At 45.6% G+C, this 144,179-nt stretch overlaps 1 protein-coding gene across 1 annotated transcript; it reads right to left on the bottom strand.

The window, feature by feature from the left end:
* Nucleotides 1–44,732: 44,732 nt before the first annotated feature.
* SIRT1 (sirtuin 1) lies at nt 44,733–88,587 on the bottom strand. The gene is made up of 9 exons (XM_077454249.1): nt 88,224–88,587; nt 85,778–85,891; nt 83,899–84,140; nt 82,650–82,802; nt 80,941–81,088; nt 62,086–62,165; nt 55,798–55,984; nt 49,742–50,290; nt 44,733–46,489 (listed from the first exon to the last, which is right to left on the bottom strand). Exons 1-9 carry the CDS (start codon nt 88,549–88,551, stop codon nt 46,209–46,211), a joined length of 2,082 nt encoding a protein of 693 aa, XP_077310375.1. The 5' UTR covers nt 88,552–88,587; the 3' UTR covers nt 44,733–46,208.
* Nucleotides 88,588–144,179: the final 55,592 nt, after the last annotated feature.

Below are 144,179 nucleotides of genomic sequence, written 5' to 3'. Positions count from 1 at the left end.
TAAATCCAGCTTGATCTTTGTGGACATACTGGACTATGCATGAAGATAAACGGTTTGCCATTATTTTTGTTAACAATTTAAGATCATTGTTGATCAGGGAGATCAGACCATAGTTGCCTGTCACTGAGGGGTCTTTTCCTGGTTTTGGAATAACCAAAATGTATTCCAGGTTCAAGGATTTATCCAGGGGAGATCCTAATTGGAGGGAGTTAAAGAATCTGGCCAGGTAAGGTGTCAGGGTGTCTGAGAATTTTTTGTAGTAGTCCACCGAGAAACCATCAAGGCCGGGGACGGAGCCTTGTTTGAGATTCTGCATGGTCTCCTTGATCTCTATGAATGTAATGGGTTGTTCAAGAAGATTCAAGTGGTCCGTTGCGAATTTGGGCATTGATATGAAGTCGAGAAACTCTGTGATGCTGGAGGAAGGGCTGGAATTGTCGTCTTTGCAAAGGGAAGCATAGAAGTCATGGAAGCATTCCATGATATGTTGTGGGTTCTGTGTAAATGAGCCAGAAGGCAAACATATTGTAGGAAATGCTAACAGACGTGGTTTGGGGGAGAGTTTGGTGGCTAGTTTGGACCCGATTTTATCCTTTTGAGAATAAAACCTTGCCCCTGACCACCGGAGGTGTTTTTCAGCCTCGGTAGTGAGGGCCAAGTTGGGCTTCAATCTGGCTGCTTCTAGTTTTTGTAGAGATAACTGAGTGTGTTTTCGTTTGTTACTCTTACAGGGTTCCTGGTACTCTTTAGTGAGGTTGCCTATCAGCTTGGTGTCCTTTTTTTTAACTCGGGATAAGAGCTGAATGATTTTGCCCCTTATCACTGCTTTGTGGGCCGCACATAGCGTAGCCTCTGTGTCGTTCGTGTGAAAATAATCTTTGAGGTCCTTCTCTAACAAAGTACAGTGGACCGGATTACTTAGGAGCAATTTCTTGAGTCGCCATTTAAATTATTTTCTTGTGTTATTTGCGTGGCGGAGTAACCATAGAATGATCTGAGATAGAGGAGTATCTGATAGTTGACTTTAACGCAAGGTGAATGTTTATCGCTTGTAGGAAAATATGATCTATCCTGGCATAAGTCTGGTGGGGGGCCAAGTAATGTGTATGGTCTTTGGTGTGGGGATTGAGTTCCCTCCAAATGTACACCAGTCCTGAGTCATAGAGGAGCTTGCCCATTTTTATACTTTGTTTGGGGGGTCGTCTGGAGCGTGGCTGGCCCGATCCAGATTTGTTTATATCAAGATCAAATGTTACGTTCGAGTCTCCTCCTAGAATAATGATTCCTTCCAACTGAGGAGAAAGGGAATGCATCATTGAGGTAAAAAATTTGTCTTGACCTTATTAGGAGTGTAGTATGAGACAAATGAATATAGCGTTCCATCTATAGTGCCCTTTACCAGAATGTATCTACCCGAGGGGTCTTTGGTAATATATGACATGCTGAAATTTAAGTGTTTAGAAAAACAGACGGCCACTCCTTTTGTTTTATTCTCTGCGTTGAAAAGATAGAATTGGGTTATAAGGCTTGGGGAAGTGGGTCTCCTGAAGCAGAAGGACATCAGACTTTTTGGATTGATATAGTTTGAACAATTTTCTTCTTTTGATAGGGGAGTTAAGGCCCTGCACATTATGTATACTATGTGTAGATGTGTCACGATCTGGAGTCAGGCTCAGAGACCAGTAGCTATAGCAGCAGAGCAGATATTCACACAGGTCACCCTGGCTGATGGCACGGGTTCACCTGAGGTGCGGGGTCTAAGCACCAACTGGTATTCACCAGAGTTCCCAAAGGTGGAGATGGGCTTGGCTGCGTGTTAGTGCCAGGTCGCGGTCCTCAGGATAGCCCCACCAGGAGGTGAGCAAGCCGGGGGTCTGGTAGCAGATATAGCAGGTAGAGATCAAGCAGAAGCGTAGTTGAGAAACAAGCCAAAAGTTGGTAACCAATAGTTGCAGGTTGGGATTCAGCAGAAGCGTAGTCCAGGAGCAAGCCAAATGTCGGTAACGAAAGGTAGCGAGGATACGGTCGGCAGCAGGAGAGATAGAAGCAAGATATTGGCTGGTAAAGGCACAATATTCTGGCAAGGAGGAAGTGCAGAGACATGGCTTATATCAGGAAGTTCATGGGAGGAGCAAAGGGTTCAAGGTTCAAGGCAAACAAGATTCAAGACAAGATCACTAAAGGAATTGTCCAAGGAGCTGTCCAGCATTCCAGGTGGCTCAGCAAGCAGAGTCACTGCCAGACACACCAGAGGTCCCAGGTTCAAGCCCAGGACCTAAAAGTACTCCCCTCCTCCCAGGATGTCCCCTGGACGTCCTAGGGCCAGGTTTCTGAGGAAACCTCTGGTGGAATTCCCCTGTTAATCTAGGGGCATGAACATTCTCCTCAGGCTCCCAAGAATTTTCTTCTGGCCCATATCCTTCCCATTGAACCAGATATTGCAATTTGTTCCTAGAGATCCTGGAGTCAAGAATTTTCCCCACCACAAATTCTTCTTCACCGTGTACCTCGACAGGTGGGGGAGGAGGATGAATTCTTCCAGAAAAAGTATTTTCATGAAATGGTTTGAGTAGTGATATATGAAACACAGGGTGAATCTTCATATTGTCAGGAAGTTTTAGGCGAAAAGTGACCGGGTTGATTTGAGCAGAAATCTCAAAAGGTCCCATAAACTTTTGACCCAACTTAGCACATGGAACTTGAACTTTTAAATTTTTGGTAGATAACCAAACTTTCTCACCTACTTGAAAAGTGGGAATAGACCTACGATGTCTGTCAGCAGCCTTCTTGTAATATTCCTGCGCCTCCTTCAATGTATCAGTCAATTTCTCCTGGATCTCATGTAATGAAGTTAGTCTGTTGGTAACAGCAGGAATTGAAGTTGAGATGGGGAGATCAGGAATAAAAACTGGATGATACCCGGTGTTTAAGAAAAATGGGCTTTGGGATGTGGAACTATGTTTAGAGTTATTATAAGCAAACTCTGCCGTAGGAAGGTAGTCCACCCAGTCATCCTGAAGATAACTCACGAAGCATCGAAGGTATTGCTCCAGAGTTTGATTGGTCCTCTCGGTCTGACCATTAGACTGCGGATGAAAAGCCGAGGACAGATTAACTGTTAGGCCGCGTACACACGCGGGGACGTTTCGCTCAACTTTGTCCGTCAAACAGTTTCAGCAAACAGTCCGCTCAAAATTAGCATGGACGGACTTGCCCACACACGACGAACGAACAGTTTGCTGAAACCGTGCGCGATGACGTGAACGGCACATACGACAGGACGGAAAATACGACGTCCTATACACTGCATTACAACTTTCAGCGTGTAAATCCTTTCTGAGCATGCGCGGAACTTAGTTTGACGAACAAGCCTACACACGAGGGGACTGTTCGCTGAAACCAAGTTTCAGCGGACAGTTTTTCGGAATTTCCGAAAAACTTTGTTCAGCAGACTGTTCGCTGAAACTGTCTGCTGAAAGCCCACACACGGGCGGACTGTCCGCCGAAACACTGTTCAGCGGACAAAGTTGGGTGAACAGTCCCCGCGTGTGTACGCGGCCTTACACCCAAAGCTGAGCAAAAACTTCTCCAAAATTTTGAGGTAAACTGTACCCCTCTGTCAGACACCACATCATCAGGAATTCCATTAAGTTTAAAAACTTCTCTAACCATTACCTCAGCAGTATGTTCGGCGGAGGGTACCCCTTTAACTGGAATAAAATGAGCCATCTTAGTGAGACGGTCAACGACTACCAGAATGGTGGTCATCCCTTTTGAAAGAGGAAGGTCAACCACAAAGTCCATAGAAATTGACCCCCATGGTCTTGATGGAACAGGTAGTGGTAGAAGTAACCCCAGAGGAGAAGATCGAGGTGTCTTATTGCGAGCACAGGTTAGACATGAAGCCACATAACTCTTAACATCTTTCTTGTACCCAGGCCACCGAAAGGAACATGATAAGAGTTCTTCTGTTTTAGAAACCCCAACATGACCAGCAAGCTTAGAGTCATGTACCAACCTGAGGGCTTCTACCCGAACTGATTCAGGTACATAGAGGCAATGCGCTTGAGTCCAAAAACCATTGTTGTACTTGAGGTTAATGTCCTTAGGAGGATTATTAAGAAGTGGGTCATTCTCATACCCCTCCTTGAGAAGATTAAGAAATGTCTTTGAACTCATGGCCCCTAGAAAGTTCTTTTGAGGCAGGATTGTACATTCAGAGGTGCTTTCCTGGAGAGGCCCAGACAACATCCGTGATAGGGCATCAGCCTTACCATTCCTTGACCCAGGGCGGTATGAAATAACAAAATTAAACCTGGAAAAGAAAAGGGTCCAACGTGCTTGTCTAGATGAAAACCCTTTAGCAGACCTAATAAATTCTAAATTTTTATGATCGGTGAGAATGGTTACAGGGTGCTTAGCTCCTTCCAGCAGATGCCTCCACTCAGAAAATGCTTCCTTAATTGCCAGCAGCTCCTTGTTTCCAATGTCATAATTCATCTCGGCTGAAGACATCAGTCGAGAGAAATAAGCACAAGGATGAAGCTGCATTTTTTCTCCCATTCGCTGAGAAAGGATAGCTCCCACAGCAGAATTAGAAGCATCAACTTCTACGATGAAAGGTAGTTCTGGATCTGGATGTACCAGTATTGGTGCAGAAGTGAAGAGAGTTTTCAGTTTACTAAAGGCAGCCTGTGCCTCAGGTGACCACAAAAAGGGCACCCCTTTCTTTGTCAACTGTGTGATTGGAGCAATTACCCTAGAGAAATTCCTTATAAATCTTCTGTAAAAGTTGGCAAATCCAACAAATCGCTGTATCTCTTTAACATTCTTAGGGGCGGGCCAATCCACCACAGCTTTGATCTTATCGGGATCCATGCTTACCCCTTCAGAAGAGATTATGTATCCCAAGAACTGGATCTGAGTTTGTTCAAACTCACATTTCTCTAATTTTATGTAAAGTTGATTGAGCCTTAATCTCTCGAAAACAATACGGACATGCTTGCAGGGTTCTTCCAAAGTATCAGAGAAAATGAGAATGTCATCCAAATATGCTATTACAAACTGATCAAACAAATCTCGAAAAGCATCATTATTAATATGTTGAAAAGTTGCAGGAGCATTGCAAAGTCCAAAGGGCATGACCAAAGACTCAAAATGTCCATATCTGGTTCTGAAAGCAGTTTTCCATTCATCACCGGAACGAATGCGGACAAGGTTGTATGCCCCCCGTAAATCTAATTTGGTAAAGAGCTTGGCAGAGCGGAGTCTCTCAAGCATTCCTGGAATCAGTGGGAGTGGATAGCGATTCTTAATTGGGATCTTATTTAAATCTCTGTAGTCAATACACGGACGCAGGGTGGAGTCCTTTTTCGTCACGAAGAATAAGGCTGCGCCAGCAGGAGAGGTTGAGTGTCTGATAAAACCCTTCTCAAGATTCTCATTAATCCACTCCCTGAGCACTTTCAGTTCAGGTTCTGATAAAGAATAAAGGCGACCAAATGGTATTTCTGCCCCTGGAAGCAATTCAATGGGACAATCATAAGAGCGATGAGGAGGCAGCTGATCTGCGTTCTTTTTATCACAAACGTCCCGAAACTCAAGATATTGTGGAGGTAGCTTGTCGTATGACTGGATAGTTGCCAAAACTGCTTGTAAATCTTGGGTTGGTGGAGGGCTTATTTGATAAGATTCTTTGCAATGTTTCTTGCAATGCTCAGATGTAAAGTTTAAAGAACGTGTCTCCCAGTTGATGGAGGGATTATGGATAGAGAACCAAGGAATGCCCAGGATAATAGGGAACTTGGGTGATGTAATCAGCTCAAAGCTGATAGTCTCCTGATGGTCTGTTTCAATTAGGAGTTTAAGTGGGATTGTCTCGTGGGTAACAGGGCCTGAAGTCAAAGGTGAGCCATCCACAGTTTCCATATCAATTGGGGCAAGTTTATTTCTTATTTGAATGTTATTACTTTGGGCAAATTCGATGTCAATGAAGTTTCCCCCAGCCCCTGAGTCCAGCATAGCAGAGCAAGGTATTTCATTGCTTTCAACAATAAGCTTTATAGGGATGACAAAATGAGTTGATAAAGAATTAACTTTATTTGCTTCCTGAATCAAAGGAGAGATGGACTGAGAAATTGAGTTTATTTGTTCAGATACTGTAACATCCATTGCTGCAATTGTTCTTTTAAATTTATTGGGACAATTAACTGCGTAATGTCCAGAGTCTCCACAATTAAGACATAAGTTTTCTGAACGTCGTCTTTCTTTCTCCTGAATAGTAATAGATCTTTTAATAGCATCCACCTGCATAGGTTCAGGAGTGTCAGAATCAGGAAAAACTCTTGGACCCTTAGGAGGATACTGAGTAGTAGAAAAACGCATGCCACCATTACTGCCTAGGATTCCCAGTCTCTCCTTTCTCCTTTCAGTAAGTCTCTGATCAATTCGAATACATAATTTAATAAAAGCTTCAAGGTCATCAGGACTTTCTACTCTGGCAAGCTCATCTTTTACTTGTTCCGAGAGTCCTTGACGGAACTGACTCTTCTGTGCTGCTGGATTCCAATTGGTATCTGAGATCCAACGTCGGAATTCAGTTGTGTACTCTGCAGCAGAGCGTCTTCCCTGACGTAAATTGTGCAATTTTGCCTCAGCAGTAGCACAGCGGTTAGGATCATCGAAAACTTGGTTCATCGCAGTCACAAAAGAATCAAAATTATCCAGGATGACATCATCTTTCTCCACATAAGGGGAGGCCCAGGCTAAGGCTTCCTCAGTCAGGAGGTTGATAATAAACAGCACCTTTTTCCTGTCAGAAGTGAATGCAGCAGGTTGCATCTGAAAGTATATACGACATTGATTAAGGAATCCTCTATAATGGCGGCGGTCTCCGCTAAACTTGAGTGGTAGGGGCATTCGTGCATTAGTTTCTATGGCAGCAGTATCTCGGGCATGAAAATCCCGCAATTGTTTGTGTAGATCAAGGATTTCCTCTTGTAGACCTTTCACTTCAATTTGTAACTCAGAAAATTTTTCCTGGTAGTCAACACCAAATGCCTGTAACTCAGCGATTTTTTTTTTTTTTTCTTTCTTTTTTTGCCATCTCAGTAAAACCAGTGATCTCCGAGGATAACCAAGTCCTCATATCCGCTGATTACTCAGGTTACTTCACATTGCTTTACATCATGGTGGCTAGAGGTTGTGTTTTTTTTTTTTTTTAAAGTATGCATATATCTATATTATGTGAGATCAAAAACTCCCATGACTTGACATGATCCCACCTTTTTCTAAACATCACCCTTACCCACCAATCCCCTCCACCTCCCGCCCCCTATAACCCCCCCCGCCTCCCCTATCCTATCTAGTAGATCATTTTTAACATGACAATTACTCATATCTATACCCGTTTGGGTCTAGGCCCTTAATCCTTCTGAGGTGCTCCAACTCTTTTTAAATTCTTGCCAGCTATTCCATTTCTCCAGCGTGTGTCTATTACTCCTACCCATCGAGCTATCCTCCATACATTCCATCTTATATATCCCTTCTACGGCGTCTACCCACTCCCATATCATAGGTGCCTCCGACTCTTGCCATTTTTTTGGGATTAGTTTTTTCCCCGCATTTAATAGATGTGGGATCAAGGACATCTTGTACTGTCTCATGCTACCCCCTGTAGCATGAAACAGAACTGTCCATGGGTCTGCAATTACCACGGAACTGGTTATAGTTTTAATGTGATAGAATCTGGTTCCAATAGCTCTTGATCTTTGGACACCCCCACCATATATGAGCCATAGTACCCAATTCCCCGCATCCACGCCAGCAATCCCCTGACGTGTCTGATTGGAATTTACTCTTTCTATCTGGGGTGTAATACCACCTCGATAAGCATTTATAACTCATCTCTGCGGTTTTGGCGTCGATGGCTGAGCTATGGGCCAATTTAAATACTTTACCTAACATTACCTTATCCTTTTGTGAACCTAATTCCCTTTCCCATTTTTTGACAAATGGCGGTGTTCCCGACTCCCCCGCTAACAGCAGTAACTTATACCACCTAGAAACTAACCCCTTCGGGTTCTTTGTTATAGATAATTGTTCCAACATACTCAGTTCGTCAGCGGCCCTTATCGGTTGCGGTAGTTTTTTGATAAAGCGGGAGAGCTGGCCATACCTCCATTCGTCAATCACCATTATGTCAAATTTTTGTTTTATTTCGTGGTAAGGTGCTATATTGCCTTCCTTCATTACATCTTTGAGCTGTGCTTCCTTTTTTACCCAGTTACCTCCTATCTCCGAGCAACCAGGTAAAAAGTATTTATTATCCTTAAGTGCCATAAGAGGTGAATTATATTTCCCATTCACGTGTTTATATACCATGTCCCATATTCGAAAAGTGTTACGTGTTAAATTATTTCCTATCCCTAGCTTCTGCCTCTCATGTGGGGGATTCCATATTTGTTTACCTAATTGTGCTCCACAACTTTCGTGTTCTAGTTTTACCCATTTTTTTTCTATATTGTCCCTTTTGGTCCATTTGCTCACCCTCGACAGAGCCACCGCTTTATAATATATCTGAATGTCCGGAATCGCCAGCCCACCTCTATCTTTTGGTTGTCTCAAACTAGTAAAGGCTATTCTGGGTTTTTTATGCTTCCATATAAATTTATTTAATACTAACTTTAATTTAATAAAATATGCATTGGGCAACGCTATCGGTAACATCTGAAAACGGTATAAGATTTTAGGGAAGATTATCATCTTCACTATGTTTATTCGCCCCAACCATGATATCGACCCCTTACTACATCTCTTACACTCCGCCTGAATCTCATTCAGTAGTGGCATATAGTTGATTCGAAAGAGTCTCTTCTCTGATTTAGCTAGTTTTATACCCAGATATTTAAGCTCCTTTTTCCACGGAAAGTTCCAGTTCTGTTGAATTATTTGTGCATCGATCTTGTTGGTATTTACATTTAATATTTCGGATTTTGATCGATTTATTTTGAAGTTCGACAGTTCTCCGTATTTTTCTAGTATCCTTATTAGATTTGGGATCGATCGTTTGGGGTTACATATGTAAAAAAGTATGTCATCTGCGAAGGCAGATAACTTATGTTCCTCTTTCCCAATTTTTACTCCCATAATATCCTGGCTGTCTCGAATTGATGCGAGGAGGGGTTCCATTGAGATCACAAACAATAGGGGCGACAGGGGGCATCCCTGTCTTGTCCCCCGTTTCAGTTCGAATTTAGTGGACTCCTGACCATTAACTTTTACCCGCGCCATGGGTTGGTTATATAGAACTCTCACCCTCTGTATTATGTTCGGGCCTATTCCCATCACAGCCATTGTTTGGAACATGAACCCCCAGTCCACTCTGTCGAAAGGCCTTCTGTGCGTCCGTAGACAGAAGCAGACCGGGGGTCCCTCCCCGTCGCATCTGCTGAAGCAGCAATAGGGTTCTCAAGCCGTTGTCTCTCCCCTCTCGTCCTGGTATAAACCCCACCTGATCTGGATGGACCAGGCTCGTCATCAGATGCCTTAATCGCTCTGCTAGAATCTTTGCATATAACTTCGTATCTGTATTAAGTAACGAAATTGGCCTATAGCTGGCGCATTGTGCTGGATCTTTCCCTTCTTTATAAATTAGTGTGATTGTGGCCGACAAGCCCTCACTACTCATATTGTATTTCTCGCCCAGCCCATTAAAGTAATGGCATATTTTTGGTGTTAAAATTTCTCTAAATATTTTATAGTAAAGTATTGTGAAACCGTCCGGTCCAGGGGATTTTCCCAAAGCTGATTTTGTCAAGGCCTTATTTATTTCTTCGACCGAAATTGGCCGATCAAGAATCTCCTTTTCCAGCGTACTAATTTTGGGTAATCTAATTTTTTTTAGGAAAGCTGCAATATTCTTTTCGCGCGTCGCACCCTGTACCTTCTGCTCGCTGTCTGAGTAGGTCTCTTCAAAATATGTCCTAAAAGCTTCTGCAATTGCTTTCGTTGAGAATGCCATATTACCATTTTTATTCCTTATTTTGCCAATAAAATTTTTTGTTTTTTCTTTTTGTACCATCTTGGCTAGATATTTACCCGTTTTATCCCCCCAGAGGTAGTGTTTACGGTCCCGACCATACAAGACCCTCCTGGTTTCTTGTTCCAGATGATCCTTTAATGCCTCTCGGGTTTTAACTACTTTTTTGTATATTCTATCCCCTTGGGACTGGCTTTTTTTATGTTCTTGTTCTAGGTTATAAATTTCCTCCATTAATCTTTTAGTTTCCCTTTCCCTCATTTTTTTTTTTTGGGACCCTACTGCGATCAATATTCCTCTTATATAGGCTTTATGTGCCTACCATACTATTTGACCTGGGGTTTCCGGGATATCATTTAATGCAAAATACTGTTCTATTTCTTTACCAATCCTAATTCTATCATCTTCATTATATAGTAGATCTTCATTGATACGCCATATCGTGGATCTCATCTTATTGCTTAAATTCTTTATTTTGATCTTAACCGGAGCGTGGTCTGAGAGGGTAGTTGCTCCTATACTAGCTTCGACCACCTGATCTAATAGCCCATGGTCTATAAAGACATAGTCAATACGGGAATATGTCGCATGTACCGGGGAGTAAAATGAGTAATCTCGGCTCTTTGGATTCATAGCTCGCCAGGCATCTACCAGCTGGTTAGTATATAATTTTTGCAGGATGTTTCTTAGCTGATCGTTTCTCATCTTCTGTAACCCGGACGTGCTATCTAATCCCGGATTGAGGCAAAAATTAATATCTCCTAGCATTATCACGTATCCCTTCTTAAACTCAGTTAACTTGGTTAATATCGTTTTTAAGAACCCAATGGGATTAGCATTGGGAGCATAGATATTTACTATAGTACAATCGATCTCATCTAGTGTACCTCTCAGGAACAGGTATCTCCCTTCCACATCGCTCATCCTATCCGCTAACTGGAATTTCGTTTTTTTTGAGAAGCCTATCGCAACCCCTCTACTCCTTGTGGATATTGTGTCGCTATAATACCAATTAGGGAAGTGCTTAGAATATAATCTAATGTTTGATGTCAGGGAGATGTGTGTCTCCTGAAGTGCCACCACATCTGCCTCATATCGCTTTAGCTCTGCCAAGATCTTATGCCTCTTGGTTGGGGTGTTTAAACCCTTTACATTATATGTTAAAAAATTTATACCATTCATTTGGCTGATGACTTCCTAAATCCCCATCACCTTTCTTCTCCTACTCGGGTAAACATTGTATTTTTCTAATGATCTACTTTTCCTCCCTATCCCTCTTACTTCCTTCCACCATCCCCCGCCCCCTTCCCCCTCCCCTCACCCCTCCACCTCCTCCCTTACCCCCCCCCCCCCACCTCCCCCCCCCTACGGCCAAGACTCGGCCCTTGTTTGGTAAATGGTCGTGTAAGCCCATACCATCTCCAAACGGCTTGTTATGAGGGCCTGGGGCTCCTTGACCTGCGCCTCCTCTCTCCTATCCTAATTAGGCAAGATAAGAGGGTACATCGCCTACGTCCCTTGTCTTCCTCTCACCATCCCCGCCACACACCTTCTACCTCCTATACCTTCTAATCCTCTCTATCTGGGTTCCATCACGTGGTCCCTCTAAATTGAGATAGTCCCGGCCTCTATCCTGACCAGCCTGGGAGATCCGGAATGCACAGATCTAATCTCTTACAAAAATCTGCCAGATCTTCTGGGAATCTTAACTTCGCAGTTTGGCCATTTTTGAAACCCATTAGACATGCTGGGAAGCCCCAACTGTATTTTACATTCCGCGCATTCATCTCTGCCAGCAGCGGTTTCATGAGCCGCCTTCTCGCTAAAGTCGCATATGATAGATCAGAGAAAATTTGTATCTCGCGCCCATTATATTGCGGTGTGGTCTTCCCTCTGAGCTTCCTCCAGAGTATTGCCTTTTCCTCGAAGTAGGTAAATCTTACAATAATGTCTCTGGGTCTCTCTGTGGCCGGTTGGCGTATTTTGCCTATCCTATGAATCCTATCGATTTTTGGGAGACTTTCTCTCCCGTTTCCACAGCACTCAGAGACTATGCTTTCAAATATCTTCCTTAGGTCTTCTCCCTTTTCCTCCAAGACGGATCGAATCCGTAGGTTTTTTCTTCTGCTTTGATTCTCATGATCTTCCAATTTATACCATATCTCCCTCTGCTCACGTCTCGTTGTTTCTACTTGCTCCTTTATTTTACTTATTTCCTGGGATTGTTGTTCAATGCAGTTCTCCGTAGCCTCTATTCTCTCTAGCAGGCTACCGAGATCCTCTCGGGGCCCGCGGATATCCACCTTGATTGCATTTTCAAGACTCAGGAGCATCTCCCGCATTTCTCCTTTAGTAGGGGGAAGATCTATTACCCTTGACTCATCCGCTTTGCTGTTATCCATATCGCTCTCTGTCCCAATAACTTCTCTCAGAAGTGAGGTAGTGTCTTCCTTATGTTTACCTAGACCTTTTTTCTGCTCTTGGTCAAGGTGCTGTTTCTTGCCAGTACCTGTAGGTTTGGGACTTCCTCCTTGCGTTAGATATTGTTGGATGGTAGTATCTAGACCCTTCTCTTTAGAGGTCCGCGAAGTTCCGCTTTTAGCGGCTTTATTAGCTGATTTACTCATGATATCTTATGCGGTCGTTTACCTCCTTCTTATTTATTACTTCCTTCTTCTCCTTCCCCCCCCTCTCCTCTTCACTCCTTTTGCTTCTCACCTTTATTATTGTTCTGCCCGTAGTTTTAGCGCAATGGTGCTCAGTTTGTGATTAAGTATAGAAACATGTAAGTGAGGATTTGCGGCTATAATTAGTCTAATAAGACTGCTCCATTACTTTTCTTCAATTAGAGTTAGGTTTGCAAAGCACAAGGCTCCTGTGTATTGAGACCCCTTACGCTCCCGCTCTCTCTATTGATAGTGGTCTGAGAAAGCTTTTATTATCGTAACTATAGAGGCACCCTTCACCTTTGTGTAAGGGAACTACTTAGCTGACCCAACATATGATGCACCCGATATTAGCATTATCACAAAATTGGGCATGTATTTCAGGGCCTACAGCATATGTGTGGAACTCTTGGGGCGAAAAGAAGAGAAAAAAAAAAAAAACAGCAGAGGAAAGGATATCTCTATTCATTTGTTATAGCTGACCAAGATATATCCAAATGACTTGCCAATAATAGTCCTGACTTCTCATTCACTCTGAGAAAGATCTATGCATATGCGTATAGGTTTATCAGGACTGAGGCCGGGTAGCTATTTTTGCTTTACTTGCTTAGGCCGGATCAATACTAAATTATTACTAGATTCACCTGAAAATTTATGACAACCGCGCCACAGTAATTTTTCTTATATTGCCACGTAATCCGAGGATTTCTGCAAAGTACTATGCGTTTAAGTTATACCACACTTTTATAGCTGAAATACAAGCCTGTGAGAAAAGGTCATTGACAGCAGGACTCCCCGGGTTCTGTCACATTTAATTTGTCCGTATTAATCCTGATCTCCCCTTCGCTGTGAACCTTCATATGATTGTACCCGTAGGTTTTGTAAGGAAATAAAAAAATAAAAAAATAAAAAAAAAGCTCACGGGTAGAGAGGGAAAAGAGAAAACGCTGCAGACCGTTAGCTATTCAAGCTTTGCCTGGTGAGCAGGATTATATAGAGTTGTTTCAAGGTATATCACGTTTAGCTTGACTCTTAGCTTATAGATAGGAAGCTCATCTGCAAGTAAATGTCCTTTCACACAAGCCTATCTGTACATGCGAGTCCTTTATCAAAAAAAGGGGGGGGTTCCCCGGCTCTCCCCTTTGGGACACAACCCTGACAACTTATAGCATTTATCTTGCTAAACTAAGATAACAGTAACAGTACACCAGGCTCAGCATACACTATGCAAACGACTAGCAGTTACAATTTTTTCACTCTAGTGGGTACAATACCGTCCTTTGCTATATGTGCCCATGTTGTCTTGATGTTCCTGTGTGTCTTCCAGGGTTCCGTCCAAGCTTCTGTTGGTATGGAGAGGGGGTATAGGAGGATCCGAGTGTCCGCCAGTCAGCGGCACTCTGTTCGGCTGGTCAGTGTCTGGCAGTGAAGCGAGTGGGGTAAGGGATGCGGCGCGAGCGGCGTGTTATGGCGGGGGGAGCTCGCGTTCGTTCCGTACGGAGCCACACACTTCCTCGGATGCGGCGCCCATCTCCAGCTCCCCTCGCGCACGCCGCCTTGCAGCGCAGGTCAGCCCCTCCCCTCAGGCACGCCCAGCGACCTCACATCCTGTGCCTTGTGCCCCTGTAACTCAGCGATTTGAACCCTGAGAGGAGCCACGGCAGCTGCTACAACGGCCTCCATGTTTTTGGCCAGAATATTCTGTCACGATCTGGAGTCAGGCTCGGAGACCAGTAGCTATAGCAGCAGAGCAGATATTCACACAGGTCACCCTGGCTGATGGCACGGGTTCACCTGAGGTGCGGGGTCTAAGCACCAACCAGTATTCACCAGAGCTCCCAAAGGTGGAGATGGGCTTGGCTGCGTGTTAGTGCCAGGTCGCGGTCCTCAGGATAGCCCCACCAGGACGTGAGCAAGCCGGGGGTCTGGTAGCAGATATAGCAAGTAAAGATCAAGCAGAAGTGTAGTTGAGAAACAAGCCAAAAGTCGGTAACCAATAGTTGCAGGTTGGGATTCAGCAGAAGCGTAGTCCAGGAGCAAGCCAAATGTCGGTAACGAAAGGTAGCGAGGATACGGTCGGCAGCAGGAGAGATAGAAGCAAGATATTGGCTGGTAAAGGCACAATATTCTGGCAAGGAGGAAGTGCAGAGACATGGCTTATATCAGGAAGTTCATGGGAGGAGCAAAGGGTTCAAGGTTCAAGGCAAACAAAATTCAAGACAAGATCACTAAAGGAATTGTCCAAGGAGCTGTCCAGCATTCCAGGTGGCTCAGCAAGCAGAGTCACTGCCAGACACACCAGAGGTCCCAGGTTCAAGCCCAGGTCGTAACAAGATGCTTTGGTGGAGTGTCATTTACGTGCATGGATCAGAAGGGGGGTATCTGCTGAAGGTGAGTAGGACTTACCTTGTGCGGAGCTAAGGAGGACCTCCGATTTGGAAGGGTGTGGAAGTCTAGGTGACCTTCAAAGGAGAAGAGAAGAAGTGGAGACTGAAGACAGTATAGGAGGAAGTTTGAGAGATGTATAATGTTAATAACCAGAATCAGATAGAAAATATTTATCCAATCCCCGATGGTGTGTAAGAACCCGTTTCCCCACACCATCAAACCCTTCCCCAAAAACAACATTGAATGAGCCACCCCCATGGTCTGGGGGAGCACATAGTCTCTAATCGGAAAGAGGGAACTAAACAAAATCCCCTTTTCCAGTTAGAGAAAGGTGGAGGAGCACGACAGCCACTCCGGCTGTCCCCAGTGCCCACAACAGTACATTGTATGAGGGCTGAGGCTTTGAAAATATAGAGTGAACCCGAGGGGAGGGATCCCCCCAACCACCAAACCAGCCATGACTCCCCTCATGAGGGGTGGAACTGGAACGGCTTAGAAGCCTGGGAGGAGCCCTCCTCCCCTGGGAAGTACAGTGTAGCTGATTAAGTACAGTGTATGGGAGAGTAACGACTCCCTTAAGCTATGTTCCTTGGCCCTAGGATTGTCCAGTTGTTTTATGAAGCACCTTAATATTAAGCAGGACATATACCTAAGCAGGTGTCTATATGTAGGCCAACATAATGACAAAAAACAGATTACAGTGTACATTGAGAAAATAACCAGAACAGAAACAGCTCCTTGGACCTAAAACTTTGTAAAAAGGAAAAAAACAAAAACCAATCAAAGAAAGTGTACTGCATTTTCCAACCACGGAGTCGGGATAAGGAGTGCTATGGCTAGCATAGCTACCGGGTATCAGAGAAAAGGTGTTCATCGGAGGATCCAGTTGGAAAAAGATCAGAGTGGGACCATATGGTACCCGGGCCTTAAGCTGTAGTTAGGGAGGCCTGGGTTCTTTTGGATTTTTCGGACAGGCACTTCTGCCACGCTGGGGCAATGGGGCTGGATGCTGGTGGCCTCTTGGAGGATGAGTTGGGGGCCTTGCCGGGCGTTGTCGACTCTGGAGCTCGAGAAATGAGGCCGAGCTGGAGCAGAAGCTTTTCAACTTCCAAAAATGAAGAGAAGCCGTATGATTTGTTGTTGAAGGAAAATGTTAGGCGAAAGGGGAAGGGCCTTCTGTGGGTGATCGATTTCTGGTAAAGTGCAAGTAGGAGCGGTTTCAAAGCTCTCTCTTTTTCTGTATTGTAAAAGGCGATAAGTCCGCAAAGATTATGGGATAACTTTGGAACATTAGTGGCCCTTCTGCATTGGAAAGCTGCATCACCTCCTCCTTTACTTTGTAAAAGTGCAGCTTGACTATAATCTTCCTCGGGAGGCCATCTTGGCGGGGGGGGGGGGGGTCGTAGTGCTCTGTGAGCGTGGTCCATCTCTAGGTGATGATCTGGGATGTTGAGGATAAGATCCTTAATAAAATGAACTATGTTATCCGCGTCTTTGAAGGATTCAGGGACTCCCGTGTTGCAGAAATTGTATCTCCTCGAACGATTTGCGAGATCATCAGTTTTGGAAAATACAGTCTCAAGCTGGATGTTCTGGTTCACTCTAGTTACTGTTTGGTCTGTTTTAATTTCGATCGTTTCAATTCTAGCACCCAAATGCTGTAAGTTAGCCTGAATTGCAGTGGTAATTTGGTTGGCAGTTTGTGAGAGACCCCTGGATAACATAGCGGCAAACATAGATATCATGGAGGAAAAATAGGATTTTTTGTACTCACCATAAAATCCTTGTCTCTGTAATTCACCGACCAACACAGCTCCTCTCTGTAACAAATGGGTTGTTAGCCTTATCAGTAGGAGAATACTAGGCATTAGTTGTAATACAACACTCAGAACTCTTAGCCCTTGTACACACGGTCGGAGATTCCGTCGGAGGAGCTGTGTCCGATCGGAGCGTTTTGACTGTTTCCGTCGGAATATCCGTCGGACCAACTTTTCCAACTTGCCGGAAATATTTTCCGACAAAATGCTCCGATCGGACATACTCCGATCATGTGTAGAGAATTCCGATCGGACAAAGTGCCACACATGCTCAGATCAAATTCCTACACCACAGCTATTGGCTACTAGCGTGAACATAGTCCCGTTGTAACGAAATAACGTCATCACGTCGGATTTTCCGACAACTTTGTCCGACCATGTGTATACAACAGTTTCGGACAAAATCCGACGGACAAAATCCGATGGATTTGGTTGTCGGAATCTCCGACCATGTGTGCAAGGGCTAAGTTCCGCCCCGGTGGCGGTCCCTTGGGTAACAACCCTCCCGTCTGCAGACAGACCTCAGTACGTCAATGAGCAGTATAACGTAAAGATAAAAGGAGGGGTGGGTGCTGTGTCGGTCGGTAAATTATAGAGAAAAGGATTTTAAAATGAGTACAAAAAATCCTATTTTGTCTTATATTCACCGACCGACACAGCTCCTCTCTGTAACAAATGGAACGTCCCCAAGCAGTGCCAAATGAGGGGTGGGAAAACAGCAGAAAATCTCATCCACCATGGCAAGTGGGAACTAGTGAAACTTTACCCACAAAAAACAGTGCATGGAAACCCACCACAAAAATCAGGGTATCCTCAACAGGAGTGATCACCCAAAACCGCACCAAACTGTGGAAGTAATGCAACAGTGCATTAACATAACAGTACTGTGTTTTTATCGAAAAACAGAATATATATCTCTCTTATATTCACTGACCGACACAGCTCCTGTCACGTACCTTACAGCGGAGTCAGACTGTTGAGGGTGGCCTCTTGCACAGTTCCGGTCTCCACACCCCTGGAGGTGGTAACAGGGAGCGTGAAGACAGCGAAAGGGTGCAGGTGCCTGCAGGTGGAAGTTGAAGACCTGGAGACGCTGGGTCCTCACGGAGGAAGAGGTGTAGGTGGAACACGGAGGTAGACAACGGAAGCTCAGCAGGTATACAGGAAACACTGCACGTCTGGAACAAGCGAGGTCGGCAACTGGCAGGCAATGCGGTACAGGAACGAGAGGCGGGTGCGTAGTCAAGGACGAGCAAGGGTCTGGTAACGTGCTAGCAATGAGGTACAAAATCAGGAAGCAAGCCAAAGTCGTAAGTCCAAGCCGGGGTCAGTGGTAGTCCAGGAGATCATAACAAGGAGTATCCAAAGGAATGGGTCTCAGGAACAAGATCACAGGAACAACGATCAGGTGTCTCAGGAGTAGCTGAAGACAATCCAGCACTGGTATCAGGCCAGGATCCCGTTTATATAGGGAGAAGTGTGCCAGGATTGGTGGAAGTGACCGTCCGTGCGTGAGTACGTACATACATTCAGTTTGCACGGGTGCCTCCGCGTGTTCGGATTGGCATAGGTCCACGTGTTCGTATTAGCGTGCGTCCGTTCCTTCCGGAACTCGTACGCCTCTGACGGGGACACCGCGCATGGCGCCTAGAACGAAGATGAACCGCTGCTATACGGGAACGGCATTCACACGGTGAGTTCCCTGACAGTGCCCCCCCCTTAAGGGCAGCCTCCGGGTGCCCCTTTGAACCAAACTTTGAGAGCGATGAAAAGCCCGTATGAGCCTCTGGGCATGAAGATTCGCTTCGGGTTCCCAGGAATTCTCTTCAGGACCAAAGCCTTTCCATTTGATCAAGTATTGGTTTTGTCCTTGATGTTTCCTGTAATCCAAAATGGCTTCGATCTCGAACTCCTCCTCCCCATCTATCAATACAGCTTCTGGAGGGCCTAACTCCCGGTCTGGAAAGGAATTGGGTACATCAGGCTTAAGTAGAGAAGTATGGAATACAGGAAGGATTTTGAATGAGCCGGGAAGTTCAAGTTCATAGGCCACTGAATTAATTTTCTTTTTGATTGGAAAAGGTCCCAAATATCTGGGTCCCAATTTTTTAGAGGGGCATGCCAGTTTCAGGTTTGCAGTTGAAAGCCATGCACGATCACTGACCTTTAAGTCCAACTCCCCCCTTCTTTTCTTGTCAAAAAATCTTTTATTGTCTTCCTGTGCCTTGGAAATGGTTTCTTTAAGTACCTGATTGTTGGTAGCAAAGAAATTTAGCCTATCCTGGACGGCTGGTACAGGAGAATCCAGTATAGATGTTGGCAGAAAAGAAGGATGAAAACCATAATTAGAATAGAATGGTGACTGGTTTGTGGCAGAGTGAGTAGAATTATTGAATGCAAATTCTGCCAAGGGCAATAATGAGGCCCAATCCTCCTGGGAAAAGGAAGTAAAACAACGTAAATACTGCTCCAACGTCTGATTAGTACGTTCAGTCTGCCCGTTTGTTTGGGGATGATAGGCCGAAGAAAAATTTAATTTGATACCCAGAGCTTCACACAATGACTTCCAGAATTTTGACGTGAACTGGACTCCACGGTCAGAGACAATATCATGATAATGAATATTCTGGCTGTCTCAGTTGCAGATGGAGTTCCCTTCATGGGAATGAAGTGTGCCATTTTGGAAAAACGATCCACCACCACAAAGATAGAGGAGAATCCTTCAGATGGAGCTCAACAATAAAGTCCATTGCGATTTTATCCCATGGTCTTTCAGGGATGGGTAATGGTCTCAACAATCCTCAGGCTTTATTCTTGCTACTTTTATTCCGGAGACATGTTGGACAAGAGCTGACATAGTTCCTACAGTCCTTTGCAAGATTTGGCCACCAGAAGTGTCTTTGAACTAAATTCATAGTCTTGTGACCCCCAAAGTGACCTGCCAGGGGATAGTCATGACAAGCCTGTAGAACAGAGGTGCGGAGATTTTGAGGGATGAATAGTTTATCTCCTTGCCAGAGGAGACCATCTTTCTCTTGGAGGTTAGTATCTGGAGAGACTGATGCTCCTCGGGACGACTGACGAACCTGTGATAGAAAACTACTTTGTGTTAGTAAAAAGTTTCCAGCTTGCAGAATAGTGTCCGGAGGGGATGAGGCTTCAGTTTCTGTGAACATACGGGATAATGCATCAGGTTTACTGTTCTTGGATCCTGGTCTGTAGGTTATATGGAAACTAAATCGGGAGAAGAACAGAGCCCATTTTGCTTGCTGGGGCCTGAGGCGTTTGGCCGTTCTGAGGTATTCCAGATTTTTATGATCTGTGTAGATCAATATTGGATGTGTTGCCCCCTCCAGGAGATACCGCCATTCTTCTAAGGCCAATTTGATTCCAAGAAGTTCCCCATCTCCCACATCATAGTTCCTTTCCGACGCACCTAGTTTTTTGGAAAAGAAAGTTACAGGGTGCATTAATGACTTAGGCCCTTGGCGTTGGGACAGAATGGCCCCTACAGCATTCTCTGAAGCATCCACTTCCAGAGTGTAAGGTAGAGCAGGGTATGTATTATTTTTTTTTTTTTTTCAAATTTTTTATTTAATACAAGAAGACCAGGATACAGGGATCAGAACAACCAACAGTATAGATAACAGTACAACTGTAGGAAAACAAACGGCAACATATCTATACCAACTCAGACATGACGCTCGTCGTTAAGGTTTCACCACTAGGTAAGTCTAGAGTGTAGGGTCATTTAGACACATATAATTCCCACGGCCGACACCGTCTCCTCCAGGGAGATGTATGACCTGTCTAGGTGCGGGGAGCAGCAACGTGTCTGTCCCTGTAAATGTGGTCCTTCCTTTTTTCTTTTTTTGTAATCTTAAATCTTAAATTCTCCCTACAGTGTTTCTCCTAGAGTTACTAAAGGACCGGAAGAGGTCCGCAGGGGAGGGGTGTAACATGGCAAGAGGGACAGGCCAGTAAAAGAGGGGGGGGGGGGAAAGGGGGGGGGAGAGGGTGGGTAAGAAGGGTACAGTATCAATATCCTGAAAAGGTCGTCAGTCGGCTCTCCTGAGAGCCCGGCCTTCAGTGGAAAACCTGAAGGCATTCCATGCCTGCCACGTTTTAGAGTACGTTTCCTGTCGGTGCTGGCTGGTGAGGATCAAGTCCTCCAGTTGGCTGATGTCATCCACTTTGTGTAGCCATTGAGCGATAGTTGGCGGGTTCGGGGATTTCCAGTTAAGAGGTATGCACGTCTTAGCTGCATCCAGAAGGTGCCGTATCACGGATCTGCCATATTTCCGGGAAGGAATATCCGTCACATGAAAAAGAAAATAGGCTGGTGAAAACGGCACCTCTCTGTCAGTGAATGTCTGGGTAATACGCCACACCTCTCTCCAGAAATTGTGCAACCGGGGACAGGACCAGAATATATGCAGGAGGGTGCCCTCGTCTGAGTGGCACCTCCAGCATCTGTCTGAGGTCGTCGGGAAAATCTTATGTAAGAGAGCGGGAGTTCTATACCAGCGAGAGAGAATTTTAAAGTTTGTTTCCTGTTGCCTGGTGCATAGTGAGGACTTGTGGGTGAAATTAAGTATTTGTTGCTTCTGATTGTCCGTGAAGGTAACCGCTAGGTCACCTTCCCACTTAGCAAGATACGGGGGCTGGAAATCTTTTGGGGGTTCAATCACTATCGCATATGCTATAGACAATGCGTGGGCGAGGGTCCCGGTCTCTGTGCAGAGCTTCTCCAGGTTAGTAAGGGGTCTCTGTGAGTCATTGGGTGGTGGCGGCATGCTCTTGAGGAAATGGGATAGCTGGGAAGCCCGCAGGAAGTCTAGGTGGTATGGGCCCCCCGGGTCCGTCAGTTCCACGTATGTCTTCCACCTACCCATTCGACTAAAATGGGACGCTTGGAAGAGACCTTGCCTACCAAGGTCCCGGAAACATTTGTCTCTAAGTCCTGGGGTGAAATTCGGATGGCCAATTACAGGTCGCACCGGCGCGTCAGGTGTCGACAGTTCCGGGTCAGTCAAAAGGAGTGAGCAAATCTTTGCAGTATTGCCTATCAGGGGGTGACGTCTAAGCTCAATAGGTAAGTCTCCATAGCACCACGGACTGCCTGCCCATGATATTTCAAATTGGTCCTGTTCTAACTGCGTCCATAATTTGGTGTCTTTATGGCGACACCAGTCTAGGAGTCTACTGAGGTGGGCAGCATAATAGTACTTCCGAATCTCCGGGAGTGCTAAACCCCCCCCGATGTTTGGGGTTGGAAAGCATGTTCCTGGGTAGGCGTGGATGTTTGCCCGCCCACAAAAAGCGGGTGAAAAGTGAGTAAACCTGCCCAAAAAAGGCTCTGGGGATGTGGATCGGGAGGGCCTGGAATAGATAGAGAAATTTTGGCAGGATCGACATTTTAAGAATATTACACCGGCCTAGCCAGGAGTGCATACCGCCCACCTAACTATCCAGAAGCTTCTGTATCGATTTCAGTAAGGGGGGAAAATTACGTTTATAGAGATGCGATGTGGAAGGGGGAATAAAGGTGCCCAGATATTTCAGGGCAGTATCTGACCATTTCAGCGTAAAAGAGTTCTTTAGACGTTGTAATCGTGCGTGTGGTATCCCCACGCCCATTGCTTCGGACTTCGAAAAATTAATCCGCAGGTTAGAAAGCTGGCCATAAACATGAAATTCCTGCATAAGGGTCTTAAGAGAAGTCTCAGGTTCTGCCAATGAGAACATAAGGTCATCGGCATATGCAGACACCTTATGCCTAGCCTCCTTGGTCCCTATTCCCTTAATTGCAACGTTATCACGGACATGGCACAAAAAGGGCTCCAAGGTCAGAGCGAACAGCAAGGGGGACAGGGGGCAACCCTGACGAGTACCATTCGCAATGCCTTCTCGGCATCTGTGCCAAGGAACACACTTGGGGTCTGGGTCTTGGAAGCTATGTGGAGCAGGTTAAGGACTTTCGTAGTGTTGTCCCTTGCCTCTCTAGATGGAACAAAACCCACCTGATCCATGTGGATCAACTGAGGGAGATGTTGTTGCAGCCTCGTGCCCAGAACCTTAGTAAAAAGTTTCAGGTCCGAGTTCAGGAGGGAGATCGGGCGATAGCTCCCGCATTGGGACAGATCCTTGCCCTCTTTGGGGATAACCGAGATATGCGCCTGCAGAGTGGTGTCATGAAGTCTGGTCTCCGTCCCCAGCCCATTAAAGAGATCCACTAGGGGGCCCCTCAGGGTTGGAAGCAGGGTTTTATAGTAGGCGAGGGTCAACCCGTCTGGGCCTGGCGCTTTACCCGGTTTCGCACACTTCAAGGCCGCTTGTACTTCCGTCAACGTAATGGGCCCCTCCAGGGTGTCACGCACCTCCGGAGGCAGGGATGGCATTTTGGAGTCGGCAAGATACTGTGAGACAACGGAGGGGGATGGTGGCGACCCGGACAGGTTGTACAGAGAGCTGTAATAGTTCTTGAACTCCTGGGAGATCTGTAGGGGTAGCGACCGTTTTTGTCCTGACGGGGTCACGACCTCTGAGACATAGGAGGCCAAACGTTGCGCTTTCAAGGTCTGAGCGAGATGTCGCCCGCATTTGTTGCCCGACTCGTACACCGTCCGCCTACATCTCTGTAGCGCAGCTTTAGCTCTATATTGAAGGAGGTCGTTGATTTGTGAGCGGAGAACGTCCAATTCCACGCTAAGGGCTCGCGACAGAGCTGTTTTATGCGTCTGTTCCGTGGCATGGAGCTTCGCAAGTAGGGAGTCCAATTTTTCAGTCCTCTGTCTCTTCAGTCTGGCCCCGTGTTTTATAAGGACCCCCTGATTACTGCCTTATGGGCTTCCCATACCACGCCCATGTCACTGCCTGAGGTGCTGTTTGCGACAAAGTAATGACCTATTTCCTTGATCACGTCCGCCAGAACTACAGGGTCCTGTAGCAAACTCTCATTAAGGCGCCACTGTGTTTGAGGGTGCGTATGATTGTCTGACAAATTATACTGCATGCTGATCGGGGCGTGGTCAGACCACGTAATCGACCCGATGGAAGTGTGTGCCACTGCATGCAGCTGTCTGTGTGGTATCAGAAAGTAGTCCAGGCATGAGTAAGTCTGGTGTGGTTTTGAAAAGAACGTGTAGTCACGTTCCCCCGGATGGAGAAGTCGCCATACGTCTATAAGTTGTGCCGAATGTAAAGATAGGCCTATACGTTTGCGCATGTCTCTCGTGGTAGTAGATGTACCGGAAGAGGTGTCTTCCAAAGGGTTGAGGGGGATGTTCAAGTCGCCCCCAACTATTAACTGGCCTTCCGCAAAACGCTGAAGGTGATCCAGACGTTTGCAAAGGAATACATCCTGACGGTCGTTCGGGGCATAAAGATTTGCTAGCGTGACCTTCCTACCCCCAATCATACCCTTTAAATACAGGAAGCGTCCCTCCTCATCTGCCTGGGAGTCTATCAATGTCCACGGCACCCTCATGAGATCAAGATCGTCACCCCTCTAGATTTGGCTGCAGTATATTTGGAGTGGTATGCCAAGGGAAAATGTCGACTTTTAAGTAATGGCAGACTACTGTCCCTGAAATGAGTTTCCTGAATAAACACCACGTCCGCTTTGGCACGTCGCATGTCGTGTATGAGAATCCTACGTTTTTCAGGTATATTGAGACCTTTCGCGTTGACTGAGAGTATGTGGATAGTATCCATCGCTATAAGCGAAAGAATACCAAGTCAGGGGATGTAAATGGGGGAGGGAGGGAGAAAGGAGAAATAAAAACAAAACAGGGGGGGGAGGGGATGGAAGTAGGTTATAATAATTGGGGAGTATCAGGGAAGGAGGGGGGGGGCGTAATTAAAATAAGCGAGGGGAATGGGGCCGTCACAAACCTAAGCGGCCAAGTGAACAAAACTAAAGTAGCCTAGTCGGCTGCAACGCTCTCCAGAACTACCTCTGGTAACTGAGCGAAAACCTAAGTGGGAGCTGGGGTGAACCGAGTTGTAGAGGTGAACTCCCGGTCCTGTATGGTATCTCACCCCCGGCAACCAACAATCTCATGCTAAAAGAAATAAAAACAGACATAATAAACCGGCATAACAAGAAAAAGCAAAAAGTAAAGACATCAGGTTAGCATTGGCATATATTGGCCTATGCGTCAGCAAGTACAAAGGCAGGGGGCCATACGGACCATGAGGGTCCGCCATGTGGAAGCGGAGGCCGCAGAGGGCCACCAGCACCCATCACCGAACACTAAGTCCAGCAGGATGCGCTTCTCCGCCGCGGCCACCCGCCCCCCCAAACAACCCCCCACCCCCCAGGGTGCATGCTCCAGTGCTGAGGCATAGGTCAACATAAAGGAGAACCCCCCTCCCCAATACCTCCCGGTAATGTGCCCGAGCAGGCGCAAAAGGCCCTCAAAGGCTCTCTGGCAGACCCGTGGGTCCCCCCCCCCCCCCCGATGCATAAGAGGGAACAGGTCAACTCACAACCCGGTGCTCCCCCCCACAAACAACCAGCGTGCCATATACAGGCAGCAAGTCCCCCATAATAGAAATTCCATCTGCTTCTCCTGTACTGGGGTGCAAAAAGTTCCTGCAGATGGAGGACCAGCTGAAGGGTCAGGATGTTTAAGTATTGGGGCAGATGTGAATAGTCCTTTCAGTTTATCGAATGCAGCTTGAGCTGCAACAGTCCATTGAAACTGGTTTTGTTTGCTGGTGAGTTGTGTGATAGGCGCTATAACACTGGAAAAGTTTCTGATAAATTTCCTGTAGAAATTGGAGAATCCAATGAAGCGTTGTACCCCTTTCTTGTCAGTTGGAGGTGGCCAGGACAAAATGGCTGAAACCTTCTGAGGATCCATTTCTACTCCCTCAGTTGATATCACCAGGCCGAGGAAGTGAATGGTCTGACTTTCGAACTCACACTTCTCGGCTTTAGCATAGAGCCCATTTTGTCTTAGTCTGAGAAGAACCTGTTTTACATGGTCACGATGGGTTACTAGAGAGTTTGAAAACACCAAGATGTCATCCAAATAAACAATTACGAACAAATCCAAAAAGTCCCTGAAAATATCATTAACAAAATGCTGAAAAGTAGCTGGTGCGTTGCAGAGTCCTAATGGCATGACCAGGTACTCAAAGTGTGTCCGAAAAGCCGTATTCCATTCGTCCCCTTCACAGATTCTGATCAAATTATAGGCCCCTCGTAAATCCAGCTTTGTAAATATTTTCGCTGATCGAAGTCTCTGGAATCAATGGAAGGGGATAGCGATTTTTAATCGTCACCTTATTTAAATCCCTGTAATCGACACACGGGCGATTGGTCCTTCTTTTCAACAAAGAATATTCCAGCACCAGCTGGAGAAGAGGAATGTCGGATAAACCCTTTCTTGAGATTCTCATCAATATATTCTTTGAGGACTAAAAGTTCAGATTCCGATAAGGGAAATATCCTTCCGAAAGGAATTTCAGCTCCTGGCAATAATTCGATTGGGCAATCGTAGACCCGATGAGGAGGGAGAGTATCCACCTTTCGTTTGTCAAAAACGTCTAGGAAACTATGATATGTGGTTGGGACCAGTCTCTGGGCCTCAGATGTAGGGCCTGAACAGGCAATGACTGGGACCAGGTGGTGTGAGATCTTGAAGCAATTCTGGAGGCAGTAAGTGGACTGAAAAACCACCTCACCAGTCACCCAGTTTATTTGGGGATTATGGGCTTGTAACCAGGGCATTCCCAAAATGATTGGGAATAGTGGTGAAGAAATGACATCCAGGCGGAGTAATTCTTGATGATCGGATAGGATGTTGGCGGACAGTGGTTGAGTCTCATGGGTAATGGGGCCCGATCTGATGTTTGATCCATCCGCTAACCGTATGGAAAGTTGACGTTGCTTGGGTATCAAGGGAATATTGTGTTGCAGAACGAGAGCATGATCAATGAAGCAGCTACAGGCGCCAGAATCAACTATAGCTTGAACCTGGAGTGTTCCTTCTGGAAGCTGTAAGGAAAGGGGAACAGCAATATGAATTGATTTAGTCAAAGGTAATGTATTGGGTTCAAGAGATGAGTTTTTGAACTTACGGATCTTATTTGGACACGTATTTGCATAATGACCAGCTTCCCCACAATAGACAGAGATTGTTCTGGCATCGGCGTTACTTTTCTTCTGGAGATAACGGTGAACGAAGCAATCCTATTTGCATTGGCTCTGGAGCTTCGGAAGTGGTAGCCGGTGTGGGAATGGGAGGATGATTCGGGACCCTAGGTAACATCCATGTTGGACGGATCTGGCCAATTCTCTCAGATCTCCGTTCCCTGAGACGGCAATCGATTTGCAGAGCATGGAGACTGGCCTCAGCAGTTGTGGCACGCTGAGGGTCATCATATAATTTAGCCATTTCGTTCAAGAAAGAGTCCATTTTATCAAGCAGAGGGCTGGCCTGTTCTAATAGGTGGTGGGCCCAGGTTTGAGGTTCCCCCTGAAGCAAGGAGACGATGAATCCCACCGTGCTCTCCAAGGAGAAGGTACGAGGCTGTAGCAGAAAATATAATTGCCATGCATTTCGGAAAGCACGGAATTTGCTGCGATCTCCGGAAAACCTCTCTGGAGTGGGATCTCGAGGCTCGGGGGGTGGCACCACTACTGCAGGTACAGATGCTGAAGTTGCCGGACTGGCGGACCGTGATGCTGTGACCCCTTGGGAAGCAGCGGTGCTTGGTGTTAATGACTCCACTCTCTGCTCAAGTTGGTGATAACCATCTTGCAGGTCCTGAACTGCCTGGGTAAGGGCAGAGATCTGTTGGCACAAGGCTTCCAAAGGTGAGGCCCCCCTGTCGGACTCCATTTCTCTGGCTGGATCGTACTGTCACGTACCTTACAGCGGAGTCAGACTGTTGAGGGTGGCCTCTTGCACGGTTCCGGTCTCCACACCCCTGGAGGTGGTAACAGGGAGTGTGGAGACATCGAAAGGGTGCAGGTGCCTGCAGGTGGAAGTTGAAGACCTGGAGATGCTGGGTCCTCACGGAGGAAGAGGTGTAGGTTGATCACGGAGGTAGACAACGGAAGCTCAGCAGGTATACAGGAAACAATGCACGTCTCGAACAAGCAAGGTCGGCAACTGGCAGGCAATGCGGTACAGGAACGAGAGGCAGGTGCGTAGTCAAGGACGAGCAAGGGTCTGGTAACGGGCTAGCAATGAGGTACAAAATCAGGATGCAAACCAAAGTCGTAAGTCCAAGCCGGGGTCAGTGGTAGTCCAGGAAATCGTAACAAGGAGTATCCAAAGGAATGGGTATCAGGAACAAGGTCTCAGGAACAAGATCACAGGAACAACGATCAGGTGTCTCAGGAGTAGCTGAAGATGATCCAGCACTGGTATCAGGCCAGGATCCCGTTTATATAGGGAAAAGTGTGCCAGGATTGGTGGAAGTGACCGTCCGTGCGTGAGTACGTACATACGTTCAGTTTGCGCGGGTGCCTCCGCGTGTTCGGATTGGCGTACGTCCACGTGTTCGGATTAGCATGCGTCCGTTCGTTCCGGAACTCGTACGCCTCTGACGGGGACACCACGCATGGAGCCTAGAACGAAGATGAACCGCTGCTATACGTGGACGGGCATTCACACGGTGAGTTCCCTGACAGCTCCTCTCTGTAACAAAATGGGTTGTCAGCCCTATCGCTGGAGATGCTAGGCAAAGTTGTAACACAACACTTCAGAACTTTCAGTTCCACCCAGGGGGTGGTCCCTAGGCTACAACTCCCACAGCCTGCCCTAGCAGACTCAGTTTTTTCTTGCCTAGCGAAGGAGATAGACCTAGGAACCCTGCGGGCCCTATGTTTTTTTTATGTAGAAGCTTGGTTTTTTACATAAGAGAAGTGATCCTGTGATCTTCTATCAACAGCCAGCTGGGTGACAGGCTGGTTCACTTATCCTTGTAGTCTCCCCAGTCCGGCCATCGAGTGTGTGCAGGTTGCAGCTACGGCTCGGCAGGCCACAACATAACTCAGCTCCAGAGGTGGTCGGTGAGCTTTATGCTCCGGGGCAAACATACGACCGGGCTACTGATGTCTGCCTCACAGTATGCCGGGCCAGTAGTCTTCCCTGTACTGATCAGGAGTTGACTACCATGGAATGTCCCCCAGCTCTACAGGACTGGTAAGTACAGCTCTCCCTGCCTCCAGGGTGGAGCAGCTGGGCATTCCCTCGGAAGTCGATTCGGGGGCCCCCTCTCTTCTCTCCCCTCTCCCTAACTCCCCTCCTTTCCCCCCTCACGGGGGGGGGGGGGGCTGTACATGTGCTGAGCGGTGTGTGTGTGTCTGGGCTCTCACCTGGGGGTTTAGCTGTGCTGGGTGCCTGGGTCCTGCAGCTTAGTCCCGCTGGATGCCTGTGTAATCTAGCCCCTGTGTTGGTGCAGCACTGTCTGCCACATGTTCTCTCTAGCCTCTCATAGCACTGTTCGGCGGCCATTTTAAGTATGGGTAAGGGTCAGACAGGCTTCTGGCTTAAAGCGGGCATTTTCCTAGTGATTCTCTATTAGAACACTGGCGGCCATTTTCTTGTAGCCGGACCGCGTTTTTTGTGCTCTAGCAGCAGTCCCTGTGCCCTCAGCTTCCTGTTTGGTCATCACAGAGCGCTGGGAGGTTTATCCTGTGATTCTGGACACGTGTGTCAGATCACACACCGATCATGGGACCGGCCGGCCACTGACACAGTTTTGCTATCTCTGCATCTGGGAGCGCTGGGGATCATCAGGCACTGCGGTAATACAGCGCGGAACTTCCCAGGGTGGTGAGTCCAGTGGGTTAGAGACCCTCAGTCAGCGGCAGCAGAAGGGTGGGACTATAACTGTCCTAAGTCCCCTTCGGGTGGCAGACAGGGTAGGGTCAGCATGGCTTCAGAAACTGGTGTTTCTTCCCCCGAAATCCAGGCAATTGCAACCGGGTCACCTGCGGACTGCGCGGTCCCTATGGACACCCTTACGGCGGTCCTCAATTCGTTCGTTGCCAAGATAGAGGCGGTATGTGGGAAGAAAGGTGCTAAAAAGCGGCCCCTGCCCCCCATCCTCTGGGGAGAGCACTGACGCAGACACGGGTCCTGCTGAGGCGGTGACCCCTGCTCTGTCTTGTCAGATGACGCTGTCCAGGACCGCTCGGACAGTGAGGATGAGTCCCCGTCCAGGTCCGGACAAAGCGTTAGTTGGAGCACTTATCACAGCTGTGCCAGCGGATCCCTCTGGTGATGTACTGGCCCCTTTTGGGTCCCGCAAGCCAGCACGTTCACCTAAGGCAGTGATGGCGAACCTTGGCACTCCAGATGTTTTGGAACTACATTTCCCATGATGCTCTGGTACCTTGCATTGTAGTGGAGCATCATGGGAAATGTAGTTCCAAAACATCTGGGGTGCCGAGGTTCGCCATCACTGACCTAAGGTGTTCCCGTATCTGACTTATTTTGATAAGTTAATTTACAAGGAATGGGGTTGCCCGCAACGGACCTTTGCGGTCCCCAAATACATAGCAGTGCATTAACCCTTTGAGGAAAGCCTTCTCAAAAAGTGGTTGGCTCCTCCGGTCGTGGACCCCCCCAGTATCCAGGTTAAATAAAGTAACCACGATCCCGGTTGAGGGGACTCCTGCATTCAAGGATCCCACGAACAGGAAGGCCAAAGTGGTGCCTCGTTCCTTGTTTACGGTTGTGGGGTCAGCCGTGCGACCTGTACTGGCATCAACACTGGTGTCACAAACACTGACTGAGTGGGCAAAACTTTTGGGAGAGCAACAGGCCTCCCTTGTCTGCGTGGTACTAGCAGACCAACTAGTGCAAGGCCTTAAGTACGTTAGTGACGTGGCCCTGGATACTCTCCCTCTGTTATCCAGGGCTTCAGTGTCAGCTGTGGTGCTAAGGCGCCTGATTTGGCTAAAATGCTGGTCTGCTGACCAGGCATCCAAAAAAGCCCTGACGGATCTTCCCTTCCTTGGCGACCGGCTCTTTGGAGCCTTGTTAGATGACATTATTAAAAATTCCACTGGTAGTAAGAGTACTCTACTCCCACAGGCCAGGAAGGCTAAGGAGCCATGCCGCAGGCAAGGGCCCTCTTTTTCCGCTCACAATCGGCTTTTTCGTCCGCCCGGTGCTTCGACAAAACGTCCCCAGCCTGGCAGGACGCCCACGGACGGTCAAAAACATCCCTGGAACCGCAAGCCTAACAAGCCTGCGAACAAAAGTGCTACCGCATGAAGGTTTGCCCCCACCAAGGTCTCGGGTGGGGGGTCGCCTTCGGGAGTTTACAGCCCGGTGGTTCTCTCGGTTATCCGACCAATGTGGAGGAACCAAAAAAACTCTGGCTAGCCGCACTCCGGATCAGGTAAAATAAGTTGTGCCTCTATTATTTCCACCAAAAAAAACCTTCACATCATACGAGTTACAGCAGCAGAGGGAAGGTAGAACAGGGAATTCTGACGCGTTTCACGCTGAAATTAGCGCTTACTCATATCCGACCAATGTGTCTGCGATCTGATTTCCAGAGGCTACAAAATAGAGTTCCTCTCTTGGCCGCCAAACAGATTCTTCCCCTCCAGCATACCCGTAGCCCCGGGAGGCCCTGTTGGGGGCTGTAAGGGACTTGCTGAATCGAGGGGTGATTGTACCTGTTACGGAGCCGGAACGCTTCCAGGGATTCTACTCAAATCTGTTTGTGGTTCCCAAGAAGGAAGGGGTACGTCCAATCTTGGACTTGAAAGCCCTCAATCACTTTGTAAAAGTGCAGAGGTTCAGGGTGGAATCAGTTCGCTCAGTAGTCGCTGCACTCCATCAAGGGGACTCCCTGGCATCCTTGGACATCCAGGATGCGTACCTGCACATACCTTTATGCCTTTGGCATCAAAAGTTTCTGCGTTTTGCAGTCGGGGAAGCCCATTACCAATTTGTGGGTCTTCCTTTTGGTCTGGCATCAGCCCCCCGTGTCTTTACCAAGGTATTGGCTCCAGTATTGGCGTTGCTGAGACAACGTGGGATCGCGATCGTGGGCTACCTGGACGATATCCTCCTGAGAGCATCTTCCGCCTCAGAATTAGAGGAGGATGTGGTGATCACCATGCAGACCCTGCAAGAATTTGGGTGGCTGTTGAACCTAAAGAAGTCGTGATTGTGCTGACCCAGCGTCTGGAGTAACTAGGTTTGCTGTTGGACTCCAGGGAAGCGAGAGTTTTTCTCCCTTCAGACAAATTGCAGACTCTCATGTCCGCTGTGAAACTGCTGATGAACTGCAAGTGGTTGCCGCTCCGGTTTTGCATGCGAGTACTGGGGCTCATGGTAGTCTCCTTTGAGGCAGTACCTTACGCCCAGTTCCACACCAGAGTACTGCAGAAGGAGATCTTGTTAAAATGGGGCAAGTCTCAGTTGTCCCTGGATCGACAGATCCAGGTGAGCCAACCAGTCAGGGACTCTCTGATCTGGTGGTCGAGGTCCCCGGTGATTCAGTTCGGAAAATCGTTCCTCCCTCTGAAGTGGACGGTAGTCACTATGGAAGCCAGTCTATCCGGCTGGGGTGGAGTGATGGGGGTTCAGTCGACTCAAGGCCTCTGGTCGACGGTAGAATCTGAGTTGCCGATCAATCTGCTCGAATTGAGAGCGATCATGCTGTGTCTCCACACGTGGTCAGTGAGTTTTCAAGGGCGTCCAACCAGGATTCAGTCGGACAAACGCCACGGCGGTGGCATACATAAATCACCAAGGGGGAACAAGAAGTGCAGCCGCTGCTCGGGAGGTCCCTCACATACTTCGGTGGGCAGAGCGACACGTACCGGCACTGTCGGCCATTTACATCCTGGGGGTGTAAAATTGGCAGGCGGACTATCTGAGTCGACAGATGCTAGACCCAGGAGAATGGGCACTGCATCCAGAGATATTTAGGCTTCTGTGCCTGAAGTGGGATACACCAGATGTGGATCTATTGGCCTCCCGTCTCAATCGGAAGGTGCCAAGTGTCAGGGCTGGCTTAGCCCTTCCTCCTCTGGGCTGGCCGCTCAGCTGTCGGCTAATTGCCAGCTCTCTTCTCTTCCCACAGTTACCAGCTGTTCCCGATGATGCTCATCTGATCTGCCTATTTAAAGCCTTCAAGCTCACTCTTTCCTTTGCCTTGGTCACATCACAAGGAACCATCTCCTGCTGTTTGTTTCAAGACGGGCTTGCTGACATCCCTCCTGGCTTCTTATCCTGCTTGCAGTTGTTCTCTTTGGATCCCTGACTTCTGGCCTGGCTGATTACTCGATCTGGTTAATGAACTTTGGACTGGCTGACTACCCGATCTGGCTACTGGACTCTGGCTATGCTTGACTACGCTTTTTTTCTATTTACCTTTTATTTTTATTAATAAACAAGTGTGATTTGATTGTACTTCTGTCTCAGTCTGTTTCATGGTTCCTGACCCCAAGATTCGTGTCCAGGACAAGAGATCCGTGGGCAGACGCGTCAGATGTGTCGGAGGCTCCGTGGGATCAGTATCAGCTGATCTACGCCTTTCCTCCACTGAAATTGTTACCACGTCTGCTTCGCAGAGTGGAAGCCGAGGGGATCCCAGTGATACTGGTTGCCCCAGATTGGCCTCAGCATCCCTGGTACGCAGATCTGGTGCGTCTGGTGGCAGACGCTCCTTGGCGACTGCCGTTGCGAGAGGACCTGCTGTCTCAAGGTCCGATTTTTTCATCCTGCTTTACCATCGTTGGCTTTAACGGCATGGCTGTTGAGAGCCAGGTGTTGAGGAACCGGGGTCTGTCGGACTCGGTGATTCCAACTATGTTGAGGGCACAGAAGTCTTCTTCTAGGAAGATATACCATCGTACATGGAAGGCTTACATCTCCATGTGTAAGGAGAATGGTTGGCATCCGCGTTCCTTTTCCATAGCAAGGATCCTTCTGTTTCTCCAGCGAGGAGTAGACCAGAGATTGTTATTGAGCACCATCAAGGGGCAGATCTCAGCCCTGGCTGTCTTTTTTCAATGACCCCTGGCATCGCACTCCTTAGTGGGTACCTCCGTTCAGGGGGTATGACATGTAGTCCCTCCGGTGCGCCGACCGTTACCCCCCATGGGATTTGAACCTAGTGTTGTCAGTGCTTCAAAACCCGCTGTTTGAAAATATCAGGGAGATTCCCCTATTGACTCTTTCCCAGAAAGTGGTCTTTCTAGTGGCCTTTACCTTGGTCAGGAGGGTTTCGGAATTGGCGGCCTTGTCTTGCAAGTCGGCTTATCTGGTCATCCACAGGGATAAGGTGGTGCTGCGTCCGCAACCATCTTTTCTACCGAAGGTGGCCTCGACTTTTCATATCAATGAGGACATTGTATTACCATTGTTGTGTCCTAAGCCGAAGCACCCCAAAGAGGTGGGCCTTCATGCTCTCGACGTGGTTAGGGCTCTGAAAGTGTATTTGTCTGCCACGGCTCCTTTTCAGAAGTCAGACTCACTGTTTTAGTGGCTGGTCCAAAGAAGGGTATGGCGGTCTCGTCGGCCACCATTTCCAGGTGGATCAGACAGATTGTAATACAAGCCTACGCCTTGAAGGGGCAGGTGCCCCCCTTTCCGGTCACTGCCCACTCTACAAGGGCAATCGGAACACCTTGGGCCTTCCGACACCAAGCGTCTGTCGCTCAGGTGTGTAAGGCGGCAACCTGGTCGTCTGTCCATACGTTTACCAAGTTCTACAAGGTAGACGTCAGTGCATCGGCTGATGCCTGTTTTGGCCGCAAAGTTTTACAGGCGGGCGTGTAGTTGCAATTGGATATGCAAGCTAATTTTTATTAATTTTTTTGGTTTTTCGATAAAAACGCAGTACTGTTATGTTTATGCACTGTTGCATTACTTCCGCAATGTTGCGGTCTTGGGGATCACTCCTGTTGAGGATGCCCGGTTATATGGTGGTGTTTTCCACACACTGCTGTTTTTTTGTGGGTTTAGTTTCACTAGTTCCCACTTACCATGGTGGATGAAGTTTTTATGCTGTTTTTCCCACCCCTCGTTTGGCACTGCTTGGGGACGTCCCATTTTGTTACAGAGAGGAGCTGTGTCAGTCTGTGATTATAAGAGAAAATAGAATTTTTTGTACTCACCGTAAAATCCTTTTCTCTGCAATTCACCGACCGACACAGCACCCGCCCCTCCTTTTTCTCTTTACGTTATACTGCTTGTTGACGTACTGAGTCTGCTAGGGCAGACTGTGGGGGTTGTAGCCTAGGGACCGCCCCCTGGGCGGAACTGAAAGTTCTGAAGTGTTGTGTTACAACTTTGCCTAGTATCTCCAGTGATAGAGCTGACAACCCATTTTGTTACAGAGAGGAGCTGTGTCGGTCGGTGAATTAGAGAAAAGGATTTTATGGTGAGTACAAAAAATCCTATTATTGCATATTCAATTGCAACTACACGGCCGTCTGCAAAACTTTGCGGCCAAAACAGGCATCAGCTGATGTAGACGTCTACCTTGTAGAACTTGGTAAACGTGTGGACAGACGACCAGGTTGCCGCTTTTACACACCTGAGCTGCAGACGCTTGGTGTCGGAAGGCCCAAGAAGTTCTGATTGCCCTTGTGGAGTGGGCCGTGACCGGAAAGGGGGGCACCTGCCCCTTCAAGGGGTAGGCTTGTACTATAATCTGTCTGATCCACCGGGAAATGGCTGCCGAAGAGACCACCATGCCTTTCTTTGGACCAGCCACTCAAACAGTGAGTCTGACTTCCGAAAGGGAGCCGTGGCAAATACACCTTAAGAGCCCAAACCACATCCAGAGCGTGAAGGGCCACCTCCTTAGGGTGCTTCGGCTTAGGACACAGAGATGGCAATACAATGTCCTCATTGATATGAAAAGCCGAGACCACTTTCGGTAGAAAAGACGGTTGCGGACGCAACACCGCCTTATCCTTGTAGATAACCAGATAGGGCGACTTGCAAGACAAGGCCGCCAGTTCCGAAACCCTTCTGGCCGATGTGATGGCCACTAGGAAGTCCACTTTCTGGGAAAGAGTCAACAGGGGAATCTCCCTAATATTTTCAAATGGTGGTTTTTGAAGCGCTGACAACACTAGGTTCAGATCCCTTAAACCCCCTAAACGAAGGTACTCACTAAAGGAGTGAGATACCAGGGGTCGCTGAAATTTGCCCTTTAATGGTGCTTAATGCCAATTTATGGTCTACTCCTTGCTGAAGAAACAGGATCCTGGATATGGAAAAGGAGCGTGGATGCCATTCTTTCTCCTCACACATGGAGATGTAGGCCTTCCAGGTACAATGGTATATCTTTCAAGAAGATGAATTCCGTGCTCTCAACATAGTTGGGATCACCGAGTCCGACAGACCCCGGTTTCTCAACACCTGGCTCTCAATAGCCATGCCGTTAAAGCCAGCGATGGTAAAGCAGGATGGAGAATCGGACCTTGAGACAGAAGGTCCTCTAATAGCGGCAGTTGCCAGGGAGCGTCTGCCACCAGACGCATCAGGTCTGCGTACCAGAGACGCTGAGACCAATCTGGGGCAACCAGTATCACTGGGATCCCCTCGACTTCCACTCTGCGAAGCGGAGCAAGTGGAACAGTTTCAGTGGAGGAAAGGCGTAGATCAGCTGGTACTGATCCCACGGAGCCACCAGCGCGTCTGCCCATGGATCTCTTGTCCTGGAGACGAATCTTGGCACCTTCTGATTGAGACAGGAGGCCAGCAGATCCACGTCTGGTGTGTCCCACCTCAGGCACAGTAACCGGAATGTCTCCGGATGCAATGCCCATTCTCCTGGGTCCAGCATCTGTCGACTCAAATAGTCCGCCTGCCAGTTCTCCACTCCCGGGATGTAAATGGCCGGCAGGGCCGGTACGTGCCGCTCTGCCCACCGAAGTATGTGAGCGACCTCCCATGCAGCAGCTCAGCTTCGTGTTCCCCCTTGGTGATTGACGTATGCCACAGCCGTGGCATTGTCTAACTGGATCCTGATCGGATGCCCTTGCAGTCTCAACGCCAATGTGGAGAGGCACAGCCTGATCACTCTCAATTCGAGCAGATTGATCGGCAACTTGGATTCTTCTGTCGACCGGAGGCCCTGAGCCGACTGAACCCCCATCACTCCAACCCAGCCAGATAGACTGGCGTCCATTGTGATCACCGTCCATTTCAGAGGAAGGAACGATTTCCCGGACTGAATCACCGGGAACCTCAACCACCAGATCAGTGAGTCCCTGACTGACTGGCTCACCTGGATCTGTCGATCCAGGAACAACTGAGATTTGTCCCATTTTGTCAAAATCTCCTTCTGCAGGACTCGAGGTGCATAAGGTACTGCCTCGAAGGAGGCTACCATGAGTCCCAGTACTCGCATGCAGAAGCGCAGCGATGACCACTTTCGGTTCATCAACAGTTTTACCGCGACTCAGAGTCTGCAATTTGACTAAAGGGAGAAATGCTCTCGCTTCCCTGGAGTCCAGCAGCAAGCCTAGGTACTCCAGATGCTGGGTCGGTACAATCACTGACTTCTTTAGGTTCAACAGCCACCCAAATTCTTGCAGGGTCTGCATGTGATCACCACATCCTCCTCTAATTCTGAGGCGGAAGATGCCCTCAGGAGGAGATTGTCTAGGTATCCCACGAGCACGATCCCACGTTGCTGCAGCAACGGCAAAACTGGAGCCAATACCTTGGTAAAGACTCGGAGGGCTGATGCCAGACCAAAAGGAAGAGCCACAAATTGGTAGTGGGCTACCCCGACTGCAAACCGCAGAAACTTTTGATGCCGGAGGCATATGGGTATTTGCAGGTACGCATCCTGGATGTCTAAGGATGCCAGGGAATCCCCTTGTTGGAGTGCAGCAACTACTGAGCGAACTGATTCCATTCTGAACCTCTGCACTTTTACAAAGTGATTGAGGGCTTTTAGGTCCAAGATCGGACGTACCCCTTCCTTATTGGGAACCACAAACGGATTCGAGTAGAATCCCTGGAAGCGTTCCCATTCCGGAAGTGGTACAATCACTCCGCGATTCGGCAAATCCCTTAACGCCCCCAAGAGGGGCTTCCGGCGAGCCAGGGATACAGTTAAGCTGGAGAGGGAAGAATCTGTTTGGCGGCCAAGAGAGAAACCATCTTGTAGCCTGTCGAAATCAGATCGCAGACCCATTGGTCGGATAACTGGGAGGACCACCGAGACATGGGTGGGGGCAAACCTTCATGCGGTAGCACTTTTATTCGCAGGCTTGCGGTTCCAGGGACATTTTTGACCGCCCGTGGGCGTCCTGTCGGGCTGGGGACGTTTTGTCGAAGCTCCGGGCGGACGAAAAAGGCTGTTTGTGAGCGGAAAAAGGGGCTCCTTAGCCTTCCTGGCCTGTGGGAGTAGAGTACTCTTAGCACCGGTGGCATTTTTAGTAATGTCATCTAATGAGGCTCCAAAGAGTCAGTCGCCAAGGAAGGGAAGATCCGTCAGGGCTTTTTTGGATGCCTGGTTAGCAGACCACCATTTGAGCCAAATCAGGTGCCTCAGCACCACAGCTGACACTGAAGCCCTGGATAAAAGAGGGAGAGTATCCAGGGCCGTGTCACAGACGTACTTAAGGCCTTGCACTAGTTGGTCTTCTAGTTCCACACAGAAGCCTGTTGCCCTCCCAATTTGCAGTGCAAAAGCTTTGCCCACTCAGTCAGTGTCTGCGACACAAGTGTGGATGCCAGTACAGGTAGCACGGCTGATCCCACAACCGTAAACAAGGAATGAGCCACTAGTATGTATATCTAAAAACTTCTGCGCTCTATGGAAAGAATGGAAAATAACTAATAGAAAAAAGCAGCAATCACTAAATGAGTTGTCTCTCACTACTGGAAAATAAAATTAAAAGTTGCGATGCGCTAATTTCAAACCATAAAATAATCGTAGTAGACCACAAATATGCAATTAAAAATACAAAGTGCAACTGTGCATAAGTTAATCAAATAATGCTTCTGTGCATACATAAAAGTGATAGCTAGTGCCTAAACCGTAAAGTGACTTTATGTGCAACCAAACGCAGATTTGTCATAAAAATACATACGTATGTACAGTGTGTGAACTTATTTGCAAAATGTATATAATAAAACAAAAACAAGTTAAGAGTGTACGTTTAAGTGATAACTGGTGCAAGGACCATAAAGTGACTAAATGTGCAAAAAACGCAAATTTATCATATGAAATTTAAAAAACATATAAAGAGTGGATATACTTAAAAAAATATGTAAAATACAGGTAACAGACAAATATAAACTGTTCAATAAAAGTGACCAGCGTGATTGGAGATAAAATGTCCCATACACAGGCAGATCATGCAATTCGGTAAATGCACTAAGTGAAATGTGCAACGTGCTGGGCAATCAATCCATCCGTGATGATCCGTGCAATAAAGTGCAAATAATATGCAATTACCTCACTGCTGTGAGTAAACAGCAATATAAATGATGATCACCAGGATGATTGCTGGAAACGGCAGAGTAACACAATCTTTGGGAGACTTCTTGAAGTCTCCAAGACGTAACGCGTAGGAACCCGGAAGTGACGTCCATATCCGGTTTTGCTCTAATGCTGTTTGTCTGATGTGTTTATACCAGCTTCGTTTGTGAGTAGTTTTTAAACTTGTTTAATAAAACTTAGATGTTTGAAATACTACACTATGGCGGTCTCCTTTAATCTATTCCTTTGAGTTTACTTGCCATTTACGAGGAAGTTAGAGAAGTCTCCCAAAGATTGTGTTACTCTGCCGTTTCCAGCAATCATCCTGGTGATCATCATTTATATTGCTGTTTACTCACAGCAGTGAGGTAATTGCATATTATTTGCACTTTATTGCACGGATCATCACGGATGGATTGATTGCCCAGCACGTTGCACATTTCACTTAGTGCATTTACCGAATTGCATGATCTGCCTGTGTATGGGACATTTTATCTCCAATCACGCTGGTCACTTTTATTGAACAGTTTATATTTGTCTGTTACCTGTATTTTACATATTTTTTTAAGTATATCCACTCTTTATATGTTTTTTAAATTTCATATGATAAATTTGCGTTTTTTGCACATTTAGTCACTTTATGGTCCTTGCACCAGTTATCACTTAAACGTACACTCTTAACTTGTTTTTGTTTTATTATATACATTTTGCAAATAAGTTCACACACTGTACATACGTATGTATTTTTATGACAAATCTGCGTTTGGTTGCACATAAAGTCACTTTACGGTTTAGGCACTAGCTATCACTTTTATGTATGCACAGAAGCATTATTTGATTAACTTATGCACAGTTGCACTTTGTATTTTTAATTGCATATTTGTGGTCTACTACGATTATTTTATGGTTTGAAATTAGCGCATCGCAACTTTTAATTTTATTAAGGAATGAGCCACTGCCTCGGCCTTTCTGTCCATGGGATCCTTGAATGCAGGAGTCCCCTCAACCTGGATACTGGGGGGGTCCATAACCGGAGGAGCCAACCATTTTTTGAGAAGGCTCTCCTCAAAAGGGTAATGCACCGCTATGTATTTGGGGACCGAAAAGTTCCGTTGCAGACGACCCCATTCCTTGTAAATTAACTTATCAAAATAAGTCGGATATGGGAACACCTTAGGTGAACGTGCTGGCTTGCGGGACCCAAAAGGGACCGGAAGATCAGCAGAGGGATCCACTGGCTCCTGCATCTTTAGGGTCTCATTTACAGCTGTGATAAGTGCTCCAACAAGCACTTTGTCGCACACGGACCCGGACTCATCCTCACTGTCCGAACGGTCTTGGTCAGCGTCATCTGACAAGACAGAGCCGGGGGTCACCAGGACCCGAGTCTGCGTCGGGGGGGGCAAGGAGCCTCTTTAATGCACCTTTCTTCCCATGCACTGCCTCCATCTTGGCAACAAACGAATTGAGGACCGCAGTAAGGGTGTTGACGGGCACTGGGCAGTCCACAGGTGACCCGGTTGCAATTGCCTGGATTTCGGGGAGAAGAAACACCAGTTTCTGAAGCCATGCTGACCCTACCCTGTCTGCCACCTGAAGGGGACTTAGGACAGTGACAGTCCCACCCTTCTTGCTGCCGCTGACTGAGGGGCTCTTTCCTGCCAGACTCACCACCCTTAGGAGTTCTGCGCTGTACACAAGTAGTGCCTCTAGTCCCTGCGTGCTCTCAAGTGCAGAGGAAACAAAAGCTGTCGGTGGCAGCTGCCAAAATGAGCGCTAAAACGCTCTAGAAATGTGCTCAGTCTTTAATAAAATGGCCGCCCAGCGTCCATTACAGACAAAATGGCTGTGAAGAGCACATGAGCCATGCTGCTGCTAGAAAACACTGAGAACGTTTTCAGGCTTCCAGAAAACGGCCACCAGTGTCCTGAATAGGAGATCACTTGGAAAATGGCTGCTGAAGCCCAGGAATGCATGCTGCCCTCGCCCACACCTAAAATGGCCGCCAGCAGCTCCATGAGGTACAGAAAGAAAAGATGATAGCAGAGACACAGCGCCGCACCAGACCACAGCAGACCCTCACAGGCACCTTCCGGGAGCATAAGACACAGGACACCGCTAAACAGCCCACCCCCCCCCCCATCCCAGGTGAGAGCCCACAGAGATCCCTTGTATATGCACACATACACCGCTCAGCAGCAACATGCAGCATCCCCCCAGGTAGGGACAGGGGAGAGAAGAGAGGGAGGTGAGGGACCCCTGAATCACCCTCCCAGGGAATGCCCAGCCGCTCAGCCCCACCAAGGCAGGGAGAGCTGTACTTACCAGTCCTGAAGAGCTGGGAGACATTCCATTGCAGAACTACTCACTGATCAGTACAGGGTAACTGCTGGCCCAGCATACTGCGACGCAGAAATCAGTAGTCCAGTCATATGTATGGCACCGGAGCATAAAAGCTCACCGACCATCTCTGGAGCTGAGGTTTCTTCGTGACCTGCTGAGTTGGTAGCTGCGGCCTGCATACGCTCGATGGCCGGACTGGGGGATAAGGGTATCCAGCCTGTCACCCAGCCTATCCAGCCTGTCACCCAGCCGGCTGTTGATAGCAGATTACAGGATCATTCATCTTGCGCAAAAATCCAAGCTTCTGCATAAAAAAAAAAAGCATGGACCGATGGGCCCGCAGGGTTCCTAGGTCCTTCTCCTTCACTAGGCAAAATAAAACTGAGGTCTGTCTGCAGACGGGAGGGTTGTTACCCAAGGGACCGACCCTGGGCGGAACTAAGAGTTCTGAGTGTTGTATTACAACTAATGCCTAGTATTCTCCTAGTGATAAGGCTAAGAACACATTTGTTACAGAGAGGAGCTGTGTCGGTCGGTGAATTACAGAGAAAAGGATTTTACGGCGAGTACAAAAAAATCCTATTTTTCCTCCATGATATCCGTTTGCCGCTATGTTATCCAGGGGTCTCTCACAAACTGCCAACCAAATTACCACTGCCATTCAGGCTGACTTACAGCATTTGGGTGCTAGAATTGAAACGATCGAAATTAAAAACAGACCAAACAGTAACTAGAGTGAACCAGAACATAGCTAGAATCCAGCTTGAGACTGCATTTTAAAAAAAAAATGATCTCGCAAATCATTCGAGGAGATACAATTTCCGCATCACGGGAGTCCCCGAATCCTTCAAAAGATGCAGATAACATAGTTTATTTTATTAAGGATCTTATCAACATCCCAGATCATTGCCTAGAGATGGACCGTGCTCACAGAGCACTACAACCCCCCCGTGCCAAGATGGCCTCCCGAGGGAGATTATAGTCAAGCTGCACTTTTACAAAGTAGAGGAGGTGATGCAGTGTTCCCATGCAGAAGGGCCACTAATGTTCCAAAGTCACCCCACACAAATCTTTGCGGACTTATCGCCTTTTACAATACAGAAAAAGGAGAGCTTTGAATCCTACTTGCACTGTCCCAGAAACCGATCACCTAGAGATGGCCCTCCCCCTTTCACCTAACATTTTCCTTCAACAACAAATCATACGGCTTCTCTTCATTTTTGGAAGTTGAAAAGCTTCTCCTCCAGCTCAGCCTCATTTCTCGAGCTCCAGTCGACAACGCCCAGCAAGGCCCCCAACTTTTCCTCCAAGAGGCCACCAGCATCCAGCCCCATTGCCCCAGCATGGCAGAAGTGCCTGTCCGAAAAATCCAAAGAACCCAGGCCTCCCTAACTACAGCTTAAGGCCCGGGTACCATATGGTCCCACTCTGATCCTTTTCCAACTGGATCCTCCGATGAACACCTTTTCTCTGATACCCGGTAGCTATGCTAGCCATAGCACTCCTTATCCCTACTCCATGGTTGGGAAATGCAGAACATTCTTTGATTGTAAAAAGGAAAGGAAAGAAAAAAAAAAGTTTTTGGTCCAAGGAACTGTTTCTGTTCTGGTTATTTTCTCAATGTATACTGTTAATCTGTGTCCTGAGGTGTGGAGGGTAAGCCTTGTGTGTAGGCCTTGCCGCCTCCTGGGCTGGCTGTGAGGTCTTCCATAGGGAGAGTGGCATACCCTCCAGGGTCCTGCTGATTAGGGATTCTGTGGAAGTGGGAGACATGCAGCCCTGAGTGTAGTTACTGTGGGGCCCGCTGGCCCATCCTGGTCTACTATGGAGTCCTCCGGCTCCTTATTTCCTCCTCATGTGGCGGCATCCAGCGCCATCTTGACTGGGGCCACGGGTCCTGGTCTGGTGTCCAGAACACAGGAGTGGTCTCTCCTCGCTGATCCCCCTGCCATCCCAGGGCTCCTTGATGTCTCCCCCAGCAGCGGGGGTCTGTTTGCGGCTGAGGCTCGGTGTTGTGAGCGGCGCTGGAAGGGATATTATGCTGGAGCAGTGCGGCGCTCACAGATAAGACCATCGGTAGAGCTGCCGCGCATGAGCTACAAGTACTCGTGCAAATGCTCAGTATCCACAGAACCCTACTTCATACACATATTGCTTAACAGAGTGTAAAAAACGTAATGCTCTCACTTTACATAGCAGTTTGTGAAAGGTAGATCTACCAGGATATGGAAAAGATCACAGGGGTGCAATACCTAAGTAAAATAATTATCAAGGCCCCAATAATAAAAAGGATGACATGGATAAATTCCAAAAATCAAATAAAACCAAACGTCACTGTAAAAATATAACTTGGCTTTTGTGACAAACTTGCCATTCACAATATGCAGGGCAGTGTCTAGGGACCAGTAGTATTTAGGGCAGTGTGCAGAAGTCGGTAAGATCAAGAACAGTGTACAGGGGGTGCAGCAGGACAGTGTATAGAGGTTAGTACAACAGAACAGGGGGTGACAGTGAAGCAGAGGATAAAAAGGGTCAGCAGGGTGGAGAACAGGGGGTCCATAGGTGAGTGTGCAGGGGTTTAGCATAGCAGAGGACAGGGGGGGCAGTGTACAGGCTCAGCAGAGTTGAGGACAAGGGCATTGTACAGTGGTCAGAATGGCAGTGCACAGGGGCGAGCAGGGTGAAGGGCAGTAGGACATTGTACAAGGGCCAGCAGAGGTCAGAAAGGCAGCCAGATAAAAAGGCAAGGAAAGCCACCACTTGAGATTAGTTGAAAGCTTTGACAGCTTCATGGCAGGATCGGTCAGTCAGGTTTGGACTAGTGTCTAAACATGCCCGAGTTTATCCCTGCGATCTGTCATATGCCCACGATCAACCAGTCGATGGGTTGCTATTAGGAACATCAAGTGTACAGCCCCCAAAAAAATGTGCACCAAGGTCCTTACCAATAGTACACATGCTTGGAGTCTCAATTATATATAAAAAAATAAAAAACACCCACAACACACACACAAACCACCACTGGCCTAAATTAAATCAAAATTTATGTATGACTTTTTTTCAATTACAGTAAACGTGGTACATACACAGAATGCAACAATCATTTTAAAGTAGACATATAAATGTTACATTTACATAGATGGCTTAGATGGATGTGGTCTAAAAAGCATTTATCCCATTGAATACCAAATACACAGATGTAATATACATTTTCAAATGGTACAGAACATTTTGATTCCATAGCCTCAGCAAACCAGCCCTAAAAAAATAAAAAATAAAAATATAAATAGGAGTTAAACTTAAACTCTGTATTGGCTGGGCTGGCTGAAAAGGTTGTAAGCTTCTCTTCAGGGTTTAGCAAGTCAGGTGGAGTATGGGCCTCACTGCTGTCCGTCCAGAACTGAAATTCTATTTGATTCTAGATGGATTGAACCTTGAAATTTATTTTAGATAGTGAAAAAAATTTGATATTAAAAGAGAGGTGAAGTACAAATATAATACTATACAAGAATGTTCAATATTATAAAATACTGACCGAAAGACAAAACACAGATCAACATTATAGTACAAGTAACTTGCATATTAAGATGATAGAATTTTTATTGAAAGTTCTCTTCGATACAAATTCTACCAGAAGGACAAAGCTCTTCCCACCCATACAGACAAAGCAGACCAAAAAAAATAAATTAGGCACATATTCTCAACGCAAAACAAGAGCCTCAACATTTCCATTTATATTTCTTTTAACAACAAAAAAAAAAAAAATATGTTGAAAATCACATAAAATATTGAGAAAACAGATTTATGCAAAGATGCAAGTTCCCATTTTGATCTTGTGGAGATATGCATGTAAGTATCAAAAAGGCAGAAAAGGTAAGAAAATTCTGGTTTATATTGGCTCCTTTCCTCCAAAATTCTCCTAAGCCTACATTACAAAAAACAGTAACAGAAAGAATCCAATCAAGGAATAAGAGTTATCTAGAAAAATGTAGTTATCTTAAAAAAAAAAAAAAAAAAAAAAAAAAAGGAAAAATGTAAAAATGTGTTAACCAATAATGTGCGGTTACAAAAAAACAAAACACAACTTGTCTTTGGCCTATTTTAGCTGTTTAACTTAAACCTTACTTTTAAAAATAGCTTTCACGAAAATGTGTTTTTTTAATAAAGAAAAAAAATAAAATAGAAAAAATAATAAAGTGTTACAGAAAATGATCACAATACTGCATCCGAGTTTCAATCACTAGGCAAAGAAACAAAAAAAGGAGAGAGAGAAAAGAGGTTAAACATTACAAAACTAAATTACAGAATGGTTTAGTGTAAATTTAAATTTCTTGGAAACAAAAAAAATAAAAAAAAAGACCATTAACTTCCTGTGTTTTATTATATTTAAAGGAACATCTTCTGTTGTGCATGCTCTGAAGTCCACATATTGACATGCTTTTTTTCTGTCCATGTTGCAATCATTAATGCTGGTGATTGGTGGATATTAAGGCAATGTCCTTACTATAACTTTGTGTCTGAATTCTCTTTGTTCTCATATATTACAGCTTCAGATTCTTCCTCAAAGCCTGCCCTATTTTCAGTGTCAGAGTCATATTTAATAGGGTAGAAATCTTCATTTTCACTGTCATCTTCAGCAGGTTCCTGTAATCCTGGGCTCGGTAAAGATTCACTGTCACTGTTTGTACCACAAGAGCTGGATGACAGGTCATCATCCGAGTCAGAGAACACTTCTGCACCATGAAAAATATAGCGATTGGGGGATAGAAATAAATATTGTGTGCCTAAAAGAATAAAAAAAAAAAAAATTTAATTTTTTTTTTTAAAAATCAGACATTTTGAGGTACACATTAGCCACTCTATATAAAAATAAAAAAAGTATTATCAATGTTGGAAAATAAAAATAAAAAAATGTAATACCAATTTAAATGGAACCTAGAAGGATAGAAATAAGGGGCTGCCATTACCAGTTTGTTCATTGGTTTCCTTAGGAATGTAATCTTGGTTGTTTTACCAGTACACTAGCCCTGAATTATAAAAACAAACTTTTGGACAAGAGCTGATCCAATCTTTATCTCCTTACAGTGTCAATCACAACCTCCAGAAGAAGATTTTACCCCCTTCATGACCAGGCCATTTTTTGCAAATTGGCACTGTGAATTTGGGTAAAGTGTTGCATGACCGCAAATACCGGTTAAAGTAGCAATTTTTTTCACACAAAATAGAGCTTTTTGGTGGTATTTGATCACTACTGAATTATATTTATTTTTCCCCATTTTAAATAAACAGTGAATTTAGGCCAAACACTATTTTTCTACAGGTCTTTGATAGAAAAAAAACAACTCAATTTTGATGAAATTTATAGCGTCTGGAATATTTTTTTATTTTTTTTGTATACTAGTAATGGACTAGTAATGACTTATAGCTGGACTGTGATAGTGTGGCAGGCAATCTGACACTAGCTGATGCTGGCTGGGGGTACATGGACTAATTGCCACCTACATCAATAGTGACACTAATACAGTGATCAAAGCCAATACTATACACAGTACTAATGACACTGGCACAAAAGAGGTTAAACGTGTGCCCAACAATGACGTGTGTGTGTGTGTGGTGCTGTTTTTACCAAGTGATCTTGTCGTTATTCCCCTAGCAAGATAACCTGTAAAAACACAGAGCTCCCTTTCCTGAATGACAGAGCCAATCAGCGGGTCCCAGCGATCAATCATTGGCTGGGACCTGCTGATCGGCCTGTGCTGTAACAAATCACAGCACAGGCAGGGCGGTGCACACCCCCTAGCTGGAAGCGCCGATCATGCATCAGATACGCAATGCAGATCGACCGCCCTGCAGCTGTATATCCGCATGGAGCAGTCAGCAAGTGATTAAAAGATGAAATTCCAGAAATTCAGCTCTTTTGTAAAAAAACAAAGTTAAGGCACATCATAAATTAAGTCCAAGGAGGTGCACGACACCTCGTGGACTTCTCTATGCCATTTACAGCTGACAGGTTTATAGAACCTCTAGAAGACAGCAGTCACTGCAGTTTCAGGAATCTGATGCTGGACCTTCTGGTCTCCGCATCTTCAACAGTGGAATCAATGCAGCTGCTATATCCATTCCTCCCCTCCTGCCCAGTCACAGAAGACTTTGTACTGTTATGTGAACACATTCACAAAATGCAAAGGCTTCTGTGAATGGGAAGTTGAAGGGAGGGGAGAGGAGGGTATAGCTGTTCTGTGCACTTCTCTCCTCACAGTCCACATCATATCCTCCTATCCTAGGCAGAGCCATAAACCTGTCATATGTAAATAACAGGGATACGCTCAGGAGGTGTCATGTACCATGTTGGAATTAACTCAGTGTGCTTTCACTTGTATTAAAGCTGAATTCCAGAAATTCAGCTCCTTTGTAAAATTGTACTTTCCATCTTCAATTTTGAAAGCTGAAAAATCACATTAAAAAATAAAGGCTTCTTGGCCAAAAGCAAGAAATGCGTAAACCAGTCACTAAATATATTTACTGTTTTTCTTTATTACTTGAAAGCAGGCATAGCTCTGTTTACATATAAAATTCCTCACTTTGTTAAGGACTTCATGCAATTTGCTTGGTTTTTGCCATACTAAGAAATTATGCATGTCCTACTATGAAGATTCCCATACTGCCCAATTCACTTACAGCAATTTGGAGAGTGAGAAGCTACAGTTGTAGATTTAAAGGGGTTCCTCTAGTACAGGGGTCTCAAACTGGCGGCCCTCCAGCTGTTGCAAAACTACAAGTTCCATGAAGCATTGCAAGGCTGACAGTTACAAGCATGAATTCTACAGGCAGAGGCATGATGGGACTTGTAGTTTTGTAACAGCTGGAGGGCCGCCAGTTTGAGACCCCTGCTCTAGTATGAAGGTCGGCAAGCCGCTGATCACGATCGACTGTGGGGGGCCCGGACAGATGGATCGTGACCACGGCTCTGCCTCGTTCAACCTCTGCCGCTTTCCTGTTAACTGCAGTGGACAGTGGGAATTTGATAGAGGGTGGGCATGAGCTGCTCAGTGATTGCTTGCTAGATGGTCCTAGCAACCAATCACCAGCTTGCCATTATGAATACCGGCAGCTCCTGCTCTCACCAAGCACTATATGCTGTCTCCTGATCTTTGCTCAGAGGAACACATGCTGGCAGGTAAGTGCTATCTACACAGCGTTGTGTGCGTGGTAGTGGGGGGCACAGGTCAGACAACACTGTTTTGGGCAGGTACAGGACTCTACTGGGGGGAGGAAAGGAGCAGAGGACACAGCATTGGGGGGTATGGGACATTATAAAAGGACTATATGTATATGACACTACAGTGGGGGGGGGGGGGGGGGGGGTGATGTGAAGGGGACAGAGGACACTACTGTGATGCTGTCATTTTATTTTGAACTGGAATTATTTTTATTTTTTTAAGGGCTTCACATAGTGGACCCTGTACCAACCCCCCAGGATCTTTGCTTTCCTACAGCTCGTCCAGGTAGATCTCAACATCTGAAAAACAGGTTCCCATGCAATCCATAAAATATCTACCTGTAAAAGGAGGTATGCAGCATACTTTTAGTACCAAACATTAAACTGTAAAGAGGTATTTTCCACCAAGAGGTTTACCTAAAACCTTAGGGTGAAGGACTTAAGACTTAGGTCACACACCTCTCAAACCAAGAAAAGGATTCTCATTTTCAAAAAAGTCCAAAGAGATTTAAAAAATGAGCCATATGGCTTAAAAACAAAACATCCATATCCATGTGTGAGGTTTCAGTGTGAAGCCTTTGGTCTTCTTAACCTTCCACCAATAATGCAGAAATACTAAATACACCAATAGCTAAATCTTTTTCAATATTGTTTTAAAAAAATTCCAAAAATATAAAATCACTTGTAACACATAGCTTCTACCTAGAATTTGGTTTCATTTTAAAAATGTAATTCCAACCAGAAGGTAACCTGCCATACCCTGGGTCCAATGCCAATCACTTCCTATAACAACTGTCAACTGAAAATGTATACTTACCATCTAGGCGCTTGCTTATCTGCTCCTTTGCCATTTTGGACACACTTGTCCTGGATGGATCCATACCGTTATCATTGTCACACTTTTCTGGCTCTTCAGTGTTGCTGGTTGGGGTCTCACTTACAGGTTCCGAAGGCTCTGGTGGTGTAAATACTTCTCTACCATCTATATTAGCTACAGTTTGTTTTCCTTTACAACTTTGAGAAAGTTCAGAGTCACTTTCTGATGACAAGCAGTCTTCAAGCGGTGGTGTCAAAGGTAATTCTGGGTGAGCTAGGCCATCTTGAGAGATTAAACCATGCCCAGTGGCCAAAGCCTTAGACTGTGCATCTAGCATAATTGAAAGCACTCTGTTTGGTCGGGGAGGTTTCTCTGTGATTTGCGTAAGTTTCAAAGAACTGTTACAGAGTTCTGCATACTTTCCACCCAGTCTCTGGCTTAACTCATTGATAATGACATCACAGTCTCCAAGTAGTTCAATATCAAAATGAAGATGAGGCAAAGGCTCTCTATTAATCAAAATTTGAGGCACTTCGTGTGGGATGGAACCTACAAAAACAAAATATATACATTTAAAAAAAAAAAAAAAAAATCAATCAATTTAAGAACTGTATTATTCAGTATTAATAGAAGTTATTCATGTTGCTTTGGGAAGAGAATTATAAGCGAGTGATGAGAAAAATCTGTAGGTAAAAATTAAAAAGATTCAGGGGAAGAGAAATTTGCTCATGAATTAACCTCATTACATTTTTGCTTAAGTTGACTGCAAGGAAGGGAAAAGTATGTAGCAGGAAGAAATATTAGTACTACAAAATGATGTCATACACACATTTCCTTGAAAGCTCTTTTAGGCTGGGTTCACACTGCTGCGGGGGGAGATCCGGATGTGATTCGCACCGCAAATCACATCCGATCTCCGTAGCGATGCGAGTTCAGCCATACAGATAGTATGGCTGAATTCGCATCGCTCCCGCAGCAAACTCGCACGGGACCTTTTTTGGTCCGCAACAGAATCGGATCGCATGGGGGTTCACACCATGCGATCCGATTCCTGTGCGAGTCGGCAGATCGCACTGCGATATGCGGACGGATCTGGGGGTGTCATTAACATATCATTGACACTCCCAGCCGTCCGCATAGGGCAGTGTGAACTGCCGGCGGGAGGTGTGCGATGCGGGAAAACGCCGCGGATTCGCGGCGTTCCCGCATCGCAGCGGTGTGAACCCGGTGTAGTGTCACAGTTTGCTGCCTATCACAGGATGCTGAGGAAGTGACGTTGTTGCGTACTGCGCATGCGCGATGCGTTCCAAACACTCGCGCCGTGCGTTCCAACATAGTTTCGGCAATACAGTTCAGCTAAACCATCACATAATGTTACGGAAGTGATGTTACACACAACACAAACACTGGGCCGTTCGTTACAACACTAATACTTCCCTTGTTACCTAGTAGGTTTTGCATTGCTGGGACTTGTAGTGCCTATCCTGAGCTACATGCTTCAATGTTCAGTGTCCTCATCCTTATCCCCGAGCTTCAATGTTCAGTGTCCATCCTTATCCCCGAGCTTCAATGTTCAGTGTCCATCCTTATCCCCGTGCTTCAATGTTCAGTGTCCTCATCCCTATCCCCCTGCTTCAATGTTCAGTGTCCTCATCCCTATCCCCATGCTTCAATGTTCAGTGTCCTCATCCCTATCCGCAAGCTTCAATGTTCAGTGTCCTCATCCTTATCCCCGAGCTTCAATGTTCAGTGTCCTCATCCTTATCCCCGAGCTTCAATGTTCAGTGTCCATGCTTATCCCCGAGCTTCAATGTTCAGTGTCCTCATCCCTATCCGCAAGCTTCAATGTTCAGTGTCCTCATCCTTATCCCCGAGCTTCAATGTTCAGTGTCCTCATCCCTATCCCCCTGCTTCAATGTTCAGTGTCCTCATCCCTATCCGCGAGCTTCAATGTTCAGTGTCCTCATCCTTATCCCCCTGCTTCGATGAGGACACTGAACATTGAAGCACAGGGATAAGGATGAGGACACTGAACATTGAAGATCGGGGATAAGGATGAGGACACTGAACATTGAAGTTCGGGGATAAGGATGAGGACACTGAACATTGAAGCTTGCGGATAGGGATGAGGACACTGAACATTGAAGCATGGGGATAGGGATGAGGACACTGAACATTGAAGCACAGGGATAAGGATGAGGACACTGAACATTGAAGCTTGCGGATAGGGATGAGGACACTGAACATTGAAGTTCGGGGATAAGGATGAGGACACTGAACATTGAAGCTGGGGGATAAGGATGGACACTGAACATTGAAGCTCGGGGATAAGGATGAGGACACTGAACATTGAAGCATGTAGCTCAGGATAGGCACTACAAGTCCCAGCAATGCAAAACCTACTAGGTAACAAGGGAAGTATTAGTGTTGTAACGAACGGCCCAGTGTTTGTGTTGTGTGTAACATCACTTCCGTAACATTATGCGATGGTTTAGCTGAACTGTATTGCCGAAACTATGTTGGAACGCACGGCGCGAGTGTTTGGAACGCATCGCGCATGCGCAGTACGCAACAACGTCACTTCCGCAGCATCCTGTGATAGGCAGCAAACTGTGACACTACACCGGCCTTATGCCAGTATTCAAGCCATTACATGACAGACCTGACCAGCAAGAGGGCAGCAGTAGAGGATAGCAGCTAGTGTGACTGTTGCGATTGATTCACTACTTTCACATTAAATCAGGATAGAGAAGCCAAGAAAGGATAAGAATGGATGCTTTGGAGTTTGAACTTTTAAAGTATCAGATGAAATTTGACTGGTTGCATGCTTGTTTCATGTTGGTCACACTAAGCAAGGGGGGGTAGAACATCACCAAATTTTAATTAATAAGCATGTACATTGCAGAATTTAAAGTGGTAGTAAATGCCAATTTTTACCTATAGGTAAGCTTATAATAAAGCTTACCTGTAGGTAAAATAAATATTCTAGTGAGCAGCAGTTGGCATGACATGAACGGCACATGCAATCTAAAGGAACGGCATACCTGTGCCGTTCCTTCAGAGTTATGTACTGTGGGCAGAGACTCCCGTGCGCATTAGCTCGGCTTTTCAAGCCGCAGCAGCCCACAAACCTGGAAGGAAGACCGGGCTCTGGAAGAGTGGCTAAATCGACAAAATGCATAGAGTTATTATATGCTGTGTTACCATGTATTACTTGATATTTTTAGTATATGTATTATGTGATATCAACTGCTTGTAATCATGTGGCAAACTGCCTTCATTGGATGTACATCGATTTATACAAATTGTATTGGATATTATATATACTTAGGATTACCATTTGTATTAATCTCAATCCAGCAACAGCGCTACTAACCACAGCTCTTGTACTACAATATTGATTTCCAATAAAATTGAACTTCTATATCTACTTGTTTCATTCAAAGTCCCAGTTCCTTGTCCCCCTCTTTTCATACCCTATAGGAAAGAGTGGAACATTGATCTGGCATCCAAGAAGGAGATGGAGGTTTGGCATAATTGTTTTCAACTATAAAGGGCATTTTGAATGCCTCTCTGATTGAAGCAATTGAGAAGTCCTCACCAGATAGCATCTGGTCCCGTCACTTTTCAAAACTATCCAACCTCCTCACCTCTGTTTTACAGGATGTCATCTCCAAGGCACTATATTCCATGCATGGTGGGAATTGACCTAGAATTAAAGAATTCTGGAATATAGTCTTTGCCTTACTGCAAAGGGGTTACTGGAGTCACAGTACCACAATTCCCTCGCACTGAATGAGCCACCTGAGAAGGTCGCTCATGCTGTTCAAAACACTAATATAATTTTTTTTTATTTTCCTGGCAGCCAAATTCATTATAGCTAGATTGCGGAAAGAGACTTTAGGTTTCCATACCTCAGATGAGGCAGAAAGTATCTTGGATTATGACCCATGGAAAACTTGCCAGCATCCTTAAAGATACTGGCAAGCGATTCGAAAAAGTAAGGGCTCACTGAATGGCTCATCTGGTGGTCGCTACGGCCTTCTTGGATTCTTCTTTGTCCTCCTCCCTTTTAAAAAGAGTCACTTTAGCTATGAATGTTGTTTCAACAGTGGATTCATTATATATTGATACAGATCCTGCAGGTCACATATGTTTTTCTACTGGATTGTATCCTAAATCTTTAATAAAAATCTTGAAAGTAAAAATTCTGCAATGAATATATCATCCGGGGGGGGGGGGGGGGGGGAATAGTCCACTCCACAGTTTTTTTTTTTTTTTTTTTTTAAAGAAAACTTGTTACTCCTTAACAGCCCAAAACGACATATGGTCAAGGGTCTTGTGACAACCTCAAACCACACATATGCATCCTAGAGATCTGTTAACTGAGCATTCAGTTAAACCTAATCCTCAATGCTACAATCCTCATTGCATGTGTCATGAATACCACCCTACTGTTTGCTAGGGAATCCAGATTCATCCTGGAACACTCTTGCTGGGGGTACAGCATCACATGGCCCCAATGATGACTAGGAATACTGATTCCTCATTTGGGGTGTGCTATGAATACCACCCCCCTTGATAGCTGGGGAACCTTGTATTTGTATGATTCTGTAACTGTCCTGCTGATAGCGGGTATGCAGAGACTGTTTCCAGCCATACAGAGCAAGTGTTTTTCACTTTGTCTGCTGCAGAAGTTTGCCATGGACTAGCTCAGGACTGCAAAGACTGATGTATTTTCCACATTCTAATTCTATTCTTTCATAATATTTTACCCATTATAAATGATTAAAGGCAATTGTAACTATTGCCACTGGTCTATTTGCACTTTTCCTTTTGTGTTTTGTTGAGCTCCAGCACGCTATTGGTCTATTAAGCATATATTCCTGGGGGGCCCATTTAAATCATTAGGCTTGGCAAGTTAGGAATAGAAATTTACAAATATCTATTCTGACAATTAGTGTTATGGCGTTAGTGGTACCTAGTCAGGAAGGGACTAAAAAAGTACTTAATTTACATTTGTTTGTACTTTTATGAATTTGAATGGTTAGGAGTACCAGCAAAACCCAATTTGTGTTCACATGGATATTACAAGCAACATGAAAGATATACAAAAACACTACAGCGTTATTTTACTACGAGGACCCTGCATTAATAAGGCAAAGCAAAAACGTATTACAACTGAGGCACCTCCTATTTACCAATTCAATGTTAAAAAAAAAAAATAAAAAAAAATAAAAAGTGCTTTTTTTTGGTTAACACTGCAGAATGTAAAGCATTGCACCTGCAATCTGCATATCATTACAGCAATGCCAGGATCCTACAAGCTGTTAGCTCCTGTATGGTCAGTTACTGAACTGCAGGAAGAATCCATGAAAAACGAGAATGTTCACCAGTGCCCTGGCAGTTTGGGAGCTACAAGCCATCAGTCACCATGGCCAACGGTAGTTTGTAGTTTATTCATTCACAGGAAACGAAATGAATGGAGAAAGCCGTGTTGGCGGAGCCCCACAGAGCTGCAATGTTTTCAAATTGTGACAAGTGCAGGGAGAAGATACCTGCCCACTGTCCCAGAGCAAGAAGCGCTGGTGGCAGACATGGGTGTATAAGAGCATATTAATAAATAGGGGTGTAAAGTAACATGCTCCTAAAAATGGTGAAATTAGCCTTTAAAAATGCAGGAAAAAAAAAAAAAAAAAAAAAAAAAAAAAAAAAACACACTTTTTTTTCCCCTCAATCCTGAAAAAAGATCTGTAGCACAAATCTCAGCAGTTGTGCTAGAATGACTTTGTAAAATTTAGGGTATTCCGTTTTCAGAAAGAATAGTGACAAATTTTCTTCATTGTAGAAGCCAGGTGTAAGCCAAGTATATTTTCGAAGCCTCTTAAATCGTAAGATCTTTTAGTGCAAGGTCAGCTTTAAAATATACATTTCTTTGACTATTTACAAATCGGATATTTTTCAGAAGACAATCTTAAATACACACATACACACCATCTGAAGTGTATAGCTTTCTAATACTTCACTGTTTAATCAGTTGACACTGAAGTACATACTTGGTATTAAAGCAACTGGTCTAACTTTCAGCGAGGATCCAATAACAATAAGGAGGTCAACTTCATCCTTATCATATTTCATCGCCCTGTGGAATTGTTCAGGCAAATTCTCCCCAAAAAATACAATATCGGGTTTCATAATTGCAAGGGGCTCGTCTGGAGGACACCTAGGACATCGTGGAACAATCTGTACAGGAAATAAAAATAGCCGTCTTATTAAAATGTTTTTCACTTTCATGATTAGACCCATTTTGGCATGCTACTCTCTGGTAACTGCTTAAAAGTTTGAATTCAGAAATTCCAAAGCTTTCAGGGCCAAACGTTTTCTATTATAGTGAAATCCTCATTTCTACATTATGACAAATACACCAGTTTCTGACACACACAAAAAGGATAGGATATTTGTAATGCATATGTACCTCATTCTCGGTCATGCGACAGCCCACGGGTCTAGCAATTGGCTGCTGGGTCCAAGCATTGTCACAAGGGACAGAGCTTGGTACTTGTAACCATGTACACGTTTATATTATTAAAAACTTTCTTCCCCCTCTTTCTGTCTGACTGCATTTGTGTATAATTTTTCTGTTTTTGTAAACACGTTGGCTGCCATTGATCCACTCGGCCACTAGATGGTGCGCGGCACGTGCTTGTGGCCGGGCCATGCTTCGCGCATGCCCAGCGGATGGGCTCCTCCTGCACATGGCTAATGGGTTGTGGAGGTCTTTGAGAACCCCGCCTCTGCCTTTGTGCAGCGGTGAGCCTTTGCATGTCCCCATTGAGAGCAATACATTGCTCTGATGGGGACTCCCTCTTCTGCTGGTGACACATGACGCTGCACCCTTCGGGGCGTGGCTGCGTCATGCGCCTTGGCCTCAGGGAGACACCCTGGAGTTCCCATCTGAGCTGCCTTCATTTGCAGCTAATTGGCCCTTTACACTAAACAAAAAAAGGGGAGGGAAAATAAAATTCCAAAAGTGGGCTGGGTCAAAATTCTTGGCACCCATAACTTAATATTTGGTTGCACACCCTTTGGAAAAAATACAACTGAAATCAGTTACTTCCTATAGCCATCAATAAGCTTCTTATGTCCTGTACACACGGTTGGACATTCCAACGACAAAAGCCGTCTGATTTTTGACGGATTATGGCCCAAACTTGTCTTGCATACACACGGCCGCACAAAGCGGTCGGAAAATCCGATCGTTCAGAATGAGGCAACGTAAACCACATAAGACGGGACTATAAAAGAGGGCAGTAACCGATTGCTTTTGCCTCGTAATTTATTCTGAGCATGTGTGGCACTTTGTCCATCGGAATGGTCTACACGATCGGAATTTGTTGTTGGAAAATTTTAGATCCAGCGCTCAAACTTCGTGTCGGAAATTCAAACAGAAAAAGTCTGGAGCCCACACACGATCTGATCGCACATTTTCCCGTTGGAAAATACGACCGTGTGTACTGGGCATTACACCTCTCACCACGAATTTTGGACCACTCATCCTTTACAAACTGCTCCAGGTCTTTTATTGGAAGGGGGCCCCTTTTTCCCCAACAGCAATTTTAAGATCTCTCCACAGGTGTTCAATGGGATTTAGATCTGGACTCATTGCTGGCCACTTTAGAACTCTCCATCACTTTTGTTGCCATCCATTTCTGGGTGCTTTTTGACATATGTTTGGGGTCATTGTCCTGCTGGAGAGATCTGACACAAACCCAGCTTTCTGACACTGGGCTCTACAGTGCTACGCAAAATCCTTTGGTAATCCTCAGATTTCATGATGCCTTGCGCACATTCAAGGCACCCAGTGCCAGAGGCAGCAAAACAACCCCAAATAATCATTGAACCTCCACCATATTTCACTGTAGGTACTGTTTTTCTTTGTAGGCCTCATTCGGTTTTTGGTAAACAGCAGAATGATGTGCTTTACCAAAAAGCTCTATATTGGTCTCATCTGTCCACAAGACGTTTTTCCCAGAAGGATTTTGGCTTACTCAAGTACATTTTGGCAAACTGTAGTCTTGCTTTTTTTATGTCAGCAGTGGTGTCCTCCTGGGCCTCCTGCCATAGCATTTCATTTAATTTAAATAATGACAGATCGTTTGCGCCGACACTGGTGCTCCCTGAGCCTGCAGGACAGCTTGAATTTCTTTGGAACTTGTTTGGTGCAACGCAGACTATCCTGCGTTGCAACCTTTCATCAATTTTTCTCTTTCGTCCACGCCCAGAGAGATTTAGCTACAGTGCCATGGGTTGCAAACTTCTTGATAATGTTGTGCTTTGTGGACAAAGGCAAAGCTAGATCTCTGGAGATGGACTTGTAACTTTGAGATTGATGATCTTTTGCCACAATTTTGGTTCTCACGTCCTCAGACAGTTCTCTTCTCCTCTTTCTGTTGTCCATGCTTAGTGTGGCACACAGACACACAATGTAAAGACTAATGGCCCGTACACACGATCCGAAAACGGTCGTCCCAGGAAGAATCGTACGATTTTCGGATCGTGTGTACACTACTGTCGACAGCCGATCACAACAGTCCATCCGATATTTTCCGATTGGACATGCACGAAAATTTTCCTCATACGATTTTTCATTTAGTCAATACAGTTGTCCCAAAATACAATACAAATACATTACAACACATATCACTTCCGATTTTTTTTCTGTCGTATGAGAAATTTGTCTTTATTTACCTATTCAATTTATACTTGCGACTATTAAGCAAAAAAGGTTGTACGATATTCGGATTGTGTGTACGGGCCATTAGTGAACATCTCTCCTTTATCTGCTTTCAGGTGCGATTTTTAGATTGCCCACATCTGTTACTTGCCCCATGTGAGTTTAAAGGAGCATCACATGCTTGAAACAATCTTATTTATCCACAATTTTGAAAGGATGCCAAGAATTTTGACCAGCCCATTTTTGTAATTTTGTGTGACATTATGTCCAGCTTGCACTGAGGTCGCACTAAGTGTCCTGAATAGCCGAGCAGTCTTCTGGGACCTGTGACGTGTCCCAGAAGATTGCAGAGAGGCGTTGAGGAGTCGCCGCCTAGGCAGAGTGAGCGGAAGTGGGAGCTGGGTACCTGTCAAAACTAGGTACACCCCCACAAAAAAATAAAAATAAAATTACATACCAAATGTGGCATGTCGGGATGAGGAGTCCTTAAAGCGGAAGTTCCACTTTTGGGTGGGTAATAAATATATATAAAAAACACACACAGTGGGGACAGAAAGTATTCAGACCCCCTTAAATTTTTGATTCTGATATATTGCAGCCATTTGCTAAAATCAATGAAGTTAATTTTTTTCCCTCATTAAGCTCCCTGGCGGTATGATTAGTTTTGGTTTTAGGTGCTGAAAAGCGGTACAATTATTTTGCATGGAAATTTGGCGTTTTTATATTGTAGTCCTGTAATTCTTAGGAATAACTCTCTTAAATCTGTTCAAACCAGAGTCTAGCAGACATCCCGGGTATGATAAACTTTATAATATATTGAATAATTTTTATTATTTAATAATGTAATGAAATCCAAAAACACTGAAATTTGCTCATTTGCAGAATTGTCGCGGTCATTAGATTTAGTGTTTGATGACGAATTTCCCCACAAATCGCTATCGCTCAATTCTGCAAGTGATTCTAATTTATTATCGCCGTTTTCTTGTTTGTCTAAAATCACTTTTGACATAAAAAGGGACACTTTTTGGTTGCTATGGGCAATCTCCAAATTCCAGGCAGAAAAAAAACAAAAAAAAACAAACAGTATTTATAACATAAAAGTGCATGCAGGGCACTGCACAGACCACTAGGAACAAGGGGTGTGTAATTTTTTTATACAGTACTGTAAGCTGTAAGATTACAGTACTGTGTGCGTTTACCTTTTTGAATTTGGCGCCGATCTCCGCTCCCGTGCGCTGTAACGTCGCAGGGAACGGAGCTCGGCGGCACTCGGGCACTGTGTGAATCGAGCGGAGGACAGCTCGATCACAGAGCGCGGAGAACATCGATAGATCCAGGGGACAAGGCAAGCAACTTCTCCCTGTGTCCTCCCTGTATCCAGCGATGCAATCCCGAGTCTGGCTCGCGGTTACCATTTATGTTGCTAAAATCCCAACCCGAGCCAGACTCGGGATTACCGCTAGGGAGGTTAATGTACACACAGCACCCCATATTGACAGAAAAACCCAGAATTGTTGACATTTTTGCAGATTTATTTAAAAAAGAAAAACTGAAATATCACATGGTCCTAAATATTCAGACCCTTTGCTCAGTATTTAGTATAAGCCCCCTTTTGATCTAATATAGCCACAAGTCTTTTTGGGAAAGATGCATTTGGGGATCCTCTGCCATTCCTCCTTGCAGATTCTCTCCAGTTCTGTCAGGTTGGATGGTAAAGATTGATGGACAGCCATTTTTAGGTCTCTCCAGAGGTGCTCAATTGGGTTTAAGTCAGGGCTCTTGCTGGGCCATTCAAGAACGGTCACGAAGTTGTTGTGAAGCCACTCCATTATTTTAGCTGTGTGCTTGGGGTCATTGTCTTGTTGGAAGGTAAACCTTCGGCCCAGTCTGAGGTCCTCAGCACTCTGAAGTAGGTTTTCGTCCAGGATATCCCTGTACTTGGCCGCATTCATCTTTTGCTCGATTGCAACCAGTCGTCCTGTCCCTGCAGCTGAAAAATAGATGCTGCCACCACCATGCTTCACTGTTGGGACTGTAGTGAACAGGTGATGAGCAGTGCCTGTTTTTTTTTCCCCCACACATACCGCTTAGAATTCAGGCCAAAAAGTTCTATCTTGGTCTCTCACCAGAATCTTATTTCTCACCATTTTGGAGTCCTTCAGGTGTTATTTATTTAGCAAACTCCATGCGGGTTTTCATCTGTCTTGCACTGAGGAGAGGCATCCGTCAGGCCACTCTGCCATAAAGCACCGACTGGTGGAGGGCTGCAGTGATGATTGACTTTCTACAACTTTCTCATATCTCCCGACTGCATCTCTGGAGCTCAGCCACAGTGATCTTTGGGTTATTTTTTACCTCCATCACCAAGGCTCTTCTCCCCCCGATAGCTCAGTTTGGCCAGATGGCCAGCTCTAGGAAGGGTTCTGGTCATCCCAACCATCTTCCATTTAAGGATTATGGAGGCCACTGTGTTCTTAGGAACCTGAAGTGCAGCAGAAATTTTTTTGTAACCTTGGCCAGATCTGTGCCTTGCCACAATTCTGTCTCCGAGTTCTTCAGGCAGTTCCTTTGACCTCATGATTCTCATTTGCTCTGACATGCACTGTGAGCTGTAAGGTCTTCTATAGACAGGTGTGTGGCTTTCCTAATCAAGTCCAATCAGTATAATCAAAACACAGCTGGACTCAAATGAACATGTAGAACCATCTCAAGGATGACCAGAAGACATGGACAGCACCTATGTTAATTATACGAGTGTCACAGCAAAGGGTCTCAAAAGGGTGCTTCTAGTAAATACTGAGCAAAGGGTCTGAATATTTAGGACCATGTGATATTTCAGTTTTTCTTTTTTAAATAAATCTGCAGAAATGTCAATTCTGTGTTTTTCTGTAAATATGGGGTCCTGTGTGTACATTAATAGAGGAAGAAAAAAAAAAAAAAAGGAAAAAAAAAAAAAAAAAAGGAACTTAAATGATTTTAGCAAATGGCAATATAACAAAGAAAATTTAAGGGGGTCTGAAATATAAATAAATTATATATATATATATATATATATATATATATATATATATACACACACACACATATACATATACACATATACATATACATATACACATATACATATACACACTTTTGGCAGGATTTTTAAGGGTGCAGACACAGAAAGAAATGGTTATTTAGCAGAAATAGAGGATAAAATGGAGGTAGCTGCAATATTTTGTGTTTTGTTTGTTTTATATGCTTCTGCAGCGGTATTTCAAATGCAATATTTTTGCAAAAAAAAATAAAAAATACTTTATTCATTAAAAACAAACATAACAGAAAAGCCTGATTTTTTTTTGGTAATATGTGAAAGATGTTACGCCGCGAGCATTGTGATCTTTATTTTATGCAAAAAAATTAAATCGTCATTTTAGCCAGAATTGTGCAGCGCTACCTGGAGTTCGGTTTTAACTCACTTTAACTCGTGCTATCAGAAATCTTATAAGCTTTCTTATTCAAAACTGATAACTGCTCAACTCCATTTACTAAAGGAATGAGGCACATCACCAATATTTATTAAACAGTGTCTAAAAATATAGGACACTGTGTGCTGAGCAAACAGTACCTGATTAAATATGTCCTCTCTGACAGCTTCACAGTCAACTTTATGTTTGCAGATTAGACAAGAGGCCATTGCAAATGAGCCTATGAAAGAAAAAAAAGAAAAAACAAAACTATATATTACTATACAAAGTTTATACCAAAAATGAAATAAAAATAAAACATAAGATAGTTTACAAAAAAAACAAAAAAACAAACATTTATTGTTAGCACAAAATACTGAATAGTTGAATTGGTATGTGCGAGATTGTTTATGTGCAAAGTACACATGGGGGCCGATTTAAAAAAAGCCATGCACCATCAGTAGAGGCGCAAAGCACATTTTTATATTTACAAAACGGTGTCTCGGGAACAGAGTGCAAATCCCCCATTTATTATATTGATCTCAGCGCACGGGATAATGCAATCTGTGCACCTCTATGGACATGGTGCAAGGCATGTTCAAATCAATATTAACAGAAGATGGAGGTGCCAATATTATGGGGTGACGTGAGGAATTTTTTTTTTTTTTTTTTTTTTTTAAACAACTGCCCAACAAATATGCCCAAAATAGAATAAGAAAGTCACTTTTTCTGAGCAAGCCTGCAAGTAGGTTTAGAACTGCGCCAGATCCACAAAAGCACTGTGCATGCGCAATCAGCTCTTGTGCTCGTTCAAATGCATTCGTTTACTGTGCAGCCAAAATCTTAAATCGATGTCAATCAACAGAAATGCAATTGCGTGGGTTGAACAGGCGCACCTGGTTCACCTTTATGTATTTTTTAAAGGAGATTTGCACACGGATCATGTTAGCATGTTACGTTGCTAACATGTGACATGCACCTTGTAAAAATGATGTAAAAAGACGTGCTCCTCTAGCTCCTCTTAAAAGGGCATTTAACCTTCCCCCTCTAATGCATACGATTTTCTTGGGCTAGCTTTTGCTTTTAAAAAGGGGAACTCCACACTACATTCTCCAATGCTGTTGTCTCCCCCTTCTAATGCACATGATTTATTTTGGCCAACTTGCTTTTAAAAAAAGGGAAGTGCCACATTCTCCAAAGGCTGGGAGCCGCCTTCACCAATACAAATACATCCTTTTTCAGAGCATGCAACAGGGCTAGCTAGGAAAGCCCCCCCGGAACCATACAAGGCCACAGGCACTCAACATAGATGGCTGCCTTTGGGGCATGTTGAGCTGTTGTGTGGAAGAGGCCCTTGTCCCCCTGAATATGGGAATAGGGTGGTTGACTTTTGGTGTGCCTAAGCCCCTCCTGCCCCCCAAGCATACACTCCCCTTTCATGGGCTGGCTTGCTGTGAATTTGGCTAGGGGTTTGTTAGTGTGTGGGAGGGACACAATATTTTTTTCCATTTGGAGTGGGATTTTTCACGTGGGAGGGGGGGGGGCTGGGATCTCATTTTAAGAAATGCAATTTTGCATTTTTAAAAGGCACTTTTCCTCGTTTCATTTTTTGGGGTTGTCCAAATTGGTGACATTGATATATGTCCCCTGGGCCCCCATACCCATTTTAAGGCCAATAACTAGAAAATAAGCCAGCCAAATGGGGACTAGCAAAATTAACAAGTCAGTTCCCATAGACTGCAATGGTATTTGTAGTATAACTTTTGCCCATGTTAGGCTGTGTGTCCCATCTGTAGTTTTGTAGCATGCTGGATGAGGCGCTTCATTTTGGACAGGGGGTGGCTTATTTTGTGCTAGCTGCATTTGGGTTGGTCTGGGCATGCTTAGGACTTTTTTTTTTTTTTTTAATAATCCTTTTGTGTGTGAACAGCACTTGGATGTTTCCAGGCATACTCAGAGAGTGTGTTTTTTTGGGGTTAGTAATTTAAGGACATGCTTAATAGGTGTACCCACTTTGAAGTTCTATCTCTACATTGGATGAACTTGCATTTGTGTGTTTCATGGACTGTTCATGTGTTTTCAATTGCCTCATTAAACACACAAACTTATGTTATATAAAACTTGCAGATAGCATTCTTCACCTTGTCCTAAAAAGTGGCAAGATTGCTTAATGGTGTGTACGTGTCAAGAGAGTACATTTGGGTGTCCTTAAAGAGTTTATAACACATGTATTTTCCCTTTGTATTTTGTCTGTTAAGTCTTTCAAAACAGATGCGTTTTAGAGTACTTTTTTTAAAACTTTGGTTCATTGTTTTTTTTGGGGGTTATATTTTCCCCTGAAGTATTTTTGATGTTGTCAATGTGTGACATATGTAGGTTGTTTCACTTTGATTTAATTGTCTGTGCTGCTTTATTTTGCAAAATCTGCCTCAAGATGTTGTGACCAATTATTGTTTCAATCCTTAATAGATGTCCGTTTGTGGGCACACTCCTGTTAGGAGGGTACGATTTGTCTAAAAGTTACTTTCCTGGTGCCTTCATAGTAGCATATGCCGTCATTGATAGTCACCAGGGAAGGAAAAATTACAGAGCGGTAATTATTCAATTTTCCATTTAAGCACAGTGGTTCTCAGCCTCAGTCCTCAAGCAGCCCCAACAGGACATGTTTTGGGAATTTATCTTAGCTAAAATAGCTGTCCAAAATACCAAGCTATTCACTGTAATTTAAAGCACCTGGGCAAGATGAAGGTAAACCTGCAAAAATGGCCTGTTGGGGGTACTTGAGGACAGGGTTGAGAAGTCCTGAGCTAAAAATCGAGCTCAAAGACAATCCTATTGTAATTTTGGGCATTTGAGGGGAAACCAATTGAATGTTAGAACCCCTGCTTGTTTTTTTTAGGTTGGGCTTTGTGCCCCTTTTCTTAAATTTGACTTCACTTCCTGTTACATAGCCAAAACAGGAAGTGAGGGTAAAACCGTACCAATGTCTTTTCTTGGGGACACAGTGTCCCCATTAGGCCAATTGCACTCTAGCACTGTGTACACCCCACATTATTAGGCATTTTGGGGTTTATTAAAAGGCAAATCCACTCTGCAATAAAAGTGTACTTTCTGTAAATCTGAGAGGAAGCACTGGTGATTTTATCTCTTTTTTTATTATTATTATTATTATTATTATTATTTCCCTTGCATGTCCCCCTCGGATCTCCAGCAACTGCACTTCCAAGTGCACATGTAGTGCAAAGTGGCTTTGCCTTTAGTAAATAAACCCCAAAGTCCAAGATACCTAATAATTTGGGGTGTACAGAGCAAAATGCTACAGTGCAATGTATCTAACGGGGGAAACTATTTAGATTGACCTGTGTGTCCCCAAGGAAAGACATTGGTAGGGTTTTAGCCAAAATGGGAAGTGAATACATTTGAAGGAGAAACTGGCAGAATTTGGGAGGTGTCTTCGCCCTATCAGGGGTGCAGACATCCCCAAAAACTGACAAGACTTCTAATCCCTCTGCACTCTATCCCCAAGCAAAAATAAGAAAATAATTTAATTTGGTTTAACTTTCAAAAGACACATTCCCAAGTTCAACTGTGATGCATGTCAATAGCCCATTTAGGCCTTGTTTAATAGAAAACACCAGTTGTCTTTCACTAGAAAAATGTGTTAGTCCAGTCCTGGAAATCTGCATCTGCTTTACTATCAATTTACATCAAGATGCACCAAATGCATCTAGATGCACGCCTGCTGTCCATGCGAGATGCATGATTTCTGTGTGCATAGGTATGTGCCCGTGGAGCATATCTGGTTCCCCGGAAGTGGTGGCCAGCACAGAGGAACGACATCACGCCCCTACAGGGCGTTGCTTGTATTGCTGCTAATTTCTACCCACCACCATGCCCAACTCACTGTTCTCTGAGGAAGACATGATCCTTATTTGCAAATTAAGAAATAAAAAAGTGTGTGTGTGTGTGTGTGTGTGTGTGTGTCCCCAACACACATTCAGACATATAAGGGCCAATTTAGAGAGGATCAGATCTATCAGCATGTTTTTATAGAGTGTGGGAAGAAACCCATGCAAACACAGGGAGAACATGCAAACTCCTTTCTGCTACTAGGTGAAAGTGCTAACCACTACACCACTGTGTTGCCAAATATATATATCTATAGATGTTAGTTCTCGTGTCTGCCAGCAGAGAGAAGTTGGGTAGATGCCACACTCAATTCTGGAGGCATAATAATAATAATAATAATAATAATAATAATAATGGTCTAGCACAGGGGTCTTCCAACAACAGCCCACCAGTTGTTCAGGAACTACAATTCCCATCATGCCTAGTCATGTTTGTGAATGTTAAAGTTTTACAATGCCTTATGGGATGTGTAGTTCCGCAATAGCTGGAGAGCTGTAGTTTGAAGATTCCTGATCACTCTAGAACAGTGTTTCTCAGCTCCAGTCCTCAATGCGCCCCAACAGGTCATGTTTTCAGGATTTCCCTCAGATGAAACAGTTGTGGTAACTACTAAGGCAGTGAAACTGATCAAAATCGCCTGTGAAAAATAATGGACAGCCTGAAAACAAGACCTGTTGGGGCGCCTTGAGGACTGGAGTTGAAAAACACTGCTCTAGAATGTCTTGGAAAAAAAAAAAAAAAAAAAAAAAAAAAAATTGGTTTCTCATGTGCCTTGTATAATGCACAAGAAATATCTTTAGTAAAAATACAAGTGGGTCATGGCACATCTACATTCCAAATTTGGCACTTCACATGGTCATGCACTATGCAATCTGATTGGCCAATCTCTGTGCAACTTGATATTTCAGGAAAATAGGTAATAGGAAGGCGAACTTGAACAATGAATTCAAAATTATAGGCACTCAAAAACAGGCTCTTGCGCTAAATCTAATTTTCTTAAGATCTAACTGATTGCAGTGTATGGTCACCTTTAAAGATCAAGATTGGAAAATATTTATTGGGTTTAGAAACACTTCTGTTATTTGTATTGAAAGATTTGGGGGAGGGGGGGAAAAAAAATAGGATTTTTAAAACAGCTTACCTGTAAAATCCCTTTCTTTGATGTACATCAGGGTACACAGAGCCATAGTACTTACTATGAGGGTTATATCAGATTATCAGGTGCTGGACACTGGCACGCCCCTTAAGGCGTGAACTTCCCCATATAACTACTCCCCTTACTGGGAGTCCTCAGGTTTTTAGCCAAGCAAAGTGTATAAGAAGGGAGGGACCATTGTGTCCCCTGATGTACATCAAAGAAAAAGATTTTACAGGTAAGCCGTTTTAAAAATCCCATTTTCTTTTCTTACATCAGGGGACACAGAGCCATAGTACTTACTATGTGGGATGTCCCATAGCAATGGCAACTGAAAACCACACACCAGGAGGCCAGAGGACTCATACTGCAGCCTGCAGTGTATGCTGTGCCCAAGGGCAATATGCTCATGACCCTTAATATCGATTTGAAAAAAAATAAAAGAAACCACAAAAACCGGAAAAACGTCTGAACCAAAGACCAAGTTGCGGTCTTACAGATCTGAGCCATAAAGGCCAGATGCTGCACCACTCAAGAGGCCCTAATCGCCCTGGGTGAATGTGCCCTTAATATGAGAAGGAAGAATTTTCTTCTTTAATCTGAAGCTTGATCAATCCCTTGACAAATCCATTTGGAAAATAGTGGATCTTGACGCTGCCTGTCCTCATATCTTTGACCCTCTGGCAGTACAAACAAAATCTATGGTTTTGCGAACCTGGGCGGTCGTCCTCAAATATATTATGATCACTCTTACTACATCAAGAGACTGTAGTGCCTTCTCTTCCCTAGATTAAGGCTTCTGGGGAGAAAGAACAAATAATAATATCTTTGTTTAAATGAAAACCTGCTACCACTTTTGGTAAGCATTCAGGAAGAGTACATCAAACCGCCTCATCCTTATGCACGATGAAATATGGCTCTCACAAGACAGAGCCGTTAGTTCCAATACTCTTCTAGCAGAAGAAATGGCGAGAAAAATAAATACAATTATTATCTTTCTTGTCAAAAAAATTAAGAGCATTTCTCGTAAGGTTCAAATGTCAGCTTTGTTAAATCAGCGAAGATCAATTTTAAATCCTAAGGATTTAGAGGTGCCTTGATAAGGGGGATAAACCGTGTTACCCCCTGAATAAGCTACGCACCAAGAGGCCATAGGAAAAGACATCGACACGGCCTGGATCTGGCTCTTGATAAAGTCAAGACCAGCTTCATTTCAGATCCCATATGCAGGAATCCTGCCTATTGACATACTTCCTGGGGTGCCAACCCCTGGATCCATACCAAGAAACCTATGCCTTCCAGATTCTATAGCAAGTTATTCTGGAAGCCGGCTTCCTGGGCTTAGTCAAAGTAGACACAATTGAAGGAGATCACCAACGATCTTTTATAGAGTGGGATTTAACAGTCAAACCTGTTAAACTCCTTGTCCGTAAAGTAGGATGAAATAGCGGACCTTGTGCAAGAAGGTCTGGCTATAATGGCAGAGTCCAAGGACTTCTATTGCTCTCAATAAATTAAGATCTTCTGGGACCCGGCTAAGGCCACCAGAATCATCTCCTTTTGTTCCTGCTTAATCCTGCAGAGAAGGTGCAGAAGTAGCAGAACTGGAGGAAATGCCCAGATCAGTGAAAACTGATCCCCTAGGAAGACTAATGTGTCTATTCCGCCTGCTAGCGGACCCCTTGTTCGACATAAAGTTGTCAACTCTCGTAATGAATGTGGATGCGAATAGGTCCCTGCCCGGAGTACCCCATCTGACATATTGCCAGGAAAATGTCGGGGTGAAGAGATTCTCCCAGAAATAATTGTTGGCGTCTCAAGTAGTACGCCTGAAATATTAAAAATTGCCAATAGGCAAGGAGTGTTGTGTTCTGCCAAAGCTAGAACATTATTCACCTTTTTTTTTTTATGTAAGCCATCGCCGTGGCTCTGTCAGACTGAATCCTGTCAGAAAAGTCCAGTAATCTGACCGCCAAGATTCTATGGCCAGATGTACTGCCTGAAACTTCCAACAAAGTTGATAGGCAAGGTCCTCTAACCTGGACCATCTCCCCTGGACAGAATCTTCTTCCAGGGCCGCTCCCCAGCCTAGAAGGCTGGCATCTGTTGTTAACACCTTGCAGGATAAAGAATTTCCCTCCTGCTGGATAAAAAAAAACACCAATTTAGGCTCTGACCTGTCAGGAGCCAAGCGTATTGGAAACGAACAAGGCCTGAATTCTCTTTATTCTAGACCGATAGGATGGTGTCTTGCAGCAGTCTTTGAATAAAACTACGTGTAAGGGACGGCCCTGAAGGAGGCCACCCCTAATAATTTTATATTTCAAACCGCAGAAATTTCTGGTAAGCGGGAAACTTTGGCACATGGAGATATGCAACGCCCCTCCTTGCAGGATGGACACAGCCGATCGAATTATGAAAGGATTGGATGTTCAAGTGCCGATTCAGATCTCTGAGATCTAGAATGGGTCTTACCTCCATGTGGCTCTGGGACCTTAAAAAGGTTTGAGGGGGAAAAAAAAAAAAAAGAACCACCCCCTCTTCCACTAAAGGGAATCTCTGATATCACCGACTGGGATAATAGCTGATCCAGAGGCCAGAAAGAGAGACTTCTCTTTTTTTTTCCTTTTGCTGAAGCATTCTTTGAGGAGACGGACACTCTTGCATAAAAGACTGCCGCATAAGCAGCCCCAAGGACCCCACAGGCAGCACCCAAAACAGGACCCGAACCCTAGACCCTCAGATCGAAAGCAGACTGGGCCATCCAGGCTCTTGAAACTGTAGATGTCACCTAGAGAAGAAAATCGCAGAAATCCCTCTGCTCTTAACATTGTTCCTGTCAGGCTTTTAGAATCGCAGGACCTTTCCCCTCACTCAAACAAGTGGGGGCGCTCCTTCATGAGAAGGCCTTAGCATTCTGCTTCATGGGCTTTCTGCCCCAAAGATCCTGGTGCTGCCCCTGGGAACTTTCTCCTGAACCTGACTATTGAGACCGTCGAGACTGCCTAAAAGGCAGATACCCCAGGCATAGGAGAGGCTGCATAATTAAAAAGGAGAACGGTTTGAACCTCCTGTTACTGGTAAAAAGAGCTTTACCCCTTTTGGATGTACTTATCCACTCTAAATGGCCATCTGACTGGCCGTTTTTCACTTTTTTTTACCTCTCAGGGGAGGATGACATTCTTTTGGAAGGGTTTTTAGTTTCTTGTATACCATTAACCCCTTAGAACCTTAGAGGAGTTCCTGGTCCCTTGGTCACTCATAGCTTACAGTACAAAGCAGAGGCAGTACCAGCAAAAGAATGTTACACTTGCTAGGCTATAGTACAGTACAATAACTGCTATTAGTCCTAGCTATACAGTACAATGTTAACAAAGGGGAGATGCCTGTGTCACCAAACCTGACCAGCAACCACTCTGCTCTGTCCCTCCACCTCCAGACTTCAGCTTTTCCTGTGTAGCTTAACCCTTTTATGACTAAGCCTATTTATGATATTTGGTGCAGAATGGTGTTTTAAACGCAACTTTTTGGGACTCATGAGAAAAAAAAAAACCCACATTAAAATTAGCCCAATTTTTTGGCATAATGTGAAAGATAAATGTTACACCGAGTAACTAGATACCAAATATGTCACACTTTATAATTGCACGCACTCGTGGAATGACGACAAACTACGGTACCTAAAAATCTCAAAAGGCGACATTTTAAAAATAAATTCCGGTTACCAGGTTAAAGTTACAGAGGAGGTCTAGTGCTAGAATTATTGCTCTCGCTCTGACGATCGCGGCGATACCTCACATGTGTGATTTGAACACTGTTTACATATGCGGACGTGACTTTCGTATGCGTTTTCTTTGCTGCGCGAGCTCGCGGGGACTGCTCTTTAAAAAAATAAAAATGTTCTTATTTTCTTTTAAAATTAATAAATTGTTTAAAAAAAATAAAAAAAGTCACTTTTATTGCTGTCACAAGGAATGTAAACATCCCTTGTGACAGTAATAGGTGGTGACAGGTACTCTTTATGGAGGGATTGGGTGTCTAATCGTTTGGCGATTCTGAATACTGTATATATTTTGAAATCCGGCGCCATTGGCAGCCAAGTAAACCGGAAGTGACATGACGTTGCTTCCGTGTTTACAATTAGGAGACTGAAATGAAGCCGCTTATGTCCCCTCCCGCTCCTTCGGCATAACAGCTGAATCGGTTATGGCTGGAAAGCCAATCGCCCGCTCTAAAAATCAGTACCGGGATGATGCCTGCAGGTGCGGGCATCATCCTGGTATAACCCCCAGAAGCCGAGTACGCACATCTGTGTACGCTCGGTGGCAAGGGGTTAAATTACTTCCTCCACGCGTGGCCGCCGTCTGATGCCGTTTAGCCACGCACCCCGCACGAAAAACGGGCCCCTTTCCTCTTTCAAACAGGGAAGTATGTGAGCGCTGGCATCATGGTGGCTGGCGGCGGGGTGTGTAAAACACTTTCCTCCCAAAAGGCCTGATCTTGACTAGACATTAGGTCCAGTCGGTAATGCTTTGAAAAGGTGGAAAAGCTTGACAATGTGGCTGCTTTACATACCTGCTCTGGGGTGGCACCAGCTCTTTCTGCCCAGGATGCAGACAACGCTCTTGTGGAGTGAGCTTTCACACCCTCAGGAGGATCTCTATTCAAGGCCTTCTACCCCTCTGCTATAGCTAGCCTAATCCATCTAGCTATGGTTACTTTTGAAGCTTTTTGCCCCCTACGCTGCCCGGAAAAAAAGGACAAAAAGGGAGTCAGAGATTCTGAATGGATTGTTACTTTTAGATATTCTAGAATACACCTCCTCACATCCAATAAATGAAAACGTTCTTCTTTCTCATTTGCTGCATTTTGGCAAAATGAGGGGAGGACAATATCCTGTGACCTATGGAAGCTAGATACTACCTTTGGTAAGAACCCAGGGTCTGTCTTTAGAATGACTCTGTCTTCTAGGATCTGTAAAAACGGTTTCCTGATGGAAAGGGCTTGGATTTCACTGACCCTACGGGCTGAAGTGATTGCCACCAGGAGTACCGTTTTAAATGTAATAAGCCTTAGGGAGGCCTCTGAGATGTGCTAAAAGCTTTCTTGGGGTCACCCTTTGAGCCTAACTGCTAAATCCCAGGATGGGACTCTGTTGAATCTGACTGGCTTACGTCTAGCAACTGCCTTACAGAACCTAGCGACAAAAAGGATTTTCCTGTAAGCGTTCATCTAGGTACACACTTAAGGCAGCTATCTGTACCTTAATAGTACTTAGGGTTAACCCTTTGTTTACCCCTTCCTGTAAAAACTGTAGAATATTAGCCGTATTCCTGTTTATCTCCTTACGGCTATTCAGCCAGCTATTAAATTTTCTCCAGACTTTTTTGTAAATAGCCCTCGTGACTGGTTTGGGACTCTGTAGTAAGGTCGCAATTACCTCATCTGTCAGGCCCTTACTCCTTAAGATTTCCTCCTCAGTAACCATGCTGAAAGCTTCAGCATGGCCACCTGCGGATGATTAAGAGGTCCCTGTGACAGGAGGTCCCGTCTGCAGGGAAGCCTTAGAGGAGAGCAGTCTGTCAATTGTAGTAACATTGTGAACCACTGTCTCCTGGGCCAGAATGGTGCTACTAGGATCAAACAGGTTTTCTCTGTGAGGAATCTTGCTACGACCCTCGGAATGAGATGAAGAGGGGGAAATGCATACGCCAGACTGAAAGTCCACGAAGTCTACAAGGCACCTACAGCCAGGGGCTGATCTCCTGGGTTTAGCGAGCAAAAACTGGGAACCTTTGCATTCTTTGTTCGCAAAAAGGTCTACTTCTGGTTTTCCCCAGTGTGTTGTTATAAGATTGAATACCTCTGGGTGCAAGAACCATTCTTGGTTCGAAACTGTCGACTCAAGAAGTCCGCCATGCCGTTCAGCTCCCCTTTCAGGTGTAAAGCAGAAATGGATTCCAGATTGGCTTCTGCCCACTGGAAAATGCATCTGGCTACCAACATCAAACGAGGACTTCTGGTACCTCCTTGTTTATGTATGATACAGCAGTCATGTTGTCTGAACGGACTTGTAGATGGTGACCCTGTATTGTGGGCTGAAATGCTAAAATAGCTCTTAGGATTGCTGTTAGCTCCTTCCAATTGGAGGAGAAACGTTTCTCTTCCGGGGTCCACTTGTCCTGGACCCAGCTCGAGCCAAGGTGGGCTCCCCTTTCCCAGCTGCTCGCATCTGTTGTCAGTGTTGAAGTGATAGGAAGGACCCAATGAACCCCTTTGTTTAGGTTCTCCCTGTCATTCCACCACCAGAGGGAGCATTTTATTTTTGAGGGGATCGATAGCGCCTCCTCCAGATCTCTGCCCTTTAATTGTTCCAACAGAAATCCCTAAAGGTCTCTTTGGTGGAACCTGGCCCATTGTACGGCTGGAATTGCTGCAGTCATAAGACCTAAGACAGACATTACTTCCCTCACCGTACATTTGGGGCTGCATTGAAGAAAAGATGTTCTCTGCCACAGATTCAAAATCTTTTCTTCCGGCAGTACAATTTTCTGGTCTACAGACTTGATCCAATAACCTAAATACAGGATCTCCTGTGTTGGGGTTGTCTTGGATTTCTCCTGACTGACAATCCACCCTAATCGACTCAGGCTGAGTGGAGTCAACTCCAGATCCTGAGAAAGACGACTCTGAGTGTTCTGTTAAACGCAGGTCGTCTAGATAGGGAATAATCGAGACTGACGCCTCAATGGAACTAGTGCCTCTCCGAGAACCTTGGTAAAGATCCTCGGGGAGGATGATAGACCGAAGGGGAGCGCTCTGCACTGAAAGTGGTAAACTTTTGTGTCTATCTGCACTGCCATCCGAAGGAATTTTTGGCATTCCTCCCTTATTGGGATATGCAAATAAGCATCCCTTGGATCCAGGGTAGCCATAAATATCTCTTTCTGAAGGAGATTTTTTTTATGGAATAAATGGACTCCATCCGAAATTTCTTGTAACGGATGGAGCAATTCAGTGGTCGGAGGTTCATAATTAGTCTGAACCTCCCCGACGGCTTTTTTACCACAAAAATGTGCGAGTAAAAACCGTCCCCTTGTTCCTGAATAGGGACTGGTGTCAATACTTCTTGATCCACCATTTCCCCTATCAGTAAAGGTAAGGCCCTGGCCTTTCCCGAGTGACTTGGGAGTTTTGTCACCAAAAACTTTGAGGAAGGGCTGCTGTGGAACTCCAGCGCGTGACCCCTTTTTATTATATTTAAGACAAACTCGTTCGAGGTTGTCTCTTCCCACTGTGGAAGAAATTTGATTAATCTTCCTCCCACAGGAACCCTGACGTCACTGGGGTTTGGGGTCCTGATTGGGGCGGTTAAAAAGTATGCCCCCTTTCCTTTTCCCCTTATATCCCCACCAATGTTTTTTGGGGGTTGAACTCTTCTCTGATTTAGAGGGTTCCTTAGAGGGACGAAAAGTTTTTCTTTGAAAACTTTTTTTTTGCGGAAAAGGTTTTCTTTTTATCCGCCGTCCTAAAGCGGAATCTAACTCAGGCCCGAAGACTAAGTCTCCTGTAAAAGGGACGCTGCACAGGCGGGTTTTAGACGGCGTGTCTCCCCTCCAAGTTTTCATCCATACTGACCTCCTTGCTGCCACTGAAAGTGCTGCCGACTTAGCCGTAAACTTTACGGAGTGCTTGGAGGCGTCAGAAATGAAGCTAGTGGCCTTGAAAAGCATAGGGAAGGATTTCAAAAGCTCCCCCCTAGGAGTGCCTGCTTTTAGATGTTCTGCAGTTGTAACAACCAGAACTGCAGGTTTCTAGCTACACAAGAAGTAACTAGAGCTGGTTTTAAGCCTGCCATAGAGGCATCCCAGGCCCTCTTTAAGACTATGTCTGTTCTTCTGTCCATTGGATCCTTCAAATGGCCCATATCCTCAAACGCCAGATCAGCCTGCTTTGAGACTTTGGACAGAGGGGCATCTAGTTTAGGATTTTTATTCCAGACCACCTCTGGGCTCTCATCAAAAGGGAACCTTCTCTTAAGGGAATTAGGAAAGAAAACCTTTTTATCCGGTTCAGACCACTCCTTAAGGACAAGGTCAGAAAGCACTTTATGTATCGGAAAAACCCTTGCTTTCTTTCCCCAGAGCCTCATACATCTTATGTCTGGATAACTGAGTTGCTTCCTCCTCAATTTGAAGCGTATCATAGATAGCGCCCATTAGCTCATCTACGTCCTTTAGATGTTGCTTGATCCTCTTCCTGATCAGAATCTGCATCAGAGGAATCAGGGCTAATCAATGTGGGGCTAGGCTCCCCGACCATACGGGGCTCCCATGAGCTGGGTGTTGTAAACATGGTGAAGAGGAAATTGCAGTTGTTCTATTAGCGGAGGCAGCTGAGCCTATATCTGTGATTAACTCCCGGAGGGACTTAAAAGTCGTCGCCATTTCCTCTTTAAAAGGAGCCCAAAAATTTTGCCAAAGGGGAATCTGCCTCAGATTTCAGCAAGCTTGCAATGCATTGCTTGCATAGGGCCTTGTTAGGAGCCAGAGGGATAACCTATTCCCACAATTAGGACACTTTTTGCGGCCTGCCTTGTCTTCCTTTGGAAGCTCTTTAGCCTGAAAATAAGAAAACAAACATTTTTTAGCGTCAGCTCCATGTCCCTCCTTAGAATCACCACCAACTGCATACATCCTTACTGTGAGTTAACCACCACCATAGGGCACTACAGATCCCAGCCTACAAACACCACAACTCCTTAAACCACCAGAGTAATAGCATGCCCAGCAGCCTACCTGGGATTGGCTGGTGCCTGCCTCAGCTAGAGTGTCCTGGGGAATAGCCTCCATGGTCCCCCTCTGGCGCTCCGTATCCCGCCGCTAGTCCTGTATCGCTGGACACTGGTTGGGACTGCACAGGCACAGAGCTTGCTCTCCCTCTCCTCCCTGTGCCCTAGAGACCCGGAACCGGAAGTCTCGGCACACAGTGATGACGTGGTTCCACCGGAAATGACGCTCGGCGTCTCCGACCCCACCGCAACAAGGGGCTGAGATGGAAGGTTCCACTCACCGCTCCTGGGGGAAACCGGCGTCATTCTGCCCCTGGCCACCTCGGCACTGGAAGGAGGAGGGTAACGGGTCTGCTCCGTTACAGCTGGATGGTACCCAAGCCACAAACAAACAGGTATGGACCCTACTGTAGCCAAAAAAAAAAAAAAAAAAAAAAAAAAAAAAACAGGACCCGGTTCCTTATGGCTTACAGATTCTCAGGCAGCCCCTGAGAGGGGCCTCCAGGTTCCTGGCAACATGTTCCTCCGACGGAGGAAACACAAATGACTGACCAGGGACCTGAAGGACCGCCTTTTGAACTGTGGCAATGTGTTTCCTGTGTCGATGGGAGGAGCTCCATCTCAAGGGCTGTCCTGGAAGAACACTTGGGAAAATATATTTCAAAGATATATTAGAAGCAAAAGGAATGAGATTAGCATCAAAAGGGTTAATTCACTGAGAACACCTACTAATTGCCAAACAAGACACATCCAATGAGATGGAATTAACCAAATGTATTGGGCGTGCCCCATTATCAATGAGAAAACCACAGTTACCCTAGCACCAGTTGCAGTTTACATATTTATTATCGTTATTGCACATCTGTATGCTCCAATTCGCACGTTCAATCAATGATTTTTCCGGCGCAACAATTAAGGTGTGAACCGGCACAGCGCATTAGTCTTCGTAAATCACCCTCAGAGTCATTTTAAAACTTCTAAACTGGGGATACATTTTTTTGCATTGCTGTACAATATAGCCAATTCTAATAAAACGTAAAACATTTATTGTGAAAGAACACGGTCAGTCAGACCAAAAAAAAAAAAAAAAATGTAAAGCTTGCCAATTAGAACTCATATCTACATTAGGAATATGTTGTTAATTTCTTAGTAGCCTTCCATTACATACTTTAATCAATCACAGTCATACAGTGCCTTGCGAAAGTATTCGGCCCCCTTGAACTTTTTAACCTTTTGCCACATTTCAGGCTTCAAACATAAAGATATAACATTTTAATTTTTTGTGAAGAATCACCAACAAGTGGGACACAATTGTAAAGTGGAACGAAATCTATTGGATATTTTAAACTTTTTTAACAAATGAAAAACTGAAAAGTGGTGCGTGCAAAATTCGGCCCCTTTACTTTCAGTGCAGCAAACTCACTGCAGAAGTTCAGCGAGGAGCTCTGAATGATCCAATGTTGTCCTAAATGACTGATGGTGATAAATAGAATCCACCTGTGTGTAATCAAGTCTCTGTATAAATGCACCTGCTCTGTGATAGTCTCAGGGTTCTGTTGAAAGCGCAGAGAGCATCATGAAGACCAAGGAACACACCCAGGCAGGTCCGTAATACTGTTGTGGAGAAGTTTAAAGCCGGATTTGGATACAAAAAGATTTCCCAAGCTTTAAACATCCCAAGGAGCACTGTGCAAGCGATCATTTTGAAATGGAAGGAGTATCAGACCACTGCAAATCTACCAAGACCTGGCCGTCCCTCTAAACTTTCAGCTCAGACAAGGAGAAGACTGATCAGAGATACAGCCAAGAGGCCCATGATCACTCTGGATGAACTGCAGAGAACTACAGTTGAGGTGGGAGAGTCTGTCCATAGGACAACAATCAGTCGTACACTGCACAAATCTGGCCTTTATGGAAGAGTGGCAAGAAGAAAGCCATTTCTCAAAGATATCCATAAAAAGTCTCGTCTAAAGTTTGCCACAAGCCACCTGGGAGACACACCAAACATGTGGAAGAAGGTGCTCTGGTCACATGAAACCAAAATCCAACTTTTTGCCCACAATGCAAAATGATATGTTTGGCGTAAAAGCAACACAGCTCATCACCCTCAACACACCATCCCCACTGTCAAACATGGTGGTGGCAGCATCATGGTTTGGGCCTGCTTTTCTTCAGCAGGGACAGGGAAGATGTTTAAAATTGAGGGGGAAGATGGATGCAGCCAAATACAGGACCATTCTGGATGAAAACCTGTTGGAGTCTGCAAAAGACCTGAAACTGGGACGGAGATTTATCTTCCAACAAGACAATGATCCCAAACATACAGCAAAATCTACAAAGGAATGGTTCACAAATAAACGTATCCAGGTGTTAGAATGGCCAAGTCAAAGTCCAGACCTGAATCCAATCGAGAATCTGTGGAAAGAGCTGAAAACTGCTGTTCACAAACGCTCTCCATCCAACCTCACTGAGCTCGAGCTGTTTTGCAAGGAAGAATGGGCAAGAATTTCAGTCTCTCGTGGGGAAAACTGATAGAGACATACCCCAAGCGACTTGCAGCTGTAATCGCAGCAAAAGGTGGCTCAACATAGTATTAACGCAAGGGGGCCGAAAACTTTCGCAAGGCACTGTACAACTCTGGAAGCAATATACAGACCAAACAGGGAAATTACAGACTGCTGCTCTCCATGCCCCTAAAACAGTTATTGGAATGATACTGGGGGGGGGGGGGGTGTTTATTCTAGATAACCTTTTATCACAATGTCTCACGTAATACTTTAATTTCAGGGCAGGAAAGCAATTGAATGAAATACTTGTATATCGCACAATGCGAACTGAATCGCCTCTAGGCGCTGTGGCGAGCTTTGATCATCTGCTAAAAGAGGAAGGTCTTGAGTTTTTTTCCTAAAAGCCAGGTTATTTTCTTCCAGGCGGATGTTGATTGGTAGAGCATTCCATAGCCGAGGCCCTTGGACAGCGAATCTCCGATCACCCTTGGATTTATACCGGGCTTTGGGCACGAGGAGGAGGTTTTTGTTGGCTGATCGAAGACTGCGGTTTGGTGTGTAATGATTTATTTTCTCCATTAGGTATTGCGGAGCTTCTCTATGCACGCATTTGTGGGTGAGGCAAAGGGTCTTGAACGTGATCCGATTTTTTACGGTTAGCCAATGTAAGCTCCTCAGTGAAGGAGAAATGGATTCCCAGGTTTTTTTTCCTGTTATCAGCCTTGCCGCCGTGTTTTGGATCAGTTGTAATCACGCAAGTTGATATTGTGGTAATCCTATGTAAAGCGAGTTTGCGTAGTCCAGTCGTGAATTAATGATTGTTCCAACTACCACTGCTTTGTCATTCTTTGGGATAAAAGGGATAAGTCTGCGAAGCATGCGCAGCAGATGGTGAGATCGACTGACTACAGATCCTATTTGCGCATCCATTGACATTTGTGCGTCTAAAATAACCCCGAGACTCTTCGCTTTGGTCTTTGGGGAGATAGTCTGCCAAAGACGGTTGGTGGAGACCAGGAGGTTTTGGTTGCGGGCTTATGATTTGGGTGTAAGATAAGAAGCTCTGTCTTTGATTGGTTCAGCTGGAGGGAGTTGGTGGTCATCCAGTCCTCTATTGATTTGAGGCAGTTTTCAAGTTGTTGTTGGTGATCTTTTTTTCCATTGATCCAGAAATAAAGTTGCGTGTCGTCAGCGTAAGAGTGGAAGCAGAGATCTGAGCATCTGATGATTTGAAGGAGTGGGCGAATGTAAAATGTTGAAGAGAACGGGTGACAACGGAGAGCCTTGAGGGACTCCGCAGGTGACTGCCCGAGTTTCGGAGAGGAATTTTCCTAGTTTCACTGTCTGTGACCGATTTCCTAGGAAGGACGCGAACCAATGGAGATCTATGTCTTGGACTCCGGCTACTTCTGTGAGGCGGACGAGTAGAGTATTGTGATCTACTGTATCAAACGCTGCACTTAGGGCTAGCAGTACGAGGAGACACGGCTCTCCATCATCTGCTGCTTCGAGGGCGTCATCCCAAATCTTGAGGAGAGCTGTTTCTGTTCCATGACCCGGGCGGAAGCCTGATTGCAGCGGGTCCAGGAGTTTGTGAGTATCCAGGTGAAGTTGTAGCTGATGTACTACAGCTTTCTCCATGATCTTAGAAATGGTGTTGAGGCTTGTAATCGGCCTACGGTTGTTTGGATCCTGAGGGTCCAGGTTTGGTTTCTTGAGTAGAGGTTTGACGATGCCTTGTTTGAGGATGCTGGGAACAATCCCTTCGTGGAATGATCGGTTTATGAGGTGGGTTATGGTTGGAGCCACGATGTCGGAGCATTCTTTCAGTAGTTTCGTGGGGATGATGTCAATAGGTGAGGTACTGTCACGCAGTTTATTAATGATGTTTTTTGCGGTGTCTACGGTAATTGGGGATAGTGAAAATTTTGGCGGTTGCGGTATGTTGGTGCGGACATCCTCTTTATGTATTTGCTGGCTGAGGTTGGATGTTTTCTTCTGACAAATTGCTCTCAACAAATGCTTGACAAAGGCATAATGAGCTTAGAACAAAGCGTCGGCATTGCATCTCAGTCACCGCAGAGGGAGCTGACATTTTCCGCTCATCGTTTCTTCCATGTTCGCGGCTCCAGCGATGCGAGCATCCGGAACCGTGATGTCACTCCCGCGTATGCGCGCGGGAGTCCTCTGTTCTGGCAGCATCCACTGGCCCTGACAGCAATGTGAATATCTCCTAAACCATACAGGTTTAGGAGATATTCATGTTACCTACAGGTAAGCCTTATTATAGGCCTACCTGTGGGTAGAAAAAAAAAAAAAAAAACACACACACACACCAAACTTCTGTGCAGCTCCCCAACCACCCTCCCGCCCCTATACTTATCTAAGCCTGATCTCGATCCAGTGCTGTGCCCCAGAGCAGCAGCTCTCTACACACTCACCCCTCTCAATTGACATGAAAGCAGCAGCCATTGCTGTCAATCACAGCCAGTGAAGCAGGGGGGGGGGGGCGGGACCAAGCCAGGAGTGCCAACGGGGACCCCAGAAGAGGGAGGAGGACCAGAGTAGGAAATGATAGAGAGAGATATATATATATTTTTTTTTTTTTTTTTTTTATACACACACTGTGCCTACATTTTTGTTTTTTTTAAACAAAAGAATATAAACTACTCACCATGACACTGGATAATTCTTTGAATTCCTGCTACTTGCTCCAGTGTATCTATATTCTGAGTATAATTTCTAAGTATCTTTCCCTCTTTATCCAACATAGCAATAAACTTGTGACAGAGAGATGGCTGAAACTGGCCTGGAAAAATTTCCTAGAAAAATAAAAAAATAAAAAAGGAAGGAAAGGCGATAAGCGATGAAAAGACTGATATACCAATTAACAACCATGTATCTGTATAATCAGGGCAAGAAAACAAATATCAATGCTGTTATGGCAGCAGATTCCAAGTACATACTGCAGCAATTTTATACATCACCTCAGCACCGGTGGAAGTACACAGACACCTGAGCAAGTTTTAGGTATGGCAGCAGAAGGCGGTATGGCACAGCACCCCTGTGCCTTTAAGGAGGAGTGAGCTCCCTCCAGGCAAACCTGCCCTTGATATACACACACACACACACACACACACACTTCTACTATGGAGGCTCTCAAAATTTATAGTTAGGACTGCAGATAATACCGGGGTCCCTCGTCTCGGCCACTCCAGCTTGCTCATGAGTCACCCTTCCATGTGCTCCTTGCTGTTAAGGGCAGTTGCCGCTTGTTTATACTGATGGCAGCAGAAGAAACATCATTTAAAATGTTTCAGAGACATAGAACTGGTCCAGATTTTCAAAAATTGATAGCGATGAATGCTTAGAATTACTAAACAAATGCCCCAAGTGCTCAACTCAACTCATGGAGAGCTCTAATGCAGATAGTGTTCAATTTCTATAGTCACCAGTTCTTCCCCACCTTTTCAAAGTCATTGTCATTAGGTTGCCTCACCAACATTGGTTAACGAACATTAGTCACAATACTGAAAAGGAACAACCTAGAGCCAGTGATCACAGAAACTGATTGCCATTTACATTATAGAGTTGTAGGATTGGTGCTCTCTACAGGAAACAAAAAGTGCCCTGTAGATACCTTGAGGTGGCCGCCATTTACAGAAAGCCATGCTACACAAACTATTTTCCCTTTTAATTACAGTTTAACCTAATTGCAAGATCTCTTGAGCAACAAAGCGTTCATTTTCTTCTATCAGCTTACAAGCAAAAGAAGCAATTTCCTTCTGACTAATGTGCAAGGAATAGGTCGTATAGGAAAGCCTCATGGTCAGCCAGTTGCTTTGTAAATATATCCATATGAACTCTCCACATTTCGCACAAACCAGAAGAGGAAACTATATTACACTACGGGTGCATACTGCCTCATTTTCTTCCTCCTAACAAATGTTATTCTAACTTTTAATGTACCAGTGTATCTGCATTTTAGGAGACCTAAAATAAAAAAAAAATAATAAAAATAAAAAGTTATTGATTCTTGTTGATAAAAATCCCAGTGCATCCCACTGAGAGTGCCCTCATCTGCATTTCCAACATATTTTGGGACCACCTTTGTTCTGGCATTATCCAAGGTCAGAACCTATTTTCTGGACTACAATGTTAACACATAGATAAGCGTCATGTCAATCCTGCTGCCTATGAATTTCCTGACTACATTCACACTTTGTCTCAGCCAATTCAGCCCTCTGCTGCCAGCACAGAGCCACTCAGATCAACTCTGTGCACAATATACCTTTTCCTGGATTGCCTATATAGAGGTCACTTGTTTTTCACAATATAGCGATAGTGTAGTGGTTAAGCAAATTTACTATAATTTAAACTCACCTTTGCAAATTTAAAAAACGGTCTTGGGTCCTTTCTAAAGTATTCAATATCAAACATGGCTTGAGGATTTGGAAGATCCGGAAAATCCACTGCCAGACGTGCATAAATTCCATCCCTAGATCTAAAATCTGGGATTCCACAGGAGACAGAAACCTAAAATGTTTGATAAACACTTAGGTTAAATAAATAGTTACTATGGCACATGCTAATGCAATGAAATTGACAGGTTTAATACTTTGAACGCTAAACTTTACACTAAGATTTCATGAAACCCCACTGGCCATGTTTTGTACACAGACTGTTCACTTTGCAAGTGCAGTTGCACCCTGTAATCCAATAATCCCTAATAGTTTAGTGAATGAGATGAAGCTCTGTTGACTTCAATCTTCGAAACACATGAAAGTAAAAATGCTGTTTTCTAATTTTCCTTGAATGTATTTGGGTATGCTTTGCAAAGTGAAGCTTCACCACTCTGCAAGTTAAATTTCCCCCATAGGTTAACCAAAGTGGAATTCCAATTGCAAAAGTGAACAGTGTATTTGCCTTTAGTAAATAAACCACATTAAGTGTAGAGAAAGAATAGATACTACTGCGACAACGTTATCGCAGGCTGACAAAAGGTACCATATTTCCCAGAGCTTGGATCATGCTAAAGTTGACAAAAAATTAAAAAAAGGGAAGAGCACACAAATCAGGCTTTGGAGATTAGATGAGCATTTGCCCAACCTGTCTTTTTACAATACAATGGTTTGCTTAAGTGTAGATTTTCACATCTGTGCAAGCTACTTTTCAAATGACCCCTAGTTATAAAAGCTTATAGGTTTCTTTAAACTTGAATTCTGGGATAACACTAACTTCTCTTAAAAGGGTCCTCACCCCCCTCCTAACACCTAAGCTTACTTACCTGTGCAAGTAAGATGCATATACTTGCCTATTTAAAAAGGCACAAACAGCCAAATGTTGCCAGTGCTCTCTCTCTCTCTCTCGTCTCCCCTGCAGCCACCACTGGATGACATGAGAGATCATGTGACCGGACCAGCCTGGCATAAAAACAGGCAAGCATACACATCTTTCTTAGACAGGTTAGTGAACCAAGGTGTTAGCAGGGGGCAGTTTAAGAGTAGCTAGGGGTATCCCAGAATACCACTTTAAGAGTACGGTTCATAGCATCTAAAACCTCAGTTTCTAAAACAGGTATATAATGAATACTGGCAATGTAAAAAAGGAAAGTCTTCAAAACACTACTTACCCCAGCTCCAGTTAACACCATTATTTTCTTGCTCTCTTGCAGAAGTTTAACAGCGTCTTCAATGGTATTAATGTCTTTGCGCTTTTTCCTTTTTGGTGGATCTGACAGTATGTTGATCACAATTTGCCAAAGAGTCATGTCATCTAGATCAGGTGGTGCAACAGAATCAGGAAGAAGATCCCTCAGAATGGTCCTAGGGTCAGTACCCATCATTAAGTGTCGCTGAACAAATGTGTAAGGACCTGAAAAACAAAAAAAAATAATAATTTTTACGATACTACATTATTAAGAAACATTTTACAGAAATGGGATGAAATTAGGTTTAAACACACTTGGTGAAACACAAGAAGTCCCAAGGATACAACATAAAAATAGGCATATTCCAAGAGCAGCGCCAAATCCAAAAAAAAAGGACAAGAATTTTGAAAAACCAAAAAGGCACAGATCCATTTTAAAACATATTTGTGGTGTAAAAACAAGAACAAATAGATATTTGTATGTGGGGATAGTTTTTGTTTTACCAATGGATTAATCCAAAATGATCCCATCAACTAATCAAAACAAAAAAGGATCTAAAAATCTGACTTTATTTAACGAAAGGCATGGGTTGACAATCTCAGTTTTAATATCACAACATCTCAGATGCAGCTGAATGAAACCAATGGAGATCAGCATGTACAACTGTTACAAGATTGATGAGCCCTGATATTAAAATGCATGGCATAATGCATGAAAGGCCAGCAAGGAAGAAAAAAAAAAAAGCCCACAATAAAACATGCAGAAAAGGATTGCCAAAGCATGCTCCCTAACCCAGTGTCTTCCAATTTGGGGCCAGTTAATCAAAGCCATGCAGTGGACCGTGACTAGCCAGAGGTCACCCTGCAGTGCAGTAAGGCAATATCACCCGATATACAGAATAGGAGAGGAGGGACCACGAATACCACTTTACACAATTTCTGACTATATTTTCATATGAATTATAAAACAAAACTTTTATAACTTTAGCTCATTTTTTATGGTGGTGTGGAGCTGTGCTACACACATGCCAAGTAAGGCTCGATTCAAATCTATGCATGTTGCTTTTGAGCGTTCCTGCAGTGTTTTTTTTTTTTTTCTTCTTCTTACAGTGTGGTTGCTTAGCAACCAGCTATATGCAGTGTAAAAAAAAGAAATAAAAACGCAAAACGTGGCAAAAACGTGGTACTTGCATTTTGGATGCGGGTCCATTGACTTCCATTACATGCAAAAAAGTTCCCAACCCTTTCCAAAAACTCAAAGGCACAAAAATGCATTGATGTGAACATGTTCCATAGGAACCCATGTTAAAACATTTCCCTGCATTTCTGCAAAATGCATTAGTGTGAATCAAGCTTAAGACCTCAGCCTTCCCAGAGCATTCATTTTGGTGATGTCTTGGTTCTGCACTTTATCTTTCAAGCTCCATTCACACTTGACAAGCCGCAGCCTATTCTTTTCAATGGCCCCTATTCAAAAATGGTGCTACTTAAAAAAAGATGCCAGCACTACTTTGGTCCACAGAATGTAAAGTTGGATCAAAGTTTCACCAAAATTAGCTTTCTTGGCTCTAGAGTTCCAGGCACGGACACTCCTTAAGGTGCTATGTAACGTGTCCCCTGCTAATCGCTGTGTTGCCTCCCAATGAGGCATAATTCATTACAAGACACAGCAGTCATAGGAGGCACTAGTCATCACACCTGAAGTGTTGGCTAGTATCTGTAGCTCCTCAAGAGAACGCAACTTCTAGACAGGCAAGTATAAAATGTCACAGCAATATCTCATAAAAGGACATTTTACAAACTCTGACAGGGTCACTAACTTTGGCTACTGTGAATTTTCACAGAACAGTGGTAATCTTTACCTATGCAAGGCTTCGGAGTCCAGTCGCTTGAGCTGGCATGAGAAGTTCTATCTTCATCATCACTGTCACATGAATGAAAGCCACCAACAAGATCGTCATCTAAATGGAGGTCCTCTGGAAAGGAAAAAAAAAAAAAAAGTAGTTTCAATTCTTTGTTACAAAAATCTTACACCATTGCCAAAATCAAATCACTTTGTTTTAAAGTTTCACTGCAATGCCAGCAGGGTAACATTCCTTCTCTACAATTGCACTTTCTTCAGCAGTAAACTGGAAAATAGATGAAAAATTACCAAATTTGGCCAACTGGTGCACCCCCCCCGTACACATGAAGGGTGTCCGCCGCCGCCCCCCCCCCCCCCCATACACATGAAGGGTGTCCGCCGCCCCCCCCGTACACATGAAGGGTGTCCGCCCCCCCCCCCCATACACATGAAGGGTGTCCGCCCCCCCCCCCCCCATACACATGAAGGGTGTCCGCCCCCCCCCCCCCCCATACACATGAAGGGTGTCCGCCCCCCCCCCCCCCATACACATGAAGGGTGTCCGCCCCCCCCCCCCCCATACACATGAAGGGTGTCCGCCCCCCCCCCCCCCATACACATGAAGGGTGTCCGCCCCCCCCCCCCCCCATACACATGAAGGGTGTCCGCCCCCCCCCCCCCCATACACATGAAGGGTGTCCGCCCCCCCCCCATACACATGAAGGGTGTCCGCCCCCCCCCCCCATACACATGAAGGGTGTCCGCCCCCCCCCCCATACACATGAAGGGTGTCCGCCGCCCCCCCCCATACACATGAAGGGTGTCCGCCGCCCCCCCCCATACACATGAAGGGTGTCCGCCGCCCCCCCCCATACACATGAAGGGTGTCCGCCGCCCCCCCCCATACACATGAAGGGTGTCCGCCGCCCCCCCCCATACACATGAAGGGTGTCCGCCGCCCCCCCCCATACACATGAAGGGTGTCCGCCGCCCCCCCCCATACACATGAAGGGTGTCCGCCGCCCCCCCCCATACACATGAAGGGTGTCCGCCGCCCCCCCCCATACACATGAAGGGTGTCCGCCGCCCCCCCCCATACACATGAAGGGTGTCCGCCGCCCCCCCCCATACACATGAAGGGTGTCCGCCGCCCCCCCCCATACACATGAAGGGTGTCCGCCGCCCCCCCCCATACACATGAAGGGTGTCCGCCCCCCCCCCCCATACACATGAAGGGTGTCCGCCCCCCCCCCATACACATGAAGGGTGTCCGCCCCCCCCCCCCATACACATGAAGGGTGTCCGCCCCCCCCCCCATACACATGAAGGGTGTCCGCCCCCCCCCCCATACACATGAAGGGTGTCCGCCCCCCCCCCATACACATAAAGGGTGTCCGCCCCCCCCCCATACACATAAAGGGTGTCCGCCCCCCCCCCATACACATAAAGGGTGTCCGCCCCCCCCCCATACACATAAAGGGTGTCCGCCCCCCCCCCCCCCCGTACACATGAAGGGTGTCCGCCCCCCCCCCCCCCGTACACATGAAGGGTGTCCGCCCCCCCCCCCCCCGTACACATGAAGGGTGTCCGCCCCCCCCCCCCCCGTACACATGAAGGGTGTCCGCCGCCCCCCCCGTACACATGAAGGGTGTCCGCCGCCCCCCCCGTACACATGAAGGGTGTCCGCCGCCCCCCCCGTACACATGAAGGGTGTCCGCCGCCCCCCCCGTACACATGAAGGGTGTCCGCCGCCCCCCCCGTACACATGAAGGGTGTCCGCCGCCCCCCCCGTACACATGAAGGGTGTCCGCCGCCCCCCCCGTACACATGAAGGGTGTCCGCCGCCCCCCCCGTACACATGAAGGGTGTCCGCCGCCCCCCCCGTACACATGAAGGGTGTCCGCCGCCCCCCCCGTACACATGAAGGGTGTCCGCCGCCCCCCCCGTACACATGAAGGGTGTCCGCCGCCCCCCCCGTACACATGAAGGGTGTCCGCCGCCCCCCCCGTACACATGAAGGGTGTCCGCCGCCCCCCCCGTACACATGAAGGGTGTCCGCCGCCCCCCCCGTACACATGAAGGGTGTCCGCCGCCCCCCCCGTACACATGAAGGGTGTCCGCCGCCCCCCCCGTACACATGAAGGGTGTCCGCCGCCCCCCCCGTACACATGAAGGGTGTCCGCCGCCCCCCCCGTACACATGAAGGGTGTCCGCCCCCCCCGTACACATGAAGGGTGTCCGCCCCCCCCGTACACATGAAGGGTGTCCGCCCCCCCCGTACACATGAAGGGTGTCCGCCCCCCCCGTACACATGAAGGGTGTCCGCCCCCCCGTACACATGAAGGGTGTCCGCCCCCCCCCGTACACATGAAGGGTGTCCGCCCCCCCGTACACATGAAGGGTGTCCACCCCCACCCCCCCCTACACATGAATGGCTAATAGAAGCCATGCCCGCTCCTCCCCACCTCCATAGCGGACGTCTTGCTCCGCCAGCTCTCCATTGATGAGCGGCTCCTCGTCTTGTACAGCTGGGTGTCGCTGTTCCCCGAGCAGGTCCGGAAGAGGCGAGATATCATTGTGCGCTGTGCCCGCTCCCTCCACACAGGCCTCTCCCTCTCCCAGCACTACCGGCTCCGCCAACACTCCCGCTCTCCCTTCCTTCTCGCCGTACAGCGGCTGCCCGCCCTGAGGGAAGTCTATCCGCTGCCTTTTAGCGACCGGCTCGCCGTTTTGTTTCGGCAGTGCGAAGAGATCGCCGGTATGGTTAAATCCCAGCCGATCTGAGTCCGCCATTTTCCCACAGACTGAAGTAGGAGCCGCCCATCGAGCGGTGAGGGGAGCCCGGCCGCCCACGTGACACGTCTTCCGCCAATCGCGGCCGAGTCTCGTGACGTAAACAATAACAAACCTTGTCACGTGGAATAGGGAGAGGGGTCTGAGAGTGCTGGGTGACGGGTGGATGTGTCAGTGCGAGGAGTGTGTGCTGGGCGGACCACACTAGTAATATCTCCCGTAACATTCTATCAAGTGGAATAAGCATGATTGTCCTCAGTTGGGCTACAATAAAGTTTGTCCAAACCCATGAATACCAAACTTCTGTATGATCTGTGGCTATTCAATACAAGTTTCTATCGATTTACATCACGCCCAAGAACACCGTCCATGTGAATGGAGTGCTTCTACCAGTTCCAGCAATCCTACAGTGTGTGCAAGTCTACAAACCCCCCTCAGTGTGTAGCGCCACCCTAAGGTTCTGTTCACATGTATGCCAATTCAGATGCGTTTCAACCAGATCCGATTCGTATGATGTGAATCAAGCCGGCTTTCTATGGAGCTGGTGTCCTATCATATACAGTCCCCCATCGGATAGTGTCCATGCGCAGTACACAGCACACACAGATTCCGAAAATAGCCGAAGATGAACGGCGCCTGCGCCGTGAGCCTAGGTTCTAGCCCCACCATCCAAGTGGACATAGAGTTGGAATATAAAAGAACAGAGCGCAGCGAGGCCGAGCCCTATAATTTTCCCAGCCCTATGTCCGCTTGGATGGTGGGGCTACTACCTCCACTCACGGCGCAGGCGCCGTTCATCTTCGGAGATTTTCCTAAGCTTGTGCTCCGTACTGCGCAAGCGCTGCGCATGCGCAGTACGGGGCGGACACTATATGATGGCCGGACTGAATATGCCAGAACACTGGTTCACATATGTACGAAGCAGCCACAGGTGTCCTGTGCAGTGTGGTACAGATGGAACTTCAAGCTATTGCTTTCTATGGGGACGCATCTAAATCGAACATAGGATCAGTTTTGAACACTAATTCGATCCAAAAAAACACAGAGTGCCCCCCCTTCCCAATCCATACCAGGTCCTTTAGGGTCTGGTACGGGTTTTAAGAGGAACTCCACGCTAAATATTAAAAAAACAGCGTGCGGCCCCACAGATCCATACTAGACCCTACGGTTTTAAGGGGAACCCCACACCAAAATTTAGAAAAATGGCACGGGGTCCCCCCCCCAAAATCCATAACAGACCCTTATCCCAACATGCAGCCTGGCAGGCCAGGAAAGGGGGAATGATGAGGGAGTGCCCCCGAACCATACCAAGCCACATGCCTTTAACAGGTGGGTGCTTTGGGATAGAGGGGGTCACCTCCCTCCCAACTCAAAGCACCTTGTCCCCATGTCAATGAGGACAAGGGCCTTCTCTCCTCAACCCTGGGGCGGTGGATGTGGGGGTCTGCTGTCAGGGAGCTTATTGGAATCTGGAAGTCATCTGTAACAAGGGGGTCCTCAGATCCCCCCCCCCCCCCATGTGAATGAGTATGAAATACATTGTACCCCTACTCATTCAATAAAAAAGTGTAAAAAAAAATAATAAAAACACAGACACAGTTTTTGATAATTCCTTTATTAAAAATATATACCATTTATTAGACCCCTTTCACACTGGAGGCATTTTTCAGGCGCTATTGTGCTAAAAATAGCACCTGCATAGTGCCTGAAAAAAAGCTTCAGCTGCAAACCCAGTGTGAAAGCCCAAGTGTTTTCACACTGGGGGGCTGCACTGGCAGGGCGTCACAAAAAGTCCTTCTTTGCAGTGGTAAAGGAGCGTCACCGCTCCTGCCCATTTCAAACAATGGGGCAGTGCCAGGAAAACGCTGATACAGCAGTGTTTTGCAGGCAGATGTATCCCTTTTTCGGCCGCTAGTGGGGGTTAAAACTGCTCCGCTAGAGGCCAAATAGCGCCGCTAAGATGACGGTAAAGCGGTGCTAAAAATAGCAACGCTTTACCACCGATGCTTAGGGCAGCTCAGTGTAAAAGGTGTCTAAAAAAAAACAACACAATGTCCACCAGTGTAGATCCATCATCAATCATGCCACCTGCCGCCAACCCAAAATCTGAAAAAAACAAAAAGCGTCACTGGCACTGAGGGATCCGGCCATCTGCCTGCTGCGCTGTGTGACAGTTATTAAATATCTAAGAGGCCACCCTGTCATGTCACCGGATGACACCACCCCTGTGATGTCACCAACCAGTGAAAAGTGAAACTTTAGGTAATAAATAAAAAAGGGCAAACAGGCAGGACAAAATGACCTACTGTGTTTCTCTGAAAATAAACCCGGGCCTTATATTAATTTTGGCAACAAAAGACACAGTAGGGTTTATTTTCCGGGTAGTGCTTGCCATGCAATTGCTGTCTTTTCTCCCCTTCACCCTCCCTACCTGTTAGGAATCCCCAGTGTGAACAGAGTAAAAATGGTTGTAAAATCCTAGAATCCTCTCTATTATTGTAGTATATAATTAATGTAAAATGTGTGTGTTTCTGTTAACTAATTGTCTGGTCTCAAATACCTTCTTATCAGGGGCGGCCCGTCCATTGAGGGCACACGGGCACCAACCCCCCCCCCCCCCCATCCATGCGCAGGAATTACTATGGTGGGGGGGTTTTTCTGAAGCACTGATTAGAGCCAGAGGCTCTAATAGGCTTCAAAATAGGATGGGCTTGGGGTGCAGAGAGTGCGCTCACAGCCCACCCTGGTGTTAAAATAGCGAATGAGAATACTCTATTGTAACACTGATCCTCCTCCCGGTCAATCAGGAAGCGGGTCTGAGACAAGTCACTTGATTGGCTGAGAGGACAGGCGATCCTATTGTACGCCTAGGAAGAGGGGAGGAGACTCATGGCTGAAGCGAGGAGGAGAGGACACAGTAGCTGCTGCCTGGATGCCCACTGCCCAAATGTCCACATGCCCATTGCCTGCTGCACAAATACATGCTGTCCGAATGCCCGCTGCATGCTGCCCAGATGCCAGCCACCTAGATGGGGTAAGTGCCAGACCGGCAGACAGTGAGCGGGTGCGGGGGGGTGGGGGGATGGGGAGGTTGAAGTACTGCCTGGAGGTGGGATGGTTGTTTGCCACACCAACCAAAAAAAACACCAGCTGCCACTGCTTATAGCACCGCTGTCATGGTCATCCCGGTAATCCAGTGGCATATGGGAGACCTGCCCGCAGAATCCCCATGTTAAGAACTAGTCGGTATCCATGGGCGCGCATTAGCGCGAACGGACGCACGCGGGTGCGTGTTGGTATGAACGGCTGCACGCGGGTGCGCGATGATACGAACGGGCGCGCGATGTGCGAACGGGCGCGGGATGGTGCAAACGGGCGCACGCGGGTGCGTGGGGTGACGAACGGGCGCACGGTTACACGCGGGGGCGCGCAGACTACTTAAAGAATCTGTCACTGTGTCTCCTTGCTGTCCAGTCTACAGCGTGTCCGTTGTTCCTGCTCTTGCTACTCTGTTACCTTGATCCCTGTTTACCCGGCCTGTTCCTGACGACGTCTGTTTGCTGCCAGCCTCCGACCTTTTGCCTGTCTGACTACGCTTTAGCCTCTCCCTTGGAACTGTTTGCTGCCCACCTGTTACCGACCCGGCTTGTGCCTTGACTATCCCTGGCTATCTGCTGTTCCTACTTGTCTGCTGTGCTTCTTCTGCTACCAGCCGCTCCAGCCTGTCTACTGGTCGTCCCGGCCACCGGCTTCTTCTGTGCTTCAGGACATCTCCTACCTGCCAGCTGTTCCAGTGCCTCTGCCAAGCTCCTGTGCAACACCTGCTGCCTGCTGTTTCTGCGGTTCTGTGTTACCCACGCTTCCCCGGAGGTCCGGACCAGTCCTATACTTGCTTGGCACTTGTGCCCTCTGAACTCTAGAGTCCCTGTCCCCATTTTCAGGGGTTCTCGAGCCAGAGGCTTACGAGAGGCCGCTCCCTGCATTCTGGGCTCCTTCACCAGGTACGTGACAACTGCTCTGCACTTTCGTGACCCCCCGGTGCTCTCTTCCCTGCTCCGAGTCCTGCAGGGGAGGGGGCGAGATTCCCCTCCGACAGCTGGAAGAACAGGAGGAGAGCAGTGGGAGGTCAACTGAGCACCGAGCGGCGCTGTACTGTACTGAAGGTATTTGACAGAATAAGATTACAGAAACACACACATTTTACATTATATACTACTGTAATAGGGAAGATTCTGGGATTTTACTTTAACCGCTTGCGCGGCTCTTGTTCTGGGCGGGCATCATATGACGTCTGTCCATTTAAACAGGGCATGTGTGCGATCGTGCGCGGGCAGCCCTGTACCTTCGGTGGCGGTGTGTCACGGAGACACCGCTCGCCATCGAGGAGGGTGAACAGCCATTGGGCATGGCTGTTTATCACGTGATCGGCTGTGATGAAGTCACGGCCGATCACAGATAGTACCTCCCCACTTTGCACGGTGCATGCTCGGGAACACTGCTCCTCACCAATGCTGGTAAACAGCCATTGGCCGGCGGCTGTTTACCACGTGATCGGCTGTGATCCTTTCACAGCCAATCACTAAATGGAAACACAGAGCTGTAACGAAATGTTACCAGGTTCTCTTCCTCACACACCGATCGTGTGTGAGAAGGAGATTGCAGCAACATCTCGTAACCACTTACAGTGTACACCAATTGCACTGATTGCCCCCCCAATAAAGAGAACCTGTCACCACCCATCAAAGTACCTGTCACCACCCATCAAAGTACCTGTCACAGTTCATCAAAGTGCCTGTCACAGTTCATCTGAGTACCCGAGAACCTGTCACAGTCCATCTCTGTACCTGTCACCACCCTTCAGAGTACGCAAATACCAGTCAGCAGCCCATCAGAGTACCCGAGTACCTGTCACCAGGCCATCAGAGTACCCGAGTACCTGTTACCAGCCCATCAGAGTAACTGAGTACCTGTTTGCAGCTCATCAAGTTAGCCGAATACCTGTCTCCAACCCATCAGAGTACCCGAGTACCTATCTGCAGCCCATCACTGTACCCGAGTACCTATCTGCAGCCCATGCCTCATAGAATATGCGTTGGGGTGTTTGCTTTCCAAAATGGGGTCATTTTGTGGGTAATTCTACAGTCCTGGTGCTCAAGGACCTTCAAAAGTGTGATAGGTAGGAATGAAATGAGATGTGTAATTTATGCTCCTAGAATGCATGAAGGTACTACTTCAATGTTGGGACCCTGCATGTGGCCAGGCTGTGTAAAAGTCTCACACATGTGATAACGCCATACTTGGGAAGAGTAGCAGAATGTATTTTGGGGTGTCATTTTTCCTATATACATGCTATGTGTTAGAAATATCTTATAAATTGACAACTTTTTTCTACATTTTCCAAAAACTTCTGGAAAAAAATGAACCGTCCAAAAGACTCATTATGCCTCATAGATTATACTTTGGGGTGTTTGCTTTCTAAAATGGGGTCATTTTGTGGGCAATTCCATTGTCCTGGTGCTCCAGGGCCTTCAAAATTGTAATAGGTGGTTGAGAAATGAGATGTGTCACCTTTGCTCCTAGAACGCCTGAAGGTGCTACTTCAATTTTGGGCCTTTGTATGTGGCCAGGCTGTATAAAAGTCTCACACATGTGGTATAGCCATACTCGGGAAGAGTAGCAGAATGTATTTTGGGGTGTCATTTGTTGTATACATATGTTGTGTGTGAGAAATAACTTGATAATATGACAATTTTGTAACAAAATGTTAAAAAAATCTTAATTTTGCAAAGAATTGTGGGAAAAATGACAAATTAAAAAAACTCACCATGCTACTTACTTAAAGTGGTGTTGCCACCAAAAAAAAAAAATAGATTAAAATTCATAAAAATAAAATAAAATAAAAATAATTGGAAAAAAAATGTTTTTACTCACCTCTAAATGCCTGTTGCTAGGGGGTCCCTCGTAGTCTGCCTCCTTCAGTGCCCGGGCTGGTGACATCACTTCCCCTCGTCGCCGCACAGTCATCTGGGACCTGTCACGTGTCCCAGATGACTGTGCGGCGTATCACGGCGTGAAGCCACAGCTGGGTGCCCACAGTAAGAATGCGGAGCAGGGAACGAGGGGGGGCTTCGTTCCCCCGCATCGCTGGACCCTGGGACAGGTAAGTGTCCGATTATTAAAAGTCAGCAGCTGCAGTATTTGTAGCTGCTGACTTTAAATTTTTTTTTTTTTTTTTTAGGGGGCACCCCACTTTAATACCTTGAAATGTCTACTTTCTAAAAAGGGGTCATTTGGGGGGTATTTGTACTTTCCTGACTTGTTAGTGTCTCAAGAATTGAGATACACCTGATGTACTGAAGGCCTGATCAGATGTGATGAATTTTCAGTGATTGGCACCATAGTTTGTAGACTCTATAACTTTTAGGCTGGGTTCACACTGCTGCGGGGGGAGATCCAGATGTGATTCGCACCGCAAATCACATCCGATCTCCGTAGTGATGCGAGTTCAGCCATACAGATAGTATGGCTGAATTTGCAGCGCTCCCGCAGCAAACTCGCACGGGACCCTTTTTTTGGTCCGCAACAGAATCGGATCGCATGGGGGGTTCACACCATGCGATCCGATTCCTGTGCGAGTCGGCAGATCGCACTGCGATATGCGGACGGATCTGGGGGTGTCATTAACATAACATTGACACTCCCAGCCGTCCGCATAGGGCAGTGTGAACTGCCGGCGGGAGTAATGCGATGCGGGAAAACGCAGCGGATTCGCGGCGTTCCCGCATCGCAGCGGTGTGAACCCGGCCTCAGAAAGACCAAATAATATACACGAATGTGGGTTATTTTTACCAAAGATATGTAGCAGTATACATTTTGGCCAAAATTTCTGAAGAAAAATTACTAATTTGCAAAATTTTATGACAGTATCAAAGAAAAAGGCATTTTTTTCACAATTTTTTTAATTTATTTATAGCACCAAAAAAAGAAAAAAAACTACTAGTGATTAAGTACCACCAAAAGAAAGTGCTATTTGTGTGAAAAAAGGACACAAATTTCATATGGGTACAGTTTTGCATGACTGAGTAATTGTCATTCAAAGTGTGAGAGTGCTAAAACCTGAAAATTGGTCTGGGCATGAAGGGGATGTAAGTGCCCTGTATTGAGGTGGTTAAATTATAGCTTATATTGCAGTCCTCCCCAAAAATCACAGCAGGTCTTATTTTCAGGGTAGGACTTATTTTTCAGGGAAACATGGTACATGCCTGTCCGCCCCTATAAAATGCAGGGAGTGACATCATCTTCACCCTGCTAATGAAAACGGTCAGGGTTCGATACCTGGAAGCCAGACGCTCAAAGATATCAGCGGCTGGTGAGGAGCATTGCATTGCTAGAGCATAGCTTCCAATTGTCCCTGATTTAGAACAAAGTCCCCCTGTCCCTTTTTCCACCTCATTTGCCCCTTATTTATTATTATTCATCTATATAGTTGTATATAAAATGCACTACTTATCTATCAAAAAGTGTTTCCCAGTGCTACACCTTTCATCCAATTTCTAAATTGCTGCATTTGTAAATTTCAAAAGCCAGTGTAAAGGAATAGTAGTGGTAAAAAAAAACCCTTGTGGGCTTATCTAAACTTTTTGGGATAATTCTTCTTTAGGGGGCTTGGCAGGGAGTGTGTCCTATGCCTATATGCTTTTGCTAATAGATGTCGCTTGTTTTCATCTCAAAAATTTGGGAGGTATGCTAGAGCCAAGGTGAGTATAGTTCCACTTTACCATCACAGGAGCGAGCTCTCCATCTCTGGGCTCAGAGCTACTGCATCAGGATGAAAAAAAAACATGTGAAGGGATTGAATCAGAGAAAGAGCTCACTCCTGTGATGGTGAAGGTGAACAGTAACACTAGGCTTCTCTAAGCAATGTCCTAGAAGTTTTCCAGTCAGGCTTCATGAGGTACATACGTAAATGGCTTACACCTATAGCAAAGACATTATTTAACTTTAGTCAAAGTTTGTTTTTTATCTAAAGATGTCCCTCATCTGCATAGGCATTTGTTTTGTAAAAAAAAAAAAAAAAAAAAGTTACACACATCCAGGTCAATGGCGACTTCCAATAATCCTTGACAAAAAAAGTAGCATTCTGGGTGACCATGCTGTCCTGAATAAAAGCTAGTAGGGATGGTATGTTGACTGCACTCCCATCATCGCATGAACTTACTTGGAATGTGATGTTGTTCATCCACAAAGAGCTCTCCCTTCCTGTAATGAAGCAGGAAAAATCTATTTTTTGGGAAAACCAGGAACAACAGACCGACAACGAAATTCTTAGGAAAACAAACTTTGTTTAACACTGGCGTGACACTCAACTCCAGCTCACGCTAGGTAGTAGGCTTGTGCAATTAGTTTCGTAACGAATCGAAATTCGGCCGAATTTTGCATCGCTCGGACATTCGGATGCATCTGAATTTTAAATAATAACGAATTACAACAAATACGAAAGAAATATGACGAATGAATTCGAATGAATTCGACATGATTCGGTAATTCTTTAAAGATCTAATGAAACAAAAGGTCAGCTCAAAGTAAATATTAATTTTGTGCCGGAGGATGGATTACTGGCAAAGTGCATTCCTGAGAACTGAGTGAGAAGGGTGTTGTATTGTATTTAAGCCGAGGAGAAGAGACGTTGTCATTGTGTGTGTTAAAAGATTCAATAAACAAACGACTTTCCAAACTACGAATCATTATCACGAATGTCTATACATACATAAATAGCGAATTTCAACGAATACGAACAAATGAATTTGACACTCTACGAATAATAACGAATTATCCGAAAACATATTAACGTAACATAACAAATATAACAGAACGAAATGTATTTTACGAATGACAACGAACCGAAACTAAACAAAATTTTCCATTGTGCACAAGTCTACTAGGTAGCCTCGACTATATTTGACAGCATACATATACAGTGGTGTGAAAAAGTGTTTGCCCCCTTCCTCATTTCCTGTTCCTTTGCATGTTTGTCACACTTAAGTGTTTCGGAACATCAAACCAATTTAAACAATAGTCAAGGACAAGACAAGTAAACACAAAATGCAATTTGTAAATGAAGGTGTTTATTATTAAAGGTGAAAAAAAATCCAAACCATCATGGCCCTGTGTGAAAAAGTGATTGCCCCCTAAACCTAATAACTGGTTGGGCCACCCTTAGCAGCAACAACTGCAACCAAGCGTTTGCGATAACGTGCAATGAGGCTTTTACAGCGTCCTGGAGGAATTTTGGCCCACTCATCTTTGCAGAATTGTCCTAATTCAGTTACATTAGAGGGTTTTCGAGCATGAACGGCCTTTTTAAGGTCATACCACAACATCTCAATAGGATTCAGGTCAGGACTTTGGCTAGGCCACTCCAAAGTCTTCATTTTGTTTTTCTTCAGCCATTCGGTGGTGGACTTGCTGGTGTGTTTAGGATCATTGTCCTGCTGCAGAACCCAAGTTCGTTTCAGCTTGAGTACACGAACAGATGGTCGGACATTCTCCTTCAGGATCTCTTGGTAGACAGCAGAATTCATAGTTCCTTTTATCACGGCAAGTCTTCCAGGTCCTGAAGCAGCAAAACAGCCCCAGACCATCACACTACCACCACCATATTTTACTGTTGGTATAATGTTCTTTTTATGAAATGCAGTGTTCCTTCTACGCCAGATATACTTGGACACACACCTTCCAAAGAGTTCCACTTTTGTCTCATCGGTCCACAGAATGTTGTCCCAAAAGTCTTGGGGATCATCAAGATGTGTTGTGGAGAAATTGAGCTTTGATGTTCTTTTTGCTCAGCAGTGGTTTTCTCCTTGGAACTCTGCCATGCAGGCCATTTTTGCCCAGTCTTTTCCTGATGGTGGAGGCATGAACGCTGACCTTAACTGACGCAAATGAGGCCTGCAGTTCCTTGGACGTTGTTGTGGGGTCTTTTGTGACCTCTTGGATGAGTCGTCGCTGCGCTCTTGGGGTAATTTTGGGCGGCCGGCCACTCCTGGGAAGGTTCACCACTGTTCCATGTCTTCGCCATTTGTGGATAATGGCTCTCACTGTGGTTGGCTGGATTCCCAAAGCTTTGGAAATGGCTTTATAACCCTTTCCAGACTGATAGATCTCAATTACTTTCTTTCTCAATTGTTCCTGAATTTCTTTGGGTCTCGGCATGATGTGTAGCTTTTAAGGATCTTCTGGTGGACCTTACTGTGTCAAGCAGCTTCTATTTAAGTGATGCCTTGATTGTGAACAGGTGTGGCAATAATCAGGCCTGGGTGTGGCTAGAGAAATTGAACTCAGGTGTGGACAACCACAGTTATAGTATGTTTTAACAAGGGGGGCAATCACTTTTTTCACACAGGGCCATGATGGTTTGGATTTTTTTCACCTTTAATAATAAACACCTTCATTTACAAATTGCATTTTGTGTTTACTTGTGTTGTCCTTGACTATTGTTTAAATTGGTTTGATGTTCCGAAACACTTAAGTGTGACAAACATGCAAAGGAACAGGAAATGAGGAAGGGGCAAACACTTTTTCACACCACTGTAATTGCAATTTATGCCACAGGCGTTATATTTCCTCTAGCAAAGTTAACCCTTAGAACATCTTAAACCAACTTAAACATCATTTTTTGCAAAAACATTTCATAAGGGTGTCATCCTTACAATAACTATTCAGGATTTTTTTTTTATGTAATAATTTTTCTCTATGCGACCTTACATATGTACATAATGTGTTTGCAAAAATTCTCCACTTTGTTGCTCTGTCCATCCTGTCCAAGCCCAGCCATCTTAACCCCACTGGGCCCCACCACAGTATCACCAAAGCTCTGAGCCCAGCACTGCTGTGACAGGGGGAGGGAGCGTGCACTGTACATGTGCATATTTGTAAACAAGGTAGAGAGTGCAACGTATATGTGCGGATCTGTGGTCAAGGGAGTGTGCACTGTACATGTGTAGATTTGTGGATAAGGGAGAGTACACTGTACATGTGCAGATTTGTGGACAAGGGAGAGTGCACTTTACATGTGCATAGTTGTAAACAAGGGAGAGTGCACTGTACATGTGCGGATCTGTGGTCAAGGGAGAGTGCACTGTACATGTGCAGATTTGTGGACAAGGGAGAGTGCACTGTACATGTGAATAGTTGTAAACAAGGGAGAGTGCACTGTACATATGCAGATTTGTGGACAAGGGACAGTGCACTGTACATATGCAGATTTGTGGACAAAGGAAAGTGCTCTGTACATGTACAGATTTGTAAAAGAGCATTTATATGCTTCACATTCATTCCTGTAATGATGGGGGCACACTCAGCATACCATCTGTCCTAGCTTATATGCAGGATGGAGCCGATCACTCAAAATGCAACTTTTTGGTCAGGCTTTGTGGAAGCCACACTTGGCATTTAATGTCATTTAATAGGTCCACCCACATTTCTTTCCTAGAAATAGCTAGCCTGGTTTTCTCTTCACCTCCTGTCTTCTCTACCCCATTCCCTTTCTTCTCTGTTCTTTTCTGCTTTTATTCTTCCTGTCTCGCCTTGACCTTATTTACTGCCCTGACAGGTTTTGTTTTAGTCTCCTCTAGCTCCCCCAACTAGCTTAAAAAGGTTGTGGCTTCATGAATCTTGCTGTTTAATCCTAGGTCTCCCAACAAGGACAATAATGGAGCCCTGAGATTAAATGGCACAGACTTCATCAGCTTAGAGCACAGAGCAGACGTAAAGGGTTCCATATCTGGACCCATCCATTCTGGAAACGTATTTAATCCAGTTATACAACCCATCTCACGTAACCTGGAAATACCCTCTCCTATTTATCTCCAGGAGTAGGTATTTTCCAGGTCAGTAGGACTAGCGTATACTTGGACTATTCCATCTCTCATGAGGTCTAACGATGAAAAATTTACTCTAAACTCTCAGGCTTTTTGCATTGCCTGATGCAATTGTGGATCATGGGTTCACACTCCAATAGTCACTGCCTCCTTACTTGACAAAACAACACTGTCCGCCCCTTCACCCCATAAGCGTAGGAACCAACTCACTAGGGGCTCCCCAGATGTTTGTATTGTTTTACCAGCTCATGGAGTTCAGTTTGTGTAAACTCCCGAACTTCTTCAAATTCAACATCTCTGGCGTTGCGATAATGCACCACCCCATCTGCCATATCCTCTCTATCATATTGCTGTTTCCTATGCTTAGTAATGAGAGGTCTGGCTTACTTTTTCTTTCCCACTAGCAGATTATCATGTGAAACATCAAATTCTATCTCCTCATCCTCACTATCATTTGAGGAGAGCACATCTTCACAATCCCAATTTTGGGATGTGACAATGGCACGTACCCTGGCTTAACTAACAGGTTTATGCCCCTTCCTTTTCCTTAAGGCATTAATTGGTCGTGAGGGCTGCACACTGCTCTTGCAAATCATCAGCCTAACTAGCGGTTGAACATACACACTCTGAAGCAACTGCTAGCTGATCTTTTAATACCTTAACTTTTGCCTCTGCCTTCTCCCTTCTATGTGATTCGGTATAAATAGCATGAAGGAAATACCAGCTCACTGTGGACACTGTCCTCTTCTCTTTTTTACTTAAATCCAACCCCTTAAGGCTAAAATCTACAAAATGATCTGAGACTGTATCACCACAAGTCAGCTTCAAGGGAGAAGCATACTTCATAAAGTATTTAGCAAGAGGCTCACCCTCATTGTCTTTGGCCCAGATAGGTAAGCTGCACATTTCCTTTTGGCCACCAGAACTCTCTGCAGCCTTGCTTTTCCTAAATAGCTTACGCAGCATTTTATCTAGCTGCAGTGTGTACATGTGCTTTTACTATACAAAGTTGCTGTACATATAAAACTATTACAATCTTAGGAATACAATACAAGACTGTCAGATATATATAACAAGCAAAATGCCTAGCAAATGAACAGCCCATGGTCTAAAACAGTACAAATACACTTAAAAGTTACTTAACTTCTGTTACTGTATGATCGTGATCTCCATTGGCAACGTTTCTCCTTGAGACCAGGCACCTTTCTTGTATCATGAGTAGGGATGAGCCGAACACCCCCCTGTTCGGTTCGCACCAGAACCTGCGAACAGACCTAAACTTCGTGTGAACTTTAGAACCCTATTAAAGTCTATGGGACTCGAACGTTCACAATCTAAAGTGCTCATTTTAAAGGGTAATATGCAGGTTACTGTCCTAAAAAGTGTTTGGGGACCCGGGTCCTGCCCCAGGGGACATGGATCAATGCAAAAAAAAGTTTTAAAAACTGCAGTTTTTTCAGGAGCAGTGATTTTAATAATGATTAAAGTGAAACAATAAAAGTGTAATATTCCTTTAAATTTCGTAGCTGGGGAGTATCTATAGTATGCCTGTGAAGGGGCGCATGTTTCTGGTGCTTAGAACTGTCCCTGCACAAAGTGTCATTTGTGCAGGAAAAAAAGTCTTTTAAAATCACTTGCGGCTATTGTCGGGTCCCGTAATACAGAGAACACTCAATGAGTGTTCTCTGCATTAGCCGACAATTCATTAATTCATTGATAAAAAAAAAAAAAAAAAAGCGTGGGGGTTCCCCTAAATTCAATTACCAGGCCCTTCAGGTCTGACATGGATATTAAGGGGAACCCCGTTTCAAATTAAAAAAAAAAATTGACGTGGGGGTCCCCCTAAATATCCATAACCAGACCCTTCAGGTCTGATATGGATATTAAGGGGAACCCCTCATCAAATTAAAAAAAAAATTGACGTGGGGGTCCCCCTAAAAATCCATATCAGACCCTTTATCCGAGCACGCAACCTGGCAGGCCGCAGGAAAAGAGGGGGGGACGAGAGAGCGGCCCCCCTCCCTCCTGAACCGTACCAGGCCACATACCCTCAACATTGGGAGGATGCTTTGGGGGTCTGTGACCCCTCAAAGCACCTTGTCCCCATGTTGATGAGGACAAGGGCCTCATCCTCACAACCCTGGCCGTTGGTTGTGAGGGTCTGCGGGCGGGGGGCTTATCAGAATCTGGAAGCCCCCTTTAACAAGGGGACCCCCAGATCCCGGCCCCCCCTGTTTGAAATGGTAAGGGGGTACAAAAGTACCCCTACCATTTCACAAAGAAAGTGTCAAAATGGTTAAATAAGACAAACACACTTTTGAAAAATTCCTTTATTAAAAATGAAAAAAAACAAAAAAAAGATTCCAGCGGTGCTAATCCACTCTTGCTATCCAGCGACGGGTCTCCGGGGTCCAGCGATGGATGATCATACACAGCGACGGGGGATCTCTCAGTCCAGCGCTGTCCATACATCCTTCTTCTGTCTCCACTCCGGAGACACTGCAGAGAGCCCAGCGCTGACGTTTCTTATATTAGGAGGGCGGGGCCACCTGTCACCTGACCCCGCCCCCTCTGACGCTGGTGAAGGGAGCCAGGGGTTCCCCAATGACGTATGGGTGACCCCGCCCCCTCTGATGTAACGGAAACCTGCGTTACATCAGAGGGGGCGGGGTCACCCACACGTCACTGGGGAACCCCTGGCTTCCCTCTCCAGTGTCAGAGGGGCGGGGTCAGGTGACGGGTGGCCCCGCCCTCCTAATATAAGAAACGTCAGCGCTGGGATCTCTGCAGTGTCTCCGGAGTGGAGACAGAAGAAGGATGTATGGACAGCGCTGGACTGAGAGATCCCCCGTCGCTGGATATGATCATCCATCGCTGGACCCCGGAGACCCGTCGCTGGATAGCAAGAGTGGATTAGCACCGCTGGAATCTTTTTTTTGTTTTTTTCATTTTTCATAAAGGAATTTTTCAAAAGTGTGTTTGTCTTATTTAACCATTTTGACACTTTCTTTGTGAAATGGTAGGGGTACTTTTGTACCCCCTTACCATTTCAAATAGGGGGGGCCGAGATCTGGGGGTCCCCTTGTTAAAGGGGGCTTCCAGATTCTGATAAGCCCCCCGCCCGCAGACCCTCACAACCAACGGCCAGGGTTGTGAGGATGAGGCCCTTGTCCTCATCAACATGGGGACAAGGTGCTTTGAGGGGTCACAGACCCCCAAAGCATCCTCCCAATGTTGAGGGTATGTGGCCTGGTACGGTTCAGGAGGGAGGGGGGCCGCTCTCTCGTCCCCCCTCTTTTCCTGCGGCCTGCCAGGTTGTGTGCTCGGATAAAGGGTCTGCTATGGATTTTTAGGGGGACCCCCACGTCAAATTTTTTTAAAATTTGATGCGGGGTTCCCCTTAATATTCATATCAGACCTGAAGGGTCTGGTTATGGATATTTAGGGGGACCCCCACGTCAATTTTTTTTTTTAATTTGACACGGGGTTCCCCTTAATATCCATGTCAGACCTGAAGGGCCTGGTAATTGAATTTAGGGAACCCCCACGCTTTTTTATTTTTTTTTTTTTTATCAATGAATGAATGAATTGTCGGCTAATGCAGAGAACACTCATTGAGTGTTCTCTGTATTACGGGACCTGACAATAGCCGCAAGTGATTTTAAAAGACTTTTTTTCCTGCACAAATGACACTTTGTGCAGGGACAGTTCTAAGCACCAGAAACATGCGCCCCTTCACAGGCATACTATAGATACCCCCCAGCTACGAAATTTAAAGGAATATTACACTTTTATTGTTTCACTTTAATCATTATTAAAATCACTGCTCCTGAAAAAACGGCGTTTTTAAAACTTTTTTTTGCATTGATCCATGTCCCCTGGGGCAGGACCCGGGTCCCCAAACACTTTTTAGGACAGTAACCTGCATATTACCCTTTAAAATTAGCACTTTAGATTTCTCCCATAGACTTGTATAGGGTGTTCCGGCTTTTCGAATTTGCTGCGAACAGCCCAAATTGTTCACTGTTCGCTGAACAGGCGAACAGGCAATGTTCGAGTAGAACATGAGTTCGACTCGAACTCGAAGCTCATCCCTAATCATGAGTGGCTTCTGATCTTAAAGCATGATGATGTGTGTCTAGCTTATGCTTGAATTTCCCTTTTATGTGTCAGGCTGTTTACCATAGTTACCAAACAACAGAAAACATACCTGTTTACTGTAGCTGTGTAAGCAATGGACTGTTGAAACTGTCAATTGAATACAACAATGGTATTTACATACCCATTGTATGCAGCAGCATTTGTTTGAGAAATCTGCTCAAGCCAAAACCTGACAGTAATCTATGAGCAACCACTATTGTGTAACGTTATGTCTGATTAATATTAAAAAATCATATTTAAACAAACGCAACACAGATGGGCACAAGTGGCTGCATATGATGGGCATAAATGGCTGCATTTAATGGACACAAGTGGCTGCATTTGATGGGCACAAGTGGCTGCATATGATGGGCACACGTGGCTGCATATGATGGGCACAATGGCTGCATATGATGGGCACAGTGGCTGCATATGATGGGCACAGTGGCTGCAATTGATGGGCACAATGGCTGCATTTGATGGGCACAGTGAGGCTACAATTGATGGGGGGGGAGGGGGTTTCAGTATTTTTCAGTTTGTTTGGCCCCACCCAAAAATTTTGAGCACCAGCCGCCACTGAATTAAGCTTTGACAATAAAAACTGGAAGCTGATTGTTTACTATGCAGAGCTGCACCAGATTTTGAGTGCACCAGTTTTAGTAAGTCTCCCCATTGCTTGTCTCTGCCTGCCTGCTCCCAGTTCTTTTTATTATTAGACTTTATTTTAACTTTAGCTGCTTACTGACCGCTGCACACAGATGTACGTTGGCAGAATGGCACAGGCAAGCAAATGGGCATACCTGTATGTCCCTTTAAATTTGCCTCCTATCGGTCCCAGGAACTTGATGTTTTTGCCGGCTGCCCACAATTGTGGTATGGAGAGGTAGAATGGGGAGATGCCTATGTAAACAACATTTTTCCGTTCTGCCTTGTGACATGACAGAGATCTACTGCTCCCTGTCATCGGGAGCTGTGATCGCTGTCATGTTAGTGGAAGCCCAACCCCCCCCCACAGTTAGAACATCTCCCTAGGACCCGCTTAACCCCTTGATAGCCCCCTAGTGTTTAACCGCTTCTCTGCCAGTGTCATTTACACAGTAATCAGTCGATTTTTATAGCACTGATCGATGTATAAATGACAATGGTCCCAAAAGTGTCCGATGTGTCCTCCGTAATATTGCAGTCACGATAAAAAGATTGCTGCCATTACAAATAAAAAAAATAATAATAACAAAAATGCTATAAATCTATCCCCTATATTGTAGACTCTTTTTTTATTTATAGTGCAAAAAATAAAAACTGCAGAGGTGATCAAATACCACCAAAAAAAAGCTGTGGGAAAAAAGGACGGAAATTTTGTTTGGGTGTAACGTCACATGACCGTGCAATTGTCAGTTAAAGCGTTGCAGTGCTGTATTGCAAAAAGTGCTCTGGCCAGGAAGGGGGTAAATACTTCTGGGGCTGAAGTGGTTAATCAATGGAAGGTGGTGTTTGGTACACTTTAACTTGAGTACTCACAACACATACACGCTCCACTGATATACTTATCTGATGCACTATAATAGTGCACTGATACACTGCAGTATACTGTGGTAAACATGCACTAATGCACTGAAATATACTACACTGAAATATACTATACTGAAATATACGGCGTTAAATGTGCAGTAATGTACTGAAGTATACAGCATTAAATGTGCAGTAATGCCCTGAAATGCACTGTGCTAAACATGCAGTAACACACTAAAATATACAGTGTTAATCGTGCATTAACGCATTGAACTATATTGCGTTAAACGGACTGAAATATCCTTCATGCATTAATGGACTGAAATATCCTTTGTGCATTAACGCATTTGAAATGTACTTCGTTAAACATGCATTAACGTACTGAAATATACTGCGTTAAATGTGCAGTAACACACTGAAATATACTGCATTATACGTGCAGTAATGCACTGAAATATACTGCTTTAAATGTGCAGTAATGTACTGATATATACAGCAGGAAACCTGCCCTAACAAAATAAACTGACACTAAAGAAAAAAATGAATGGTCAAACTACACTCATGTTAAACTATCACTAGATTCACACTAAACTGATATTCTACACTGGCAATAGAATCATTATAGTAAACTATAACAGGATAACTGGCTAGTAGCACTGAACAGAACCATGTTATATCCCTCTCCACACCAATATCCCACTGCAAATTGCCAATATGGGAAGAATATTTTTATAGTGTGGGGTTGGACTAAGAGCAATGAGCCGTGACTGGATAGAGTCATAATTGCTCTCTCCAATCATGGCTCTGTGCCCTGATTGGGCAAAGCTTTCATCATTGCTTCAACCAATCAGGGCTTCCAATGCACTGTGTGGTGATGCAATGCATCACCCCGATAATTTGGATGTTCGCCCAATGGACGAACAACCAATGTTCGGCCCAAACTCATGCTTTGGCCGAACCATTCACCCAACTGTAATTAAGACGTACGTGGATGGCTTCCCCCAAGTTTCTACCGGATGTTTTTACACTCCCTGAATATAGGATTACTACTAGGGATGAGCTGTTCGCACATTCGGTGAATACCGAACGTTATGGGCCGTTCGCGCCAAATTTGTGTGGCGCGAACGGCCCACAATGCACTGCGCCGTTTCTTTCAATCAGCTCTCACACAGTGTGTGCTCAGACTCCACACCCACTGCTGAAACAGGAAGAAAGATCTGTAACATGATGTGCACTTTCTAAAGAATATAGAAAGCTGAAGACAGCAGATATACATGCAAAACCTATGTTGGGAGATTTGTTTCATCTCTGTGTATCATCTGAGGCTGTTCACTTCACTGGCTATAGGTCAGGGTTTAAATACACTTTAACTGACAACCTTTGCTTAACCACCTCAATACCAGGCACTTAAACACCCTCCTGCCCAGACCAAGTTTGAGCTTTCAGCGCTGTCGCACTTTGAATGACAATTACACGATCATGCTACACTGTACCCAAATGAAATTTTTATCCCACAAATAGAGCTTTCTTTTGGTGATATTTTATCACCTCTACGGTTTTTATTTTTTGCTAAACAAATTTAAAAAAAATCATTTTTGAAAAAAAATTTTTTTTGTTTGTTTCAGTTTCAAAACTTTGTAAAGAAGTACATTTTCTCCTTCACTGATGGGCACTGATGGGGCTGCACTGATGGGCACTGATAAGGCGGCACTGATGAGGTGGCACCAATGAAGTGGCACTGATGAGGTGGCATTGAGGGGCACTGATATGTGGCACTGATAGGCGGCACTGATGGGCACTGATAGGTGGCACTGATCTGCAACATGGATGGACACTGATAGGTGGCACAAATTGGCACTGATAGCTGGCACGGATGGGCATGGATAGGTGGCACAGATGGGCATGGATAGGTGGCACGGATGGGCACTGATAGGCGGCTCGGATGGGCACTGATAGGTGGCATTGTATTGTTTTGTACTGATGGATGGCAATCAGTGCCAAGCAATAATGCATGCCAATCAGTGATGCCCATTGTGGGCACTGATTGGCATCCATTATGGGCACTGATTGGCATCCATTGTGGGCACTGACTGGCACCCTTGGTGGTCTAGGGTGGCATACCTGGTGCTGGGCATCCCTGGTGGTCTAGTGGCATCCCTGGTGGTCCAGTGTGGACATCCTGGGGGGGGCTGCGCTGATAATCGATCAGCACAGACCCCCCCGTCAGAGGAGCAGCCGATCGGCTCTCCTCTACTTGCATCTGACAGACGTGAGTGAGGAAAAGCCGATCAACTGCTCTTCCTATTTACACTGCGATCAGCCATGATTGGACACGGCTGATCACATGGTAAAGAGTCTCCGTCAGAGACTCTTTACCGAGATCGTAGTTGCAGGGTGTCAGACTGACACCCTGCAACAACGATCGCCGCAATACGCACCCCCGGGGGCGCGCAGCGGCTCAAAATCATAAGTACGTATATGATGCCCAATCAGGATTTTGATACAACTTTGCATCCGTCATTTACCTATAGGGCGGGCATAGTAGTTAACCACTTCCCGCCCGCCGGCCATCAAATGGCGAACTGGGCAGCACGGCTCTCGTTCTGGGTGGACGTCATATGGCGGCCCTCCAGTGCCCATCAGTGTCGCCTATCAGTGCCCATCAGTGCCCACCAGTGCCAACCATGAGTGCCCATCAGTGCCGCCTATCAATGCCTATCAGTGCCCCCTACCAGTGCCCATTAGTGCTGCCTATCAGTGCCCATCGTCAGTGCCCATAAGTGCCACCTCATCAGTGCCCGTCAGTGCCACCTTATCAGTGCCCATCAGTGAAGGAGAAAACTTACTTATTTACAAACTTTTATAACAGAAACATAAGAAAAGCATTTTTTTAATTCAAAATTGTAGGTCTTTTTTTTTTGTTTAGCAAAAAATAAAAAATGCAGAGGTGATCAAACACCACCAAAAGAAAGCTCTATTTGTGGGAACAAAATAATAAAAATTCTGTTTGGGTACAGTGTAACATGACCGCGCAATTGTCATTTAAACAGCGACAGCGCTGAAAACTGAAAATTGGCTTGAGCAGGAAGGGGGTGCAAGTGCCCCGTATTGAAGTAGTTAAACAATTAACTCCTAGATGCACTTCATAGAGATCTCTCTCTTTAACTCTTGTCAGTATAATAATATTAAGATGGTGTTATAGCCAAAGTTTTAAATACATTTTTAGAAACACCACTGTGCCCATACTGAAATCTCAGTTTAATATGCTGGATGTCATCTTTCTTTCATTTACGTAGGCTAGCAAGACTCCTAGGAAGGCCTACAACAACCCCTCTCCCAAGGAGATTTGGCCCTACCCCGGTTCTAACTGTGCTATTGGGCAGCTGTCCTGGTGATGTGCAGTTGTGGTTCTCTCAACATGCAGGTAACTCAGCCATGACTTTGGAAGCAGTCCTTTTGGGTTATACCACCTTTGGTAATCTGATGTTTAGGGGTCCACGCTTGCATGCGAATTGTACACACTCAATGCAAAACTACTATCCATGTCTGGAATAATGCTAGATTGAAATGCTAGATTCCACACTCTCTTTCTATGCATACTCCTCTGTGTGGGAATCCTACGCTTTCTCTTCTTGGAATGCTGCCAGATTCGCAGATTTGGGCCAGTAAGGGCATAGTAACCTTGACATGTGTCATTACGCATAGGAAAATGATATATATATGTATTATATCTTTCTATCCAGCAGGTGGTACTGGAGTGTTATAATGTGTATTCTCTGTGGTAATGTAATAACAGTATGTATTACATTATGTACTTGTAGGCTCCTGTTCATGTTTCTCATGCTGTAAGACATACATTGCTAATCCTCCATTAAAGTAAAGTATTCTCTGCATAAAACAAGCTTCCAAGCGCATGATTTAGTAACCTACAAATATGTTATGGGCCCAGGCATTGGAGAGGATACCCTAGGCACCCAGGCATTGGAGAGAATACTACAGGCACCCAGCAGCACTGGAAAAATTATTCTGCAAGTCTATGAGTACTATATGCAAGCAGCTGAAAGATGGCAAAGGGTTCTGATGCAAAGTTTGCAATAGCAAAGTTGAACAATGCCAATTACCACCTGTGGAAGTTTAAACTGGAAGTGTTTCTCAGCAAGGACGACTTGTGGCAAGTGCTGAAAACAGACAGACCCACTAACAGGAGATGGAGGACTGGGATAGGAGGGACAGACAGGCAAAAGCGATTTTAAGCATACTAGTGGAAGAAGAACAGCTTAACCACATAAGAACAGAGAAGATGGCCAAAGGTATGTGGACTTCATTACAAAAGCTGCATGAGTGTTAAAGTCTAAACAGCAAACTGTTTTTGCTAAGAAAGTTGTACAAGATGAGACTACAAGAAGGCCAGCAAATGTGTGACCAGGTTAATGCTATGCTAGAGATCATAGAGCAGCTACGTGCCATCGGAGAGGACATCAAAGATAACCAGATTGTTGCCTTGCTCCTCTGCAGCCTTCCAGAGACATATACTGCTCTTATTAACGCTTTAAAAACGAGACCCAAGCAGGAGCTGACACTGGAATATGTCAAAGGCAAATTATCCGATGAATATGACAGAAGGAAAGAAAATATGCACCATGATGACAAAGCTCTTAAGATGTACAAAGGCATGAAGCACAACAAGGAAAGCAGAGCCTGTTTTTGCTGAAAAAATATTGGTCACTTTAAAAAGGACTGTTTTATCTGAAAAGCTGAGCAGTGAAAGCTAAAGCTATCCACATAAGAAAGAGTCTAAGCAGCAACAAAGGAAACTGCAGACACACCATGGAGTAACACCTTCAAAGTAAGACAAAACGGCAAGCCACGCGGCTGGTACATAGACATTGATTACAGTGCAAAAGACACTGGGGGTGGTGGGAGTATGCTGTGGGAAGCGATTTTTCGTGGGGCAATTTATTTGTCCACAAAATGCAGCTTGACACTTGCCACCGTCGCCTGCCACCAGATGTGGATTGCCACTTGCCCCTGTCACCTTGCACCAGATGTGGATTGCCACTTGCCACCATCACCTGCCACCAGATGTGGATTGTCACTTGCCATGTCGCTTGCCACTAGATGTAGCTTGTCACTTGCCTCCAGATGCAGCTTGTCCCTTGCTATGCTGCCTGCCACCAGATGGGGATTGTCACTTGCCATGTCACCTGCCACCAGATGTAAATTGTTACTTGCCACGTCGCCTGCCACCAGATACGGATTGTCATTGAAAAGGCCCGGCTGTGAGGGTGGAAGAGCAGTGATGCATGGGGGGGCTGAGAGAGATGTTATCTCTGCTCGCCCATCCACCCACTTCTCTCATCTGCCCGCCCCCGGCTCTCTCATCTGCCCACCCCCTGACTCTCTCATCTGCCCACCGCCCCGGCTCTCTCATCCGTCCGCCCCCTGGCTCTCTCATGTAGGCCGCCCACCAGCCTGCTGCACCCGTGGCCCAGCTGCAGAGACACCAGGGTAGTGGACCATGGCCCGGAGGTTAGGTACCATTGCGGTAAGAGACTCAGGGCTATGGGCCCCAGATTCGGGGCTATAGCCCCAGAAGCCACCCCCTAGCGATGCCACTGATAACCCCACTGCCACTACCAGCACCCCCTCTCTTATCTGCTGTCTGTCATTCTCTACTCTGGCTTTCTGTCAACCTAAGAATATATTTTCAAGTTCTAAATGACACTCCATTTAGCACAGAGGCAGGCGCAGTGGTCGGTTCTGAGTGAGGGCAGGAGAGTGGTGATGCGGGGCGGACAGTGAGAGATGAATTCAACTCGGTGCTCCCTGCCGCACCTCTGACATTGAAAAGGCCCAGCTGTGAGGGTGGAAGAGCAGTGATGCATAGGGGGACGCTGAGAGAGATGTTATCTCTGCTCACTCATCCACCCGCTTCTCTCATCTGCCTGCCCCCGGCTCTCTCATCTACCCACCCCCGACTCTCTCATCTGCCCAACTCCCCCGTTTCTCTCATCCGCCTGCCCCCTGGCTCAGTCATGTAGGCCGCCCACCAGCCTGCCACACCTGTGGCCCAGCTGCAGAGATGCCAGGGTAGTGGGCCATGGCCCGGTGGTTAGGGACCCCTGTGGCAAGAGACTTGGGGCTATGGCCCCAGATTCTGGGCAGTAGCCCCAGAAGCCACCCCCTAGCGATGCCACTGATAACCTCACTGCCGCCACCAGCACCACCTCTCTTATCTGCTGTATGTCAGTCATTCTCTACTCTAGCTTTCTCTCAACCTAAGAATACATTTTTAAGTTCTAAATGGCACTCTTTTTGGTCCTGAAATATTAGTTTATCTAGAGAAAGACTTTTAACTTTGAGGAAGGACAGTGTGGAACAAAACGGATAGATGTCCTTTAAAATATGAAACAAATATATATAACATATTTAGTAGGCTTTATCACCACAGGAAATCCTATTTTGGCCACACAAAAAAATGGTATACATTTCACTAAATTATTAAATTTATAACAAGTTATTGCTCAACAAATACCCCCTAGCTAAAATGGGAATTTTACTCTGCTCCATATGTTGGAAACAGCTGCAAGAGCGGAACTTATCAATAAACAAGATATGTTGAGAATTAATGGATTACAGAACAATCAGAATATTTTAATCATTATAAACACATAGAAATATAGAACATTGATGGCAGATGAAAGTCAAAGTGCCACATCGAGCTTGCCTTATTTATTTTAATTATTTTTTAGATTTAGGTTTATCTCATGCATGTCTGAATCCTCTTACTGTCAAGCATCAACTACTCTTTCCATAAAATAATACTTCCTAAGAATAGTTCTAAACTTTGCTCCTGCTAGATTGAGGTCATATACCAGTGTTCTTGATCTTGGCCTTATATTGGAAATAAAGTCCTTATTCACCCCCTTGATGTATTTAAAGGCTTCAGTCATGCTGTGTTCGCTGCCGGGGATGGTAGATATGCTTAGTTAATCTCTTTTGAAAGCACTCTATGTACTGTACCTATTCCCCTCTATACAGAGTGTGGTTTACCATATTCATATATTTTACAGGTATCTGTCGCATCTGCTCCTGATGAGTGGAGAATACATCCACGAAACGCGTAGAGCTACATTTGATGCTACAGTGATATTCACTACGTCCCGACGTTACTTTTAATATTAATTCAGTACATTTATGTTTACATTATGTGATTACAAACATAGGTACCGGATATGTCGCCCTGAGGCATTTTTAGGCTATGCTGTTGCCCTACATACTATTTATTGTTTATACATGTTTTTTGACTTTATGTGTCTCTACATACACCTTGATGTCTTCATATAACACATTTTGTGCCCAACTATGGCACATGTATGTATGTATGTATATATATGAATTTACTTTGTATCATATATTATGAATTCAATTAAATTACCTTTTTCTGACCCTCACACTTCAGCCGCTTCATTTAAAGTCCCACCTTTTTCCCTCTTTATTGTGTCAGTCATGTCTCCCCTTTCTTTTAATTCCCCCAGACTGTGCATATTAAAGTGGTTGTAAACAGTGGCAGGCAGCGCGTCCTCCTTGTCGGCATCACCCAGCATCTGCTTCTTGGCTTCACGGTGACTTCACAATGGCTTCCTCTGCGTCTTCTCCTCCTTCCCCGTGGCCAATACGATTGTTTCGCCTCTCGGCCAATCTGGTCTCAGGACCCACTTCCTGATTGACCGGGAGGAGAATCAGGAAGACAATAGCGAATATTATTTCACTGTTGTCACACAGCTGGGTGGGCTCAGGGCACAGTGCTCTGCATCCTAAGCCCACCCTTTTTTGAAGCCAATTAGAGCTTCTGGCTCTAATTACGTGCTTAAAAAAATGAAAACCCCATTGGAATCCATGTGTTCGGCACCCTGCATGTAGATCAAGGGGCCAGGCGCATGGATTAGGGAGGCGGCACCACTGCGCCCCATATGGACAGGCCACCACTGGCTATAAAAGGTAAAATGTTTTTCTTGGTTTCTGTTATAAAATTTTCTAAATAAATAATTTTTCTCCTTCACTGATGTGTGCTGGTGAGGCTGCACTGATGGACACCAATAGGCTTTACTAATGGGCACTGGTAGACTTCACCGATTGGGCATTGATGAAGAGGCACTGATGAGGCTGCACTGATATGTGGCACTGATGGGCACTGATGTGGCACTGATAGGCAGCACTGATGGGCACTAACAGACAGCACCGATGGGCACTGATTTTGGCAGCACTATTGGGCACGGATTGGCAGCACTTGTGGGCACTGTTGGGGCTGCACTGATCATCAGTGTAGATGTCCCCTGTGTGGATTTGTGGGTTATCAGCTCTTCTATCCTCACGTGCTGTCAGTGTGAGGAGAGAACTGTCAATAACTAGCAAATCCTGTTTATACTGATCAGCTGTGATTGGACACAGCTGGTCACATGGTAAAGAGCCACTGTGATTGGCTCTTTACCCTGACAACAGATCTGTAATGATGCAAAACCAATATTGGGAAGATGTCCATAGATTCCCTACTGCAGGGGCGGCTCTACGCTTTGTGATGCCTTAGGCAGAACTTAGACATAAGGCCCCACTCATGCCCATAATGGGAAAAAAATGGCTGCAGAAAGATGCACGGATATAGCACACAGGTGATTGGCACCACTTTCAGGGCACCCTCCTCATCCATCAGACATATGCAGCCAATGCAACATCTGGGAACTAGCAAGGTGACAACCCCTCTAGGAATTACCCCCATTGCCTAGTGAGAATGGGGAGGGGGTTCACTGAGTCATTCCACATCCACAGAGGAAGGGAAGTGGGGGATCCCAGCATAGCACACAGAGAGGGACAGGGGAGAGTGGGGGAGGGAGAGGGGGAGGGAGAGAAACAGAAGGAGGGAGAGAGAGAGGGGGTAGCAAGAGAGAGGCAGAGAGAGAGAGAAAGGGTGAGGGGAGGGAGAGAGAGCGATGGGGGGGGAAGAGAGAGGTGTAAGAAGAAGAGAGATGGGAGGGAGGGAGAGAGAGAGAAAGAGAGAGAAAGGTAGGGAGAGACAGAGAGAGAGAGAGGGAAAGAGAGAGAGAGGGGGAAGGAGAGGGAAATAGAGAGGGGGGAGAGAGAGAGATAGAGAGAGAGAGAGAAAGGAAGAGAGAGAGAGGGGAGGGAGAGAGAAAGAAATGGGAGGGGGAGAGGAGGGATGGAGAGAGAAGAAGAGAAAGGGGGGAGGAAGGGAGAGAGAGGGGGGGAGGGGGAGAGAAAGAAATGGGAGGGAGAGAGAGAGAGTGTGAGGGGGGAAGGGGGAAAGAGAGAGCGAGAGGGGGAGGGAGAGAGGGGATAGAGAAAGAGAGGGGAATAAGGAGGGGGAGGGAGAGAGGGGGGAGAGAGGGGGAGGGGAGAGAGAGGGGGAGGGGAGAGAGAGTGGGAGATGAAGAAAGAGAGGGGGAGAGAAAGGGGGGGAAGGGGAGAGGGGAGAGGAGGAAGGAGGAAGAGAGAGAGAAGGGAAGGGAAGGGAGAGAGAGTGAAGGGAGGGAAAGAGAGAGGGAGAAGAAGGAGAGAGAGGGGAGGGAAAGAGAAAGAAGGGAGGGAAAGAGAGAGAGGGAATAGAGATAGAGAGAGGGAGGGAGAACGAGAGAGAGGGGAGGGAGAGAGAGAGGGAGGGAGATGTAGAGAAATGAGAGGGGGAGAAGGGAGATGGAGAGAGAAGGAGAGAGAGGGGGGATGGGTGGGTGTTAGGGACCTACCAGCGATAGACAGGCGCATGCTTCTTCACGAACTGAGCTTCGGCGCGTTCCCACTTTCCGGCATCGGCACCTGCGTGAGAGATGCGCGGGCGCGTGCATTAGGCGCACGTGTGTGCACGATAGCGCTGTTTGCCGCCACTGAGTGCTTAAAGGTTCACCAAGTGCACTGGTGCGGCGCTGTTTCATCTCAGCTCTGCCTGATTACCTGTATCTAATCATCTGCTGTTGAACCGACCCGGCTTTGTCTGACCTCTCTACTCTCTCCAAACCCGACCCGGCCTGCCTGACCTTGCTACCACCTCTGCCTGTGATCCATTGCCGACCTCTGCCTGTTTTACCGACGCTGTCTTTGCCTGCTGTTTCCACCTGTCTGATTGCCTACTGACCCGGACCGTCCGGCCTTGCTCCAGCCTGCTGCCCTGTCCAGTGTTCTGCTGTGCCTTCGGCTCTTCTCATTGGCTCCTGTAACTGCTGCTTGCACTCATCAGCACTTCAGTCTTCTGCCAGCCCTGGTCCACCATCACCTGCCATCCAGCCATCCCAGAGGGTTCTCTACTGATACCAGCGGACCCTACTCCAGCAGGCACTCCTACCCACTGTGCTCTCAAGACCACTGTTCCCATTCCAGTGGCTCCTGAACCAGCGTTGTAAGAGAGGTCTCCTCCTACAAATCGGGCTTCGACACCAGGTACCTAACAGTACGAAACAGCCATGACTGAGCCCGCAGGAGAGACCTCTCCCATGAAGGAGATCTGCACGCACCTGGCGGCCCTTACCCAAGCTGTAAAGTCCTTGCAGGATGGCTACGCCAGGCTTGAAGGACAGGTCCAGAACCTTACCGATACCAGTCACGCAGCTTCCGCTCCATCCTCCACGCCAGTACAGTCTGCTGCCTCTCCATCTGTTGTCATGGTTCCACCTGAGCCAAGGGTTCCCATTCCAGACAGGCTTTCTGGGGATCGAACCAAATTTCGGGCATTTCGGAATGCCTGCCAGCTCTATTTTGCCTTGCAACCACAGACTTTTTCCCTGGAAGCCACGAAAGTGGGGTTTGTGATCTCCCTTTTACAAGGACAGCCCCAGATCTGGGCCCACCGACTACTTGAAGGAGACTCAGTCCTGACCCACTCTCTGCAGTCCTTCCTTGAAGCCATGGCTCAGCTTTATGAGGATCCCCAAAGGACTGCCACAGCTGAATCTGCTCTGTTTGCACTCCAGCAGGGCCGCAGACTGGCTGATGACTATGTCACGGACTTTAGATGCTGGAGCGCAGACACCCAATGGAATGATGCGGCTCTGAGGCATTAGTTCCGCATGGGGTTGTCCGAAGGGCTAAAAGATGAACTTGCTCGAGTCGGCATACCAGAAACCCTGGAGGCCTTGATCTCCTTGGCGATCCAGATTGATCGTTGTCTCCGGGAGCGACGATCAGAACGTTCTGCTCAGCAAGCCCGCCCAGTCTGGATGACTGTGAAAGCCCCAGCTCCCGCTTCCCGCTACTTACCTCCGCCCAGCTTTAACCCAGTCAGTTCGGCTCCCGACACCTCCGAACCCATGCAACTAGGACTAATGCGCCCTGCCTTACCTCCAGAAGAACTTGCACGTCGCCGACAGCAAAATCTCTGCCTCTACTGCGGTGGGAAAAGTCACTATATCTATAACTGCCCAGTCAAGACAAGTAAGTGCTTATCCTCTGCTTCTACCAGTCTCTCTGCCTTGTCTTCCAATTCAACCCACCTTGCTCTTCCTCTCTTGCTACAGCTCCAAGGAAGGATGGTGACAGTCAATGCTATCATTGACTCCGGGGCGTGCAGCTGCTTTATTGATTCCACCTTTGCTGGCCAACAAGGTATTCCATTACAAGAAAAGACTCATGGACTCTCGGTTTTCCTGGCTGACGGCTCTCGTATCAGTTCAGGGAGGGTAACTTATGAGACTCTTCCCCTGCCTGTCATCATCTCCTCCCAGCATAAAGAATTCCTGACCCTTGATGCCATTTCCTCTCTTATGTTTCCGGTCATCCTGGGCATACCCTGGCTCCAAGCCCATAACCCTCACATCAACTGAGTTACTGAAGAGGTCAAGTTTATTTCTCCCTATTGTCTGAAGAACTGCCTAACAGAATCCACCAAGTCTCCAGACCAGACCAGAGTCTACTCCAGTCTGTACCCAAGCATTACCATGAGTTTATTGATGTCTTCAGCAAGAAGGGAGCGGACTTTCTACCACCTCATCGCCCCTATGATTGTCCGATTGAACTGCTTCCTGTGGCTGAAATCCCTTTCGGATGTATCTTCCCTCTGTCATAAAGGGAACAGGAGGCACTAAAGACCTACATAGACGAGAACCTGAAAAAGGGATTCATTCGTCCTTCAACCTCCCCAGCAGGTGCCGGAATCTTCTTCGTTACCAAGAAAGATCAGACCCTCCGCCCATGTGTGGACTATGGAGAACTGAACAAGATTATGGTTGAAAAACGCTATCCCTTCCCCTTGATACCTGAACTCTTCCAGAAGCTGAGATCTGCTGTTATATTTACTAAACTTGACCTAAGAGGGGCTTACAATCTGGTCCACATTCAGGCCGGGCATGAATGGAAGAAAACCTTCCGGACCCGATTCGGGCATTATGAGTATTTGGTAATGCCCTTTGGGCTCTGCAACGCTCCGGCCACTTTCCAACATCTCATCAACAATGTATTCAGAGACTTCCTAGACGTATTTGTGATTGTCTACCTGGACGATATTTTAATATTTTTTGGATCACTCGATCAGCATCGGGAACATGTCCGCAGGGTCTTAAGCCGTCTTTGTCAGCACAGACTTTACGCAAAGGCAGAGAAATGTGAATTCAAGCTACGGAGCATCCAATTCTTGGGGCTTGTAATCTCTCCAACTGGCATTAAGATGGACCCTCAAAAAGTGTCTGCTGTATTAGACTGGCTGTTGCCCCTGGATAAAAAGGGCATACATCGCTTCATCGGCTTTGCAAACTTTTATAGAAAGTTCATAAGAGGATTCTCAGCCATAATCACGCCCATCACGCAATTAATCAAACAAAGCTCTAGTTTTTGCTGGACTCAGGAGGCCCAGAGTGCCTTTGAAGAGCTTAAAATACTTTTCACTTCTGCCCCAATCCTCAGTCATCCTGACCCATCCTTACCCTTCATTCTTGAAGTAGACGCTTCCGAAGTGGCTGTGGGAGTGGTAATTTCTCAACGTCAAGGCAACAAGGACCTAATGCATCCCGTGTGGGTTCTTCTCTAGGTAACTCTCCCCCACAGAGAGGAATTACGACGTTGGTGACCGAGAACTGCTCGCTATTAAAGCTGCCTTGGAGGAGTGGAGGTATCTGTTGGAGGGCACTGCTCACCCGGTATTAATATATACTGATCACAAAAACTTACAATACCTAAGATCGGCCAAACAACTGAGACCCCGACAAGCCCGCTGGGCCCTGTTCGTCTCACGCTTCTGCTTCCATATAACCTACCGGCCTGGGTCAAAGAGCGTGAAACCGGATGCGTTGTCACGCATGTATGACGATCCGAAAGACTCATCTGCTCCTGACACCATCCTGCCTGCTGGCAATTTCCTACTTCTAAAGACTGATCTACTCTCTTTGATCAAGGAAGCATCCTCTGACTCATCAAAACCCCCCGAGGTCACTTTAACATCCAGGGATGGCTTGTTCTGGAAGGGGAGTCAAATCTTTGTTCCCAAAGACATTCAAGTCAGAGTATTAACTCTTCTCCTGATCATCCGCTGGCAGGTCATTTTGGGGCCCGCAAGACTCTTGAGCTCGTGCGACGCACGTTCTGGTGGCCCAACCTGAAGGACTTCTGTGAGAAGTATGTCAGTTCTTGCCCTGTTTGCATCCAGAATAAGACGCCAAGAAACCAAGCTTGGGGACTGCTGAAACCCTTACCTGTACCCTATAGACCCTGGAGAATGATTACCATGGACTTTATAGTCGAGCTTCCATGTTCTGAGGTGTGCTCAGCTATTTTTGTGGTTGTAGACAGCCTATCTAAAATGGCCCATTTTTTACCCCTAAAAGGGACCCCATCTGCTGTGGGGAGATTTTGCCAACCAAATCCGTCGGATTTAGTCCGACAGATTGTGTCCGAAACTGTTGCATACACATGGTCGGGCCAAGTTGGCGAAAAATCAGATCTTTCAGAACGTGATGACGTAATTTCGTTACGATGGGACTACATTCAGGCTAGTAGCCAATAGCTTTGATGTAGGAATTTGATCTGAGCATGCGTGGCACTTGGTCCGATGAAAATGCTCTACACATGATCGGATTAGGTCCGTCCGGCCCAGTTGGTCGGGAAATATTTCCAACATGTTGGAAAATTGGGTCGGACGGAGATTCGGACGGAATCAGTCCGATGCATACCACACACAGTCGGATTATCTGACGACACGGTCCGATAAGACTCATTCCGACAGATTCTCCGACGTGTGTACAAGGGCTTAGACTCCGCGCCCCAAGGAATCTTACGCTCTAACCTCAGTGGGATCTGTCTCCCGTCCGCAGCAGTCAGCCGTAGGGTACACACCCTTGCGGTGCACTCCTGATCCCTACGGTGTGCATCTGTCACCTCGCCTCAATGTGACCTGACACAAATATAGTATCCGACAGAGGGGTTCAGTTCTCCTCACGTTTTTGGAGGGCCCTGTGTGAGATCCTGAAAATTTAATTGGCTCTGTCCTCAGCCTATCATCCCCAAACCAACAGGCAGACGGAGAGGACCAATCAGACTCTCGAACAGTACATTAGGTGTTTTACATCTTTTGTACAGAATGATTGGGTGTCCCTGCTGCCCTTAGCAGAATTTGCATAAAATAATGCCTGTCATTCAGCCACCGGTCAGTCCCCTTTTTTCGCCAATTATGGCTTTCATTTAACCTTTCTGCCTGACGTTCTTCTAGAAACCTCAGTTCCGGCGGTCCAGGAGACAGTGGAGTTCCTCAGCCATAACAACCGGGTGTTACAGGAGGCAGTGTCTAAAGCCCAGGCAGACAGCAAGAGAGCCTTTGACCGGAAAAGAAGAGGAGAACTGACCCTACAGCTTAGTGATCAGATATAGCTTTCTACCAATAACATTAAGTTGGCTTATCATTCTAGGAAACTTGCACCTAAGTTTATGGGACCTTTTCCGGTAAAGAGGAAAATCAATGAGTTAGCCCTGCCCGAGTCGCTCAGGATTCACCCTGTGTTTCATGTATCACTGCTGAAACCTGCCGTCCCTTATCCTTTCCTTAATAGAGGAACCAGACCCCCAGAACCTATCTTAGTGGATGGAAACGAGGAGTATGAGGTGGCCTTGCAGAAAGGTCTGTGCAACGCATTCCCAGAGACTGGGAGGTTACAAACTCCTGGTCCTGGACAACGTGTTTCTGAGGCATTAGTCAGAAGGAGCGGTGGAGAAGGTGGCCGTCTGACCAATGCGTTCAGACAATTTTTTAGTCCGCAGCCCCAAGGTATGATCGGTTCCAGCAACCATCACTGGCGTCTGATTTACATGGTGCAGGAATACCTAGGGGCAAGGTCAAACTTGGACACCTTTCCCACCGAAAATCCTCTGGCTTACTGGGTCTTGAGGATGGATCACTGGCCAGAGCTTGCACAGCATGCAATTGAGCTACTGGCCTGTCCTACATCCAGCGTTCTTTCGGAACGCACCTTCAGTGCTGCTGGTGGCTTTGTTACCGATCACAGGGTGTCCTGTCCACCGGTTGATCGACTGACCTTCATCAAGATGGATCAGTCTTGGATCACCCACAGCTACCAAGCACCTGAAGCTGATGTAACCGAATAATTTTTTGGGGAAATATCACATTCCTTCAAGACTGCCTATGCTGATGCTGTATGACTGTCCTGTTATGTTGATTGTCTATCCTCTTCCTTCTCCGCTGATATGTTGGAAGAACATTTTTGGTTCTGGGTGATGCCACCAGCCCAATTTTTCAGCCCCTGTTTAACAGGGGCGTTTAATTACAATTTTTCATGCAATGCTTTGCAGCAGGGCTCATTCCTGCACTACAACTAGAGTATATGGGAGAGGTTGCAGTGTCGTGGCACCAGCACCAGTGCCTAAGGCCCAATTTTTCAGCCCCTGTTTAACAGGGGTGTTTAATTACAATTTTTCATGCAATGCTTTGCAGCGGGGCTCATTCCTGCACTACAACTAGAGTATATGGGAGAGGTTGCAGTGTCGTGGCACCAGCACCAGTGCCTAAGGCCCAATTTTTCAGCCCCTGTTTAACAGGGGCATTTAATTACAATTTTTGATGCAATGATTTGCAGCAGGGCTCATTCCTGCACCACAACTAGAGTATATAGGAGAGGTTGCAGTGTCGTGGCACCAGCACCAGTGCCTAAGGCCCACTTTTTCAGCCCCTGTTTAACAGGGGCGTTTAATTACAATTTTTGATGCAATGCTTTGCAGCAGGGCTCATTCCTGCACTACAACTAGAGTATATGGGAGAGGTTGCAGTGTCGTGGCACCAGCACCAGTGCCTAAGGCCCAACTTTTCAGCCCCTGTTTAACAGGGGCGTTTAATTACAATTTTTCATGCAATGCTTTGCAGCAGGGCTCATTCCTGCACTACAACTAGAGTATATGGGAGAGGTTGCAGTGTCGTGGCACCAGCACCAGTGCCTAAGGCCCAATTTTTCAGCCCCTGTTTAACAGGGGCATGTAATTACAATTCTTGATATAATATTTCACAGCAGGGCCCGTTCCTGTGCCCACCGAGAGTAACTGTGAGGACTTATAGTGTTGTGGCACCAGCACCAGCACCACAACCACCAAAGGCCCAATTTTTCTACCACTGTTCAACAATGGCATGTAATTACAATTCTTGATATAATCGTTCACAGCAGGGCGTTCCAGCGCCCACCAAGAGTCACTTTGAGGGCTTACAATGTTGTGGCAACACCAACACCTTGTTCCGCCATTTCTGCAGAGCATATAGGGCAGGCCCCTACTTTCAAACATCCAACTTACAAACGTCTGCTACTTGCAAACGGAAGGAGACAACAGGAAGTGAGATGAAAAAAGACGGACGGCAAAACAAATTATACAGGGGTGATAACCCTGGCACTGATACGTGGCACTGATGACAGATGGCACTAATACGTGGCACTGATGACAGATGGCACTATGTGGCACTGATGACACGTGGCACTGATGACAGATGGCACTTATACGTGGCACTGATGACAGATGGCACTGGGGACAAATGGTGCTGACAACAGGTGCCACTGGGGGCAGGTGGCACTGGGGGCAGGTAGCACTGGGGGCAGGTAGCACTGGGGTGGATGGCACTGGGGGCAGGTAGCACTGGGGTGGATGGCACTGGGGCGGATGGCACTGGGGCAGGATGGCACTGGGGCAGGATGGCACTGCTGGGGGAGGATGGATGGCACTGCTGGGGGAGGATGGCACTTTTTTTTTTTTGCCGCTGCAGCCGTTCATCTCTCCCCTCTCACACTCTGTCTGTGTGAGGAGGGAGAGCGGCGCTGAGAGATGATCTCATATGTTTACATATGAGATCATCTCCCATTGGACACGCCGATCGCGATGTAAACGGCCGCTGTGATTGGCCGTTTACAGCGATCTGTGTTTGCCTGTCCCCGGGGGACACGGCGAACACAGAACTTCCGCGATGCGCGCCTGCGGCGGCGCGCATTGCGGAAGTAAACATTAGGACGTCCAGGGACGGCCTCCCGGACGAACGCGCCTGCTCTACGGCCATCATTCGGCTATAGGGCGGGCGCGAGGTGGTTAAAAATGTACCAGTTCAAAATTACAAACAGATTCTACTTAACACAACAAACCTACACAGTCCCTGTCTTGTTTGCACTGCCTGTATACTGCTGTTCTGAGTATATAGGACCTGGGGGCCCCACGTCTTTCCTTTTTTTAATATGGATACGGGCTCCCCTTAATATCCGTACAAGACCCAAAGGGGCTGGTAATGGGCAGGGGGGGGGGCTACCCATGCCATTTTTCTCAATGATTTTCATCCATATTGCCGGAACCAGATATTACATTAAAACCGCAAGCAGTTTTAAATGACTTTTTTTCCGTTAAATGTCATTTTGTGCAGGGACTGTTCTAAACACAGAAAAACACGTGGCACTTCACAGGCATACTATAGACATCCCCCAGGCATGATATTTAAAGGAATATTTAACTTTTTTTTTTCACTTTAATCGTCATTAAAATCAGTTCTCCCGCCAAAATGGCCATTTTTAAAAACATTTTAGGCATTGACCCATGTCCCCTGGGGCAGGAGCCAGGTCCCCAAACCCTTTTTAGGACAGTATCTTGCATATTAGCCATTAAAATTATTAATTTGCGGTCTGTTCGAAAGTTCTGATGCGAACCGAACCGGGGGGTTTTCGGCTCATCCCTAATAGTGATCAAAAACTAATGGGTAATCTTTCAGTCCCCCTTTCCCCTATCCCTAATAGTGTTGTATAATGCCCGTATTGCCAGTTCATCGTGAACGGATATGTGCACGTGCACACACTGGTGTGCGAACGAGTGTGCATGTGCGTGCGCGTGTGCGCAAGTGCACGCATACGTGCGCACGTGCACACAGCAATTAGCACTTGGCGCCAAGTGGCCTATTTAAACTGTTCTGTCACTGCAAACAAGTGCTGGATGATCTTCAGCTCCTTCCTGACCCACCAAGTCCTGATCCGTTGCTCCTGTTTGTTCATGTAAGACCCGGCTCGCCTTTGGACTTTCCCTCTGCTTGCTCCTTTACTCTGTTACCTGGTATCCTGACTTTGGCCTGTTTATTGGACTTGATCTGATACTTTTTGGAAAGACAAAACACTGCGCTATTCTTATATATAAACAGTATATAAACAGCAGCTAACACAACATCAAGGTATGGAATGTGACATAGTGAATATTATATAAAAGTGTAGCGCTTTTAAAAAACATGGCATTTACTGCCAATATTACAAATGCATATATTCAACAAACAATGTCAATGTGAACTAGTACGCACACCATGCAAACTATTATTTGCTGCATACAAATATGAAGCAAAAAAAAAAAAAAAACAACATCAAAAAAGTGAAATAAAAAATATAAAAAGAATGTGAAAAACAGAAAGAGTCTCTGAAATGTCCATGTGTGAATCACAATTATGTGTAAACGATCCTACACCTCCTCCATAGAAAGACCGTGCAGTCACCACGTGAGATCCCTCCACCAAGCGAAATGGGCGCTTACCGGACTAAATGGATCCTACTCAAATTTATATTTGGAGGATCACATAAGCTTGTATGTAAACTCCTTCGGTGTTGCACTTTCTAGAGGGATTTCAAGTATGGCTATTCCGTTCACAAAGATGACATATCTCCAACCATATGGATCCACATGGATAATTGAGCACATATAAAGAGAAGCAGGGACCACAATGGTGTAATTCCGTTTTACGTAAAAATAATTTAATAAAAAATTATTAAACTCACATGTATACAGAGGATTTGAGCGCTTTTCAATGTAAAATCAGGCTGTAGTGAAGTTCCGAAGCGTTTCGTCATAAACAGATGTCATCAGCTTTGAGGATGGAATGCTGAGGAAAGGCAGACTTCAATTTCCAAAGATTTGCAGAGATCTCTCCAGAACCTGGAAGTAAATTGTACTCCTCTATCTACTATAATGTTATATTAACCCCATGGAGCCTGACAATCTCCTTGATGAATATGTTTGCTTTGTCAACAGCAGAGGGAGTCCAAACCATGGGTAGAAAATGTGCCATCTTTGAAAGACAGTACACCACCACCAGAATGGTAGTGAACCCCTCAGAAGGGGGCAAGTCAACAATGAAATCCATAGAGACTTTCCTCCAGGGCTGTTCCAGAATAGGTAAAGGTCTTAATAGACCCCAGGATTTGGTGTTGTACCCCTTGTTGCGTTAGCAAGTATTATATGAATTGGCATAGTTCTTACAGTCTTGTCTCCAACCTGGCCAGAGGTTGAGTTCAGTTCAGAGTTCAGAGGTATTTTGTACTCCAAAATGTCCTGCAAGTTTGTGATCGTGAAAGGTCCTTAAGACTTGAAGTCTTACTTGCTGGTGAATGAAAATGTTATCCTGAAACCACAGTAGCCCTTCCTGCTTCTTCAAGGAAGACACCTCTGGTTCCGTACACTCACTGGACACTTGTCTAATGGCAGTTTTTAGGCCAGGTTGGATAAGTAAAAACTTTTGTGCAGACAGGATGGTACATGGTTCAGTTGTCTGGGGGGCATCTGGGAACATGCGAGAGAGCACATTTGCTTTTCCATTTTTGGAACTTGGTCGGTATGATATATGGAAGTTGAACCTGGAGAAAAATAATGCCCATCAGGCTTGTCAGGGTCTTAAACATTTCCTGAGGTACTCCAGGTTCTTATGATCCGTGAAGATCATAATGGTATGGGCAGCTCCCTCCAGCAGGTACCTCCACTCTTCTAGAGCAAATTTGATAGCTAGTAGCTCTCGATCACCCACATCATAGTTCCTCTCTGGTGAACTTAATTTCCGAGTGGCAAAGGCTACAAGATGAGAAGGGCCTTATGTCATTGTCTTTGGGACAAGATTGCTCCTGTGGTTGTCGCTGAAGTGTCCACTTCCAACACGTAGGGTAAGGCTGGGTCTGGGTGCTGGAGTGTAAATTAATAGACTCTTGAGTTTGTTGAAGGCTATTTGTGCCTCTTGCGGCCACTGAAACCGACCTTGCCGATGGGTCAACTGGGTAATGGGTGAAATAATTGATGAGAACCTCTTCACAAATCTTCGATAAAAATTGGCAAAGCCTACTGAACTTGTCTCCCCTTCTTTCTTAGCCAGAGGGTCTGACCATTCTAAAATTGCTTTTACTTACTCATGTGTTTGTCCGAAAAACACTAATACACTGCCCAACAAGAATTCTACCTTTTGTGGATTTGTGTGGTGAAGAGTGTGAGGATATATATATTGTACAGGATGCCAAGGTTGGGTCCTGGACGGGTGCTATGTAGCACCTGTATTCGGGTTGTGGTCCCTTTTAAGAGAGTCCCCGTAGACTTCAGGGGGTCACCCAAAATGGGTGAGAAATTCTGGGTATAGTCATCAGGAGAGGACTGACTCGCGGTCCTTTCTATATTAAGAGAGAGATAGTTGGGACCCGGAATCTAGGGGGCTCTGAAGTGACATTTGGGTGGGAAAGAGCCTCCCTCCCTGACAACAGGGATTCTGCACACAGGGGGTTTAAAGGCCTCCAAGAAGACAGCTCATAAGACAGGAAGTAGTGAAGAGGTGGTGGTGAGGAGGAGTAGGAGATTAACACCTGTCTGAGGAGCTGTGTTGCTGTGTTGCTGTTTTGGAGGGTGCAAAAGATTTCTATAAGGACTCTGAAAACTTTGGGGCAAAGACCCGCTACAGAACTGTGGGTGCTTTCTTTTCTTTTCTTGTTTTTTGTGCTCAAGATAAGCAGACTTTAATTTTCGTTTTGATTTGTGTGCTGAAGAAAGCCTTATTTTTGATTTAATTATAAATAAAGGTCTTTTGGTTTCTTCACCTTTGACCGGTTTATGCACTTGGTCCCATGGAGCTAATATCCCCAAACTTTACAATATATATATATTTGGATATATATATTTCGTCTTTGGCCCCCAACAAATCAGGGCAAGGATTAGCTGTGTTTTTTATATTTTTCTTTCCCCCACAAAGATGGGCTGTTTTTTTTTTTTTGCTTTCTTGCCCCCACAAAGATGAGCTTTTTTTAAATATTTTTCTTGCCCCCACAAAGATGAGCTGTTTTTTTTCTGCCTACTGGCCCCCATGAAGATGAGCTCGGTTTTTCTTAAATATATTATATATATTTATATAGTAATTAATATATATATATATATATATATATATATATATATCTTATCCCCTGAGAAATCACTGAGCGCCTCTCACTGACACTCACAGGCACGTTCACGTCGATGTGCTCGAGCCCGCTAGGATGCAGACAGCGCGTAGCGCCGCAGCCAATCACTGGCGCCAATCACTGCTGCCAATCACAGGCATTGAGTCACAGAGCTCTGCAGTGGTGGAAATTACTTGGTGCCTGTTATTGGCGCGCTGTCCCCGTCCCAATGGGCTTCGGAAACATCAGCTAGCATCACGCCCCAGCTTATCAGGGCTCAGGATTTCTCAGGGGATAAGAAAAAAACAATAAATATTTTAAAAAACCGGGCTCATCCATAACAATAGTGACAAAAGCACACTGCAAGTGGGGGCCACATAAAACCGTTCCATGGGCCGGACTTTGGACATGGCTGCCTTAGACCTTGCACCTTTTTTTTGCCCATCTCTGGACCCATTCTATCTTATCAATATTTGTTGTAAGTGAGCTCCAGAACAGGGCACAGTGGACTCAATCCACTAAAGAATATCTCATGAGATAATTGTATCTTGTGACACTTTTTTTTAAATATCTTATGTGATGCTGAAAATGTGTATTCACTATCACTTTATGAGGTATTTACCTTAAAATGCAAAAAAAACTTGGGAAATACCAAATGGAATGGCATTAAAGTCAATTCACTAACGGAAATTAATAAATAAATGCATTAGGTAAATAAGTAGTGGTCCAGGCATGAGATATTTAAGGAATGTAAAAATACAAAAGCCAATCTTGAATAGTCTCTACCTTTTTGGATCAATATCTCAACAGTAAGGGCACTTTCACACTGGGGCGGAGGGGGGGGGGGGGGGGGCGTCGGTGGTAAAGCGATGCTATTTTTAGCGGCACTTTACTGTTGTTTTATCTGTGCTTTTCAGCTACACTTTTAACCCCTGCTATTGGCCGATGAAGGGGTTAATAGTGCCCGTGTAGCGCTGCTGCTGCTGAAGTGCTTTGCAGTCTCTTCAGAGCCATTGATTTTAATGGACAGGGGCGTGTTAGGAGTGGTGTATCCTGCTCCTAAAGCGCCCCAGAGATGCTGCTTGCAGGACTTTTTTTAATGCTCCGCAAGTCCACCTCTCCAGTGTGGAAGCACTCGGGCTTTCACACCGGAGTGACAGGAGAGGCGTTTTACAGGCGCTATTTTTAGCGCTAAAACGCTTGTAAAGCTCACAGTGTTAAAGTAGCCTAAGTGCTGTTTCACACAGGGACGACCTGTCAGATGACTTGTCAACCTGACAAATCGCACTCCATTCATTACAATGAAACCATTCTCATTATAATGGAACCGTTCTAATAGGAGTGACTTAAGAAAAAGGTTCCTGTACTACTTTGGGGCGACTTCAGAGTGACTTGCATTGACTTCTTTTAAAGAAGTTGATTGCAAGCCGCGCTGAGGTCGTGCTGTGTGGGGCAGCTTCAAAGTCGGACAACTTTGAAGCCGCCATTGTGTAAACTGGCACTAATGCATAGATATCTAAATAAGGAAAAACAGTGAATCATTTGGTTTGATTTACCTAAAGTATAACTAAAAGGCAAAACTTTTTTTTTTCCGTTTTGGATGGAATGGAGCTGGATTAGAACCTCTGTCAGGTTTTTATTGTTCTCTATGCCCCTTTTAGGTAGATTCACCCTCTCTATTTGTCCTTTTTACCATCATTATTGAGAAAGTTATAGTAAAAGAAAATAGTGGGGAAATCTTCAAATAGGGGCTTTGGTTCTGGTGACCTAGGGGTCCCCAAAAGATTCTTTTAAGTTTTAGATTTCTTCTCACTTCCTGTTTTGGCTATGGGACAGGAAGTGAAGGGAAATCTCCCCAATGATGATGTACTTTATTATTGGTGGAAGAAGGGGATTTATATATGTGTGTAATTATTGATACTACCTTCATTCAATATTTGACATACAAAATATATATATATATATATATATATATATATATATATATATATATATATATATATATATATATATATATATATATTGTATTTACTAAATTTAACTTAGTTGTTTTTGATACACCACGTGTGAAAGCGGCTCTCCTTTGACTGGTATTCCTGTCACCTTTCTTTTTTGAATTAATACATATGCTGCAGGGAATGCACTGACTTAGTGACTTGACATATTTCTTGAGTTTAAACCATTTTACCTCTTTATTAGCAATAAAAATTGACATGGGTTCCAATCCTTCTCAACCGTATCCATCCAACTAAATATCACATCATGAGTGTTGCCACCCCACGTAGGAGCCACTGGTGAAAAGGCATCCCCCACCCTGCAGAGCCAGACACACTGAATTTCACAGGCTCCCAGAGTCAAGAAACAGTCCAGTACTTTGTTTTTGTATTTTTATTGAGGGGATAAAACTTGGATATGAATATTATGTGATGCCCACTTCAGACACAACTCTCCTATATACAGTGTATATACACTTCTTTCTCTTCCTTCCGCACTTCACTTGCTTGCAAAAACAGATTCAGCTGGGGCACTTTTAGTGAATCTGGCACTCAGCAAGATCAAAGCAAAAGCCCTTTACTGGCAGGGACCCTGGGCCCTTTTGGTTGTGTAGCAAAGTCCAGTGTCCAGCTTACATCATTATGGCTACTGATCCTGCCAGCCCACCTGGCTGTAGCTGCCCCCCTCACTAGCCCTCCTGGCTAAGACTCTACAGTCCTCCCAGACTGACACCACAGTCCTCCCAGACTGCAACTCACCAGCCCACCCAGCTGACTCTCCTGGATGTGCTGACCTGCTCCTGCTGTCCTCGCACTTGCTCATGTGCCTCCTGGAAGGATATCCACTGTGTGTTGTAAAGGGGCCCTCCAGCACCCAAGCCCCAGACCCGAGGTCACCCCCCAAAACTAGGGGACACCCTCAAGGGCCACCGAAAGCACTCCTCCATCTTCCACCCGACTCCCTTGCTGGCATGACCCAGGATTATTTAAGAGTTGCCTTCCTTCTGCCAGCCCATTTTGCTGGGTCCCTCCTCAATACTCCAAGCAGCTCCTCCTAGACCCCACCCTCAATTTCTGGAAGCTTCTGCAAGGTTCCAGAAAGCAGGGGGAGTTACCAGAGGTGCTGCTTGATGAGTCATCCAGCCTCCCTGAGTCACTGAGCCCTGACCCAGATTCAACCCAGGTCTGGCTCTTAGCCAGGCCAATTTATCTACTCTAACAACTATGTACACTCTATTTAGCACACTATAGGGTGCTACATGAGATAAATACCAAATGGTTCCATGAGATAAATACCTCACATTTCAATTAAATAATTCCTGCCTTATTTTAGTAGCGTTTTTTGTGAATTTTGAAAAATGCTATGAGCTATTTTATCTCAGATTTTAAAGAATAAATTACACCTTTACGAACTAAGCCCAGTATTTTAATTGAGATCTAACTAAAGATATGTCTCTCTCGCCCTTATAAACACATAATTATTTAACCACTTGAAGTGGAGTTCCACCCTAAAGTGGAATGCCCACTCATCGGCATCCTCCCCCCCTCCGGTGCCACAGTTGGCATCTTTCGGGGGGAAGGGGGTGCAGATACCTGTCTAAGACTGGTATTTGCACCCACTTCTGGGCATAGACTCCCACGGGAGTCTATGCCTCTTCCTGTCCCAGTGCACTGTCTGCTGGGACACACACGGGTCCCAGAGACAGTGCAGACCATTCCCATTGTGCTGCGCGAGCACGCGCATGTGCAATAGGGAACCGGCAGGTGAAGCCGCAACTCTTCACTTCCTGATTCCCTCACTGAGAATGGCGCCGGCAGCAGCCGAGAGCTGAACAATTGCTCAACCTCGGCTGCCGACATCACTGGACTCCAGGAAAGGTAAGTGTTCATTTATTAAAAGTCAGCAGCTGTAGTATTTGTAGCTGCTTGCTTTTAATAAAAAAATTTTGTGTGGATTCCCTCTTTAAAGTGGTGTTGCCACCCAAAAAAAATAATCTTAAAACTCATTAAAAAAAAAGAAAAAAAAATTATTGGATTTTTTTTCTTTTATTCACCTCTAAATGCCTGTTGCTAGGGGGTCCCTCGTAGTTTGCCTTCTTCAATGCCCGGGCTAGTGACATCACTTCCCCTCGTACCGCACAGTCATGTGGGACCTGTCACGTGTCCCAGATGACTGTGCGGCGTATGACGGCGCCCGGCGCCGCTCACGCATGCGCAGTGGGTGCCCAGCTGTGAAGCCACAGCCGGGTGCCCACAGTAAGAATGCCGGCGCCGCGAGCGGAGTGGGGAACGAGGGGGGGCTGCGTTCCCCCGCATCGCTGGACCCTGGGACAGGTAAGTGTCCGATTATTACATGTTTTTTTAGGGAGCACCCCACTTTAAGGACCAGCCTCGTTTTGAGATTTTGGTGTCTACATGTTTAAAACAGTTTTTTTTTGCTAGAACTCCCAAACATTATATATTGCATTATTTCTAACATCCTAGAGAATAAAATGTCAGTCATTGCAATACATTTTTCATACCGTATTTGCGTAGCGGTCTTACAACGCACTTTATTTGGAAAATATTCACTTTTTTGAATAAAAAAAATAAGACAACAGTAAAGTTAGACCATTTTTTTTTTAATATTGTGCAAGATAATGTTACACCAAGTAAATTGATACCCAACATGTCACGCTTTTTTTTTTTTAATGATGTAAACATCCCTTGTAATAGAAAAAAGCATGACAGGTCCTCTTAAATTTGAGATCTGGGGTCAAAAAGTCCACAGATCTCATATTTGGACTTAAATGCAATAAAAAAAAGGTGTAATTTGAAAAAATTACATTGAAAAAATGACGTTTTGACATCGCTTCCGCCGTGCAGCGTCATGGAGACAGGTGGGGGCCATCTTAGCCTCACTCGTCTCCATGCACAGCAAGTGAGAGGACGCGATCAGCTCCACCGCTGCCGACGGCTCCGGTAAGCGGCGGAGGGCACCGGATTGCGGTGGGGGGCCCCTCCCACCACCAATGAAAATGATCTTGCGGTGAATCCACCGCAGAGACCACTTTTATCTTGTAGCCGACCGCCAGCCGAACACGGGGATACCGGGGTTATGGCAGCTAGTTGCTGCCATAACAACGATATCCGTCCCCAAAGTAGGGATGTATATCAGCGTGCGGCGATCGGCAAGTGGTTAAAGATGTCATGTTCTGTATATTATTTTTTTTCCGGATTATTTTATATTATACAAATTGCTGTACATTTACAGCTATTCTGCTATTCTCTATTTTTCAATGTTGCGCTATAAGTTAGAGAAAAGTACTTGGTTACGATGCTAAGGACTTTAAATTGGATTTCTCACCTTTAAAAATATCATACCACTCCCCTCCCTTAAGTGTAGGTCCTCAGTGGGGGTTTCTCACATTTACGTCAGAGCTGTACACTTACTTGTGTGCCTTATTCATATTAGGAGAAAATTGAGTCATACATTTTAATGATAGCCACAAATAGTTTCTTGTCTACACCAGAAGAAGCAAAGTACTAATTAGTAAGAATGCTGAGGATCTACACAGAGCCCAGCAGTGCATTTTTTTAAGGAGTTCACCAGTTTTGTGATAGCTGGGTGCCCCTTTGTTCCATCATAAGAGGTACCATTTCTCTGAAAAACTTCATAGTTTCTAGGTAGCAGTATTAACTACAGTACATCCTGACGATTATGAATATAAAATGAGGTTCTTCTGTGCAAACTTTCATAGAAATGGGGAACAGTTGCTAATACAGTATAACCATTAGATATTAATGTGAACAGCAATATGGGATCAGCAAGGAAGGAATGCTGGGATCTATATGTAGTCCTTGCCTAGGATTAAAGAAAAGGCATTCTAGTGGAACAATGGCTTATAAAATTTAAAAGAAATCTGTAGCACCCTGTAGCTTAGGCAGGGAGCTCCTCACAAATTTACTTGCCGGGGTAGTTGTCCTGGTTGATTAATAGAGATCCATTCATGTATTCCTAAGTTTGGTCTTGTTGCACTTTTCTGTTCTACCACCAGGTGGCCGGGTACTTGGTGGTACTAGATATGAGAAGGGCAACCCAAGGTCAGGTTATGGGTATATGGGGTATCTCAGCCAATGGGCAGGGGTTTTCTTGAATACCTTGGCCTGCTTGGAGCACCTATATATTTGGGTGGAGTCAGGTGATCTACGTTCTGTGCCACTTGGATGGTTGTGTGGGTGGACATGTGTCATACACCCTGGGCCTAGGTGGGAGATTTGGCCTATCTCTGGGACATCTGGCTGCCAGGCTGTGTGAGGGCCTATCCAGAAGTAAGAGGGAAGTAAGAGGGAAGTGCAGAGTTGGGACTGCGGCTTGCAGTCTAATAGAAAGTGACGGTTCTGCCGGCCTGGGAACCTGTTGTGGTTGGAGGTAGAAGGGGAGCTGTCGGCACTAAGGGACCAACCACCGTTACCAGGGGAGAAAATTGAGCGCATACTCGAATCCAATGGATGCTGTTGAAATTTCTTTATTGTCATAACCAATCAAAGTTGCAAGGATGATTTAGTTGACGCGTTTTACATGAAAGAACCACGCAACAATTGAAATGCTCTCAATACGGGCTATTTAAAGGCATGTATCATATCAAACTCCTAACCCAAAACACCTGCAAATACAGCGCAATCAACACCAAAAGCCAAAGCCTCACCAGCCTAAAATAATTTCTTAGTTGCTAAAACATATGGTTACAAAATAATCAAACAAAAATAGAAAGTGAAAACATATAAGCAAGAAATATGTTAAAAACAAAAATGAAAAATTAAAAAATGAGCGAAAAAAATATAATGTAATTGTTTAAACAATCTGAATCAAATATATCACTATATATCATATTTTATTTGAAAGACTTCTTAAAATCTGTTCAAGGGTAAAGGAAATGATAGGGCAGGACTATATGTATGATGAAAGAAATACATATACATATAGATATCCACCATGTCTTAGGCCGCGTACACACGGGCGGACTGTTCGCCCAACCTTGTCCGCTGAACAGTGTTTGGGCGGACAGTCCGCTCGTGTGTGGGCTTTCAGCGGACAGTTTCAGCGGACAGTTGGACGAACAAGGTTTTTCGGAAATTCGCCCGTGTGTAGGCTTGTTCGACAAACTAAGTTCCGCGCATACTCAGAAAGAATTTACAGGGCGGAAGCGCTCGGTCTTGTAAAACTAGTGTTCGTATTGAAGCTAGCATATTCGTCATGCTGCTAATTTTGTGGTTTTTTTAATATAGCCCGTTCTTTTCTTCTTCGTGATGCAAGAAAAGTGAAGTAGCTTTGCTGCTTATATTCACACAGAGTTATACTACATGTTTTTATTCATCCTCATCCTATGATTAATCTTCCAATTATAGCAAAAATATATTCCCAATTTATATATATAAAAAAAAAAAAAACCAACCCAAAAAAAAAAAAAAAAAAAAAAAATAAAAAAATAATATATATATATATAAATATATATATATATATATATATATATATATATATATATATATATATATATATATATATATATATATATATATATATATATATATATATATATATATTTATATATTTATATTTTTATTTATTTATTTATTTCAGAAAAAAAAAAAAATCTATTACTATATATTTTTGGAACTACCGTATATACTCGAGTATAGGCCGACCCGAATATAAAATTTACCAATTTACCCCCAAAAAAACTGGCAAACTTATTGACTCGTGTATAAGCCGAGGGTGAGACATGCCTGTCCATCCCTGTGTGTGTGTCCGTCCATCCCTGTGTGTCCGTCCATCCCTGTGTGTCCGTCCATCCCTGTGTGTCCGTCCATTCATCCCTGTGTGTCCGTCCATCCATCCCTGTGTGTGTGTGTCCATCCATCCATCCATCCCTGTGTGTGTGTGTCCATCCATCCATCCATCCCTGTGTGTGTGTGTGTCCATCCATCCATCCATCCCTGTGTGTGTGTGTCTCCATCCATCCATCCCTGTGTGTGTCTCCATCCATCCATCCCTGTGTGTGTGTGTATCCATCCATCCATCCCTGTGTGTGTGTGTATCCATCCATCCCTGTGTGTGTGTGTCCATGTGTGTGTGTGTGTGTGTGTGTGTGTGTGTGTGTGTGTGTGTGTGTGTGTGTGTGTGTGTGTGTGTGTCCAGCCTACCTGTGTCCCGAGCCTGTGTCCCGAGCCTCCGTCCCGTGCCTTGCCTCCTTGCCTCCGTCCCGTGCCGTGCCTTGCCTCCTTGCCTCCGTCCCGTGTCGTGCCTTGCCTCCGTCCCGTCCCGTCCCGTGCCGTGCCTTGCCTTGCCTTGCCTCCGTCCCGTGCCTTGCCAGGATCGCCGCTCTTCCTCGGCGCCTCGGCGGCCATTCCTCTTTTCAAAAGCCGCGCCTCCGTCTGTGATAGGCGGAACACTCAATTTCCCAGCAGTCTGTGTTCCGCCTATCACGGACATCCTCTCATCCTCGTCCGTAGTACGAGGATGAGCCGATGTCCGTGATAGGCGGACCACTGCCTGCTGGGAAATTGAGTGCTCCGCCTATCACAGACGGAGGCGCGGCTTTTGAAGGGTAGAATGTTCGCCGTCTGTCTGCTCGACACGCTGATCGAGCAGGCAGACAGCGATGACTCGAGTATAAGCCGAGGGGGGCACTTTCAGCCTCAAAAAAGAGGCTGAAAATCTCGGCTTATACTCGAGTATATACGGTACTATTGTTTTTTTTGTTTTTTTTTGTTTTTTTTTGGGTGGGGGGTTTGAAACAAGATGGACTTTCATTTTTTTGGGCCAAGCAGGACTATGCAAGTAGAGATAGATAGATAGACAGATAGATAGATAGATAGATAGATAGATAGATAGATAGATAGATAGATAGATAGATAGATAGATAGATAGATAGATAGATACCCAAACCATCATTTTAGCCTACACATGATTGCATGTTCAAAATCAGCAGAGCTTCCCCTCATTTCAAATGTTAAGCCTCAAATTTACAGCGACTGCACTTCCAAGTGCACTTGCAGTGCTTTAAAAATTGCACTTGAAGTTAGCATATTTACATGAACATGTGTTTTGTAAATAACCCCCAGAGTCTTTTGACATGTATCTGCCTACTCACAAATAAACTTTGGTTTTTTTAACCCAAAATTATACAAAAATATTGATAAAAAAAAAGAAAAAAAAAGAAAACATACAATTTTTTTTTTAAATCAAAAATTTTTATTTTTCCTCATAACCAAAATAAATCAAGAGGGAGGCAACACTGGAGACAATTTTGACGTTTGTGAAGCCTTTTGTCCCCCAGGCACACATCAAGTGAGTGGACACCAAAATTCCGAACCTGCGTAGCATGTACATAGGGAGCACAACCAGGTCCTAGAATCCCAAAGACCAGGAACAGCAGCAGATGAGATCTATGTCCCCAGACTGTGGTACTACAACAGCCTGCGTCTTCTTTCAGAGCAGACTGAAGCCAGGCAGTCACTTGCGACCCTTCCGTCTAGCCTTCCCTCCACGCTTCGCTGGAGGCTGTGCCTCTGGTGGTGGAGTTGTGGTAGGAGGAGGAGGAGGAGGAGGAGGAGGAGGAGGATGAGGAGCAGTAGGGTCTGTTTTGTAGAGCTTCGTGGTGGGTGTGAGCTCACCCTTCAGACCCAGTTGTATGGCATCAAAGAAGATTGCCTCACACATGTCTCTTTGGGGTTTGTCCATTTCTTGGAGCTTGCTAGCCAGATAAGTGGCATAGGCCTCCTGCGGATTGGGGGGTTTGGACAAAATCTGGGTGGCTTGCCGTATCAGCACCAAGGACTCCTCCTCTGTACGGCCCATCCTCCTGGGCCTTTTGCTGGCTAGGCGGAGGGGAGGGACCTGGCTCTCAGTCCTACTCCTGCTGGGCCCAGCTAGCTCCTGCGTGTGGCTGGTCCCGGCCTCGCCCTCCATACCACTGGTCCCGGCCTCCTCCTGGGTGAGCTCATCCTGTGTAAAAAAACAAAGCGATCAATAACTAAAATATGTCTATATTTAGAAATCATCAATCACTAACAATTTTACAGTTCTCACTTGCAAATACATTTGTCTTGAAATACAAAAGGCTATCATTTTGACACCATCATTTTTCCATCAGTTCATTAAGATTTGAGCCACATTTGTGTAAACTACTGTATCCTTCTATCTAATTTAATTTGTGATGAAATCCTAGATTTGGAAGCAATTCAAACATTGAACTTGACATCATTAATATTTGAGCAATCCAAACGTTAGAAACTAAAATATACCTGGCTCCAGCTGGGCGCATCAACCTCGTCCAGCAAGGAAGGGTCTGGATCTTCCAGGGATGGCTCACCTGAGGCGGAGGGAAGGGTGGAGGGACGGGTAGACGGAAGAGTCGAAAGTGACGGCCTGGCTTCTGACGTGTCATCCAGAAAACGCAGCCTGTCATAATACCACAGCCTAGGTACATAGACCTGACCTGCTGCTGATCCTGATGTTTGGGACTCTAGGATCTTTCTTTGCTCCCGCCTATACGCGCTACGCAGGTTCTGAATTTTGGCGTTCACAAAGGTAGTGTCTGCCTGGGGGACTCGGGTTCTCACAAACGCCAAAACTGTCTCCAGTGTCTTCTTCCGGGCAGCACGGATTGGGTATTGGGGGTGTTATGTATCCCACAGATTGCTGTGGGACTCCACTAGATCTATAAAGGTGGAGAGGAAGGCCTCCTCTTTAAAGGGGTCTGCAGTATACTTTTGCATTTTCTAAAAAGAAAACAAAAAAAAAACAAAAAATAAAAAAGTCAGACCAAATGCACACTATATTGTGACAATGTAGGCGAGACACACACTACTACACATGCTACCCCCCCCCCCACACACACACACCCCCACACCCCCCCACACACACACACACACACACACCCCACACACACACACCCCCACACACACACACACACACACACACACTAGCCCCACCCCCTATACACCCACCCCCACACTACCACACAAAACACCAAGCCAACTCAACCACCAACCCACATAGAAATTAATTAAACATCAATAAGAATAAAATTCAATATGGATATCCCTAACGTAGGCTTTAAATTAACCGAAAATAAAATGATAACTATCTTACCGTCGCGTGTAGCACTCGCTGCTCCCGTTCGGACAAGCGTACGGCCTAGTGGTAACGGTTTATACCCAGCGCATTATGCGCTCAGGCTCCGCCTACGTCGCCCGCCCCTGACGTTCCTTGCGACCGTGTTTCCCCGCCCCTTTTACCCTCCTTCCGCTGTGGGTGTATGAGAGTGGAAAATGGCGGATGCAAGATCAATTAGCAGCGTGAGCAGCGCGGAGGAAAGCCATGGGCCCCAAGCAAGGAGGAGATATAAGGCCACCAATATGGCGTTCGAAGAGATGGTGGAGATGGTAGCTATCCTTAAAAGGGAGGACTATGATGGGGAACATGGCCCTTACCCAAAACCAAATATAAGAAAAAGCGCCATCTTGGACGAGGTGGTCACAGCCTTGGAGTCAAAATTCGGGGTACGGAGAGGAAAGGACCAGCTGCGGAAAAGATGGTCGGACATCAAGTCCAGGGAGCCGGAGCAATATCATCGGATCATGAAGGCCCTGAAAAAAAGTGAGTAAACTGCGCTTTTTCCGTGACTGTCGGACATAATCGTTCGTGTACATACCGTATCTGAATCCGGCGGATTTGACCCTAATCATTCGTGTAGGCACCTTATGTGAATCCGGCGGGTTTTATCCTAATCGTTCGTGATATACCGTAGGTGAATCTGGCGGATTTGATCTCAATCGTTCGTGTAGGTACCGTTTGTGAAACTGCCGGATTTGATCCTAATCGTTCGTGTACATACCGTATGTGAATCTGGCGGATTTGATCCTAATCTTTCGTGTAGGTACCGTATGTGAATCCGGCGGATTTGATCGTTCGTGTAGTTAATAGTTCATGTAATGAGCTCATATGGTTGTTCGTATATGTGGGCGTAAATAGCATGAATTTGTATATGGTGTAAATTTATCTGGTGTTGGATTAGATTTTAATTAGTTATTATTTTTTTGGTATTGTTCATGATAAACTGAATTGTCACGCTCAGTTTATAGGAAATGAATTTTTACTAAAGTTTCCTAAATTTATTCAGTGCAATGTAGACTCAATCCAAAAAAAAAAAAAGATAGATGATATATTGATAGATAGATAGATAGATAGATAGATAGATAGATAGATAGATAGATAGATAGATAGATAGAATGCTGGTTCAACATCTGGACTGGGAAACATTTAAGTGTAGTTTGGGACATCATAGAACATTTTTTGACATAATCACACACAGGTACTCCAGGGGATGATTCGAGTGTGTCCGTCTGTGAAACTTGGACAAAAGATATAAAGTATCACAGTTTGGTTAAAGGCTAGGTTCACATTGCTGCAATGTACGAGATCGAATGTGATTTGCACCGCACTGCAGTGCAAATCACATGTGATCTCTGTGTGATGCGATTTCAGCCATACATATAGTATGGCTGAATTTGCATCGCATCCGGACCAAACTTGTATAAGGCCCTTTTTTTAGTGCACAGCCGAATCGGATCACATGGGTATTCACACCATGTGGTCCGATTCCTGTCCGAGTTTAAAGATTGCACTGTGAAATGAGAACTAATTCGGAGGTGTCAATAAAACTTTACACTGATACTCCCAGCAGGTCACATAGGGCAGTCGAACTGCACATGCGATGCGTGAAACCACAGTAGATTTGCTGCGTTCGCACATCGCACCAGTCTGAACACAGCCTAACTAAAAAAAAAGTCATTTTAAGGATGTATTAAACTAGGATCTTGTAATAACCAGCTAATAATTGTACACCACTTCAAACCAATGTTTCATATTCACATTTCGGAACTCAAATATCACTATGCTTAAAAGTATCTTTTATTTTTTTTATTTTTTTATTTTTTTTATTTTCATTCTCATAGGGAAACAAAGACTCAGACAAGAGGCGGAGCAGCCCATGACCCCCCGACCTCACCAGCCTGATTGGGCAATTAGCCCCAGCCCCAGCCCCAACCCCAGCCCTGCGTCGGTATTGGAGCTGCCCAGTCCTGTGTCTGCGAGGGAGCTACGGAGCTCGGTATCCTCCGCTGGACCAAGCTCCGTAGCTCCACTGGATGAGCCGAGCCCAGGGCTAGATGTGGAGGAGGAAGAGCAGGTGGAGTTACACACCCCACAAAGTGAGTGTCTGACAACCCAGCTTAAGGTAAACAATTAATGGCTGTATATTTTAACCAATTTTTTTATCTACACATGTTTTTAGGTGATCTGGTTGTGGTAGAACAAGTCGCGGACCCATTTACCAGTGATAGTGCCCAGAGGATGATTGGTGACATCATGGCCTGGAATGGCCAGATTGATCGGATGGAGAACCAGATTCTAAACATCCAAAGAGAACTGGTCACTATGAGGCAGGGAATGAAGAACATGATCGATGTTTTAGGGAGAATCTAAGCCCCCTTTCCCTAAAACCCAATCGATCATGTTCTTCATTCCCTTTGAAAAAAGTTTTTAATGTTTTTACATCCTTGTTTTTAGAGGCCAAATTTTGAAGATGCACACGGTGTGTCAACATGTGCTATGTGCCATCAGAGGATCGCAATGGACGCATTTGGTGTTTGCAAACCCTTCCTCATTCTAGTATGTGAGAGGAAGGGATTGCACACACCAAACACGTCCATTGATCACTCATGATGGTACATAGCACATGTTGACATTACCATTTTTTGGTGTGCATCTTCAAAATTTGGCTTTACCCCTTGTTTTATGTAAATAGTTAAAAATCTGATTTTATTTTTTTATTTTTGTGATTATTGTTTTTAAGATATTTCTATATATATTCTATGTTTACAAAAAAAAAAAGAAAAAAAAAAAAAATTCCCCCAAAAAAAAAAAAAAAAAACAATTTCAAAAAAAAAAAAAAAACACCAAAAAAATATCTAAAACAGAGGCACTAGTTGGCATGTGCACTATTAAAAAATCAAAAAAAAAAGATGTGTGTGTGTCTACTTCTTTCAATACTCAATACCAGTTTGGGAAGTCATGTTGTGTTTTCTGTCACAAAGGGCCTTATTTCCTATTGTCAAAAACCACTTTGCAATACAAATGCACTAGGACAGGAATATGCAATTAGTGGAAATCCAGCTGTTGCAGAACTACAAGTCCCATGAAGCATAGCAAGACTGACAGCCACAAGCATGAGACCCAGAGGCATGATTGACTTGTAGTTTTGCACCAGCTGGAGGTTGGCCAATTGCATATCCCTGAATTAGGACAATGTAGGAGACAAGCAATGTGAAAAGCAAACAAGAACCAAACTTAAAAATGTGAACAGACAAGACATATTTCAAGAAAAATACATTTTTTATTGCTCAGCTGGCATTGGAATAGCCCCCCTACCATTAAAATAGCTGACATAGCGGTCACGCACCTCACGTGCTGTTTGGGGGGCTAAGCCAGGAAGGGCATGATCCAGCCCTGTCAGTTCTGGAAGCCTGAGTCCGGCCTCAGGCCCAATAGGCTGCAGGTACTGGTTACCTGAAAATTTACGTAGAAAATTGTGCAGAATGCAGCAGCACAGAATCACATAGTTCAGTTTATATTCTGCAAGGTTGATCGCTCTCAGTAACAGACGGAACCGGCTGGCCATAATGCCAAAGGCACTCTCCACAACCCTTCTTGCTCTGGCCAGCCGGTAATTAAAAACCCTCCTCTCCGGGGTGAGGGTCCTTTGGGGGAAGGGTTTCATAAGATGTTCACTCAGACCGAGCGCTTCATCAGCCAGAAACACAAACGGTAGACCCTCCACATTCTCGGCATCTGGTGGCAAGTCCAGGCCACCAGTGATGAGATGGTGGCAGAACTCGGTCTGCCTAAAGACTCCTCCGTCAGACATCCGGCCGTTCTTCCCCACATCCACATAAAGAAAGTCACATTGTGCCGACACCACCGCCATTAGCACCACACTATGGAACCCCTTATAATTCCAATAGTAGGACCCCGAATGTGGTGGGGGCACAATCCTCACGTTTCCCGCCGATCGCCCCTCCGCAGTTGGGGAAGTCCCAACGGGCAGCGAATTGGGAAGCCACAGTCTGCCATTCCTGTGGCGTGGAAGGACACTGGGGAGTCAAACACAGGGGGAAAAAAAAAAAAATAATTGTCATTAAATAAAAACAATTCATAACAACTAAAACACCAAGCCCCAATATAGCACAAACTCGTTCCCGAGTACGTCCACTCTCCATGGCTTTGAAACGGTCGGCTGGACAGACAAGCTCAACTGAACGCACTGAAGAACAGCCAGACCTATGAAGAACGACCTGAAACACAGAAACGAGCGGACCACAAGCGCCCAACAGGTACAACTGATCCACGCGTACCGAAAGGCAGATATACACCTCATAGGTAGACTGCGCCGCAGTGAACGGACAAATTAAGCTGAAGTCTAAAAATCGCGAATCGTCTCTAACCAAACTTCTACTAACGCAAAGTCAGCAGAAGGAGCCCAAAGGGTGCTTTGCTGTGTCTTGTGCTTCCTGTTTCTAGTCCCGTCGTACGTGACGTACGTCATCGCGCACGGTTTCAGCGGACTGATTGTTCGTCGTGTGTGGCCATGTCCGTCCATGCTAATTTTGAGCGGACTGTTTGCTGAAACTGTTGGACGGACAAAGTTGGGCGAACAGTCCGCCCGTGTGTACGCGGCCTTAAAGTGGTTGTAAACCCTTACAAACCACTTTGACCTACAGGTAATGCAGGCCACTTTGACCTACAGGCATGCGCTGGAATGACGTCATCATGGCTCCGGTGAATCACAGCGCCGGAGCAGCGAGACCCACCAAGAAGATGGATGCTCGGAACTACAGGGGACAGCGGTGACTTCGCTGGCTCCTGTGTCAGGTAAGTGACACATAATGGACTACTATGCGATGCATTATGCTTTACCTTTGCAGGGAATCAAAGAGGAAGTAAACCCATCAGGGTTTACTTCTTCTTTAATATATTAATTAAGGGAATGATTTTTCCCATCTGTGGAGACTAGATGTTGTATATACATATGCATATGTATCAGCCCTTGTACACACGGTCGGAAAATCTGACGGAAAATGTCCGATCGGACTGCGTTGTCGGATAATCCGACCACTTGTGGGCTCCATCTGACTGTTTCCGTCGGAATATCCGACCGACAAAGTTTGAGAGCTGGCTATAAAATTTTCCAACAACATGATCCGATGCGCGTCATTTCCAATCGTGTGTAGCTTAGTCCGACGGACAAAGTGCCACGCATGCTCAGAATTAATTCTGAGACGGAAGTGCTTGGTCAGGTAAAACTACTGTTCGTAATTGATATAGCACA

This window comes from Lithobates pipiens, unplaced genomic scaffold (genome assembly GCF_037356315.1).
Source record: "Lithobates pipiens isolate NorthernLeopardFrog02 unplaced genomic scaffold, aLitPip1_a1.2 Scaffold_25, whole genome shotgun sequence".
NCBI classification, from domain to species: Eukaryota; Metazoa; Chordata; class Amphibia; order Anura; family Ranidae; genus Lithobates; species Lithobates pipiens.
The sequence above is the reverse complement of the archived record's forward strand: the minus strand, read 5'-3'. Positions and strand labels throughout refer to the sequence as shown.

Bases quoted from the DNA above. Each gene is read 5' to 3' on its own strand.
- SIRT1 (XM_077454249.1), bottom strand. From the start codon at position 88,551: ATGGCGGACTCAGATCGGCTGGGATTTAACCATACCGGCGATCTCTTC. The intron at 85,892-88,223 runs GTGGGGAGGAGC...TTTCCTTTCCAG, and splicing joins GCAAGACGTCCGCTATGGAG to AGGACCTCCATTTAGATGAC. The intron at 82,803-83,898 runs GTAAGTAGTGTT...CAAACATTTTAG, and splicing joins TGGTGTTAACTGGAGCTGGG to GTTTCTGTCTCCTGTGGAAT.